Here is a 125,663-nt window from a genome sequence, read left to right on the forward strand (position 1 = left end):
GATCCGGATGTTTTAGCCAACTATAGACCTATATCTAACCTTCCATTTCTCTCTAAGATCCTGGAGAAATCAGTTGCTAAACAGCTGTGTGTCTTTCTAGTTTATTTGAGGATTTTCAGTCAGGATTTAGAGTTCATCATAGCACAGAGACAGCAGTGGTGAAAATTACTAATGACCTCCTTATTGCATCAGACAAAGGACTTGTCTCTGTACTGGTTTTATTAGACCTTAGTGCTGCATTTGATACCATTGACCATCAGATCCTATTGCAGAGACTGGAACATTTCATTGGCATTAAAGGAACCGCTCTAAGCTGGTTTAAGTCCTATTTATTAAATCGATTTCAGTTTGTACATGTTAACATGTTAACGATGAGTCCTCCATGCACACCAAAGTTAGTCATGGAGTTCCTCAAGGATCTGTCCTTGGACCAATCCTCTTCACTTTATATATGCTTCCCTTAGGCAATATTATCAGGAAATATTCCATAAACTTTCATTGTTATGCAGATGATACTCAGTTATATCTATCGATCAAGCCAGATGAAACTCATCAGTTAGCTAAACTTCAAATGTGCCTTCAGGATGTTAAAACCTGGATGACCTTTAATTTTCTAATGTTAAACTCAGATAAAACTGAAGTTATTGTTCTGGGGCCTAAGCATCTCCGTGACGCATTATCTAAAGATATAGTTTCCCTTGATGGCATTACCCTGGCCTCCAGCACCACTGTGAGGAATCTTGGAGTTATCTTTGATCAGGACATGTCGTTTAAGTATCACATTAAGCAAATTTCAAGGAACCGCCTTTTTTCACCTACGTAATATTGCGAAAATCAGGAATATCCTGTCTAAAAATGATGCAGAAAAACTAGTCCATGCATTTGTTACTTCTAGGCTGGATTACTGCAATTCCTTATTATCAGGCTGCACGAAAATATCTCTCAAGCTCGCAATAGAATTGGTTGCATAGGTTCAACATTTGTAAAGCGATGAACTCAGCAAACACCTGCAAACACATAAATGTATAAGTAGGTAAAGTACGACAGGAACACACCTGGACACTCATCTTAGAGACTCCTGGGCCCCCGTTAACATCTGTCTGTGTGTCCCAGGCTGAGTGAGAAGATGGTCCTGAGTGATCCCGGTCACCTCGAGGACCAGTTCACCACCAGCATCCTGAGACAGTGGGCGTCCAATCACAACACACTGGGAGAACACATAAAGGCCCAGCTGATCAAGAACAACCAGCCCCACAAGAGACGGAGGTGAGGACAGATTGATCTCTTCAGGAGGTATTGATAATTGATGGCTGATTGTGTCTGTCTCTACCAGGCTTCACTCAGACCCCGATCCTTCAGGCTCTGCAGCATGTTCAGGCCAGCTGTGACAAGGTCCACAAGATAAGGTACGCACATACACGCTGACAGGTGACATCACTGTGGCGGCTGATATCACTCCCAGACCAAGCCTCCCATAAGGCTCCGGGGACCTCGCCTCGCTCCAGGAAAGTAGTAGTCCCTCAACAATGAGGAGAGCGCCTCCAGCAGCGCCTCGGTACGTAGCCCCACCTACTGCTGTGTGAGGACAACCTGAATCTGCATCGTTCGTTCGTTGATTAGTCTGTTTCAAAACCACACGGAAATTTGATATTTGGTGTCTGATTTGTGAAACCAGGAAGCAGCTTTGTGTCTTCACCGAGAAGGAACCTCCAGGTTTGAAAAGTGATGCCTCAAACCTGCATTGTCTCTTACAGCCAGCACTAGGGCGACGCCACTGGATCGTGTATGGACTTAGTTGCTAGTTTCAAGTGTTCATCACAGCATGATTTAGTAAATTATGGTCCCACTTAGAGGAAAATGGAGTAGAAAGCAGGGGAGGCTTTAGGGCGGGGCAACCTTTTGATTGGCAAGTCTCTGTGTGACCCAAATATGGTACCCAATGGGTGTTCAGTCTGTGTTCAGGACGGAGCTGAAGACCTCCTTTTCTTTCAGCTGGACAGGTAGGCTGGAATAAAATACAGCTGCTCGTTCCTTCCTATAAATTGAACTAAAAGACGTTCTGTTAGCTTCCTGCTCAGCTTCCAGTCTGAAGGGGAGATGTTTGTTAACCTGCTTCACTTCTCCAGACGTTTGGGAACAGACTTTTGTTCGTCTGTAGAAGCTAAATCATTTATTACCTGACACACCGACACCGTACTTTTACTGCCAGAATATTTAACTCCTGAGATTCACCGTCACTTTCTGTCACTCAGACAATCAAACACTCTGAGACCTTGTTACGACCTCGCTCATGTGGGCAAGGAAGATAACATAAACCAGATTTGGTTAAATAGAGGTCTTAAATTTGACCAGGTGAAACCCTAATATTGTTCCATTACCTCGTCTACCTGACATAACAATTTGCATAGTGTGGGACTTCTTTTAAACAATCTTTATTTGCTTATGATTTCATTATCTACATTTAAAGCTCCCTTTTTATATTTATGTAAAAGTGTTAAAGCTGATGGAATAAAATTATGAAGTCGCTTTTTCCACAAAACACAGTAAAGTAGCTTTTAAAAACAGTATCACAAATGAGAGTGTCCTCCAGCCCACTTGATGTAATACCTACAAAATTTTTACTGAAAGTAATAGATTCTGTTGGGCCCCATTTGATCTCTGTTTTCAACAGATCCCTATCTACTGGTTGTGTCCCTGATTATTTTAAAACGGCTTGCTTGAACCCACTTTTAAAGAAACCTGGTTTAGATCCCTCCCTCCCACATAATTTTAGACCATTTTCAAAACTGCCTTTTATTGCAAAGATTCTAGAAAGAATTGTGTCCAAACAGCTGCTCACTGTACTGGAAAATAACAAAATATTTGAAAAGTTTCAGTCTGGTTTTAGGAAGTACCACAGCACTGAGACTAGGCTGCTTAAAGTCACCAATGACCTTTTAATGTCTGCTGATGAAGGCATGTGCTTGTACTCCTGGACCTTAGCGCTGCTTTTGACACCATTGATCACAACATCATGTTAGACAGACTGAGGCACTGGGTGGGGATCTCTGGTACTGCCCTAGAATGGTTTTCATCCTACCTGTCAAATAGGAAGTTTTGTGTGTCTGTAAACAACTATGTCTCTTTGTTCTGTCCAGTTAAATATGGTGTCCCTCAGGGGTCGGTCTAACAAAATAAGGATTATTATTATTATTATTATTATTATTATAAAGTAAGTAGTAAAAGGAAATTTTATTTAGCTCAAGAGATTAAGGTTATCACTTAACACCAAAAAATCTCTAAGAATCTGGAAATAGAGAATGTTCAACATCATTGAAAAAGAATGAAAACAAATTGCTTATCAAAATTGTTGCTGGTTAATTATCTGATCAAGCAGTCAATTACTTAGTCTATCAGCTTTATGCAAGCTCTGCCTTATTTTGTGTCAAATGTAGAAATGACGGAAGATGTTGTGAGAAGATGATACTAATAAAGAGAACTTTAATTATGATAATGGAGAATTTTCAGGACTATCTGAAAATGGGCATTTTGTAAATTTTATTAGCAGTAATTTTGTTGAGTGAGTTTAGTATTTGAGTTTAGCAAAATACGTTTTTTTTTTTTTAGTAGATTTCCCTCAGCGTGTAAGTTCTGTACAATAAATTAAATGTTTTTAAAAAATGTATTTATGTATATTTATATTTAAGTTACGGTTTACTCAAATATTATTACCACTACTTAAAAAGTTTGAGGTAATCAGTTTCCACAAATATTTTGAGTATTCTGAACTTATTTGGGTTTACAGTGTAGCATTTATTACAAAAATGATTTTACTATAATCTATTTTTGATAGCTGTATATGTATGTTTGATATGAAAAGGTTTATTCTTTGCACCTGTTGTCAAAAAAACACGGACATATACACTCACCAGCCTTGCTTGTACTGCGTTGGACCCCCTTTTACCTTCAGAACTTCCTTAACACTTCGTGGCATACTTTCAACAAGGTGTTCATATTGACATGATAGCATCACGCAGTTGCTGCCGATTTGTCAGCTGCACATCCATAATGCAAATCTCCCGTTCCGTCACATCCCAGAGGTGCTCTATTGGCTTGAGATCTGGTGACTGTAGAGGCCGTTGGAGTACAGTGAACTCACTGTAATGTTCAAGAAACCAGTTTGAGATGATTTGAGCTTTGTGACATGGTGCATTATCCTGCTGGAAGTGGCCATCAGAAGATGGTTACACTGTGGTCATAAAAGGATGGAGAAGGTCAGCAACAATACTCAGGTAGGCTGTCGCGTTTAAACGATGCTCAGTTGATACTAAGAGGCCCAAAGTGTGTCAAGAAAATATCCCCACATCATTACACCACCTAGTGATGGTTGTGGGTGAAAATCCCAGTAGATCAGCTGTTTCTGAAATACTCAGACCAGCCCATCTGGCACCAACAACCATGCCACGTTCAAAGTCACTTCATTCCCCTTTCTTCCTCATTCTGATGCTCTTTTTAAACTTCAGCAAGTTGTCTTGACTACGTCTACATGCCTTAATTCACTGAGCTGCTGCCATGTGATTGGCAGATTATCTATTTGTGCTAACAAGCAACTGAACAGGTGTACCTAATAAAGTGGCCTGTGAGTGTACTTACAATGTTGTGAACTTAAAAACATACAATTTGTAAAAGTATTTAGACTAAGTATTAGGCAAAATGAGTCTTAAAACACTCGTGAAGAACAAGGTTTCTAACAGATTTTACTAATTTGTGCAAATGTAAATTTCAAAATAGTGTTCTGTGATACTGCTCATTCCTCTTCTGGCATCTCTCTGAAATAAATTCTGTTTTGCCCACATGAATAACTAGGCTACATTTTCAATAAAGATTATTTTGACTTAACGGCTCTTGGACCTTTCTACATGCAACATAGCCCAGAATATAAACCTGCTTTTTGTTAATAAGTAATGTTAAAGTGATAATGAAAGTGCCACAACATCTTATATGTATAGTATCTATCTTGGAAACTAGGAATTTACATCTGTACAACAGGGGGAGTTCAATTATTTACTAAGCGGTTAAGAGGTATGTATCAGTACTAAAGACAATTAACTATTTATGCATTAAAATTATGGAGCCGTAGAGTTCAACTGAGTGATCTTGTTAACAGACACTGTATATTTGTCTACATAAATTATCTAAATCTAACTGTAAAATGTTTCCTGTGATTCTGTTGACAAGGAGCATCAAAGTGAAAATGAGTAAGAGGCTGCAACATTGTCAGTGTTGTGATAAGAAACGAGGAAATTACAGAAGGCTAAGTCAGTAGTAGAAGGTTTATTAACTGAACATGGACACAGCTGAAGTTTGCTTCCTTCAAAAAGACCATAAAAATGAATCATCATTTATAAATCACAACTTGCTGGTGACACTAACATAACTAGATTTTAAAATGTCCAAATGTTTGAATGTAAAATATATTAATACTGGTTTACATAACTGTAATTTACACATAATTCAGGTTCAACGATTCACATGGGTTTGACTTGTACTTGGGAATTTCTCTTTTTGTACTCAAAACATTGTAACACAAAACACAGATTGGTTTTACTGTGTAGATTTGCAAGTAAGGTCATATATGGTGAGTCCTTGTATTGAAACTTTGTATGTTGAAAGCAAAAATAGACAATGAATTTCAATTAAGTTGAATGGCATCATGCACTTACATAAAAAAGCTGTTTATAGTACTGGACACATTCTGATATAATTATATTCAGACAACTTATGGTAAAACTTGATATCTTTTCAAAATGAAGTTAATTATCTCTCTCAATTCATATCGATCACTATGACACATTATTTTCATCCTTACACACTGAACTCTGAGCATTTCCATGACCTCAGATACTCCTGGCATAAGCAATAACAGGCTGAGTCATGAGGTCAGCAGACTGACACATTTTATGACCCATTTATGTGCTGAAGTTTTATCTCATTGGCCTTCCTTTAGCCCTAAAACACAAGGGGACATTTATGTCATGAGTGAGATCTCCACATTTTATAACATCTATGTTTATGAATTCAATACTTCAGCTAGTCTATATGAAGTATAGCAAGGCTTGTTTTTTATAAGATAAGCACATTCCACACATTACTCATGAGGACAAGATCACAACATTAAAAACATTCCCCAACTGATGATGACAACTGGTATGTCTGGCACAAGGTGATACATACAGTAATTATAGGCAAGTGGATCTTTAGCAAATATTTGCAGTTTCACCTTGTTGACAGGCTTAACTCTCATAAGATGTTATATGACCTAACAATTAAACTTCCTTGGAAAATGAACAACCCATTTTATGGTATGTAATATGTTAATAACACTATCCAGTTTGTTTAGTCTAACTGTTAGGTTGTACTGGTATCATATGTACAAAACTGTGAATCACATGCAAGCAAAGTACCAGAACAGGCCTATTTTTCCAGACACCCAAATATCCCAGCAATGACAGCTGCAGCGAAGGACATGTTTCCAATGACGAGGATTACTGAGACAGCGGTGACAATCACATTGGCTGCACTGAGCGTCTTCTGAAATTCAGAGGTTCAGCGGAAAACGTGAAAAACATTTTTACTGTGATGTCGCACATGACAAAACAAGATGTTAGCAGAACATGTCACAATGTGGACAGGCTCACCTTTCTTCTTTGTTGCCTCCATCCCTCACCTGTTTTTAAACTCCCTGTAACAGAAAATACTGACTGATATCATTTTGTTCTTCATAAGAATCCATAGCCTACTGTATTTTGTGCATAGTAACAGTAGTACAAGCTATTCACCTATTTTGCTTCCCCCAGTATTGTTTTTCCGTGAGCAGTGAATACGAAAACCCAAATTACAAACAGGAAAATCCACGCTGTGTAAGCGACCATCACTTTCAGAAGCCAAGACTCTGTCCTGTTCTTACTGCAACTGTCAGTCTTGATAACACCAGTAAAGATCACAGCAACTGTGTGTAGAACAAGTTTGGAAATGAAAACCAGAGCAATAAACAGGCAATGGCAACAATCTGACAGGACGCTAGCTGTGACATTTGTTAGCTCTATTGTTTTAAAGCAGTAGTTCAACATTGTGGGAAATCTGCTTATTTGCATCCCTGCCAAGAGTAAGATGAGAAGATTTATACCATTCTTATATCTGTCTGGTAAATATGTGGCTACAGCCAGTAGCTGGTTAGCTTAGCATTGATGTGAAGACCGAACATAGCGAATCACTTAGCCTGGGTCTGTCCGAAGGTGTATAGCACTGCTACAGCTCACTAACAAACACTTTGTTTAATCTGTACAAACTGTGTGAAATGTCATGTTGTACTTGCAGTTACTGCTTCAGGGCAAAATATTTCAGGACAAAAACAGAAAATGGTGTTCAACCACTTAATGAAAATGGGACTAAGGATGGTGAATATGGTACAAGCATACAGTGCACAAAACAGTCCTTTTTTTGCTTTTTTAGCACATGTGCAGCCTGTGCCATAGTAGTAGTACAGTCCATGTGGTTTTACAGACTTTGGCAAATAACATAAATAGCCTTAATGCTCAGAAAAAATGCACATAAGCGTATTTCCCTGAATGCTGAAACAACTGCTTTAAAAAGTTTCAGACAGAGCAAAATAAATACCAGAAAGTTTACAAGTATCAGGTATAACACACTTTGACAGCAAGGTCACAGATCTCCTTTCTTGAATAGAACAAAAGAGAAACAAAAACCACTGTGCACAGTGTTGACATAAGGGTCAAGTCAAAAATTCAGGCAGAAGAAGAGGAGCTGAACTTACAGCTCATGACTGGGTCCAATTGGAAGACTTACAATTACCAGCTCTATCAAATCAATCAATATCATCACACACACAAGAGCAACAAGAGTGACCTGAACATACACAGACACACACAGAGTAGGAGACACACATACAGACATATACACAAACATTAAAAATAACCTTAGAACAATTCAGAAATTTGGAAATCCATAGAGAGAAGTGTTCTCTGAAAGTGTGAAAAGTGAAGTCACTACTTATTATTACTCACTTCAGAGGAATCACACACACAATACAAGATTGCTGCCGATATTTCAACTGCGGTGCAAAGCAAACAACAGGATATCTGTGTCCCCTACAAAAGAAATAAAATGCAATTTCAATTATGCTGCTGAATAATTAGTATTCATTTAGTGTTTGTTTTTCAAGGCACAGATACAGAAACACGGGACTGGGCCTGCAAATGCCATTTAGCATTTATAGCCTATGCTGATTTGCAGTGCTTGTAAAATCACATTTAAAACAATCTGAAAAAAAAATACACTAATACAAAACACACATAACACATAAACAGATGTAAATGACTACCACTTGCTAGATAAAATCTACCATTACAGTTTATAAAAACAAGCCCCTTTTTTAATGCTATTGAGCGTAGGTATTTATTTCTCCAAAAGTCATTTAGTGTAGTATTTAAAATCTGTAATTACCTCTGTACATACAGTAGTTTTTGGCAGGGTCTGCCATTTCAGGAAACAGGATGAGTAGATCTAGAAGTTACTGTTACTGTGACAGCACAAGCCCTCCAACTCATGCGTTACCTTAATTAGACAATGAAGGTAGGGGCTGCTGGTGAGGGTGGTTGCGATTATGTTAGGTAGTTCCTGAAGAGAGATAACAGATAAATTCATATTCTTGTATAATTCTTTGTGATAATTAGTGTCTCGCCAGCTTTTGTAGGAATATTACCATTTACTGTCATTTACTGGGTGACATGAGTTTATAAATACCATACAAGTAGGGTGGGAAAGGTTACTTTAAAAATGTAATCGATACAATTACTAATTTGTTTAAAAATATAATCAGTAACGTAATCCGAGTACCACAAAATAAAAGTAATATAATCTGATTACTTTTAATTACTTTTGGATTACTTCAATGCCAAATAGGCAAATAGAGACAAGAGAAGTATCTATGATGTATTTTCTCAGTGTATTTTTAGAGAAACAAACAAAATCTCCTATTACCAAAATCATGTTTAAATTTTTTTATATGATATGCTTTGCACTATGTCACCACTATGGCAGTATCTGGCCCATCAATGACAAAAAAATGTGTTTTGTAGGTATTATTGATGATATTAAGAGTTTGACATCTGAAAAAAAACATTTTAAGATGTTGATGACTCATACTGCACTTGTATTGATTTAGCGTCCAATGAAAAGATTTCTCAATATGACTGTGCTGAAGCACAGTGTTTCTGGGACCGGGCCCCACTGATTACTGAACAAAGACAACTTTTTTCACTGATTTTGGTGAAACTGGATCACATTTGATGGAGAAATAGAAATATGGAATAAATATTTTTCTAGTTTTCTCTCTGATGTCCCCTGGCTGCTCTGCCTTCACTCTGAATAACAGAGTTTCCTGATGGACAGATAGCTTTACTTGTGGCTTCAGTTAGTTAACAGCTAACTAGCTGCCATTATTAGCTCAGTTTGCTGTTCAACCACTGGTCAAATTAGGTGTTGGCACCTTTACTCAAGCACTGGAGGTCTTCAGGACAGGGGCAGGGGCAGGGGGACCCAGGAGGGAGTGATGGCAGGGTGCATTACTCGGGTGCAGCGCCTGATTTGGAACCGTAGCAGGGCGAGCGGGCAACAAAACCTCGCTCAGCAGCTTTGCAGTGAACACGGCATCAACAGGACCGAACACAGCCTCAAAGACCAAAAGGGAAGGAATCCAGTATTAAGATGATTTACACAGCACTTCTTTTTGCTAAACCGCTAACTGTAGTCTATCTCCCTATCTGTATGGAGGGACTGTTGGGTCAGATTTAAATCTAAAAATCTAAAATTGGTTTTAGGTTTGGTGTTTAGGATTGGGCAAACTTTCTGCTTAAAGTAATCCCCATGAGTAATCCCCAGTTTTTCAAAATGTACCTGTACTCTGATTATGTCTTTATTTTTTGTACTGTAACTGAATACAGTTACTTTTTCGATTACGTAATGCCGTTACATGTAATCCGTTATTCCCCAACCCTGCATACCAGTTTCAGTCCCTCAAAAAAAGCATCAAAGGTCATCAGCCCAGTAGCTTCTCGCTGGAGACAAATCAAGAGAAACGACAATGAGCTGTGTAAATCAAACTGTTGAAGTTTATATATTCATGCATAGATTTCTGCACAATGTCAAAAAAAGTCAATCAAATCTACCTTTCTTTTGCAACTAGTGCTTGTCTTTGTGGTACCTATTGTAGTACTTGTCGTATTACTTGCAGTAGTACTTGGTGGTTATGGTGGCGGTGAAGTGACATTCACATCCACTCGTTCCCAGAATATATTAAAAGACTCAACAAATGTGGCTCTGAAATATATCAGACACTGATGTTAAAGTAAATCTGCTTGCACATCATTGGAATATTTAATAAAACTGTAAAAGTTCAGTTTTATTCTTGACTTTTAGAGGTCATCAAAGTGTACAAATACCTGAAAGTGATGTCTAGCTCTTCTGCCGGAGCTGTCCAGTTAACTCGAATTAAAGTCTTTCTTTGATTGTTTTTTGACTCACAGCTGAGCCCTGAGGAGAGTGATAAAAGACTTTGATCTTGAATTTCCACTCAAGTTCATTTAAATGTGTTAATTAAATTGGATGTGGAAAATATGAATATTCAATTTAACATTTCAATGCATTTACTAACTCTAATAATGATGACATGGGTTGGTTACTTACTACTATCACCACATGTCACGAGTTGAGAATTACCAGAGTCAAGCAAGATAAATTTTCCAACAGGCCGGCCATCGTCCACCATGCTTTTGTTTCGAGCCTCCAACATAAATCCCCTGAACTGTGTGGATGACTTGCTCTTGAGAAAAACTGGAAAATGGTTCGGAGATTTATCAGGACGCAGGTGGAGGGACAGAAAATGGAGACAGTGTTAATCTTGCGCTTAGTGAATGACCACTGCAACAAAGATTCATAGTGACAAATAAGCCTTCATCCAAAAGTCTCTGTACCTGTAATAGGGTCTCCCTTTTTACCATGTTCGTAACGGACCTCAAAGGGCGGTTGAGTGTTCTGAGGAGCGAGAACTTCCCCTCTATTTTTATGCCTAGGTGACATTGTATGACATACTTTCGGGAAGTAACCGCTTGCATAACCGCACACTTTTGTGATGATGCTTAGGCCAACCAACGTCCACAGCCACATCTGTAAAACAAGTGTGCAAAGCCATCTGTAAATGCGATAAACCCGATATGAACACGTCTTTTTTTCAGCCTTCTTCCTAAACATGTGTGGCAGGTTGAGGGTTTTTCTCCCTCCCGCCACTATATTGCGCTGCACTGGTGCCATGACAACCGGATGCCGCTGCCGTGGCCTATAAGTACAGGTGATGATGCAGCTGTGTCGGCCTCTCTCACCTGGGTTGGGCGTCTCGACTGTTGGCGACGGTGGTCGGCGTTGTGGTGTGCTGATGCGAGTGCTGTTATGGCCTGTAGCGCAACAGTTTAGCTGTTAGCGGCCCTAAACCTGTGGAGTCGCCTGGTCGGCGTTCTGTATATGCACGCGACGTTGCTCCCGGTCCGTGTGGTAAGTGTGTTGTCTGCTTGCATGCCAATGTAACCGTCTGCTGTGTGCGCTTAGTGCATCGCGGCTAAACACAATACTCCCTTAATTGTTTTAGAGCGAATTGTTTGCTGTGCGGGCTGTCTCGCTCTTGCCTGTGGGCTGATTATGTGTGAGCGCTGTGGAACCGTGGGGGTATGTATGCATATTTCTCATAGTATGCCATTTAACTGAATATATAGCCTACCATGCGAAATATTAGGGGTGCTAAATCTTCCCCTGAAGAGACTGGGCAATACAGCTCCAGCAGATGGCAATCACTTTTCGGCACAACACCTGTCACCTTTTTATTAGCATTTTTTTGTTATTATAGTATATTTAGTTTATACAGTTGGCATCTTGTTTTGTGATTTTCAATTTTCTGTTTTCATCTTGGTTGGTTTGAATTAATTGACTTGCATGTTTTGCTTTGTGTGGTGTTTTGATTTATTCTCTTTGCCATTGTATTTTAAATAGTAAGCCTATATTGTATTTTAAATTATTTGGCCCATATTTCTATTATTCAATGGCATGCCTTAAGTGGTAGCGTATACGTAGTTGGTGTTCTGTTAAATTACTTTGGTTGTCTTTAATTAGTACTTAGTTTAATAAATTTAAATGTAAAACACTCTCTGCCCTGGCCTTATTTCAGGTGACCTATCTTAATAATTTCCTGTGGTGAAATTCCCCAGGTGTTTAAATACAGAATCTCACCCTCATCTTACCACACTGGAAAACTTTCACATTGATAGTAAGCTGATGAATTGATACATACAGTATGAAACTAAACATACTTATGTATTCAGAAACATTTAATGGTTACGGCTCTCGTTGCACCAGTACCTTGGCTTTAAATGACATGGCGATTAAGTTGAAAGTTTAATGGCTTTAAAGGTGTAACACTTTCAACTTAATCCTCACCCCTAAAGGTGTTGCCATCAGTATACATGGTGCCCAATTTTCAAACAATGTGGTAAGACAACAGGGCTACAATCCCCTTAACTGTTTACACAATAAGGATGTGAATACTCATAGATCCTTAGATAAGCTCTTTAAACTTATAGACATTGTTTAATTACAGATGCAGTTTGCTGGAATACGGAGAAATACAAAAATTCCCACACTCAGAATCACTTGAAATATGAAATGTATTTAGGAAAATAGGACAAATTTAAAGAGAATTTGGCCTAAAAGTAAATGGCAAGCATTCTCTCTCACTCAGACCTCTCTGTTCCATTTTAAACTTGGATTCATAGCATTTTAAGACACCAGTGGAAAATAATTAAATATATAACGGTAACTCTTCCTCTTTTAAAATAGTGTTTCTATAAACTCCATGAAACCATAAGACGAGATGTAAACCTGCAACATTGGACTCTCACTGAAATTAAGGAAAAATTGCATCTCTTTAAGAAAAATATAAAGTCTTAAGTGTCTTCACAAAGGGATTTTCCTTTCAGGAGCATAAGGCATGCAGTGCGTGCCAGAGAGCAGTGCAACAACTCAGCAGACCAAATGAGGAAGTTATAGGGCAATCACAGGTCACTGCTGAACCTGCCCACAGACAGCTAAAATCTACGAAATAGTTTCCCCTTTACCTCTGATTAGATTTGTATCTGAATATTCTCACAGTTGGTTGGTTTCTCAACAGCATGCAGATTGCTTGACTTACAAGAAAATATACTAGACGATGTTGATCAGCAATAGAAAACAGATGTTGGCTGAGAACAGGCACAGATGTAAACAATTCCAGGAAATCATCACATTGACCAATATGAACTAAGCTTGAATAGGATAGGGAGCACATTTCCTGCTTGCAAATCTCTCAAAGATTTCAGTCTAATCACTTAGTTTCAGGTTCACCTATAAAAGTGTAGAATAGGAACTATTAGCATAACCTTAAGGGGTGCCGATGAGATATGACCATGCCTTTGGTGGGAGTCCCAGGTTCAATCCTCTATTGTGTCCCTGAGCAAGACACTTACTTAACCCTTAGTTGATCCAAAGGCGTGTGACCTGACTTTGGATAAAAGCATCAGCTAAATAAATGTGAATGTAAAGGACTAGTACACTGCTCAAAAAAATAAAGGGAACACTAAAATAACACATCCTAGATCTGAATGAATGAAATCTCATTAAACACGCCTTTCTTTACATAGTTGAATGTGCTGACAACAAAATCACACTATCAATGGAAATCAAATGAATCAACCCATGGAGGTCTGGATTTGGAGTCACTCAAAATCAAAGTGGAAAACCACACTACAGGCCGATCCAACTTTGATGTAATGTCCTTAAAACAAGTCAAAATGAGGCTCAGTAGTGTGTGTGGCCTCCACGTGCCTGTATCCCCTCCCTACAACGCCTGGGCATGCTCCTGATGAGGTGGCGGATGGTCTCCTGAGGGATCTCCTCCCAGACCTGGCATCAATGCCTTCCTCTTGCAGGAACTGCTGACACACTCCAGCCACATGAGGTCTAGCATTGTCTTGCATTAGGAGGAACCCAGGGCCAACCACACCAGCATATGGTCTCACAAGGGGTCTGAGGATCTCATCTCGGTACCTAATGGCAGTCTGGCTGTGCGGCCCACCAAAGGAACGCCACCCCACACATACTGACCCACCGCCAAACCGGTCATGCTGGAGGATGTTGCAGGCAGCAGAACGTTCTCCACGGCGTCTCAGACTCTGTCATGTGTCACGTGTGCTCAGTGTGAACCTGCTTTCACAGGGTGCCAGTGGCGAATTTGCCAATCTTGGTGTTCTCTGGCAAATGCCAAACATCCTGCACGGTGTTGGGCTGTAAGCACAACCCCCACCTGTGGACATCGGGCCCTCATACCACCCTCATGGAGTCTGTTTCTGACCGTTTGAGCAGACACATGCACATTTGTGGCCTGCTGGAGGTCATTTTGCATGGCTCTGGCAGTGCTCCTCCTTGCACAAAGGCGGAGGTAGTGGTCCTGCTGCTGGGTTGTTGCCCTACTACGGCCTTTGCATCTAATACTTAATTTGATCTTATTTCCACCTTCAATATTTCTAAGAATTGTCAGTTAACAATCACTCTCTGATATTCCTTTTAAATATCAGCAGCATCTCAGAGGTAATGTCTTACTTCTGAAATTTTCTTTATGATTCAGATAATTCCAGCATTTGTCATCTTTTTTCCTTATATGTATTCTGTTTTATTACATTTATTGGACTATATATTCACTATGTATTAAACATAATTGCAAAAATCAGTGATCCTAATGGTGATCCTTGACTCTTAACATTGTGTAATGGAAAACCATCCTCAGCTACCACAAATTCCAATTTATAATTGACAGTATTGTATCAGCATGATCCTTTTCCTTCTGAAATGTTTCTTACTTTCTAACATGACTGTCTAAAACAGCTGTAGCGTCACACAGATGAGTAGGTCTGACTTAGTTCTACAAAACCCTCACTACATATTAAATTACTTCGTCATGTTTTTTTTTTTTTTTTACATTTCATTTTGTATATTGATATGTTTTAGCAAGCAGGCTTCAGGCTGGTTACATGGTTGCTATGCTAAGAAAATCAAACCATTCCCCACCCAGAAAGCCTGGATAAATGAGGTGAGGGCTCTATCCAAAGCCAAAAGTCCTGAGAGTGAAATACAGTGGGGAGAATGAGTTAAAAAAACGAGCAATTATTAAAAAAATCATACAATGTGGTTTTCTGGATTTTTGTATTGAATTCCGTCTCAGTTGAAGTGTAACTATGATAAAAATGACAGACCTCTACATGCTTTATAAGTAGGAAAACCTGCAAAATCAGCATTGTATCAAATACTTGTTCTCCCCACTGTATGTATAAATCTGCTGGGTCTGATAACATCCCTTGTGGTGTACTAAACACTGTGCCAATCAGCTAGTTGATATGACATTTTCAAAAAGGTTTCCCACCTGCTTCAAGACGGCCACCATCGTACCTGTCGAGTCTGAACGACTACCGCCTTGTAACACTCACCCCCACTCTGATGAAATGCTTTGAGAAACTGGTTCTTCAGCAATAAGGGTCCCAGCCAGCCTGTTTGCCCAGTTTGCTTTCAGAATGAACAGGTCCAGAGAGGATACCATCTCCACTGCCCTCACACACCTTAAGGAAAGCAGCACCTACATCAGAATGCTGTTCAACACAATCTCCCCCATGAAACTGATTGGCAAACTATATTTATTGATATTGGACTTTCTCACTAACAGACCCCAGTCAGTTCGGATTGGTGGTCACACCTCCTCCACTTTAGTGCTCAACACCGGAGCCCCCCAGGAATGTGTGCTCAGCCCCCTCCTGTTCACTCTGTACACCCACGACTGCATCCCTCGACATGGAGAGAGCTCTGTTGTGAAGCTGGTGTATGGGGTTCTTCAGCCATGCTAGACAAAGACGTGAGTAACATTGCTCCAGCAGTCGAATCTGATATAACTCTTCTGAAAGAAAGCCAACAATTAATGTACTTTTCATACACCCATTTGTCGTTGTTACATCTAATACCATGGTGAATTACAATCACAGAAATCCAGAGCCATTAAGCCAAACACGGAGCAAACTTTTTATTCCTCCAAAACAAATGCTGGACCCCACCATATGTAAAGCTTTGTTGGAAATCTTACTCTTCCTTTTCTTACACGAGGATTACACCTTCCTAAACAAAGACATCACCCCTGAGGAGCTAAAAGAAACTATTTTGAAAGGATTCAAAACCCCAGGCCCTGAAGGTTCGCTGACGCACTCACACCTTCTATGCTTAATCTCTTATCTCAAATAAGGTGAGGCAGAAATAACACTTATTCTGAAAAGGGGCAAGGATCTGGAGGAGGCTCCTTAATGTGGACCAGATACCTGGTCACACTGGTTCAGAACAGATTTATCCCTGGTAGAAACTCCTTCTCTAACCTCGGAAATGTTTTTTATATATACCAATTTTAACTCCAGCCTATGTGATCTTGTGGTCACCTCTCACAGCACCAAGAAGGGGTTTGACCAGGCAGAATGGTGCCATTTATTTGCTGTGCTGAACAATTTTAGTTTGAGATAAATCGCCTGGATTAAACTTTTGTACAAATATTAACCAATGGGATGTTATCCTCCCACTTAGCCTGGAGCAGTGGTAATATTGCCTACAGATTTTAGGTGCAGTGATCATGTCTCCAATTGCTTTAGATAAATCTGTTTATGGTGGAAACATAATACATAGTTGTAAAGGGGTAATCTGGAAGCAAATTAAAGCTACAAGGCTATGTTTGAGAACTAGCAAGACACCTTTGAAAGTATCCACCTGGAAGAAAAAAAAAAAACCCACATCCTACCTTCAGGCTGGATAAGAATTGAACAGAGCTGCTTGCTGTTCTCACTTGTTATTTTTCAAATCCCTGTCCGGAGAAACGGTGATTATTTCAGAGATATATATATATAAAAATTATACAGAGTTTACTAAGTGGCTCTAAAGTCAGTTCAAGGGGCAAAAAAACCCTTCATGTACTTGGATAGCCATTGTACTCTACAGGTTCTTAGTCCTATCCAGAAAGTGAACAACAGACCATGTGTGTTTTCATTCAGTCTCAATTCATAAGAATTTCTTTCTAAACACAAAATGTGTCGTTTCAAAACTGATTCCTATTGAGTCTGTTCAAAAGGACAAAAGTTATGCAAGATTTATTAAATAAATATTGTTACATCCCCAGTCTAGAGGAAATAGGAAATGAGGTGTCTCACCACAACGCAAGGAAATTACAAAGTAGCAGTCTTCAGAGATGAGCTGTGCCCAAATTAACAAGATCCGCAAACAACCTTAAACAGACAAGACTTCTACAAACATTTAAAATCACTGTGCTGAAGTTTCTCTGCTTGCAAAGGTTCTCATTCAACAACTAGCACATAGTTGCAAGTAGCAGAGTGAAGCAAAGATTGCTGTCAGCTGGGGGCTTAAAAAGCCTGCTGTCATTCAATGTACCAATCACAAGGCAGCAATCAACTTCTGATTGTCCAATCCAGGGTGGCCAACTGTTTTCCATTACATGCATGAAGGAAGCACACATGCACACACTGAGGGAGAACAGAATTATCATTACATGGTTGGATGGTGCAATATTATATTGCATACAAGCTAAATTTTTCCTCAATAAGTAACCACATCAATATTTATTAAGGTTATTATTTAAGCCTAATTCAATGAATATTATTTCTTAACCTAATAAAGGTAGGTTGAGAATTAGTTTCTTTCTTGCAATTAGGGTTTCCCCAATGAAACTGATAAAGTTGAAGTAAAATGGAAGCTTTATAGGGTGTTCTGTCATCTTCAGACGGTCGAATTTGCTTTTTCAATAGGGTGTTTCATGTCATCTTAGAATGACCATTACTTGCTCCCAGGAGAAAAAAAATAAATCTAATCAGCCAGAAAACTGTAGTGATTTTAATTAAATTCAAAGGTGTAGAATAGGGACAGCAGCCCTACCAATATCCAACGACTACTGAATTGTCCCTAGCAATAATTTTGTTCAAAACAATTCAATATAACTAACACAACAAAACACTGTTCTCCATCAGCATCTAGTCTTCTACTTGGTACACAAACAGTTAAAAGCTCATGTTAAATGCATTTAAGTTTTGGAAGACTATGTCCTCCACTCTCATGCCTCACAGTAGTTTTATCCACCCTTGGGCAAACTTATGTGATTACAATCTGTCAATTTCCTTTTACTACTTACTTTACTGTGTTGTGGAAAACGTGACTATGCATAATTTTATTCCATCAGCACTTTTATTTAAATATAAGAGCGCTTTAAATGTGGGGTTTTATGGAATCATAAGCAAATAAAGATAGCTAATATAGACTGTTTAAAATAAGTCCCACACTATGCAAATTGTTAAGTCAGGTAGATGAAATAAGGGGAAAATATCAGGGTTTATCCAGGTTTCACCTGGTCTTATTTAATAATAATTTTTATTTGTAGAGCACTTTTCAAAAACAAGTTAAAGTGCTCAAAGAAAACATTGAAAAAACTAAAATACACGTTTAAGATAAATATAAAACTAGTAAAATAGAATAAAATAAAAGGGATAAAATAAAGTCAAATAAGATCAGGAAAGGCTCTCCTATAAAAGTTTGTTTTTAAAAGTAGTTTTCAGTCGAGACTCTGGAACAGACAACAGACCTCTGCCCGAGGATCTCAAGGTACGTGCTGGTGTGTATGGGACTAAAAGTCCAGAAATATAACAAGGCGAGAGGCCATGAAGAGCTTTAAAAGTGAACAATAAAATTTTAAAGTCAATTCTAAAACATACTGGGAGCCAGTGTAATGAAGCTAAAATAGGGGTGATGTGGTCATATTTCTTTGTTCTGGTTAAAAGCCTGGCAGCTGAGTTCTGGACAGTCTGGAGTCGATCAATAGATTTTTGGGTTAAACAGGTGAAAAGGCTGTTGCAATAATCCATGATGAGATGAAGGCGTGTAAAATCGGTGTCCTTAAAAGTTAACATAGATTGAATTTTTGCTATATTTCTAAGTTGATAAAAACATGATTGAACAAGCTTTGTGGTGTGCTGCTCGAAATTTAAATTACTATCAAACCAAACACCAAGGTTCTTTGCCACAGGCTTAATGTGATTTACTAGGGAACCAGCAGATGGCAGTATTTGATTTGCCATCTGCTGAGACCCGATGACCAGGATTTCTGTTTTGTTTTATTTACTTCACAAAGGCAGTTGTTAAGTGAACTCAGCATTCCAGGGTCTGTGGATCTGACGGGCAAGTATATTTGTGTGTCATCAGCATAAATATGAAAAGAAATGCCATGTTTATGGATAATATGTCCAAGGGGAAGCAGATACAAGGAAAACAAAATGGGTCGTAAGACCGACCCCTGAGGCACACCATATTTAACTGGACAGAACGAAAAGACATAGTTGTTTACAGACACGCAAAACTTCCTATTTGACAGGTAGGATGAAAACCATTCTAGGGCAGTACCAGAGATCCCCACCCAGTGCCTCAGTCTGTCTAACATGATGTTGTGATCAATGGTGTCAAAAGCAGCGCTAAGGTCTAAGACCATTTATGAATGAAATTTAAAACCTATCACGACTTAGAAGAAACGCACAAAAGGAAATACAGTCACAAAATTACTTGCAGAGTAAATCAATGTATTCAAATCAGCATTGAGTGATGTCTACAAAATTGGCATCGGACGATGTCAACAACGAAACACCGGGATGAACGATGACCTTGACAAGCTCCGTAATTAACAAGCTGGCATGCGGTGGACCTGCTGACGTGAAAAATGGGTCACTGGTAGGTAACACAACCTACTGCTGATGGATAAACTCAGGGGAGCAAAACATGCTAAATAAGTCTACTGGGGTTGAATTCTAACCATTTGATCTGGGAAAATTCATTTGGTTAGTTTTGATGCTCTCCACAATGATTTTATATTCATTGCGCAGCACCAAGCAGTTTTGAGCCTCACCACCTTATAATGGCAGGAAAACACATGACCTCACAATCATTACAGATAGGATTTTCATGTTGCCTTTTGTGTCTTAATTTACTGCTTTATACATTTGTAGAAATTAGCATAAATAGGCAACATGCCTTCCCTTCTGCATTACTACAAGCATTTCATTTGTACATCAAAATCCAAAAGAATAATGTCCTCATTAGCTTAAAAGGACTAATGGTAGTTTGCATCCGTAATTCGCTTTAACATTACTAACCTCAGCTCCCCAGTGGTCAACACCGTACTTTTAATTTAACTATCAAGGTGTACATTAGACAGAGCTGTAAGCTGACAACTTAATGCTGATCTTATCCTCCGTTAACTTTCACTGTCACTTTCAGCCACTCGCATTCGCTTGTCATTTGAACGAGGAGGAGGCAGCCATGCTTTGAGTGTTACTGTAGTTTACTGAAAATCATTAAAGATTGTGTGAAACAGTAGGCTTCAAATACTGACTGTTTAAGCCCTGATTGGACACCAAGTGTCTCAGGATGCTGGTGGTGAACTGGTCCTTGAGGTGACCGGGACGACTCAGGACCATCTTCTCACTCGGCCTGGGACACAGATGTTAACGGGGGCCCAGGAGTCTCTAAGACGAGTGTCCAGGTGTGTTACTGTCGTACTTCTCTCTGTGGAGCAGCAGACAAGACAAGGCCTCCGGGTGTTCTAGGAACTCAAAGACGAGGAGGAGTCACAGGACTGATCAGACTGGAGGACAGGGACCCTTTCCTGGACACCACTCACCTTTATATTTAAGGTGCTGCAGGATGGGGATGATGGCCTCCAGGGGGATCCTGTGAGCCAGGAACTGCTGCCAGGTGCTGTACTGCTCGAAGGTCTCCCAGTCTAGAGACTAAACTGGACACAAGAAAAAGACGATGGGTGTCCTTTGAGAGATGTTGAGCACAGAGTCCTTCATGAATATCACCAGGGTCCCCATCATCATGTGACACATCAGCTCCTGCAGCTGAAACACAGAGAGATCTGCTTACTGAACACAACCTGGATCAGAACCAGCCTAAAGGTTCTGCAGTGGCGAGTCCTGATCAGCTGTTACCTGTTTGGAGTCGATGATGGCTACGATCATGTTGAGCACCTAAACACTCCACAGCGTCTTATCTGGGAACTGAGATAGAAACATTCAGATCTCGATCTGAGTGTTGGTGTAAATGGAGAGGGTGAGGCAGCAGAGCAGCCAGACGTCGTCCTCCTGACACACCTTCATGCTTCTATTCCCCCATACAAACCCCCACACTGAGTGTGGCAGGTGTTGTTACCCAGCGCATGAAGTCCAGCAGCGTGGCGGTGATGGTGGGATGAGGTTTCATGGAGTGATGCATCACCAGGATGGCCGGTTGTTTAATGATAACACTAGCAATACTTTATTATTTGGTGACGGTTATTTCGTAAGACTAGACCCAACGGGCATGAGGTAGGCCTGCATGGTATGAGGAAAATATTCAATGTGCGATAATATTGGTATATATCGTGATAACATATAACTTGCAATAAACTTATTGAAGTGTGCATATTATCGGCGTGGTTGTTTTAAAATTTATAAGATTGGAATTTAATACAGCTAAATGCTGTTTCTAGAGCAGCAACATTTGTTTACATCATGAATAGTGACGTTTAGAAAGAATAAAAACTCAGTCTGTATCAGACCTTCCTCCTCCCCTCTGCTGTTATTCACTGCCTGCAGGTAACGTTACCTGGTAGGAGGAGCGGCTGGTTTCTCAGCCAGCAGCTGAGTTTACAACAATGTTCCAAATTTTAAGGCTGCAGACAGCTATTTAGCTTGTTTGGGTTTTTTTACATTTGGGTAACTGACATTACATGACGATTACATTGATAGGCTACGTTTAAATTTCGAGCAGCACACCACAAAGCTTGTTCAATCATGTTTTTATCAACTTAGAAATATAGCAAAAATTCAATCTATTAACTTTTAAGGACATGAGAACATTTTACATGCCTTCATCTCATAACGCCTGGATTATTGCAACCTTTTCACTTGTTTAACCCAAAAATCTACTGATCGACTCCAGACTGTCCAGAACTCAGCTGCCAGGCTTTTAACCAGAACAAAGAAATATGACCACATTACCCCTATTTTAGCTTCATTACACTGGCTCCCAGTGTGATTTAGAATTAGGTATTGTATTGTCTTTGCACTTGTTGAAGCACTTTGTAACTTGTTTTTGAAAAGTGCTCTACAAATAAAAATTATTATTAGCTGTGCTAGTAAACAGCCTACAGGAGACAGACTGAGAACAGAAATGATTTCCCTTACAGACAGGTGTATTTCGAGACATAAAGTTACATTATAGGATCCACTAGTCTTGATAGCAGTATTGCTAAGCTCGGACATTGACTTTGAGAAATTTTGGAACCGGGTCTCGATCCACATCCCTACTTAGCACTAGCCAAACTGATTAGCATGTTAGCCGTTAGTTAGCTCGCCAATTAAATAAGTTCACCAACTGTCATCACCAAGATTCTGGGCCTTTAAACTAATGCAGTTACTGTTTGTAACTAACTCCATTTAGAGAGAACACACTCACACTCTGGCATTGGACGATGTCAACAATGAATCACTGGGATGGATGATTACATTGATGGGCTATGTAATTAAACAAGCTGGCATGCGGTGCACCTGCTGCCATGAAAAAGGGTCACGGGTGGAAATATCCAGAAAAATTACGAGTTCTGTGTCTTTTCTTTTGTGTCTTTTTTTTTTAAACATAACCTACTGCTTATGGAGAAATTCTGGGCTGCAGACAGCGACAGAGAGGCAGGGAAAGTGTTTGCAGTGAGAGACCAAACGTAAAGGTGTGTGAGTGCAGGGAGAAGTCGAGGCAAATGCAAAGCAGGTACATTTAGAAATAAAAATAATGTCTGTGGGGATTAAAACATGCTTTCGCAGGGTGTGAAATTTAACAATTTTCCAATAAAGAAATATGCAATTCCACATAATTTTGTAACATTGTTATTACCACATCTGTGAACAACAAGTAGAGTAAGATTTTGAATACACTACACCCAAAAGCAAAACTTGCTAAATAAGTTTACATAGTCTACATATAGTAATGAGCATACTTATTGGCTGTGGGACAGTGGATAAGACACATGCCTTTGGTGAGAGAGACCTGCGCTTGATTTCAATTGTGACGCATCCATAAATGTGTCCCTGAGCAAGACACTTAACTCTTTGTTGTTCCAGAGGCGCGCCACCTTTAACATATGGCAATTGTAAGTGGAATACACTCCACCTTGTTCACTTTACCAGGTCTTCTGACTTTGCTTGGTGTGTATGAGGCAGATGCTGCAGCATTATATTAAACAAACTCACACCAAATCTTAAGAAGCAGAGATAAAAGAACCAGTGACGTTGCAGCTTATCAATACCAACATTACAATATTTAATAATTTGGAGCTGGAGCTCATTTAATACCCATCCCTAAAAGAAACATAGCAGTTTGTCAAGACCACCAACTATAGCAATGTTTCTTTAACTTAACATTACTGAGAAGACATTGTCATTTGGTAGACAATTTTATCCAAAGCAACTTACATTTCTGGAACAACATACAAGCATTAACAAAGCAAAATTAATTTAACTAGCTAACATGACTGCCAAACACACTTTGGAAAGGGCTGTGAAAATAATTCAGTAAGGTAACACTACTTACTACTAAATAGGAAGTTACTTATTCATACAACACTAATTTGCTACGTCCTTGTAGAAATCCCCGCAAATTGTTCGACAGGGATATCTACAGTACATCTAAAGTTAGCTTGTTCAACGTTAGCCAGCTCCTAGAGGACTCTGAAATTTTAAGTGATATATCGAAGATTACAACTATTACAGCAAAATTACTTTTCCACGATGACAATGTTAACGTTACCTCTTGCCAACACGGTCTAGTTTACTTCACTTCTCAATTTATTGGCACATTTAAGCCATCAACTCAGTCACGTTAGCCCTACGGAATTCTGTTTAAATATAAAACCAGCCAGCTGGAGTTCATGGTGAACATCAATATCAAGTTATTCTACAACACTGGTTCTGTTAAAATACAAACCAATGGTTTAATAAGTAGGAGAGACTTACCACAGTCCAATGACGGTACGTTTAACATACAGTGTGCACGTTTTACTTTCACAAAGCGCGTGTTGCCGGTTATATACATGACATTCTACCTGACCGTCCAAGCTTCGTACGCCACGAAGTTTGAATTCAGCGGACAAAACATAGCAAAACAGATATTACATACATTACATATAACGGAAACAGTGAACAGACAGTTGTGTATGGAAGTGCGCTGATTTTTACTGCATTTATAACCACAGCTGTGTTTACAAATGTGTTGCAGCTGATTGGGTAACACCTCTGACACGCCCCTTGCCCAACATAGCACAATGTTGATTGAAAAACTGTTAACGTTAATTAATAACTCATTTACAAAGTTTGAGAGAACCCAGCTTTCTTTGCAGTGCTGTGGAAGTGGGGGTTTTTTCTGTTCTGTGACTTTATTTTATAATCGTACGCTGGGATGACCGGAGGCAGTATGTGGAGTCAGTTTGCCGCATTCCTTTTTATATAAAGTTCAACATCCAACCAAAACATTCTACAGTATATACATTGATAAAACAAATGACAAATTGATTCTTCATGTAATTGATTAATATTCAATCTAAATTTCTGAAACGTCTTTTTTACCGGATATATGATGTAATATCTTAAAGGATAGCCTACTTCTTTTACTTTGTTGTTAAGACAGAATTTGTCTACAATGAGCCACGTTTTCTGCCAATTAATTTCTCCATAGAGTGAAGTCCAAAAGAGTCTGCCTGGAGACATAGTAAAACCTTGAATGCAGTTCTTGAACTGAGCATCTCTTCTGACAGCCAGAAGTTTCAATCAATGTTTGACTGAAACTCTCTGGGACAATCTAGTCCAGATTTGAGAGCTCTAGGTATAGTGGTTATGGATCTGGACCTGATCTGATGTGGTCTACACATGAAAAAAGCAGATAAATCATCCTTTAAAGTATTTTCACAAATTGAATAAAGGTTTCACAAATCTGAAACTATGTTTGATTGAAACTTTAGCCTCTGTGGAATAATCTAGTTCAGATTTCAGACCTCTAGGTATATACTGCCCAATCGGAAGCCTAACCATGGTTCAGTTTGATCCGGACCGATACTACTTCTTTTTGGGGTCTTTCACACCTACCTCATTTCGTCAGGACTTTCGCATTTTTCTGTTTGGTCCAAACCAAAATTGCAGGTGTGATACTATGGACCACGGTCCGGACCAAATTGGTCCGACTAAAAGAGGTCTCGGTCCAGATCAAACTTAACCATGGTTTGGTTCGTTTCTGGTTTGAAATCATTTTTTTTTTTGGATGGTTCAGACTTTCAGACTATTTACAGGAATTTTGGCGGTTGTCATGTAAACCGGAAACAAACAAATGCATGGAGAAATGCACTGGAATAAGGACACAAATATAAATCTCCCGTGACAGATCATCTTTTCAAACAGATGGCCATTATAGAAGCACACTGCCACATACATCTTTGGTTTCTCCTGAAACGGAGGTGCAGAAAGATTGCTTGCTGCTTTCTCCTCCTTTCCTGTCAGCGACATTATAATGTTCGCACAACGAGGACTTTAATTGCGAATTTGAACTAGGCTTCAGTATAGTTGGTGCTGCAGATCGTAATGCCATAATAATAATACAGTGGCAAATATGCACATGTTCATTTTTTATTTATTCATTCATTCTTGTCAAAGATAGGCTACCCGCTGAGTTGTTTAATAAACCAATCAATGTCAAGTATAAGGAGAGGCAGCCCACATAGATGATGACGACAGGACGCAAGTCTCTCATGTAAATTTCTTTAGTGCGGTTGTAGAATTGCAGTGTGTAACCAAACCAAGACTAACCGAATGTATCAAAACATGAACTTTGGTTCGGACCTTGGTGCGGACTTTCAGGTGTGAAAGCCCCCTTCAGCGTTACGTTAGTCCTTTACTGTGGAGACAGTCGAGCGCTACCTTCATATAAGTTAACAAGCGGTTTCTGAACGCAGTGTTTGTAGTAAGATGTACGGTTCCTCAAAAGTAAAAACATTCATAATGTGGAACAATATGAGCCTAGTTTTTTAAATACATTTAGCCGACCCTTTTATCCAAAGCGACTTCCAATTGCTATGTCTGCCAGAGATTGCATGCCTCTGGATCAACTAGGGGTTAAGTGTCTTGCTCAAGGTTAAATATGATATGAAAACCCCTCCAGTTGGGAGATTTTCAAGTCAGATCAGTTGGAACTGTGTAATTATGTTTGTATGATAAGTATTTAATATGTTTATATTTAACTTATATCTGTTTTAATAAATCTGTCCTCTCAAGTGTACCTGACCTCTGAGTTTCCTTGAGCTTCAAAGACATTTTGGTAAGATGTATACTGAAATAGTGTTGCTACACGGCTGAATGTTTCATTTCATCAGCGGTGAACCTAATAAACCCGTCAGCCGTTCAATTGCTGACACAAGTTGCCTCATCTGAAGTGGCTGTAATATGTATTTGTAAAGGAATATTTTTCCTCTGTGGTAATGAAAGTTGGTGAGGAATGTTCAGTTTTTATTTAAATTTAATATTATTATTTGTTCATTTTGGCAGATGTAGTGAACTGTATTGCGTTATAAACAGCTGAGTCTCTTTTATTTAGCATGGCCTCACTGATAGGGATAGACAAAATATCAGCAACACCAGTCCATGTGATCCAAAACGATCATACAGTTGCAATAAAAACTGAACATTATCATTTTTATGAAGGGAGGATTTCTTGCAGAAATGTTGGATTTAGCTATATGTACCAAATACACTGGTAACTAAGCCGAGAAAACTGTAGATCTATTACAGTATTAAGTGTAAACATTTTTCACTGTAGGCTCTGTTAAAGGCTGTTATAAACTTATGATGAGATGGTTGAATGACTCCTTTATGGTTCTTAAGCTATTTAGTAACTGACTGAAATTGTCTGTTGAGAAAAAACACAAGGGTCTGTATTGGTGTGCAAATGTTGCTTCAGATAGAAGTTAAATGATGAAATATTATACAATTAGTCTAGTTTAAAATGTATTTGATTGGCTAACTCGATTCTTAGCCACATAGTCTTTCATTTTGATGCAGCAAAACCTAAGTTAGGTTAAAGGAATTTGCAGGATGACCCTGCATTTTCTTTTGTCAATGCATTTCTCAGGTAAAAACGATATTATTTTTGCCCGGCCAGCCATCCTGCTTAAAGCAAGTAATTAATGCATTATGTTTTTCTGTCAAGCCCCAAGTTGGAAACCATTAATCTGCATACATTTATGTGTTTGCAGGTGTTTGCTGAGTTCAACGCTTTACAAATGTTGAACCTATGCAACCAATTCTACTGCGAACTTGAGCGATACACACCACAACTGATTGCCCTGTACAGGCAGAAGGCCAAGAGAGCAGAGGCCCTGCAGAGATCCTCAGGATTTATGGCCTTCAGGTGAGTTTAAGATTACCTTTGCCATAGCAACATTGTTGATCACATAATGGTCAGTCAATAAAGATTGGGTCTTCTGTACTATAATAATGAAATTTGATTATGATATTGTCTTGTGATGACTAGGAGGACAGAGCCATCTACTTTCAATTGTCATTTCTCATTTGCATTTACTTTTGTAAGTTTTCCGGTACTTGATCACTTTGTTTTTTGGGCAGTAAAACACACAACTGACAATGAAAGTTGAAAGCGGACAGATAGCAGCCTGTATGTATCTGTCGCTGTATGATACAGCAAGAAAGAAACTGAAAAGGGCAGTGCAAGCTGGTGTGTGTGCAGCGTTGCGCGGGACAGAACTGTAGGTGCTTGTGCGAATCTCCACATCCCAAAATTGAAAACTTAATACCAACCCAATGAAGGAATAGTCGAATATTTGGGTCCAGCCCTACTGCACTGGCTTCCAAATCTCTTCTTGACTTGTGTTTTAGTAGATGCAGCTGGATGGCTTTGTTGTTATTGCTATCAATATTATTATTATCTTAGAATTACATTGGTAGAACTATTATACTTTATGGCTTGATGTGCCGTAAAAATATTGTATAATAATAATAATTTTGATTGTCAATCTAGGAACAACACGAGGTGCCCATCTGACCCTCCGTGACCTCCCAGTGAACCTGCTAACGGATGACTGACGTCTTCAAAACCTGCAATGTAAGTACTCAGTGGACTCACAGAAATGTCTATCAACGACAAGTAATATGAAATGTACTACTGAAAAGCAACTCGAATACCTCTTCCAGCAACTGACAGGTTTAAAGAGATGAAAGGTTTGTGTTTATTTGTAGTATATCTCAAAACAATGCTAAAATGTGTACAGTGAAAAGGTTACTGTTGGCATCCCCTTCATTGGCATGAACTACACATTTAAAGCTCCCTTTTATATTATTTAAGTAAAAGTGCTGCTGATGGAATAAATGCATACTGTGTTTTCCACAAAACACATCAAAATACGTATCTCAATAAGAATCTGGAAATAGAGAATGTTCAACATTATTGCAAAAAAGAATGAAAACAAATTTCTTATCAAAATTCTTGCTGGTTAATTATCTGATCAAGCAGTCAATTACTTAGTCTAGTATGCAGAAATTAAATGTTTTTTAAAAATGTATTATATTTAAGTTAAGGTTTATTCAAATATTATTACCACTACTTAAAAAGTTTGAGGTAATCAGTTTCCACAAATGTGGTGCGGACCAGATGAAGGCTGTATTTCGGTTTCCCTTGCTGCTGAAAAAATTGAAGTGTGAAAAAAGTTCCCACTAAATGACGGCCCACTAGAGGGCCTCACCTTTCTGCAAAGAGCCATCAGCTCCGTACCTGATTGTTCACACTTTTGTTTTTATGATTTTCCAATTTATCCTTTATTGTCATGTTTTTTTAATGTTGGATATTATCTTTTCTATTCCCTTGCATTGTTCATGTAGACTGTGTTGTCATGTCTTACATCTTGAAGTCTTTCCTTATCAAAAAATCCTTTACACAAAAAAAGAGGTTTTACTCATTGCTCTTGTCCATAGAAACAGACAAAATCAAAAGTCTTTCATTTATCTTTAATAGATGCAAATCTATGCAGATTGTTTTAAATACTCATTTGAAGTTAATGGACATTTAATTTGGTAGAGATGCATTTTTACCATCAGTCAACATTTGATAAAGGCTCATAATGAAAAAACATGTCAGTTTAAAAAAGTTATTGTGGTTTTTAATGCACAGAGGGACCAAGAAATGCAAATATTTTACAAAGCTTTTCACTGACTGGGACCATTAAATGGCTTAATTTTTTTGCGATGGTTGACATTATTATCCTTCAAGTTCTATTCTACACTAATCCACCTGTAAGCCACCTGAATATTGAAAATTGAATAGACTCAAATGAGAGCAGACTATTTTAACATCTTGCAAGCATCACAACAATGGGCTTACTAGCAAACTCCTTTCATAATTAAAAAAAATATTTAAAAAACTGTACTGTATTAAACACACTGTATTACATTTACAGAATAAGTCATAATTACAGTAATTTGAGTGAGAACTCACCATCACAAAAGTAATCTTAAATGGACATCATCATAAATCATATGAACATATTTGCTATAATGGCTCCACATCCACTGCGACTAATTAATACGTTTTGTACAAGCCCATGAAAAACATGACCTCCTTTTAAAGTGCCAGCAAATAACAATTGATCCCGTACAAACTACATATTATGACAAACACAGGCACTTGCACGCTGTAGAAAAACAGCAAAAGTCAGATTTGAATACTGAACGCAGCTTGCTACAAACGGCAAATCTAAAACCAGTTCCTATACTTATGCTGAGATTAAACAGATTTTACTAAATACACACTGGACATTGTCATGTTTTAAATCAGAAGTGAAGAATTGAATGCAAGAAAATGATGTACCTCAACAGCAACTAGTACAATGACCCACGTGAGAAGTTTTGCACTCTAACATGCTGTTCTTCGACTGGCATTTGGCAAATGAACAGTCGATGCAGCATTGACTTCAAATGCCTCCTAAACTTCACGCCAACAAATGCATAAAAGACAGGGTTCAGGCAGCAGTGGGAGAAAGCAATGAGCCGGCACATATAGAATGCATAGTCGAGCTGGATACTTGCTTCGCAGTTATGAAATGGTGGAACCAAATGGTCATCCAAGATCTTCAGAAAGATGACAACATTGTACGGCACCCAGCCGATGAAGAACACAGCCACAATACAGAAGACTAGCTTAACTGCTCTGTTCTTCGTGTGAGATCTTGATTTTGTGATTTTCCTAAGTATTTGAATGTAGCAGAAAGCCATCACTGCAAAAGCAACCAAGAAGAAAAGATTCTGTTGGGAGATACTAATGTTTTTCCACAGGGTAGCATCATATTCGCAGCCTTGGGAGTGTTCATCCTTGTGGTGGATTACGACGAGGGAGCTGTAGAGCAGGGAGGGCATGGCTGCTCCAATGCTGATCATCCACAGTAGGACAGAGACGAAAACCCCGGAGCTGAGTTTCTGAGTGCTCATGTCAGGGAGAGGCTGCACCACCGCCAGATACCTGTAGATGGTCATGACGGTCAGGAAGAGGACGCTGCTGTAAAACCCAGTGAAGAAAACAAAAGTCACAATTTTGCAGAGGGTCTCTGAAAACATCCATCCCCAGATATGGTAATGGGCCCAGAAGGGAAGACCGGTGGTGAAAACAAGGTCAGAAATGGCCAGGTTTAGGATGAAAACGTTGGTGAGAGACTTGAGGTTTTCAAACAAAGCCAGGATTACAAGGACGAGGATGTTTCCGATGAGGCTTAGTGTGATCACAAGAGAGAAGAAGACAGGAATGACAATGGATCCAAATTTGACCACCGCTCCCTTTTCACAGACTTCATCAGAATAGTCATATTCGCTGTAATTTAAAGAGTCCGTCATTTCTGTTAAACTGGATCCTAGGAGAGAAAAAGGATTAGTATGTGCATTACTGTTGGTTCTTTTCATCTTGCATATCAAGTGATTCATTTCTGAGATTTCATTTTATTGTTTAATGCAAATCAACAGAGACAGGAAGGGTAGTAATAGTAATGATGTTAAAGGTCTTTTTTAATGACTGTGTGTGTGTATGTATGTATGTATGTATGTATGTATATATATATATATATATATATATATATATATATATATATATATATATATATATAAAAATCAGTAAGGAGGTGCAATTAATGACAGTGAAACAGTAAAATTCTTTTAAGAGAGCATAATAGCATTGTAAAGCAAAACACTGACCTACCTCTTGCGTGATGGGATGGATATGTTGTTGGATGTGACACCTTTTATATACTCAAAAGAGAGTTAAAAAAAAAAAAAAGGGGATCTCTTTAGAAGTAGGAAATGAAACACTGAAAGTGTTTGTGCACAAAAATTGATGCAGCAGAGGCCGATCTGTCCTGACTTTTAGTCCCTAGGTCAAGGTCTGGAAACACTTAATCCTACATTTCCCATAATTTTCCCAATGGCATCTTTTAATTAGACCCTCCCTGCCTGGTAAATGCCTGTGTCATAAAACTCCAAGCTCTAACTGAGATTTCAGGTTTTTTCTAAGATTTAACAAACTCTTTCACAGAAAAAATCACTAACTGTTTTCAACGACTCAGTGTTGCTAGAAAGCTGATCTTTGACTGTTAAAAAAATAACTAATACTATTCTATTCTTATTTCTACCTTGTTCTGCAACACCCGAATGTCCTCTCTTGGGGATCAATAAAGGATTATCTTAAAATCAATTGAGTGTCCCTTTTAAGAAATGAGACCTCACTAAAACTGACCAATGAAATGGGTCATATTATCATATCATTTTAAATATCAGGTGATTTTATTTGTAGGTATCACAAATCACTATATATGATTTCCACATCACAAAAGGCAGAGGTAATACTTGTAAACAGACGTTTTGTATGGTTGAAAGAGGTGCAGTTACATTAAATATATTTCAAAAATGTATTCATACCTTTCCCTGCAATTAAACCTGAAATGATTATGTTAAGGTCCTACTGTCAAATCAACAAAGGACCACAGAAAAGTGGGAGCATCTACGGCATAGACTGTAAGTTCGTGCTTGATCACATGACATTTTGTTTACTCTTCGGCCACAACCAAACTACCCAGTTTCAGGGTCCCGCCTACCAACCTCGTAGTCATTGGTCCGAGGGTTGCGCGTCGCTTTGTCAGTGGATGGCACAATGTCCATCACGAGACTGTCAACAAGTTTGTATGCACACAAACGATCTGAGTTGTTATGGACAGGAGTCATATCTGTAAAAGTATGTCAAACTTATTATTATTTTCTAATTATTTCACCAGCAACTACCTGGAGGCATGTAAGATTATTAAAGTTGTCGTTTCTTGGTGAAGCCACTGTTGTTTTCAACCTGTCTGTCAAGGGATCACTGTGTCAGATACCGTCCCTGGGACAGCTTCAACGTCTGTAAAAGTTTGAGCTGCCAGCTGTGCATTGTTGTCCATCGTTCTTATATGTTAGAAAAGTAATATTTGCGCCGTAAGAGCCGATAGTTAGTGTTGTAAAACGGTTCTTGATGTTTCCAACTCACGCTAACCTAGTTAGTTATGCTAAGGTTAGCAGTTAGCTAAACAAATCTTAACATGGTTTAGGTAAACACGTTACTAAATTGTAAATGCTTGTGTATAAAAATGTATTTTGAGGCTGGTCTTACGTTACCACAGTGTAACCACTTTCATAATGTTGGGGATTTCTTACAACACACTTACTGCATACTTTGTTGACGTTCTTATATCTAACAAACAGGAGGTTTCAGGAGGTGGACACAGTAACATTACCACCGTCACAGTATCAAATTACCAGTAACTTAAAACCTACAATAATAAATAGGCCTACTACCTCTGTAAATATTATAATTTTCATTTTAGTGGGCACTGTATCAGAGAGATGTTACTCAACGACCTGGCAGTCTTTGCAGCCATAATTTGTGTTGTTGGTGTTTAACAGACTTTTATTGCTGCACAGATATTGTAGTAGATTATATCTGGTCCACAAGCTGTTTTTACCCCGACTGTCATGTAGAGAATATTCAGTATTATGTGACAAACACAATCTTCTATACATTTTATAACACATTTTCTATGAAAGCATTGACATACTCTCAGACACTGTTTGGTTATGTAAAAGCATGGGAATTGTACATTTTGCAACACGTATGTCTCTTTTCTTATGGGTAATGAAAGTAAATTTTAGTGAAAAGTAACTCACTGCAGTTGACAGTATTTTTTGTGGAGTGAGACTTGGTAACAACGTGGCTTAGAGGTTAGTCTCATTGAACCAGAATCCAGCAAGAGCCAGATTCCATTTACATTAGAATATTTTAAAACACACTGTGCCCTTTTGCATCCCTGTTATTGCATCCCTATAATTTCATACAAATGATTAATGTACTTTATTGTTGCAGTTATATGAGAATGTAATTATGATTTTAGATAGTTTTAGATTTAGTTTGAATGTTACAAAACAAAAATCCATAGTTTGATAGAAATAAAAGATTACAGCTGAATAATAACTTAGCTGGTAGTCAAAAGAGCAGAATGTGTAAAAGGATATTTACAGATTATACAGTAACAGATCAAATTGCATATGTGACAGAACATTATATCTATGTCAGGCTGACTTTCAGGGCTTAGAGCGACATTTTCTGCACTCAATTCGTCAATTTACCCATTATGAGAACTCTCAATAATGTGTAGCTCATTTATGTGTATCAAGCATGCACATGGGTGGCCACGAGAGAGTACAGTATGTTAGGTCATTCATGTCGATCTTTTGTTCCTGACTAGTTCTGATTCTCTGATTCAGCAGACTGGATGTGACCCTGTGACCCCTGGTTGCCAGGGAGAGAGCGGTGGGGCCATGGCTTCTGGGGCTTCGGTCGGGGAGAGCCAACTCCAGAGGATTATCCGAGATCTGCATGGTACGCCAGCTTTATGTGCGTGTGCCTGTTCGTGTGATTGTGTGTGAATAGACTGGCGGAGGGCAGTTGATGGCTGACATGGTGTGACTGAAGAGAGGAGAAAGGAGAGTCAGAAAGGTTTGCCATGGTCTCAGTGTCAAGTGTACGTACAGTCTTTACACCTGGAACAATCTGACCGCTCCTGCTCATCAAATCATTTGGGAAAACGTGCATCTGAACTCATGTCCCTGCAGTAAGGGTGTGGTGGAAGCCTTTGTGAGCATGCAGCGAGACAGAAAGTGCGTACTGAGGGTGCAACCATCACAGGTGTCCTTCCAGTTTTTGCGATGGATTCGAGGCAAGTGGTTGATTTAGAGACTAGATGTGGATGAAGAGTGTGGAACTGGAAAACCATTGAAAACATAGGCACCAGGGCCATTTGTGTGTGAGTGTGTAACCAGAATGCACCAAGAGATGAAAATATTACAGAAGTATAATTTTGCACATCCTTTGAGCTATTTTTAGAATATGTGGTTTTAGGTAAGGTAACATTTTACTTCTTTTTTGCTCTTTTCTTTCCTGCTACTTATAATGTATGTACCTGTAAGAAGGATGTGTATTTTAAATCTGTGTTCCAAGTGAAATCTGCGTGCCACCTGTTTGAATGAACCCTGTTATTAATCAATGATTCGAACTATGTGAATTTCAGAGGCTGTTGCAGACCTTGCAAAGGAGTACAGGGAAAGTGGGGAGCCAATCACAGATGACAGTACCAGTCTGCACAAATTCTCCTATAAACTGGAGTACCTGCTACAGGTTTGATTTTTCTAACAGTATATTGTCTCACCTGGGTAATTGTCTCCCAATTACTCAAGGAAGACGTGAATAGATCATTAATTCTTCCCAAATAAGATACTCGAAATAGTTAGAAAAATGTTATGTCTGCTCTTACAAAATAAATAAAAGGAGGAATGTGTGATGATTAATTCATATCTTTAGATCCAACATGGATAACTTTTTTTTTTTTTTATTGCTAAAAACGTTACAAGTTGCCTCAAAAAATGATCCATGTTCAACAGTTTTTTTTTTTCCAACTGTACCTATATATGTATCTATCTTCAGTTTGACCAGAAGGAAAAGACCACATTTCTCGGTACAAAGAAGGATTATTGGGAATATTTCAACGACTGTCTGGCTAAGATCAAAGGAGCCAATGATGGGATCCGTTTTGTCAAATCCATCACTGAGGTATGAAGATTTTTGTTGTTGTTTACAATTACGCAACAACTATAGCACTGATTATATACTGATCATTAATATTAACCTAAAGTCGTTGTATCTGTTTTACCTCCACCCACAATGACTCAAAAAGATTTTTGCTTCCTGTTTCTTTCTCATCTCTTATAGTATACAGACATGGCACAACATACACAAAGAGCCTGTCATATAACTCTTTTTATATTGCTGTTCAAAAAACATTTCATCCAATATTTTATGTCTTCTTTCTTTTTTTATTGTTTGTTGCATTTAAAATAGCTCTTATCTACATGTTTATAGCATGTTTTAGTTGAGATTAAAATGACAGTTTAGATTAGATACTGAATAGTCGAACTTTCTAATTTTTGACTTGTGAGATATCCGTGCTGTGTGAGCATAAAGTACCAGTTGAAAGCTCAGTGTAAAACCCAGTCATATATTGCTTTCATAGCTGAAGACATCTCTGGGGAAAGGAAGAGCCTTTATCCGTTATTCTCTCGTACATCAGCGACTGGCTGACACCCTGCAGCAGTGCCTGATGAACCAGAGAGTCACCAGGTAAACCTGCACAATACAGTCTGTTTGCAAAGTTTAGTTTTTTGCTGTCATTTAAAATAGGAAGAATGATCTGCTTTTGTTGAAATGCAAGTAAAGTGAAGTGTGTTATTTTTGAGGAATTTCTGTATTTCCTGCTTGAAATGTCATTTGTGTCAAGGTTTAAATATGGGACAAAGTTCCTTTTTATTACTCAGTGTATTGTTTCTAGATGTTCTGCTTTGTCTTACTGTAACCTCAACCTCATCTCTCTTCCCACAGTGACTGGTACTATGCGAGGAGCCCCTTCTTGAAGCCCCACCTTAGTGTTGACATTATAAATCACCTATACGAACTCAATGATGTCCAGTTTGATGTGGCTTCCAGAGGTCATGATCTTGATGCCTCCTGGCCTACTTTTGCAAGGTAACAGGCAAATCATGACAAATGTATCTGTCAGATATCTAAATAAGCATCAAAAAATTATTTGTTTGTCCAAACACAGCCTTTGCACCTACTTTGGAGTTTATTCCAGATGTGTGATATTTACCAATGTTTAAAGTATCAGATTTATTTTCTGATCAACAGGAGGACACTGGGAAGTGCAAACTCACCTGGCCACATGTGGAAACCACCCAGTCGTAGTTCGAGTATTAACAGTCTGGCCAGCACTTACTCCCAGGTAACTGATGTACAGTATGTCTCTATTTTATCATAATTTTAAAATGATAGTGTCATGTTCATCACTATTTCTCTGTTCCTTCTCTTCTCCTCTGGTTCCCCTTGCAACCATCTAGCAAGCACCCGAATTCCCCTCTAGCCCGGACTATGGTCAAGGTCTGCTGAATGACCTGAACGAGTCTCTGCCTGCCTGCACCGAAGATATCAGCACAGTTGAAGACCTTCGCCTGGAGCTGGACCAGTCAGAGCTGAAGCAGCGAGAGTTCCTAGATAAGGTGCAGCAGCTGGGCGAGGAGGCTGCTGAGCTCAGGGGGGTGGTCGTGGAGCTCCAGAGGCAACTGGATGTGTCCCTTTCTGCCCAAGAGAAGCAGCAGGGCTTGCAGGGAGAACTCAAGGCTCTGCAGGGGAGAGAGGAGGCCCTGTCCAGGGAGGTCGAAGTGCTCAGGACTGGGGAAAAGGCCAGGGAGGCTGAACAACAACTGCTCCAGGAAAAGTTGGCAGCTGCTGAGGGGAAGAACATAGAGCTCCTGGCCAAGTTGGACGGGGTTCTGAATGAGAAGGGCCAGCAGGCAGCCAGTTACTTTGATTCAGCTCAAAAGATACATGAGTTGCTGGACAGATTGAAAGAGGCTGAGAAAGGGAAGATGGAAGCTGTAGCTGAGGTAGAGGAGAAGAAAAGACAGGCAGAGAGGTTAGAGGAGGAGCTGAGAGCCAAGGAGGCAGCCAAAAGGGATGGTGAAACCAAACTTGGAGCGTTAGTTGCATCTGTGTCTGAGGAGAAGGCCAAGTTGGAGGCGAAAGTGGATGAACAGTGCATCGCCCTTGATAAGCTGCAGGGGGCCTTGACAGTGAGAGAGAAGGAGGCGAGTAACCTACAAAGGCAGCTGCAGGACCTCCAAAGATCTCTAGAGGAGAAGGAGAAAGACATGGAAGAGGTTAAGAAGAGAGCAAACCAAGATAAAGATGAAATGCAGAAGAAGGCTGGAGGCTTAAAAGAGTCTTTAGAAACAGAAGTCACTACCCTTAAGGAGAAGCTAAAGAGGAAAGAGGCAGAGCTTACCTCGAGCTGTGAGACACTACAAAAGCTAGAAGCCAAGAACCAAAGCCTGACCAAAGAGAGGGACAAACTGACCACAAACCTTGTTGAGCTGGAGGGTAATGTCAAAGAACAAGCCGCAAAGATAGAAGACTACAAGACTCAGTGCGGCAACCTAATGGAACTAAATGAGAAACTGTTGAACCGGGTGAAGAGAAATGAGGAGCTGAAAAAGGAGATGGCAGAAAACAGAACAGCCCTTGAAGCTGAATTAGCAGCTCTAAGGGCTTCCGAGAAACAGCTTCGGGGCCAGCTGGACGACACCAAGATGACCGTGGATGAAAAAGAGAAGCGCTTGCGTGAGGAGAACCGCAACCTGGATGAGAGTTTGCAGCGAGCCACCATGGACGCAAAGCTCTCAGAGGCCACGTCAAAGCGGCTGGAGCAGGAGAACCAGAGTCTGAGAGAGGAGCAGGACACTGTGAAAGCAGCTCTTAGCCGCATGCAAGCTGATCTGAAGAGTGTTCACGGACAAATCGGAGAGTTGGAGAAGAACTTGGGAGCTTCACGCAGGAATGAAGCAAGCCTTGAAGAGCAGCTCCAAGCCAAAGAGGCCCAGCTAGAGAGTAAAGAGAACAACCTTGTTGAGCTGCAGTCCAGGTTAAAGATTCTGGAGGCCAGGGAGAAGGAGCTGGAGATTGCCAAAGCTGATGCAGAAGCAACCTGTGCTAAACAGACAGAAGTAATTGAAAGGGTTGCCTCTGAGAAACGGATGATGGAGACATCTCAGCTGGAGAGGAGCGCAGTCCAGGCAAAGGAAAGCCAGGAAGTGAAAGTCAAACTGACTACGGTCGAGGGCCAGTTGGAGGTGAGCATGAAAGATGTGTCCAGGCTCCAGGCAGAGATCCTGGACCTCAGGGTGCAGGTAAAGAGGTCTGACGAGGAAAAGCTAAAATCACAAGCACAGCTGGAGGTGACGGAGGCCCAAAGAGATGAGCTCAGGACTCTGACTGAGCAGCTTAAAGCCCAGACAGAAGCACTGAATCAGAGGCATGTAACAGAGCTTCTGGAGTGCAAAAAGAAAGAAGGGGCGCTGATTGAACAGCGTGATCAAGAAGTAGCTGCCCATGCCGAGTTGGCCATCTCTGCGGCAGCCATCCGAGAAAGGCTGTCCACCCTCAAGGCAGAAAATGACAGACTAGCCTTAGAGAACAGCGAGGCACGTGAAGGTCTACACAGGGCAAACACAGAGATGGCGGAGTTGGGGATGACCATCTGTAAGCTAAGTGCAGAAAAGGAGGAGGCCCGAGAGCACTGGGCAGGGGACGCTGCCAGGATTGAAGAGCTGGAGAAACAGGTGGAGCGAATAGAAGAGAGCATGACAGAACTACGGCTGGAGAATACCAAACTAAGAGAGGAGCTGACACAGAGGGAGAAACTTCCGGAGACTATCATAGAGCTCCAGGAGCAGTTGAAAAAAGCCAAGAACCAAATGCAGTGCGTCAAGGACTCTGGCCGAGAGGAGGCGGAGGCCATCAAGTTCCAAATGAGCTCAGAGAGCATGAATCATCAGGTCCAGATGAAGGTGAGTTAGTCATGACTTGTATTACACTCAAGATAGTAATTTGTGCTTTTGGGACTAACATGTGATCTGTGTCTTGATATATTATCTGGATTATGAGGCTGTCTGACTCCTCAATAGACATGGCACATCCCAGGTCAAGGGAAGCAATGACACTAATGGATGTCATTAATTTCTAAATCACTTTTTGCGAGGGAAGTCTTGCTTAGCGACTTGCCAGGCTTCCTTAAGCTAGTGAGAAGAAGCGAAGTTAGGTGACCTTTCAACTTGCCGATGCAGATGTTTTTCTAAAGCATGTGCTCACCATGGACCTTGCCATGAAAGTTTGTGCAGACATTCATTGACCCCAGAAGATAAAACCTAAGGACCCCTGACTTTGACAAAATTTTAATTTGTCTACTACTTTGGTTTATTACTAAATAGCTGCAAAACTTGTGACATCAAAACTAATACTTTGTGATTAGTGCTAATTAGCAAATGTTAGTGTGCTAAAACTCTGAATGAACGGGTTGAACATTGTAAAACATATCTGTTTAGCGTTAGCATTGTAAGCATATTAGTGTTTATTTCAAAGCACCACTGTGCCTAAGTACAACTGTACAGAGCGACTGGCGTGTCAGTAGACTCCACTGATTTCCTTTCTCCTGTGTTACTCTCACATTTCAGAGTGTAAATGAGCAGCTGGATAAGGTGAAAGCCCTGCTGCAGGAGGAGCTGAAGAATGTGTCCAGCTTGCAGGCCAAAGTGTCTGAATTAGAGGTCTGTGTCTTTCAAGCATCAAATACAGTGATTCATGGTCACATAATAAGCAGATGCCTGGTGGTGTTAGTGTGTTCTGTAATCTTTGGAGAGCATGTGCATTTAAAGAGAGATAGATGTATACAGTGATCAGAAAAAATGTGTCTAAAGAAAACCAGATATGATTAAGAACAGAGTAAAGCTAGATAGCACTCAAAAGTGCAACATCCTATACATAGCCTGGAACAGGCACCAACGCGTTTATCATTAGTGGATTTGCAGCAGGGATGGAGAAAAGGAAGCTACAAGCCACAGGGGACATAATAACAGGGACATTATTTAGTACTCATTAACAGTCGATGATTATATGAGAGAGTTTTTTCAGGCCTTTGTTTTTTTATAACGAGACGCTTTGATTGCTTGAGCAGTTTTCTTTGATTGTAGAAGGTATAACAGTACATTCAAAATCACTGCAGTGTACTGGTCCTAGTACAAATAATAGCTTAATGAATGTGCTTTGAGATTATATTTTTGCCTCAATGGTTTGATTTGTTTACAGATCTATATAATATATTTTTAAGATTTAATTTAGCCTGTGTCTCTCCAAAATCGGCATGTTTCTATAGGTCAGAAGAAAAAAAACAATTCTTTAAATTATTGAAAGAGATATTTGTACTGATGAGTATCTTTATGTGTGTTCTTAAAGGCTGTGAATGAGCAATACTTGCAGCTAACTGGTGAGAAAGATGCTCACATCACAAAGACAGAAACAGCCGTTCGTGAGGCTGAGAGTGAGATTCAGCAACTAAGAGAAGGACTAACCAGGTGCGTTTATGAACAGTGATGCCTGTGAATTTCTTCTCCTTTTGGCACAGAAAGATACACTGACTTATTGTCTTTGCATCTGCTCTCATCAGTGCTGAAGAAGCACACTTGGCTGTGCAAAAGGTCTGCGAGGAACTGACACAGAAACTCAACTCAGCAGAAGCTGACAAACAAAACCAGTGGCTGAAGATGACTGCAGAGATCGATGACCTCAACAGAACCAAGGTCAACCTTGAAGAGAGGCTCATCGAGCTTATAAGGTATGACCTGTCTGAAGTACCTCTGTCAGCAGCGTCAATGCTGTCTATTGCAACAGGCATAGAATTTCTTTGACGAAAACAGTGCAGGAAATATGCTGAGAGGCCAACATGAGAGGTAAAGTTTAGTAGAAAGAAGCTGCAGATTAGAACAAAAACTTTTTATGCATCATTCTTTGCTTTGATTCAGGAACCACTGTTGCCTCAAAAGCTTTCATACTCATGAAAGTGCAATGATCCGGTCAACTCCTTTGGGATAAGCCCACATGACAAGTGTATACAGAATCTTTAGTATAAAATAACAATTACAGTTCAGTCCACGGACAGGACATGCTAAATTTGTTCAGTCTTCAAAGATCATGAAGTTTAGTGAAATTTATTTTACAGTATAGCCAGCTTCCATTTTCCTCCAGAGCAGCTTTTGAAACATTCAGCATTAAATGTGTTAACATCGAACGGAACACATTTCTAAACAGCAAGTAAGTTTATTTGCTCGATTTGAAGAAAAAAAAAAACATTTCAAAACTTGACATTTAGTCCCAGTTAAGACAATATTTGTTAAGATGGCATCGAGTAACGTCCATGCGTTTGTGATTTTTGAATTACATTAGGGACAAAGATGCTCTGTGGCAGAAGTCAGACGCTCTGGAGTTCGAGCAGAAACTGCGGGCAGAAGAGCGCTGGTGGTTGGTGGATAAGGAGGCCACACACTGCCTTGGCTGCCAGGGCCAGTTCAGCTGGTGGCTGCGCAGACATCACTGCAGGTGGGTGGGCACTGGGGGCTATGTTACACTGTTGCTCCTGTCAGTCTATGTACCTATCCTGTTTGATCTTCATGCTACACATAGCATCACTTGCATGCTTACTCAATATGAAAGGCATCAAAAATATGTTTTAGTAACACAAGTATAGGTCTGCTATGGAAGAAAACCCATTTATTTTTTCATACATTCATTATTCTTTAGGCTTTGTGGTCGCATCTTCTGCTACTACTGCAGCAACAACTTTGTGATGACCAAGCACTGTAAGAAGAAGGAACGCTGCTGCAGGGACTGTTACACCCAACACAGCGCGGTGGTGGAGAGGTTCACAGCGGCAGAGCTGAGTCCTTCCGACACTCAGCCCCCTCCACTGGGAGCTGGACCTCAGCCACCTCCTGAACCAACCCCGTATAAACCCACTCCCAGGGTAACAGGTAGGCAGGGAGGCAAGCAAGGAACAAAAACACATGCTAACTAGATAACTGCACAAAGTGGCCCTAAGTTTATGCTTTAGTTCTCTGGATGGCTGTCTTGTTTTATTGTGAGTTAAATGGGAAGCAGAAGTAAAAGACTGACTTTATCACATTGAGGAACAAGGACAGACACCATACCACTGAATTCTTCTTCAATAGACAGAAGGGGAAGAGGTTAACATTTCCATTCAGAGATGGAACTCTTTTGCTTTTACTGTAAAGAAGGCTGCAAAATGTTAGGTCTATTTTTTGTAGTGGCTTGCTCGTAAAATCCACTGGCTCCGGCTGTGGCTTATCGCGGCTATTATATACAATGCTTGTGAGTCAACCAGACGGTGCCGCAGCGAAAACACTGAAACACTTTTGAGACTCTTCCAGGGGACTTTGACGCGAGGCTATGGACGCATCAAAACTGTGGCGCAGCCGTAATGTGCTGTACATGCAATAAGATTTTGTATACTGTCTAATCAGAAGACTGTACCATGAGAACAGGTAGAGGTCCAATTGTCCAACAGTTAAATTAATACATTCTTGTTCCTCCCAGTTTCAGATCCAAGCAACAGATCTGACGATGGGGCTTTTGACATAATAACAGAAGAGGAAGTGAACGGCGTCTACGACAGTGACACCACCTCCCAGACCACTGGAGGCTCACTGGAGGAAGAACAAGACCGACGGCATCCAGGAGCCCTGCATATGTGAGTGTAATATTTATCTGGGGACAGAGAAGAGGGATGAGTTGGCACCTGGTTTTGTTCTTAAAACAGCCAAACAGCTAGGCTTTCTTCCAGGTTGCCATGTTGTTTTCACCATAACACCTTGAAAAGTGGGAAGTAGGAAAATGAGAAGAGAACTAGTTCCGTGTTATCAATAATGCACCATTGGTCAGGGGGAATTTAAAAAAAAATTCTGTCCCCTCCCAGGTTTAAAATAGTAATTGAGGTTAGTTCTTCCTCTTACTGATAAGTGAAAAAAACAAAACGGAAGAACTGAGAAGTGACACAGGTACTAAAGGTGGTGGAGAGAGGCATGTGTTACTATTTTGTTGCTCAACTGTATGGAGTGAGTAAGTGCTGCTGTCAAAAAAAGTACAACATTCAAAGATGTACCTCAAAGATAACTGGAAGGAAGATGAGGTAACACTGAACACTGCCATTCTGAGTTGCTACGGTCGTTCACCCTTTCGGCCCTGCAAACCAAATATTGTTGGTTGGCATGATAAACATCCCGACCGATTTGCGTGCTCGGAAACATCACCAAAGACACCAGATTTAAAAACTGGTATCTGGTATACTGTGAAATACAGAGAGATTTACCTGATGGTGTTAGGCTTAATCAGCATTGTGTGATAGTTACATGCATTGAAAACAAAATAATTACTTTTCGTGTCATGTCTTGGATTTTGCAGAGGCACAGGAGATGTGACCCCTGATGACCCTGAAGAGAATGTCCCCACTGTTCAGGATTCAGAAATAAACCTTCTTAAATCAGGAGAAGTCACGTGAGTCTTGACCTCCATATACTTAATGTGTTTGTGTATGCCACCTTGTATAAATCCCACTCTTAAAATTAATTTGTTCTTATTGCAGGATGGCTGTCCCTCTCACCATTGATGATATTTCCCAGTTCTGGGATGGTTCCAGGGAACTCTTCATCAAGTCCAGCTGTTACAGTGTGATAAGTGTTGCTGTGGGTGATTGTGGGCCAACCATCAGCTGGATGTTTTCCTCAGAGCCAAAGAGCATCTCCTTTAGTGTGGTTTACAGGGAATCCACTGATACCCAGGTGGAACAGGCAAAGGTAAAAGCATTTTTATGTCTCTGCATGTGTTGTGAGGCCCAGGAGCCTCTTGGAACCTATACACTTATACAGTATAGAAGCCCAATGAATGTGAACATGCCCTGACATCATTCGCGCCCTGTGTGCGTCTGCCACAGGAAAAGACCAGGACGGCAATGTGGCTGAAAGCATGAGGCTGAAGGGAATGCTTTCCAGTTGTTAGAAACTGCAGTAAGAGTTATTGCCAGACACAATGCATGGACCCTGCGTGTGCTTTCATTGGCACCCCCCTGCAGTGAGCAGGGCTGTTTGCTAGATCTTTTAAATTTGACCCTGCACTTAAAATGGCAGGGGTTGTACATGAGTTATGTCCTTTAGTCTCATATTCCCCTCCCCTCCCTCTCTTGCCAATATTTCCTGTTGTGTGATTTTTTTTTTTCTTATATATTTCTAATATATTTAAATTATCATGATAATGATGACTCCGTTGTTGCTGTCCAACAAACAGTCATGTAACGTAACATAAAACAAGTTCAGAGTATTATTGATAGTATTACAGATAGATTGGCCTAGCAGGGGGAGCTTTGTTGAGCCTCTGACAGAACCTGTACCTTGAGTTTCACTTCAGACCAATGTTTCTGTTCTTCTCTCAGGTCCTGATTCCTCTGACTCGCTGTAATTCCCATAAAGAGACAATTCAGGGACAGCTGAAAGTCCGACAACCTGGCCTGTACACGCTCATCTTTGACAACTCCTTCTCAAGGTATGGAACTCCTGACGTGAATGCAAATGTAAATGCTCCGTACTTGTATAGCGCCTTTCTAGTCTTTTCGACCACTCAAAGCGCTTTTACACTACATCTGCATTCACCAGTCACACACATTCATACACTGAGCCTAAGTGCTCAAACAGAAACTAACATTCACACTCATTCATACACTGGCGGAATAGCCGCCAGGGGCAATTCGGGGTTCAGTATCTTGCCCAAGGACACTTCGACACGCAACCAGGGGGAGCCAGGGATTGAACCGCCGACCTTCCGATTAACGGCAAACCCGCTCTACCTCCTGAGCTACAGCCGCCCTTGTCCGGAGAAGCTTGTGAATTACAGAAATGTTTGATCTCTTATTGTCTTCACCATTTCCTGCCACTGTTGGGCACATGTGTCACACACACACAAAAAAACACACGTGTATGTGTGTGCAATTGGCCTGTAAGCCGACTTCCTATTTGGCCTCAGCGTCTCGTTTCAGTTAATCAGATTTCAGTCCTTTGATGAGAAACCTTTTTCCAACAGGTTTATCTCCAAGAAAGTCTTCTACCATCTGACCATGGAGAAGCCCATAATCTATGATGGAAGCGACTTTGCCTGAGGCTGGATAGTGCACGCTTCCACAGAGGCATCATCAGGATGTCGCTGTGGCAGCTAGAGGGAGACTGAAGATGGCAATTCAGTGACTATTTGTAATTGGATTTGCTCTGTTTTGTTCCCAAAACCTGCTTTTACCCAAGTATTTTATGTTTTCAAAAATGTTTCTGTATTATTTAACTCTGTAGTTTTAATGTTTTCAGCTGTGCACATGTTGGTGGTCCACAAGATGAAAGAGATTTTAGGAAGGAAAAGAAAGAGAAATGTTTATGCAAGTTTTATGGTGATTTTTAAAATATAAACAAAGTAATATACATACCTTTAGTTCAGCTAGGCTAGGTTTTAAATTAATAGGGCGTTCAGTTAGTGTGGAATTTTATTAGTTCTTTCTGTCATTTTTGTCGGTCTTAGTTTTAGTTTGGCCTCTCTTTTCCCAAATATGCTGCTATGTCAGGGAATGCAGATCACTACAAGTAACGCTGTCTGTATGAAAAATTATAGACGACTGTTGTCAGACTACAAATATTTATCTGCAAAGGATGTCTATGAAGACCCGGGAAAAGATTTTTAAATGTTCAAAATCACAGCCAGTTTAAAATGTTTCAGGTGTTTGTGCAATCTTTTTAATCAAATGGCCAGAAGAAGTGGTTTACCCGTGGCTTTTTTGTGACTTGACTTGTCTGGTATGTTTTCACTTTGCCAGGGTAGGAAGGAAACAAAGAAATAACGAGGAACTGGCCTGGGAAAAGTTTCTATTTGATAACAAAGCATACAAACTTTGTGGAAATCTCAGGAGTGTGACACAGAATTGTCCTCCAGTGGTAGCAAGTCCTAAGTTTATGTTTTTGGAAAACTAAAAAAAAGATGCAAAACTGCCGTGTTACTTTCTGTGTAAGGAGACCTACAAACAGGCTTTCTCCATCCGGTTTAGATCCAGTGGTTCTCAAAGTGGGGTCCCTGTACTTAATTCCATCTATAAGTAACACAATGACAGAACATATGACTGTTTTGGTGGATTTCATTCTCTTTTTGTAATTAAACCTCTAAATGCAAAAATCCTATGAGAGAAGCAACCATGGGACAAAATCTTATCAAATGGGGGTCAGTGATCTAATTTGTGTCCATTTAAGGGTCCTTGATGTGAAAAGTTTGTGAACCACTGGTTTAGAGGATCTAATGAAGCAGTGCCTGTACCTACACAGGCTGACTTTGTGCCATTTCAACAACATTGAGTTATAGTATATAAATGCCTGTTGGGTAATGACCTACTGTACTTTCAAAGTGCCTATTAACTCTAATTGCCAGGGATTAGTTTGCTTTTGTAACTGCACATTTAATTTGATGAGAGTATGAAAAAATTAAGATTGGATTTTATTTGAATCTCTGGACTCTTTTTGTCACATGTTTAGATGAACATCTGCACTGCACTGTCAGTAATCAAATGGGCCTGAATATTGTGTGCTGTAAGCAGTAAGAAAAAAGCGAGCTTGGTCACTTTTGGATACAACCTTTCGTCACTTACTGAAGCAAGGGCTTATCTCTATGCTGATTTTGTTGTGCTCAGTTTGCATTTTACAGTCAGATCTCTTATATTTTTTTGACGAGTTTAAGTTAGTGCTATTTGTATGCAAAGCCTGATAATTTCAGAGTTGCACTTTGTGATATTGATTTTATAAATTGTTACAAACAATACTAAATCTGTTAAGTTTACATCTTTGTCAAATAATTCACACTGGGAAAGATTTTTTTCTACTTCCTGTTTGGATCATTTTGGAATAAAATGTGCATGAATCATCACTATGAGCAATATGTCACCCAGTAAACATGAATAAAATGATATCCACTAATCTGTGTCTGGCTTTGTGTTTGACAGCTTGAAACTTAAGAACAGTGAGATCAACATTTAACCTCTGAGTGCAGCCTCATTCATTCAGAAATCGGACATGAGCAAAGACATCAACATGCAAACAAGTATGTTTCCTGTCTAACGATACATCTAAATTTACATCAGAAGAGATGTAGACTGAAGGGGGAAGCATTTTTATGATGCATAAAACCAGACAGTTCAACACAGACAACAGCACTCAACTGAGAATAAAAGCTACAGAAGTTTATTCTGCCATGAACCATGAGACAAACATGTCCTCTGTTCATTTTATTTTGATTTAGTGTGGCTTCACAGAGTAACATCACCTCAGCAGTGCAGTAGCCAAAGACAACCATTGTCATGTCGTCTGTATTTTACCCTAAGGAATGTTTAATAGTATCTACCTGTCTCTGTAACACTGTTGGACATCAGGTGTGGAAATGGCTAATACTCTAAATAACAGATAATATTGATTGATAATGAAAATAGTTGTTACTTGAAGCTCTGGTCTTTATTTGACCTGGTATCTTTGTGGTGTGATTGAAATAAAATGTATATGGGTAAATTCACGAAATCGATGCTTTTTCAACTTTGAAAAGTGAATTTTTTTTTACAAGTTTAATCACCACTTTTAAATTGCCAGGGATTGAAGACCTCTTAAAATGACAAGAAATTGGGTTGTACCATCTCAGACTGTATAATTTTATATTTTGACTGTTTTTCTCCTAAATGTTTTGATAATTCTTCAAACCTGTTACCAAGATAAACATTACTATACACTATATTTCTAATTACTAATATGTACTAGATTGCACATACATGAGCAGTACATTTGTCCTACTTTTCACTGAGGGTTTGGATTAAATTTGGATTGTTTTTGTTTGTTTGTTTTTTCGACCTTTTTATCAAATTAATGACAGTAACAAGATTGACGTAATGGCAGAGATGACAGGACACACATTCTACTTCACATCATTGTCCACACGCTACTATGGAGTTTTACCTCCAATGTTACATAATATTGTTTTGCATTTATGGAAGCAACTGTTAACTAACAATAAGTTCAGTTCAGCATCACTGCATTACAATAAATACCTAAGGATTCATGGGAATATATATAGGTAAATAATACACACACCTTTAAAATGTTTTTATACAGTGAGGCTAACTTTTACAGACAGTGGACCTGGGGTAAACACTGATCTATATGTCAAGCCTGTTACTCTGGAAAAGTAACAGGCTTGACCACTTCAAGCTAATATGCTTATTGGTCAATTGGTCTAAAAGGTCATGGTCACAAAACCACATGCTTACTTAGAAAGGTGATTACTTGTATCATTATATTATGACAAATAAATAATTGTATAGATTAAATGTAAAAAGATGGTAACAGTATTGACATTGTATTAAAAGAGTTCTTTAATCCATAAAAATTGTGTTTCCCACAAAATTGCAGACAAATCGCAGACTCCACAAATTAATAAGATGAACACGTGTCAGAGAGAAAATGTGTCTGTAACTAATCAGCTATAGAAACATAAAGCAAACAAAAAACTGCCTTTTCCATCAGCCTGAGACTCAGTATTTCACCTGTCACTCCCCTCCGTTTGACTGTAAAGTGCAAGTCTAGCCTGATGGTTCCGTAACACACAACAAGACCAACATGTGTGTGTCTGGCGACACAGTCAGGCTCAGGGTAGCAAAGGGATGAATTTCGAGTATCTCACCTAACGCTAGCTGTGAGGGCGCAAACACCCGCTCAATAGGCCTCAGCTGTAAAGCCTCGCGAATAAATTAGGACAATAAAAGACAAATACGTGTCTTCATAATCGTGCAACACATGGTTGTTCTTGGCAAGGCTCTACAAAGCAGTGGATAATACCACTATCAGAGCCCTGTCTCGCCGATAGTTTGTGAGCGAGGGTTTTTATTCTGAAAATATACACAGGAAGCGATGCATTTTCATGTTTGCCTACTTGACAGGTATTGTATTAACACCTGGGGAGACAAGAGGGGCTCAGCATCCCGTCCTGCAGGAGGGTGTTGTAGTCTCGTTGAGGAAAGCGGCACCTTGGACTGAACGGAGGATACTGAGTCAACATGCGCTGTCTCCACATCAGAGGGATTTTTCTCACTCTGTGTTTGGCTCCAGCTGTGAGTGATTTTATTTTAACTTCACTTTTGTCAAAGACAAATGATTATTTTTTTGCCACGTAGAAAACTTGAGGCTCTTATGCAGTAAGTTAAGAGTAAAACGAACAATTGCGATGACTGTTTATGAAAAAACAGAACTGGTCTGTTTCCAGGTGCCTTATATAGCCTGGCTGTTTGGTTCTTCACAGGTCCAAAGTAATTGGCTTAACCTTAATTAACATGTTGCACCATAAAAGACACTATAAGCTAAACAGTTTGAAGCCATATGATCTAGGCTATGTACTGAGTCAATGTAAATAAATATGTTAAATATTCAGCAGTGCAGCCCCAAAAACCATAGAATTGTTCCGTGTGTGTAAATCTACATAAGTTTGCTGGAGATTGGATGTGTGGTGGATGCGTGTGCTGTACAATGTAGTCTATAGGCCACTGTGTATATATAGCTTACATATGTGGTGTAAGTAAGAATATGTAGCCAAAATGCCCACCCAAAAAATCATTCACATTTTTCCACAATTGACTTTTCTTGGTCTTCTATTAAAAGTTATCAAAATTATTTTTGGATTTTGGACAAAAAAAGAGCTTTGGCACTTTCCTCTCTGTGAAAGTTTAATGGTATTTTTTCATTTATGTATTTTTTACTATTTCTGGACATTTTATGGACAGAACAATTAGGCTAATTAATTAATCAAGAAAATACCCTACAGATAAACTGTTTTGGTAATCGGTTTATTGCTTGTTAATTGCAGCACAAACATACTGTTCATGTAGGTTTTGGTACAAATATGTTTAAGATAGTCTGGGAATACAAGTGAGATGCAAGTATGTATTGTGTTTGTGCAGTGAAACGTAATATTAAAAATGTGCATGTACATGTATGAAGAGGCATGGGATATTAGCAAATTAAATTATTTATTTAATTTAAAACCACAAATATTGGAAGCTTTACATTAGACTGTCACACACACATAAATTGGAATACGTTTATGAAGTTAGCTGATATTACCACTTTATTTACTGTCTACAGTGTTTGTACAATTTGTCTTGGCCTATCAACTGAAGAAGTCTGATAGACAACAAACCCTACACACACTGAGACTCACAACAGCTTTTTTTAATCAACATTTTTATAGGGTTGTTATTACATGGCCACCTCGCTAATTTCCACAACAGAATAGAAATATGAGAGGCAAGCAAACTGGTGATATGATTATCAGCGTGGCAGAGAGAGAATGGGAAAAGGGCAGACACTCATCACTGGGTACCACTTGATTCAATTCTCTTCCATTGCTCAGGACTGCAAAGAATTATAATGAACTACCGGGGTCCATAAAACAAACACACACACACACACACACACACATTTCAAAAGAACACTCAGTCACTACAGAATAACACAGAGACCAACAGTACAGTGATGATCTCTTTTGAATGTTCAGATATGATATAATATTTTTGCACTCTAAGCAGCACCTGAGAGAAAAAAAAAGAAAAGATGAAAATTATCTGGGCATCTTTTTTGGCTGCATGAATGTCCAAATATGCATCTTACTCTTATGAAGGGAATAAAAACTTTATTTTTATTATCCGACCTTGTGTTGGATAATGAAAATAAAATAGGCTACCTTGTACGTTTTATGTTTTATGTATTATATTTACTAGCTTTTTTTGCCATGAGTTATATGAGAAGATCAATACCACTTTCATGTCTGTATGAATATAAAACTAATGTTACTTACATCCCGCAACCGGTTAGCTTAGCCTAGCATAAAGATCCGAAACAGAAGGAAACAGCTAGATAAACGACAAGTTGTAGTTTGGCCTTAAAACCTTAATTTTGTGGCAGATTTTGTTAGCTTTGGACAGATATTGCCCTGTTTCCAGCCTTTATGCTAGGTTAAGATAAACAGTTGCTGGTTTGAGCTTCATATTTAGCATGCATAAATATGAGAGTGGTATCAATCTTCTAATCTATCGCTCAGAAAGAAAGCAAATGAGCATATTTTGCAAAATGTCAAACATTTCATTCAATATCTGAACTTCAGACACTGGCTGTGTGTGTGTGTGTGTGTGTGTGTGTGTCATAGACTGTATATAAAAAGGTGTGTGTGTGGGGGGGGTGCTCTATTTCTGATTGACTGAACATGTTTTATAATGGTACTGTGCCACAGTACCTCGTACTAACGTAAAAGTGCACCTCATTCGTTATCGAAAATAGAAGACAACATCTGCAAAGTGAGCCCAATCCAATGGCCCCTTTTTGGGTAGTTAGTGGTTAATGGGCTTTACCTCTCAGAGAACATTTTTACAGCAGACTGCACGCTAACCTGGCAGTGTAAAGGGGCCTGCTGGCTTTGCATTTAGTTTCATGGCTCATATTATCAGACATACCTTATGCAACCCTCCCATCCCCCACCCTCCATCTCCCTATCTCTGTTTTTTTCTCTTAAAAGCAGCATAGTGTCTGCCTTTATCCCATCATGCAGTTGAAATGCATGAGCACATCATGCACCATAAATGCTTGTAACCACCCATCTTGACTCTTGCGTTGTTCCTCGCATTTAGCTACTTCAAAGCTTTGCTGGCTTCGTCTCAGCTGCAAACCATGTAGAATAAAATCTCTTGCATATAAATAGGTAGTACATGTCAGGTACATGAATGCTATTTGGCTGGTGCATTTGTGTGGTGCACATATGAGCCCATATGTGTTTCTACTTTGAATATAAATGCCCTAACTCTGGCAGTGTTAATTCCATTACAACACAAACACAGTTTATCAGAGAACAATATATCGCTGCATACATGTCCCACATTGAAGCACACTTAGTGCAAACTATGATTGTTGAGTTCAATTTCTCTGCAAGACGCAAAGTAAACCATTTTTTCATGCCTCCCTCGTCTGCCTTTGAACAGGAAGAGCAGTAATTGCTGCGTAAATTGCACAATAACACCTCTCATAAGATTATTAGCATTGCATTAGGAACAAAGCAGACAGGCAGAGATTTGCTCAGGTTGCTTCCAACACGTCCATTCCTCTTTGATGGAGGAAGAAATGGTGCTGAGAGCTTGCATATTTGTTGTTATTTACTTAAAGAAAATGGGGGGGGGGGCATTTTTTTCTGTCAGCTTGTGTTCGATTCAAACTATCGTATTGTGTGTTTTTGCCATTGTTACTAAAGTGGTAAAGTGGTTTGTTACTCCGCAGAAACTCTGGCTTTTTTCTAAGAAGCACATTATTTGTGTGTTTGTGTTTCTGTGTATGAGATGGTGAAGAAATAGGCACAAAATAAGGGGAAAAGGGCCGTGGTGACTGATTGCATTGGAGAAACAGAAATGCAATGAAAATGTGTTTTCAAATATACCCTGATGAATTTTAACATTATATCTGATTGGATTTAGGGTTTAAATCCTTCAAATGCTCTGGTTTTGCTTATGATGAGAATCTCAAAGGCAGACCTTTTACTTGCAAGAGGTGTCTGTTCAACTTGACTGAATAAGAAGATTTGACATCTTATCTACAGCTGACACTTTTTTATATTATCAGTGTGTGTTCCCTCAAATAAATTTAAATGTTTAAATCTAAATATGTATCCCTGTTTCTATAGTAAGGACGCTCATGAATCCTCTTCATGAGTTCCACTTTCATATTTAAAAATGAAAATCTGTTCACCTGCTTGTGCACTTTCTTTACTCCTTTGTCATTTGGTTGTCAGTCCACGAAGCGATTTCGACTTTACCTTTTAGAGGTGGTGCAACTACCCTGAAAATCAACCCTGAGATGGTCAGCATGGTTGAATTCCAGCATTTTGCCAATAACATCATACACTCAGTTCAGTCAGCTCAGTCAGTTCACAAGACATCATAATATCATAATAAAAAGCTGTATCTATGTAAGGTGAACTGAGGTGAACTCCAGGTGGGTTTGTACAGGTACAGATGTTACTGTTTATCCCCCTCAAAGAAACTGATTTTAATGGATTATGTTTATTACACACAACCAGCACATCCTAATGGATGGATCTGTTTGTGGTCCCAGAAGAATTTCACTTCTGAAGCTTATTTTCAAGAGTTTGGTTGCACTCAGGTCTTACAAAATGAGATGGAACTAAAAAACACAGAAAGTCTGTGCAATATGCCTATCAGTAGCAGACTGCTTTATTAAGGCTGTGCTTTTGACCTGGCAGCAGGATGACTTCAGTGTTTTGTGAGCTCACAGGCAGGTACAGGTAGGCAAACAGCAGTATGTTGTCAAAGCTAAGAAGACCTATCCTGCTGCTCTGACCTTTACATTCAGGACCACCAGAAGCATGAAATAAAGATAAATGACACTTGAATTTAACACACTGTTGCTGAGCCCATTCAAGCTGGATACTCCACTTACCACCACCAACCTAAGTACAGGGATCTAGTCTGTTATATCTGTTTGTCTGCTTGTATAAATATAATTGTGATATATATTTATTTTACCATCAAGATATATTTTTTATACTTGAGAACTTGTGTTGATGGGAATGCACTCTCACGTCAGTTTTGACATTTCCAGGTGGCAATATATTGTTGACCTATGGGCTCAGTTGCAGTATGAAAGTATGAAATTTTAAATGTGCACATTGTGATGCTGACCTGAGAGTCGAACAAAAGACTGCAAAACAGCAGTGGATGTTTTGAACCTGTCTTGCCACTTTGACCCTTTTCTTTGGCATTCCTGTCATCATGGAAACCCCTCACCCCGAACAGACATTTCCCATTCTGTCAAAACCCAAGCTATCATATTTATATTCATGCTGTGCTTTAAAGCACGAGTAAGTAATGCTTCTTCCAGGTGTCAACATTTGGCATATTAGCCACTCTATTCTATACTGCATAATTGGCTGTTATAACACAGGAATGTTGCACATTCTCACTAGTTTGATTTTATGACCTTATGACCTATTTGTAACCTCTTTCATATAGCAACTATTCACTTCCACTGACTAAGTAACATATTTATTATCACAATGCACTCATAGTGTTGAGTTACAGCCAGAAGTATAATTGAGAATCATTTCCTATGTCTGTTTACTTCCTCCATTCACTAGCCACCCTCTTCCCACATTACCTTCCAAAATCCATCTGGCATCAATCTTTCTCAAAAACAAGACATCCTTATTTGTTTAAGTCAGAGATAAACTTCAGTCAAATGCAAATCCAGTTATTGTGTTTTTATTTGACATCAGAGCACACAGAGGGATGAGCAGGGACAGACAGACAGTAATGTCTGAGTGGCACTAAATAGATGGAGCCCAGAGTTGTTGGAGGCCAAGACAATCATCTGTCCTAAGGGACAAACTCATTTAATGAATTTTCCGACCCCACCCCGTGTGCACTAATGCCACCCACTAAAGTAGGTACATTTGCCAAATAGTTACTTTTTTAGTGGTAAACATGAAATTCTCTTTTTATGTAACTACAGTGGCCACTGTGTCCTTTGCTTGAATGCCTGTATAAATCTAAAAGACCATCCCTTCCTTCCATTTTTCCTTCTTTCCTACCTCTAGGCTTTGTCGAGCTTGCACCCTGAATGTGAGTTTATATTTCAGTTGGAGAAAGAGGAGCGTAACTGCCTTCAGTACATTGTGGAGCAGGACAACGGAAGCACAGAAGGTGTGTTCTCCATTTTCAAATCACCCTGCAGCAGTAGCTCATATAAATTCAAGAGTGGCTGTACTTGTGATATGAAATACTCTGCACAAATCCACACTAAGTACACGCGTCTAAGCTGGAATAAATGCTCCACAGAGAATCATCAGTTGTCAGGGCAGATTCTTGATGGCCTCCCATCCGTAGAATGAAAATGCACTGCATGATCTATCACCGTGATGCATCTGTAGTGGAGACCATTAAGGATAGTTACATAAGGATTTAGGTATGTAATCTAGTTCAAGATAAAGGTCTTGGTTGGGGATCTACAGTACTTTATCATTCTTGTCTTAATACAATTTACACAGAGGCAGATGTTATGGCTCTGAAGAATGTTGTGCATGATACACCCCATTTAACTCTTCTGTTTCTCCATGAGTATATATTTAACTTTGGGTGGTGGTGTATGAATGTGTGTTTATGGAATCCTCTGAATATCAACCCCAATAGCATCATACTTACCTTTTTTTTCATCTTCTTTCTCCTCCTGAACCTTCTCTGAAAAGGTTGTCGGCCATTCTGGGATGCCGTCGTCTGCTGGCCTCATGCAGTCGTCGGTGAAACAGTCCAAAGAGCTTGTCCTGCAGTCTTCTCCCTCTTTAAAAACAACACAGGTGACTAAAGGATCACATGGTGGCAGATTGTCACAGGAGAAGGCAATCAAATAAATTTGTTCTTAACAAATTAGCAGGTTTGGGAGAGTGAACCCCATTTAAATGTCTTACAAAATGAGCAAATAAGAAGTACCTTGGCATTATGTGGCTGTGAGGATATATAACAGTGTTTCAACAAGACCAAGAGTCTATAGCCACACTACGGTAGAAAAGGGAATTATTATTAATAATTAACCTTTAATTAACCAGGCAGGACACTTAAGAACTACTTCTTATTTACAAGGACAGCCTGGCAAGAGGGGATTAGCCACTTGAGGGGCGGGAAGAATGCATAGAAGATTAGACAAAAACATTAAGTGTTAAAGAACAAACAAGACAAAAACATACAGAAGTAAGAGGTTAAAGAAAGAAGTTAACACTACAAAGGGGGAAAACAATGCAGTGTAGTATAAATATATAAAGATGGTAATGATTCCCATCTTAATGATTTGCTAGCTCTCATTGTTATCTGACAACTCACCAAGGTTGTATGATCGCTGAGGTTGTGAGGGTTACTAATACAACATATTGCTTGGTTGTCAGGCACTTCTGTTTTAATGAGCTCCAAGTCGGATATATTGGAGCTTTCAGATAAGTCCAACTTTCTAAGTCGTAATTATGATTATTCACATGTTGTTAAATTCTGATATGACATGAATGTGGCATGTCAGCATGCTAATATTCTCACTAAGACAATGCTAACATGATGCTGTTTAGCAGGTATAATGTTAATCATGTTTTTGTCATGCTCTTGGGTTCTAGTGTGGTATTTGTCTGTTATTTTTTTAATGTCCATTCCTCTTTTACTGTTTGCCTCTGTGTTCTTGTTTAGGTTTGGTTAGTTGATCATTGGTTCTCTGTTGTATTTGGTTTCACATTTCCTTGTGTATTGTCAGTTAGCTGTTTTATTTTGTAATCATTGGTGTTTGGTGTTCTTATCTAGTTTCCTGTCTGCCTTGATTCCTAATTTGTCACACCTGTGACTAATTGCCCTGCTTGCTTGTGTGTATGTGTGTGTGTGTGTGTGTGTGTGTGTGTGTGTGTGTGTGTGGGTGTGGTGTGCCCCAATATTTATTGCCTTCAGTTGTGTTCAGTCTTTGTTGCGTTGTGGTCACATGTGGAGTATTCTGCCTAGTGCTCTGTTTTCCCTGGATTTCCGGATTGTTCCTTTGTGTTTGGATTACCTGCCTTTGTTGGGCTTACCCTTGGGTTTGGACTTCCTTGCCTTTAATTTGGACAGGTTTAAATAAACCTGCAAAACTTATCCAGCCTTGCTAGTGTCTGCATTTTGGGTCCACGCCGGTTTGTCTACCGTTGCACTCAGCCTTCACGACAGTTTTCCATCTTAGTTTAGTGTGATAGCATGCTAACGTGCTGATTAGCACAAGACACAACATTATTAGTTTTACAGGTTTAGATAAAGGCTAGATGAAAAGGGAAGGGATCCCCAAAGTTATTAAAATTCATCCTCAAAGAAACATGAATGTCTATACCAACTTTCACAGCAACATGTCCTGTAGTTGCAGAGACATTTCATTGAAAATCATAAATGTCAACCTTGGTGGCACGAGCGATAAACCAGAGGTAAAGTCTGATCGCCAAAGTTATTTCACCTGCAGATGGTGCTAGTAGAAATGTCAGTGGATCAGAAAAGAAGAGTTTATCTTCTGGGCACCATGGATATCTGTACTAAATCTCATGAAAATCCATCTATTTGTTTTTGAGATTTCATTCACTACAGTGGTGGACAGAACAGCCAACATTGCGATCCCAAGAGCTACACCACCAGCATGACTATAAACACCAAACATGTCATGTGAATATTTCTTTCTTATGACAAGTTCATGAATCTAATCTGAAGATTCATGGCACTCTTCATGGCTGACCTCTTTGAACTCTTGACTTTTCACCTTAGGTTCTGTGAGCCGTAATTGCACAAGTGGAGGTTGGTCCGGACCTTTACCACCGTACCACATTGCCTGCAGTGTGGATGATGACATTCCCGAGGTGAGAGTTGCATGGGGCAAGGCCGATAAAGAGGTCAGTCTTGGGAGTGGGAAACTCCCGATTAAGAGCACAGAGGTCAGGGTGAAGGAAGAGAATTAGAAACAGGAAGGGAAGCAACAGGAACAAGGAGACACCCAACAGGAAAAGGGAAAATAACCAACAGAAAGGAGAACACACCTGTTTCAACTTCAGAAATCAACAGACCAAACAAGCGAAATTATTAAAGATCGATCTTGTCAAAATGTTACTGCAGTTACTGTCAGACTGTAATGAAGTAAAACGTGTGCCCATAAAACTACTTTTGGGGTATTTGAGATTCAAGTATATATGATTACTGGCTTGCTGCCTCTCAAAAAAATAAAATCTACTCAAACGTAATTGTGCCTCATGTGAAAATACTTTTGCAAGGCAGTAAGTGAATCAGCTGTCACCCATCGGGTAATAGCTGAAATTATCTTGTTTCACAAAAAAGGAATAGTGCTTTATCATACTGAAGAGTGTTTTTTGAGGATAATTATGGGGAAACTACTTTTGGTACTATACAGAGCATCTTTTGTCTTGAGTTAAAAATATATTTTAAGTCTTGCAATAGCAGGGTGTAAAGTCACTAATTACAAGTTGTGATGTTAGTGTAATTAAGTATTGTTTTTTAATGTACTTTTTTGAATCAGTTTGTCTGCTCAATCCAGTCATTCTTAAATCACAGAATAAAGAAAAGGCTTTCTTGCAGTCATATCTTCAGTGTAGTTGAGTCTCAGGATTGTATGCGATTTGGTCTCCTTTTGAGATTACATTCATTCTATGGCTCAATAGCATTTTGAAAAGCTTTGACATTTGAGTATAACGTCCTACAAAGTCTTCTTTCTTGTCTTGCTTTCAGACAGAGCAGTCATACTTTGCCACAGTCAAGCTGATATACACCATTGGCTATAGCATCTCTCTTGTGGTGCTGGCTTTTGCTGTGTTGATCCTGCTACTCTTCAGGTTGGAACATATGTTTTATCCCATTTTTCTTAAGAAACTGATCAAACTTAAAGCTGATCAAACTTAAAGCTAATTAACTTACCACAGAGAGCCAAGCAATAGTAATCACAACAAAATTGTTGTACTGTAAACAAAATAACTATTCCAAGCCACACTTAGTCCTGGATATATTAAAAAACCTGTAATATTGGTTAACTCTCAACAGTTTTGGGCCTATGCTGTGTTTAAAATGTTATAGTACTCACACTGTAGACATGACATGTCATTAAAAATTATGTCCTAGTGTAGTATTAAATGAATGGTTCAGTATTTTGGGAAATACACTTTCTTTGTTGTCAAGAGTTAGAGAAGATTGATACCACTTGTGTTTGTACGCTGAATATGAAGCATGAGCTAGCAAGCCTGGCTCTGTCTAAAGTTGCAATAGTCCACCAGCCATCATCTTTAAAATCTTCTAATAAAAGAGTTAGGCTATATCTCGTCTGTTTAATCTGTACACACAAACAGAAATGTAAAATGGTAGGTTGTGGTTTTAATGTAAGTTCTTGGCCATAAGCTAGCAAGCTAATCTTGCTGGCTCTCGCGTCATATTTAGTGTACAGATATAAAAGAGGTATCCATCTTCTCATCTGACTCTTGCCAACAACGCAAATAAACGTATTTCCCAAAATGATGAAAGGAAGAGGAATGATGCTGTTGAATGAAGTCATTTTAGAGCCACTGGCCATGAAACCCAAAACAAAACAACAAACAAATTTGCCATGAAAACAGTTGCCATGGTGTTATGATGCAAAATAAATTAACATAATTTCCCTTCTCATAGTCCCTTATGAGAGGGTCATACCTCTCACTTACAATATTTTCTTTCTTGCATTTAAAACCCCTTTGGCATGGAGTAGACCTAACAGGTCCTCTAGTCCACTTAGCAGCTGATTGACACAATGTCAAGGGGTTCCTCACACCTGCCCACCCAGCTCTTTGGTTCACTGAAATAAGAGAATCAGAGCAAGTAGAAACACAACCACTATATTAATATTTTCTTTTTTCCTTGGTGCATATGGTGTGCGGTTTTATACATGTAGTGTATTTGTCATGAAATAACTTTGAAATGATACCACCGCACCATAACTTCCATATATATCTTTATTCCATTTTATTGTTGTTGTTCCTCATATGCTGTACATGTTGGTGGTTTTAATGTCTTGCTATCTTGTTTTTGTTCTTTTTTTGTACTTTTTTGGCTAAACTGGCATCAAACTGTATCATCTGCAAGTCAAAAACCATGGAAACCAAGGCATTATAGCTAATAGTAGTAACAATGTAGTAACAGTGTGTTTTAAAGCAGAATTTATTTTGACTATCTGGCCGACTTGCACTCATATCAAACCACACTTGATTTTATTTTATTTTTTCAACAGGAGGCTGCGTTGTGCCAGGAACTTCATTCACATCCAGCTCTTCATTACGTTTATCCTGAAAGCTGTGGCAGTGTTCATAAAGGATGCTACACTCTTTTCAAGTGATGATACCAACCACTGCACCCTTTCCACAGTAAGATATGACGTTGAGTTCAAGAGGTTCTTGGTTGTATTATACTTACTCCTATGGACAGATTTTTCCAGTTCTCATACACCTCTCTCATAATAATTTACTGTATATCCTTGTTTTCCTTCCTGTTTTTTTTCCTGTCCAGTTTTCCTGTAAGTCCTCTGTGGTCTTCTGTCACTACTGTGTAATGGCCAATTTTTTCTGGCTCCTGGTGGAGGCGCTCTACCTCAATTCTCTGCTGCTTTCTTCATTCTGTCACAGTCGTCGATGTCTCTGGGTCTTCAGCCTGTTGGGATGGGGTGAGAAACCTTGACATGCAGTTTCCCTTACATTCGTTATGTTAAGCTGCAGAGTTTGGTTCCAATATGAGATATTCCACATTTGAAATACAGTATCCTATGTGATACTTGCTTTCACAAATATACTGAAAAATAAAGAATGGTACTTAGTAGGTGATAAAGGATTACAAAACATTTATATTTTACAGATACTTGATACTTTTATTCTCTGTTTTAAAGGTTCAGTGTGCAATATTTAAGAGAATCTATTGACAGAAATGCAATATAATAAACATAACTATGGGTTTAGTGGTGTATAAAGACCTTGTATAATGAACCCTTTTGTTTATTACCTTAGAATTAGCCATTTCTATCTTTTAATATGTGCAAAATCACATTGCATAAATATTTTGCAAATATGTAATTTATAATATGGTTAACGGTTAGTTTGCTGTCCATCTGTGTGTTTATACACTCTAATAATGCCAATCGAAAAAATCTTTGTAATAGTAACCACATGCCACAGTTATCAGGTTTGCGAGTGCACTCAAGTCCGCATGAGTTTGTGGGGGGCCAAGGCACCGTTGTTTATGCAGCCTGTACATTATGTACAGAATGAGTCTCTGCTGTTTTGATCTTAGAAAATAGGCCTAGATGTGTTTGTTTTTATTTTTTAAACTCTTTTTCATTTGATGGCTCAGACTGTTGTTCTTCTTGGAGTGCACAAATACTTTCACTGTGCTATTTGCAGTTTTCAGTCCATTTAACTTGCATGCTGTTTTGGAAACTATGTCTCTGGCAATCATCCCTCTGTATTATAAAAGTCTTATCAGCTGCTTGTGCAGTTAGATTTTTATTGCAGTTCTGTGTTTTATATGAGACTCATGGCTGCTCTTTAGGGACAACAAGAAGCAGACAAACTACCATCGGCCAACATCCCCAATTTATTATTTTAATACATCCAGAAACGCTCCAGGCTCCGTGGCATCAGCTGTAATTACCAAACAAACTGAATTAAAGTTTACACCCCTGTGGCAGTCACTTCTAATGTATTAGATTATGTTTGTGGGCTGAATGTGTCTTCAAAAGATGTTCAAGTTGATTTCTTAAGAACTCATGTATGATTAAATGTAATGGGTCACTGGCACTTAACTTGCTAAATACGATGAATATAAAGGCATTTGTCCTCATAAGGCAATAACGTGATGCACATAATTTAAATGTGTAGTGCATAAAGCATTTTAAATGATTAAATTTACTTTGAGTTCTTGCTGATTGGATCACTGCAAATATTAGAAAAGGTAACATTTAGCCAACGTGTTCACACATTAACATCTACACTGACGGACACTGACTGTCTAAGTCGCTTATTAAACCAACTCAGTGTGTATTGATTGTGTATCACTGTTATAGCCTAAGTTTTGGTTTTCTGCCTTTCCACAGGTGTACCTGTCCTCTTCATTGCCCTGTGGATTGGATCCAGGGTGTACTTTGAGGACACAGAGTTTGTTTAAACTTTACTTCCATCTCCACAAGCATATTATTTAATAGGCTGTATGCATGTAAAGCAAACTGCAACAGACTTAATGACCAACATTGTAATCAGAAATACACTAATGGTGGCAGCACAGGGAAGTACTTTTCTCATTTTCCTAAAGTGGTTTTCTGATATACAGCATGTTTTTTATGAAGAAATACACCCTTTGGAGGGAAGGTGGGAGACATTCTCTTTATACTCTTCACTGTGCATTGCTTGTTATGAGTTTATTTTAATTCTATGGTCAGTTGAACTCATTGTACATCACACCTTAAATGAACTTCTGCAGACTAACTAAAGTGCACATTTCAAAATGTCTTCCTATGTAGATGTTGGGACATCAATGAGGACTCGCCCTATTGGTGGATCATCAAGGGACCAATTGTTGTATCCATAGCGGTAAATGCTCCCATTGTGCTGAAACAAACAAAATGATTGACTTTTATTTATGCACTGCGCGAATAACAGATTGTGCAGATGATTTGTTTACTTTCTTTTTAGAGGTGGTTTCTGGCCATTAAATTTCTTTTGTGCACATTAGAATAGAGTGCCAAAAACTGGCCTCACAGCAGTCATGACTAATTACACACTCGGCTGCTCATATTATTGCCATGACATTCAACAAGTAGACAGTACATATCAAGGCTTTATCCCCAGTAAAGCAGAACATTTTAATTCTTAATTTGACATTCTTGCTGTCAACAGGTTAACTTTATGCTCTTCATGAACATCATCAGAATCCTGATACAGAAGCTCAATCCCCGGCTGATCCAGTTCAATAACTCCTCTCAGTACAGGTAATCCTTTAGCTGCAGTTCATCACAGTTATCAGTCACGGTTGTACACACAGTATGAGTGGCTGAACGCAGTGATACAACATCTCTGATTTTAGTCATCACTGCATTTTGAATACAGGAAGACCTTGAGAAGAATTCAATTTTAAACAGAAATTAGCATTTGTAGGCATTTTTAGGTTGGCGATTTGCTTTCATCAAATTTAGCTTTCATCTTTTTCTCACAGTCTTTGATTTTCAAAGTTGTGTCTGTCAGTCTGATGGACACATTAAAAAATACTTTGTCACTCTCTTTTATACTTTTTCACACTGATAAACAGACTCTTTGATGTTTGATGTTCAGTCACTACTAGTCAGTCTGGCCACGTCTACCTTTCCACTTCCCAAGAGGCTTTTCAGAATTTCTAAATGAAATTGGCTCACTAATTGGCTGAAAGTGTTCATGGACATCGTGCATATGCAGATCTTATAAAGACACACCAAAGGTAAGTTAAGTGATGCTTGACTTAATTGCACCAGCTAGATTAATATGATCCCACATACATAAAAAATCGTTATCCCTGCACTCACATTTTAATATCCTCAGTTTGAATCATGCACCTGCTACTACCTTTTTCAGTTTTGTACAGACTGACACGCAGACATACAAACACACACACACAATTATCCCCTTGATTGACATCTGATCATTAGCGTTTCTTCATGCATGATGCTATTTGGAGCTACATTCTGATGAGACATGCAATAAATCACTCCCTGAGGTGGCTTTACCTCCCGCATCTTGTTTCTTTCCTTTTGCGCAACAGACGCCTGACTAAGTCCACCCTCCTCCTCATCCCTTTGTTTGGTACTCACTACATGTTCTTCAATTTTCTGCCTGACTACTTCAATGTTAACCTGCGCCTCTGTATCGAGCTCTGCATGGGATCCTTCCAGGTACACATGTATAAACTCTCAATATTCTGACAGCAATGCACGCACACACACTCCAACCCATACCCAGGATGTCATCTCTTTAGAGTACCATATCTAGTAATAAAACCTCATTATTTGTCTGATCAGTGGACATGGGCGTGAGTCCTATCTATCAAAAGTGGATTATTGTTGAGATATAAATCTAAGCCATTCATTATTCCACTCAGATGTGTGAGGAAATCCTAATACATTTTTCTGACCTACTATATATTCTTGTTCTTCAGCCTATCAGTTCTCTCTTTGTGTCTGACATTTAAGCTACGTTCACAAGAGCAACCTTTTTAATGATGCGGATTAGTTGTAAATGCTAATGATTAAAACCATCTTTCTTACAGGGGCTTCTTGTTGCAATTCTCTACTGCTTTCTGAATCAAGAGGTCAGTATAAGCCACAACTCTCTCAAGCATTTATTATAACATGTTCACAGTGTTGGGCAAGCTACTTGGAAAATGTAGTGAGCTAAGCTACTAGCTACTCTACATTAAACTACACAGAAGCTACCCCCCAGTGAAATGTAGCAAGCTAAGCTACAGCAATGTGGCAAAAGTAGCTTAGTTACATCTAAGCTACTTTAAATTTTTAAATATTTTATAGTTAGGTATATATACACACACACACAATCACACACAGTAAGCTATAGGCCTAGTTTATATATCTAACTAACTTAACTCCACAGTAGCAATACAAGAAATACTAAAAACCTGCTCCAAACAGTGTGTGTGTGTGTGTGTGTGTGTGTGTGTGTGTGTGTGCGCGCGATAGAGGGCTAAATCAGACACACAGAAACTCTCCTACTTAGTGCCATATCATTGGCAATGAAACATTATTGTTTGTTTAAAGTAACTTAATTATCACATTATTAATTAATTCTATTTTTTTATTAAGAATTTGTGCTCTGGCAACATTGCAACCTAAATAACCTAAACATTCATGGAATTCGCAAGAAAGAGAGAGAGAGATCTCATCAAGTTTCTGCCACTGCATATCAAAGTTTCCTCCTCACTAGAGTAAGAGCTGTCCAGGCTGGACCCTGATCCTTCGCACAAGAGGTGTGACAATAACTATGACAATAAAAAGTGAACTCAATCGCGCGTCTTTATTCCCCTGCAGCAAAGTCGCAGACATCAGCCCAAGGATCGGTACGTAACACCTGCTACACATACAGGTCCGTGTGTGGCGTTATAGGCCTACTCACTGATCCTTCAGAAATGCTTGGGAAAATGTAGCGTGTGTGGAAGCTACCACGCTACTCTGTCAATAAAAGAGCTTCGTTACTGAAAAGCTATTTGATTCAGAAAATAGCGACGCTACCACCAAAGTACTGAGGCATTTTGTTAAACTAGTAAAGGCCTTTTCACACAGGAAGCGATTTACACGCCTCGTAATTCATTTTCAATGAGAGGCGAGCGTGTAGGACGGGAGACGCGGGCATTGCGACAGGCGTAGCGACATATGGCGAGCGGGCGTTTTCTCAGACTTTTAATTAGTCAGGTTGCTGGAACTTCATTAGCAGAACGTCTGAGGGAAAATATGCGCATGCCAGCAAGCTTGTTAGCTAGAAATGTGAACATATGTGAGCTTATAACCTCAGAATTTTACCTCAGACTTTCTGATAGTGAAGCTGCTAGTTGACTAAAGGGTCTATCCAGCGTCTAAATAACATCTATTTTACAAACGATCAGCCTTAAAGGGCCACGGCGACTGGGGGGGCGTCTCACCCCACTGGCATTTTACCCCAAACATACTAATCTAGCATTTTCTACTTTAACCAAAAACTATAAAAATCTTTAACTCTAAACAATTGCATAACTTATCTTAAGACTCCCTTAATGTAAATATACATACATACACACACACACACACACACACACACACACACACATATATACATATACATATATAAATTGAACACACAAAAAAAATATACAGCTTATTTTTAAATTAGATCAAATTAGGTCAGAATGGCTTTTATCAAATCATTTATTAAAATTGTGATGAAACAGGAAATTTTTAGTTCAGTGAGACTAGGGGCAGCCACAAGAAATGTTGAGGAAAAAAATTTGTGACATTTCATGTTTTTGTTACAATTACCTTGGGGGGGCATCTTACCCCATGTTACCCTACTATCAACACTGCATGTTCAACAAGTCACACAAATAAAGCTCTCTGTTGCATCATAAACCTGTGTACCAAGAGCACATCCCAGTGACAGGTGAGCGGTTTTGAGTTGTCAGACCCTGAGCACTTATGTAACCACCAAGACTAATGTGAGGCCAACCCCACGCAGTCTGAGGGCAGCACCAGTCTGTGTTTCACTAACGAAGACCATGGCACTATTTGGAATATTTTATTGTATGACATGGATGGGGGAGAGCTGAGATGATGGAGTGGAATGGATTAAGGGTCCGGATGGAGGGAGAACAGTGAGATGTTGAGGGATGTGGGGATGAGAGTCGAGGGTACAGAGATGAAAAGATAAGGGTGATGAGTGAGTGAATGAAAAGACAAGGGATGAAGGGTTGAGGGAAAGAATCATGGTTGTGGGTTGATGTATGGAAGAGAACGAGGGAATGGTGTCTGCCGGTGGCAGGTAGGCAGGAGGTATCCAGGGGAGTCGAGGCTGGGGGTAGGTGAGCTGTCTTCATATTATCTGGAACGTTGTCAGCCGGTGACAGTAAGACAGGAGGAAGTCAGGGAACAATATCTTCATTTGCTCTGCTTCGGAAAGTGTAGAGACAGTAGGAAACAGCCAGTCTGGTTCTGTCTAAAGGTAACATAATCTATCAGCACCTCTGAGCTCACTAATTAAAACAATAGGCCTATATGTTATTTGCTTTTGGATTTATGTACCAGACTCAGCTATAAGCATTTGCCAGGCAGCCAACACAGCCTCCAGGAAGTACCACTTGTAACTAAGAAATAGTCTGGCACATAACATCCAGTAAAACATCAAACATCATCATCATCAACGTCATTCTAACAATTTTTGTTTGAATTAAACAAGATATAACACGATATTTAGAGGTGCTGGTAGGTGGAATTTGTTACATTTGAACAGAGTCAGGTTGGCTGTTTCTCAGAGTCTTTGTGCTAAGCTAACCAGTTGCTGGCCATACCCTTATATTTTATGTATGACACGAGAGTGGAATCAATATTCTTGTCTAACTTTTTACAAGTATCTGCTTTAAGTATTCAGCATTGCGTAACATTTTTTAGCAATAACCAAAAACATAACGTTTTAAACAAATACTTAGAACAGCATCATTGTACTAGTTTGCAAACAGCCAAATATGGTATTTTTTGTATGTGTGTGTTTGACAGGTCCAGAAAGAGGTCCACTTGCAGTGGCTGAGGTGGCAGGAGCGGAGCTATGGTGCGGTGTCACCTGCTGCAAAGGGCAGCCAGATGGACACACCCTTCTAGTGGTGTCCTGTCAAACCTTCACCCTCTTCCTATAAGTCTTCTGCTATCTGAACATTAACACAGAATTTCTTCTGTGCACGTCATCATCTCTAAATGGGTTGCACGGTACGTACAAGTGGTCATGCACCTCTAAAGCCTCAGCCTGTAAAGTTTTCATTCCAAACTTGACGACTGTTTTACTGGCTGCACTACTTCAGCCAGAATGGAGAAACTGAGGTCAACTTTCCAACAGAAAATGATTCTGAAATCTCATCACATTTTACACACAGATTAAAACAGGTCCTGCCAATCTTGTACACATATCCCACAGGACACTGTGACAACAGCTTTAGAAAGATCTGCCTTAAGATTTCCTCTGAGGCCTCACTGGTCAAGTGAGAGAATGATAATTTACTGAGCTGTATGCTCAGCCTAACTATCAAAGAACCATCAATTATCAAGTAATGTGATTTCACCCGATATAGGTTTTATCCAACAAAAGAATATGCTGTCATGTCAAGTGTACATTATAATGTACTCACTATGTATGCAGTCAAGGTTTTGTTATGAAGCTGTAGCTTACTGCACAAATGAATTATCACTCAGCTGACTCACATGGTAAATAAAATGTATTATTATTATTAATGACTCATATTATTCATTGGTTTTAAAATATTAAATGACATAATCTATATAATATCTGAAACTGTGGGAAGCACTGATTGATTTTTCTGACTTGTTCAGCACACAGGGAGGTTAGTACTGTAAGTATGTGTATGTTTTCTTGTGGTTTTTCCGCTTATTAAACTTAATGTTTTTGTATATTTATTTACTTGTTGTTTTATTTATTCATTCACAGTAAGGATCACAGTAAAAATGAAATACATCTGTTGATGCTGATGTTGTGGGGTGCAGCTTCATGAACGAATAACCTAAAGCCTACTCATGCTAAGCAGTGACATTAGCACGTGGGCCTTTTTTTAAGTGAAAATTTGCACACTGTTGAAAACCACTCCACTGTATACTTTAAAAGTTAAAGCCAATGCAGCGTGTTGTGTTCTGTCATGTCATGCGGTCGACTCCATCTGTATTAAAGAAGTCTCAGCATCTCCACTGCCATCTGTGATTCAGCAAAGGACTGGAATACATGAATAGTAACTTTATTATGGTAATAATTAAAAATAATCTTAATATCAATGTATAAAATAGCTGTTAACATGCAGTACTTTCAACTGCATGGTTGAATAAATAACGGTAAAAGTATACAAGATTTCCATAATTACCGTATTTGTAGATCTCTGTGAGAAATGATTTATTGTTTGTATTCTTATGTGTACCTCACCTCGTCATCACATTTCTTTTATATAAATTAAACATTTGCCTTAAACTGAATGTGTAAACTAGTGCCTGTCAGACTGTTATTGTTATTGTTATTTTTCTCTGTTGTTGCATTTGGATGTTTGCTGCTTCTGTGACGTTTGATGTCTTGTGAGAATAGCACAATAAAACAGTTTACTCTGCTTCATTATGGCTCTCTGCAACCTCTTTCACTAAATAAAGATATCATCAGCTAGCAGCTGCAAAATGTTAAATCAGTGATAAAAGCTAAAGTCATGAAAGTCATTGTGGTTACATGCAATACAGGTACAATCTTAATCCAATATGTGCTGATACTGGAATCCTACATCAAGCTACATCTAGCTGTTTGTGGAGTACATGCATGGTTCACATTGTGGTGGAGAGGGGAAACATCAGAATCCATTGGAATATTTCTAATGGTTTCCAATGGGGAAAACAATTTAAACCATCCCATTAGATCCTTCACATTACAGTCTGTATTGACATCATACTTTCCATTGTTTCCATTAGTCACCTGCAAACAAAGGATTTCAAACATTTAAAAAGTCACATCTGCAACCACCAAAGTAATCTCCTGTTCTAGCATATTATAAAAGTATTCTTTACCCTTGGGTTTGGCTTTCTGTAACTTGGGTGGAACGAAGCTTCCACTGCTATTTAGTGTACATCTCTCTGGAAAAGCGTTCCGTAAATGCTAAAATGTAATCCCTGGTGGACACATTTTTTTGGCAAACATCTATTTTTTTCTATTTATTTATTTATTTATAAGGGCAGCACACATTAATGAACATTACTGTAAATGTGCCAGTGTTAGCCTACTGGCTAGGACAGGAATCTGGATCTGGAAACATGAATGGTAACACTAGCACCTTCACAGCTACTGATGATTTGCCCTTGAGCAAGACACTAACATAATCCACTAGAGCTGTGACCAACAGAAGTGAACCAGACTTTATTTAACATGGTTAGTCCCACTGAGGATTGGAAACCTCTTTTGCAAGGGAGACCTGGCCAAGACCACAGCATGAACAGCTGCAGTCACAACCAACAACAGATCAAACAGTAATTAACAAACAGATATTCATACTAAAATAGAGCTAAAAGTAGGATAAGACTAAGTTTAGTAATAAGAACAAAATTAAGAAAGGACTCATTTACTTTACAATAGTTCTGAATTCTGACAGATATAATATCTGTCCATTTAGATTTCTTTTGCAGACTATTACAAGTGGCTGCTGGAGCAGAAAACATAAAGGATTTCTTTCCCATCTCAGTCTATATATCAAGGGCATGCAGTGGATATACAGTATGTCATGTGATCTGAGATAATGATTGCAAGATGTGAATGAAATTTGCAGAGATTTGCACAGAATGGCGTTATAGATAGAAATATACCAATGACTCAGTCAATGTTTTATAGAAGTGTAAAATATTCAATCAGCCCAATTTTGAAACGATCTTATGACTTTAAACTTCCTGAAGGAAAGTTCCACCCAAAGCTAAAAAAAATGTCGCTCCGCAGTTGCTGAAACCCCCAGATGTTTGCACCATCAGGCAGGATGGATGCTAATAGGCAGTTCATTAGAGTTTGTGCAGAAAATGACTATACAATAAGCTCCTCTTTCTCATACTGGAGTGCTCCCCAGCTAAATGGTTGGACTTCTAGGTCCAAAATAACAAATTGCTTACATAAACATATTTCATGCTTTTCTCCACTCACAAAGCCCTCTAATCACAAAGCAAAGGGACAGAAGGTCTGCTTAGTCAGAACTAAAAGGACCCAGAAATCATTAATGTCTAAAGGAGTTGGATTGGTGATTTAACCAAATTTATCAAGGTTTCCTGCAAAGTCACCTGCTGCCATCATGTGGTCTTTGTTGTCTTTAACATCGTTGTGATGTAGTTGTTTAACATCTCTCAAGTTTTTATTTATTTACTTATTTTGGGAGGTTTCTTATGCACTGACTTAATGTCTCTTTGACCTCCCATGCTCCCTGGCTGACCGAGGATTATGGCAAGGTTCAGAGCGGGGGCATCTCGAAGCAGCCTGCGGGCCCGTCTGCTGATCCTCCTCAGCGGTGGTTTGGGATTTGTGGAATGGGAACGCAGAGTTCCTGGACAGGATGTGGAGTCACTGTTGTAGTGCACGGCCTCACACTGACAGAGGAGCTGGCTTGCGGCTGCACGAGTCCGCATCTGGAGAAGATAGGAAGCCCATTTTGGCATCTGGATAACTGGCTGTCTCTGTTTGCCTCCCGGTTTAAGGGCGAGTAGATCTAACCCAGGTAAGTCGGCTAATACGAGTTTGCTTCACTTCTGCCTGTGTATCGCACCGCACCTCTGTGAGTTAGTCCCACCGCAGTCTTTAGGAGGATTTCTGAGTTTCTTCTCGCAAACGTTTTTCATAAACGCTGCTTTTCAGTTATATGGATAAACTTAACACAGAATTCAACGTACTTTATCTAAAACATGTAGCTGTATTGCAGCTGCTCCAGCTGCTGTAAGTTTCTTTTGTTCTGAGCAGACAGCCCTTGGGGTTGATGTTAACTTAATAACAGGGTGCTCTTACCCCTGTGTTGTTTTGCCTGCCCAGACATGCACTGTATGGCTGGTGTGACTGCTGCACACAATTCACAGTCTAATTTCACTGTAAGCTCACATGTAACTTTACATTAATTGCATTAGGCCTACATTCATTTTATGCATTATGGATTTTATCCCTGGTATTTATTGTCATTATTAGTTTGTTCTTTGGCCTGTGTTGGCTCAGTAAACATACCTCCTCCTTTCCACACAGACTCAGGTGATGACTCACCTCTGGATTCTCCTCTCAGCCCTGCTGCTGGTTTTGACTGTGGCCGAACCTCTGAACAGCCTGGAGGAAAATGAGGTCACCAAGAGCCAGGCCAGCGATGCTATTAAAGCGATTCTAGTGTTCAGATGTTAGAGATGTCTGTGTTGGATGAACTCAGTTTGTTGGTCTCTTCTGTTTTAGAATCAGGTGACCGAGAATGCCATCGGGAATCTCAGTGAATCTACACTGAACCACACACCTACCACATGTAAATCTTTCTTTTGCTGCATTTTTTTGACTTGCCTTTCAGTTTCCCCTAAAATTAGCCTCTTTTTCTTTTACATAATAGCAGCTCCCTTGACTACCACAGTTTCCCTGAGCTCCAGTCCTGCTCCTCGGTGTCCAGGTGACCATGGGATACTGGAGAACAGCACAGGCTGTGGCTGTCCATCTGGCATGGTGAAGGATGGTGACAACTGTACCTGCCCCGTGGGCTTTAGTCTGGAGGGAGCTGCAGGGTGCAAAGGTGAGAAGGGCCACAGCCTTTAATGAAGTGGCTGTAACACTGGAACATAAAGAATTCCATACTGCATTCATTGTCAAATAAGTTTAATTGCTCTGCTCCTATTTACAACCAAGTTATTTGTAGAAATGTAAGTAGAAGTAAAAAGGGCCAAGGACAAATTGTTTCCAACATGCTTGTGCTCTACAGTAACACTACCATTTGCACGCAGTGATGTCAGTTAAGATGCAGCATATTATCTTCTCTCTACTTGACAGATGTTGATGAGTGTGAAGGAGAGGGGCCAGGACGATGTGGTCTCCATGCCAGCTGCAGTAATACCCCCGGCTCTTACTTGTGTAGCTGTCTCCGTGGTTACCTGATGGGTGCTGGAGGGTGCCAGGGTTCGTCAGCATCTGTGTGTGTGTGTGTGTGTGTGTGTGTGTGTGTAAGAGAGAGAGAGAGGATGTACTTTATGTGTGTGTGTGAGAGAGAGGATGTACTCTATGTGTGTGAGAGCATGTTGAGTTTCAGAAATGATTATGTGTTCAGCCTATGTGGTATGGCCATAATGCACATTTGGCTTTTGGGGTTTAACAGATTTAGATGAGTGTGCTCTGGCTGCAGTGACGGGCCTGCAGGCCTGTCAGGGTGATGCTGAATGCAGAAACACCCCTGGCTCCTTCACCTGCTCGTGTCCTTTGGGATATGTAATGGCTCTAAATGGACAAAGCTGTGTAGGTGAGGCTGATGTTGGCATCTGGTTTGTATGACTGGAATGTGGATGTACAATGAAAGTGTATGTTCAGAAGCATTTTATCTAGAGTAGTTACACTGAGTTAGCAGTGAGGGGTAAAATGTCTTCCCCGAGGAATACCAGACTACGTACAAACAAATAATTAACAAAATGTAAAAACAGTAATCTAGAAAAACACACTGCAAAATAAACTTTACATATTTGGAGAGGTCTAAAGGGTGATGATAATGGTCGTACCTCTGTAACATTTCCGTACTGCAGTAAAATCCTTACAAAGCTGTCAAATGAAACCTTCGTATTTATAGTGCTTGGTTTCTCTCCTCTGAAGATGTGGATGAGTGCAGCTTTGAGGAGCAGTGTCGCCGTGAGCTGGGAAACGTGTGTGTGAACACTCCTGGAAGCTTTGTGTGCCAGTGCCAGCCAGGCTTCAGAGCAGAGGCCCTCGCCTGTGTTGGTATGTCTGTTATTAAGCTTCACCACAGCTGGATAAGACTGATTTTATCGGGTGTTGTGAGTTTGTCATATTTCGCTTGAGTTGCCCCCAGACTTAATAAGTCCTGCTGATAGGGAGGAAGCCTTTCCCTTTCAGGAATAGAGTGTATTAATCTGCTGCTTTGCTGCTTGCCTGCTTTGTTACTTTTGTTTCCCCTCTTTAAGCTTTTCTTTAATGAATATTTCCTCTCATGTCCTCTAAAATAATCCCAGTACTCTATTTTTTTTTTTTTTTTTACATCTCCTTTCTGTTTTCTCTGTGGCTTTTCTGCACTTCTGGTCTCAGGTCCTGTGTGTCCAGACTACACCGTATGTCAAGGTATGATGTGCTGTCCATGCTTAACACATGCTGTTTGCTTTTTAAGCGTTTGAAATATCAAGAAGACAACCAAATCGGAAAAGGTCATTATTTTTTTACTCATATTTTAATTAGTTCCGCAATTTCCCATCTTTAATAATTGAAATTGAAGACCTGGGAAGTATTGTCTTCAATTGTCTTCAATTAATAGAACAGCTTCCCATAGTTTTGCAGGGATGACATTTTAATGACTTATGCCTAACAAAGACTTGATTAGGGTTTGGTGATATGAAAATGATTTAGTAACTCTGTTGCTTGCACTCAAATTAGAGGGGTGGATTGCACAGACAACAGTTGAGTTTTTTTTTTTATCAACAAGCAAATTATGTCAGAGCAATAATTGAATGAAAAAAATCATATATGACTGTAGCATTCTCTCTCTGTCTCTCATCTTTGTCCCAGATGTGGATGAATGTGCGGAGAGTCCTGCGGTGTGTGATGGTCAGGGTGTGTGTGAGAACACGCTTGGGAGCTACAAGTGTATTTGTCGACCAGGTTACCGGGGAAACGGCACACACTGCGAAGGTAAGCAATTAGTGCTGACGTCCCTCCATGGAAAACTCTGCTTCCTGCAGATGGGGTCAGCTTCCCTGTGTGCGCGTGTTTTAATGCTCGCTGTTATGCCTTCCATTAAAATCATCCCGAGTGGCAGAGTAATGTTTATTGAATGAAAATGAACTGAGTTTTGGATCTGTTTTTTTTTTTTAATCTGTGTGCTCTATCTTTCCAGATGAGAATGAGTGTGCTTCAGGTGGTCACGGGTGTGACACCAACGCTCGTTGTGGCAACATCATTGGCTCTTATTTCTGCCAGTGCTACCAGGGCTTCAATGGAGATGGACACTCTTGTTTTGGTGGGTAAGCAGTTTCTGTGTTGTCCAAATGTGCGTGCCACTAGTGGTGCTCAGTCTGCCAGTGAAACTTGTGTCTTGCCAACAATACTTGCGTGTGCTCACCAGACATCAGTCCCTCATTGTCCTTGTTTACAGACATTGATGAGTGTGCTGTGAACAAAGGCCACTGTGAACACAACTGCTCCAATGAACTGGGAGGGTACAGCTGCCAGTGTGCCTCAGGCTATCAGCTGGACAAAGATGGACACAACTGCACAGGTGAAACACAGCTTGTGATAATCCCTTTACAGCAACTGCAAACATGAGTTAATCCTGGGTCATTGCTTCACACTTTAACAACTAAGTAATTAAAAACACTATAGCATGTTTCTGTGATCGGCTTGTTAGCTTTATTGCCGCAAGTGAATATCGATACCACTCTCGCTAAATATGAAGCTAGAGCCAGGAGAGAGTTAGTTTACCTTATCTTAGGTTAGGAGAAAATCTCAAATCAGGGGGAAATAGTTAGCCTGGCTCTGTTCAATGGTAAAAACTGGGGCACTCTGGTAGCTCACCTGGTACCATTAAAGCTGAGTCCTTACCGCAGTGGATCTGGATTGATTCCAACTACGACCCTTTCCTGCATGTCATCTCCCTCTCTCCCGCCTTTCCTGTCTCTCTGCAGCTCACACTGTCCAATATCAGCAAATAATGCCTAAAAAAGAATCTAATATAAGACAGGCATTTATAAATTCTACACACAGTTGCTTTAATTGTGTAAGTGAGTATGTACCCAGTAAATATTGTTATGAAAAATGCACTGTAATGATGCATAAAGCTTTATCTATAAATGAATTGATGATTACTAAAGTATCATCCGCAACAAGAACTTACTGTACTAATGGAGATTAGCTAAAGCATGGATAGAGTACTAAAGTGTGATTCCACCCAACTGGACAACATGAAGTCACATTGAAATTACTTTTGATGCCTGTGAAAAAAATTTAAAGACTGTGTTTCCACAATCTCCAATTTGCACCATGTTAGAAGCAGTGTTCCAAGGCATCCTAGTCAATAGAGGGCATAAAAGAGATTGTCTCTTCCTGGACCAGTATATCTTTCTCAAAAGCCAATGCCAGTTTAGGTCAATTGATCCAAACAAGTTGCCTCTAATTAACGTGTCCTCTGTTGCAAACCCCACTTACCACCCAAGCTTGTTGAAACAAGTGCTAAGATGTATCGCAAATAGTGTTTGACTAAAGTCTGAATGAGCCCTAACATGGAGCTGTGTTACAAAAGAGTTAAATAAATGTCTCTGATTCCCCAGATGTGGATGAGTGTTTGGCACTGAATGGGACCTGTGAGCACATTTGCGTGAACACTCAGGGATCTTTCCGGTGCTCCTGCAGGCCCGGCTACCAGCTGCACATTGATGTCCACACCTGTGTTGGTCAGTCACTTACCAACACTCTTTCCCTACTCACTGCTGTTTACCTCCTAATTCCAGTCATTTAAACAGGCTGATTTACCAGCATGTGGCAGAGACAAAAAAAAGCCATGAATATGTTATCTCACTTTCTCACTGTATGTGTGTTTGTTTGTGTGCATGCATTTTTTCTACCCTGACATATGGGGATGACCTAAGGGCACATTTTGGAGGATTAATGAAATGAGAAAGCCAGACTCAGTTAAGAATCTGTTACACAGCGGGGATGAGGATATCCAAAAAAGATGTTTACCTTCTGTGTGTTTGTGTGTGTGCATATGTGTGTTTGCCCAGACATTGATGAATGTAAACTCCAGAATGGTGGCTGCTCTCACACCTGCAGCAACTCTCCAGGAGGACACACTTGCCACTGCCCTCCTCCTCTGCTGCTCGACACAGACAACCTCAGCTGCAGCAGTATGTTTCTCATTACAGTGTTAATGACATGACATTATTTGAAAATGTATATTTTTGCATGATTTTTTTAACCAACGAATCATGTAAGAATTGCAACTATTTAATATATAAAAACTTCACAAATAGCAAGAAAAATTGTTTTCCCATGGTCCTATACTGTAGCCCAGATATCACAGTTTTTAAAAATGGTCCACATACAGCACTCTTTTACCACAGAATAGACATTCTAACAATCTTTTATACTTTAGGATGTGCATGACTGTCCCTGCTTATACCTTCTATATCTTAATATTAAATAACTGAGATTGTTTTTAAGAGGAATATTGTTTGTTTGATGATTTTTATGTCAGTGTTAAAGCTTAATTTGACAACACAATGATTGTTTTTATTATCTGCAGATTAACTCTTCACTAATCGTTTTTGTTTATGTCATACAATATAATAAAATAAAATAAAATAAAGAAAAATACCCATCATGATTTCCCAAAGTCCATTGTGACATTCATCAAATGTCTTGTGCTGTCCAAAACATTTAAAATATTCATGTTTGCTGTCAAATAAGACAATAGCAGCAAGTTTTCCAATGTAAAAGCTGGAAAGAGGGATTTAGGGGTATTTCTACTCAGAAATATTTTCAGCTCTGCCCAAAAAATTGTGTTAATGTGTAAATATTCAATGTTAAAATCATTTCTTTTGAACAGATGTTACATCTTGCAAGCTGAGAAATGGTGGGTGCGATCACATATGTACTGTGAGGGCTGAGGGCCAGGTCCAGTGTAGCTGTCGAGCAGGCTGGAAGTTGGACAAGGACCTGAGGAGCTGCGTGGGTAAGACGTTTTTACATTTACATTCCTCACACTGCCACAACCTTCGATGATGCATCGCTCTGTTCTGATGCCACTGAGGACTCTGATTGTAGATATTTAGCTTTGCTATGTTTTGACCCAGAAATTAAGCTGTTTATTTATACGTTCCAGTATATTTTTAAAGAGATTTTGGGAACAGCTAATGTATTATAACATATTATGTTGAACAAAAAAAACTCAAGTGAATTCCTTCAGACTTCTATCCGTTGAAACAACCAAAGATTCCCCAGAATGAATTTGTAAAGATTTATTGCTGTAGTCTTTCTAATATAAACAGTAAACAGCTAGAAAGGTTTAAATGGCTGCAATCAACTTCATCCATTTTGCACCAGGCTGAAGGTGAAATCACATTTGCTGGGGAAAAGGAAGTGCGGAAATTCGATTGCCTGATGACTCTGAACGGTTCAGCTGTGGCCAAATGTTGTTGGATGAGAAGGTTGTTGCCTGTGCTCAGCCAAGTTTCCCTGGTCACTCAGTCCAAGAGGAAATATACAAACTGTCTTTTAGATTGTTTTGAAATGTCCACCCATTTAACGGCCCCATTCGCTTTTGTCATAAGATGTGAATGAGTGCGGGGACTTCACAAACGGAGGCTGTGAGCAGCTCTGCGTGAACCATCCTGGTGGGTTTAAGTGCACCTGTGGGGAAGGTTATAAAGTACGAACCGATGACCTCACCAAGTGCCAGCGTGAGTCAAACATCCATCTAAAATATTGATGATGCTTGCAGACAACACTATTAGCAAAAGCAACTGCTTTATTCTGCCTTTTGTTAAGGGTCAAACAATTTAATTATGTGAAATTCTCTTCCTTTCCAGCTGTGTGTGATCCTCCTTGTCAGAACTATGGACTATGTGTGGCCCCAAACAGCTGTGACTGCCCTCCAGGCTATCCTGGACTAGGCTGCTCAGGTACAAACCTGTTGTATATGGATAACATGTACCAAGTTGTTAATATCACGTGTTATTTGGCATTTAGTGTATACTTTAACAACTGAATCAAACCAATTCAAACAACTCTGGCAGCATTAGTCTCAAAGCTGTACATTAATACTGCTATGATGTGCCTTCATCACAGGATTGAGGGTATAAAATGTCATTTGTGCCTACAGATAAAAAGAGATACAACATACTACTAGTTTTGAAACTCTATTTTAACCATTATGTGATCATGTGCCGGAAGATGGTTGGGAGACACCATATGTCTTACGTTTCAGTTGGCCATCCTGCAGTCAATCTTTTTGAAGATTGTGTTAGTGCTAGTGTTCTGCAGACACACTATTTGGTGGCAAAAGATTAAGGAAAGCCCTGCAGAAGTTCTCTTTAAAGCCTGCAGAGTTATCATATCTCCCAGGGACTGAGACATGTCCTTCTTTCAAGATTGTGATTATACTGTATTTGGTTATAAGGGGGAGCTGATTTGGAGTCAGTGCAATGGTGCCAACTCAAAAACTAACATTGCTGCCAGAAATGGATGTAATGAAACCCATGTTGGTTACGTATTTCAGCCATGTGCTCCCCGCCCTGTGCTCACGGAGGTAGCTGTATGCGCTGGAACAAGTGTCTGTGTCCTCCTGGCTGGACCGGAGCGGGCTGTCACACAGGTACATCATCTCTGCACTGTACAGACAGTGTAGTCAAACACAATGGGATAGGTGTCATATTGAGTAAACAAAGCAGATTTGGTAAAACTCTAGGGTATGCGATTGCACATGCCCATTCAGGACTAAGGATAAAAATGTGATATCAACTCATACAGTGTTTGCTAAGGTGCTTTGTGCTTTACATTGCTCTTATGTTATTCATTTTCACCTTTTTGTACTGTCTTCATAATGTGCCAGTCTCGTAGTGTTTTTACAACAAAACTTGTTCAAAAACAACAAACTTACACAGTTTAGTTCCAATGTAGTTAAATTTCCTTTTATCTTTTACCATTTTCTATTGATCCTGCTTTGACTTTTCTTTATGTCTCTTTCCCTGTGTCTCTCTCAGCGGTGTGTGAGTTGCCCTGTGCTAACGGTGGTCGCTGTGTAGGGCCTGATACCTGCCAGTGCCCCTCTGACTACACAGGTCCCCAATGCCTCTTGCGTGAGTAATAAAACCACCGCCACATCTGGCATAGGTTACAGCAGGCATGCAGGTACTTCTGGGGGGGGGGGGGGTCATTTCTACCTTCCTGCCTCCATGCTTGTTGGCAGGAAGATAAAATGTTAGCTGTACCATAATAGAAAAACAAAAAGGCAACTAATCTAAAAACCATGATGTTTAGATAACCCATGTTACACCATTTCCCTACATAGACTTACCTCTATTTCCCTCTGTGTGTACTTTTGTAGCCCTGTGCACTCCTGCCTGTCAACACGGGGGAAGATGTGCGGATGTCAACAAATGCACATGTGTTGGTGGATGGCAAGGGGCTCGTTGCCAGATAGGTGACATTACACTCGCTGTATCTGTATCCATTGTTCTATAACTGAAACAGTTAGTATGCATTTTACATACAGGACAGGCCTAACCCATGTTTCAGTATGTTAAAACATGTCAAAGAATATAATTATCAATAACAAATATCAAAGTAAAAGTCATAAGAATTGTTCCCTGTTTGTGCTGATTTATGCAAAACAGAAAACATAATGAATGAATAAGACCACATGGCTTGTATGTTCTCTGCTTCCAGCTCCGTTCACATAGTGAGTTTAATTTTTTTCCATCAGAACGGATGTTTTACAGGCATTTTGAAGAAGTCATCTTTGGCTCTAAGAACTTGTGATGGAAATTTTATAGAACAAGCAATTAATCAACAAAGTATTTGGCAGACTAATCGATAATGAAAATAATCGTCAGCTTATTTTAAACGGGTGCACGCCAAAAAGGTTAGGAAATACTGCCAAATGGTATGCAGTTCTTCAGGCAGCCAGTCAGTGGAGCTGCGCACAGATTCTAGAGCTGCACCAGAATTGTATGTATGTGGATTTCTCAGAGGGCGGCTGGATTTACAGTCTATATAATATGAGTCAAACACCACAGCTTATAGTCATTAATTCAAATGAAATTGTAAGCCTTATTATGGGGACCTGGAATAGTCTATAACCAAACAGAATTGCTTCCCTCCCTAAGGTCATGTTACTTTCAAAACAGAGTCCAGTGTGTAGTCCAGCTGGTCTTACTACTACTTACTATTAACTATTGAGTCATACTGATGTCCCAATTCAAATATGATCCAAACAATGTTCCCTACTAAAATAACAGTAATAGATACGCTGTAAATATCTACCATACACTTTATTGTATGATGGCTTTTAATGGTGAGTGAGAAGACTAGAGATCAGCTGTATTGAGTCATTTTGCTGGTGAGTCCATTCCGGTTTTCTCTTTTCTTTCTCCCTCAGAGCCTGTTCAGTGTTACATACCTTGCAAGAGTGGTGGAGTGTGTGTGGGCCTCAACAGGTGCCGCTGTGCCAAAGGATTTACTGGAAGTCTTTGTGAAACGGGTTAGTGTATGTGTGTGTGTATGTGTGAGAGAGAAAGACCTTTCTTTGCCTTCACTTTGCATTAAGACTCTTGCAATGTATGATGTGCCTGCAGCGGTCACCACCCCCTGTGTACCGCCCTGCCAACACGGGGCTGCCTGCGGTCCTCACAACACCTGTATCTGTCCAGAGGGCACTGCAGGCCTGCGCTGTGAGAGACTGTAAGTGTGAACATTATCACCAACAAGAACAGAGTTACAAATACTGCTCATTTCTGGTCTGCTTCAGTTGTAGTCTACAACTTTCATCATGCTTTGTACTGTATGTGATTAGGCAATTGCAGCAACATCAATAAATACCTCACGCATGTTACAGGGCCTGAATTTTCCTGATGGGCACTGAAGTGAAAAAGTTCAGCTAGTCTCAGCATTTATGCTGCTCTGCATTGTGTTTACTATTTCGCTACACTCATCAAGCCTTCTCATCTGAAAACAGATGAAGCTTGCTAACATAAATTGGAGCACACTGTTTTCCACATGGTCTGTCTCGGTAGCTTTCAGATTGACACCATCTAATAGTTACTGTTAAAGCCATTTGAAGAGCTGAGAGCACACTAGTTTTTGACCATGCTTAATTTTGCTGGTCACTGTTTTTTTGCTGATCATTTTTCTTTTCTCTGTCTAGAAGAAAGCTTCAGTTAACATTTTGGAAACATAGAACGTGGACTGCAGAGTTTTTTATTGAAGCATGTGTCAATGTTTTGAAGAAATAGACGTAGCCACAATTACAGTTATAGCAGTTAAAGATTAGAAAAAAACAGACAAAGGAGTATATTAATACTCTCTTGTTAAAGTAAAATCAGTCTGGAACAATATGGTATCCAGGTCATCATACTCTATACCAGGCTGCTGGGCAGGACAGGTTGAAAAAAAAAAAGAAAAAAAGAAAAAAAGAAAAACGTTTCTGTTCCAAAATAGTAGTGTGGGACAACAAGGACTCTAAGATAGAATAAATAGCAATCATCAATTTTTTCAACCTGCGGCTGCATAGTTGTCATGTGATTACAATTATTATTAATTCCTATGCTTATGGACATGTGTTTGTGTGTGTCCTAGGACGTGCCCTGTGGTCACCACGGTGGTCAGTATGGCTCGAGCCGTAAGGAAGGCATTCAGGGAGAGTTATGTGGACCGTTGTGGAGCCCTGGGAGTTCAACTTTGCACTAAATACAGGTTAACTGTTTACTTACGACATCCTCTGGTTCTGGATTACCATAAAACTTAATTAATAGCCGAGTCACAAATAGCCGCCTACCTCCTTTATTGGCCTGGTGTGGGAACACATTTTGACAAATAAATGCCTGCCTCTATTAAATGCCTGGTCTGATTTTTATAGAAGTTCTTTGGATGTATTAAACCTGTTAAACCCCATGGGGTCGCCCGCTTTAGCTGGTTCTAAGCTGCTTAGATCGTGAACACAAATATTAATGTTTAAACGTATGATCAATGTGTCAGTATGGACATGCTACACATCGTTAGATCGGTTAGATTCTCCACAATTCAGTTGTTCAGTTCATTTAAAGCAAACAAGCCCGAAAGTCTAATTCTTAACTTGCATGGTAAGAGAGAAAAGGAAAGAAATTGCTGAATGCTGTTACCTTTGAAGCCTTGTTAAGTCCGAATGTGTCCATTACTTGATTATTTATCTTCCTTTAGTCTGTAAGTGTCCACCGATCAAAAGAATCAAAACAGCTTTTCAGAAAAATTAATCCAAGTTATGAATCCTGTCATGGAAGGCCTGTCCCATATGGATGGGAGGATGGGTAGAGTATGTGCTTAATTAAATTGATACTTAAATAGATTAAACAATAGTTTTTCAAGGTCATGATAAAACACTATGGCAGAGGCAAATGTGAGGTGTGTGATACAGTAGCATTTGTGAACCATCAATTTAACATATGTATATAATACAAAATGTTAAAGCTGTGTCTGCGTTGTGGTTGTGTTTCCAGGATGAACCAGGCACGTGTGTACCTGCAGGCCTACAGGGTGGGCTACAAAATCCAGTGTCCAGAGAAGAAGGGCAGATGAGTTCCTTTTACGAAGCAACACATAGGAACTGTAATGTGACGAGCTATAAACCTCAAAATTTAATGTAACTCAGTGAGTGTTGTGGCTTCTCCGAGGGCAGTTTCACCCTTAAATCAAGCCTCTCTGTTGAAATAGATATAAAGGGGACATGACTGTATTATAAAGGCTGTTTATTTGATCAGTGATGTATGTTGACAATTATCTTTAAATCAGTTTGTTTTATATACAATCATATTTTACATTCCACAAGAAATATTCCTCAGCATATGAAATGTACAATGGTTTCATTATTTTTCATGTTTGCATGTGGCAGCTAAAGTTTATTAAATGTTACATTTTTTTTGTCTTGGTGTCAATATTTTACAGTCTGAACTCTTGTCAATGATTGTGTAATAATAATAACTGCCAGTGTAAGGTCCTTCTCAAAAAGTTCACTTCAACAATTATTCCCAATAAAAATAAACTGTCACATAAACAAACTTACAAGTTTAATATCTTAAGATGTTAAACTAGTACAACTGGGTGAATAACAGGACCATCTCTAACAAAGCTAATTACAATATCTGCACTCTTATCCAGCACACAGAGGTTCATGAGCTTCTTCATATCACATACGTGAGATAATTTGAATCAGAAGCGTGAGATGTTTGCAAACATACGAACATGTTTTTATTCACAATTAAATGACTGTAAAAAGGGGCAGACCACATCTACATACAGCCCATCCCTCCAGGTCTCTGAATACAGTTAGCCAACATTTATTTATTTTTTTCTACCTTTTTCGTCAATACTACTAAGCTCCATTAGTTTTTTTTGATAAACGATTAAAAAAAAGCTGCAGTGACAAAACCACAAAGATCATCTTACTCTCCAATTCTACAGTACGCAGTGTTTTAGCTTAATTATATATATATATATATAAATATATGGATACTAGATCGTATAGATCATAGATGTAGACACTGACCACCATATTTTCTGAGGCATGTCTTAGAAATCTAAGATTACCTTTTTTTAATACATCACACAGCAACAGAAATCTATTAATAATGTAGGCGCCTGTTAAATTCCACACTTAGTATTATTATCTTAGCTTCATTGTTTTGGGATTTTAACAACCAGTGACAACATTTGAGTATTTAAAATGATCATTTAACTTTCATGCTATGATGATGTTTTAATGCAATCAGCATTCAAAGTGACTAATGTAAATTAATTTAATTAATAAATGATTTTTTCATTTATCTTCATAAATGAAAAATTCATTTACAAAAATATAAAACTATTGAGCCAGGCTAAGCTAGTTAGCTATGATTGGAAACGATCAATCAATCAAAACAAAATGCATGCAAAGTGCAAAATATTAACCCTATCATATTTTTTTTTAAATTATTGCTTGTATTAGTGTTGATTTGATGTCAGAGCTTCTCTTAGCGTGAGATTGCACAGATTTCATATCGATGCGGTGCCAGAGTGACACCAAAGCGGTAATCCATCACAGGCTTCACTCCAGCAGGCATGGAGAAGGTGAAGCGCTGCATGAAGGAGGTGAAAAAGAGGAAAAGCTCCATCCTGGCCAGGTTCTCCCCGAGACACAGCCGCTTACCTGAGACAGGAAAACCATCTTAAACAAACTTATTTGGGTCACAGTTTTGGCCCAGAGGTCAAACTAATACAACTGCAGTAGTCATTCTCATAGGGCCTTTATAGGAAGCAGAGCCATCCTAATTTTAGGTCTAGACAAAAGGTCAGACACTGTTAAAGAGGTGGTATTATGCTCATTTTCAGGTTCAAAATCCTATTAAGGGGTTGTAACAGAACAGGTTTACATGGTTTAATTTTCAAAAAACCACCATATTTTTTTTGTCATACTGCACATTGCTGCAGCTCCTCTTTTCATCCTGTGTTGAAGGCTTCGTTTTAGTTATGGAATGATACATCTTGTCTCTAAATGATCTTTGTTAATACTTCCAGTCAATTATTACTGTGATGGCGGTATGATCAGGGGTGACTGGCACTCATCACAAGAAGTACGGAGTTATGATCCCTGGCCTCTCTCTCATCTGTGTTATAATCTTGATCTTCCTCTGGGTCAGTCAGCAATCATTAAGTGGCGACCACACCATCTGAACAGTATAACAGTATAACTGGTGAGTGTGTTGCTCCTCACCAGCAGAGAAAGGGATGAAAGCAGCTCGCTTCACAAACTTTCCCTCCGCATTTAGAAAGTGTCCTGGGTTGAAGGTGACGGGCGTCTCCCACTCATTCTTGTCGAACAGCACCGAGGTCAAATTGGGAATTACTGTAACTCCCTGGTGATTGGAATCATAATGACAATTCATAAAGACACAACATGATTGTGTTTGTGATGTGAAAATAATGACGTACAAGAGTTGACCTCTGGGACAGTGTAGCCTCTAAGCTGGATGTCCCTGCTGGTAACATGAGGCAGGCTGAGAGGAACTATGTTTCCCATCCTCTGGACCTCGTGGATGACAGCGTCAGTGTAGGGCAGGTTTGCCCGATCTTCCATGCATGGCTGTCTGGACTGTCCAATCAATCTGTCTATCTCAGCCTGGACATTTGCTGTGCAACAGGGAGGGGACAAACAGAAGTTGAAACATTATTTAATCAACTGGCCACAACAGAACAGCTTAAAGACTCGTGGAGAGATGGATACAAAAAATTGTGAATAGATAGAGTTGTGTTCCTCTTATATACAGTATTTTGAAATAGTAGTAGTAGTAGTTTGTTGTTTGTTGTACAGAGTTAGTCATAAATGTGGAAGACACTAGTGATTGCACAGTATTTGGCACCTTAGTAGTTACATTTTTAAATCTACAAAATTACCAGCAATAAATTTCACCCTTCTGCACATTACTGAGTTACTGAGTAAGAACAATGAGCTTCATTGGCTTGGTTTGTGCTCTTACCCTGGATCTCAGGGTACTTTGCCATGTAGAGGAAAGCCCAGCGCAGGGTGGTGGACGTTGTTTCAGAGCCAGCCACAAAAAGATCCAAGACACATATAACCAGGTTTTCCTCATCAAAAGTATTGTCAGCCTGCCCTTTACTCTGAGAATATGTACAAATACATGTGCATAATTCAACATATACAGCTAATACAGTGGAGGTCATAAACTCTTCATCAAAGAGTGAAACACTTTTAATCTGCGTTGGACCTTGCACTTTAAAAACATTTAAAAGCTTTGCTTTGTTAGATTAAAAAAGGTGTGTCCTGTTGCAGATAAGACGTTAATAGAGAGTGCTGTAAGACAGAGGCCATGGAAAGAGCTCACACCTGGTCTTGAAATGAAATGTCATGTCAGTACAACACATTAACAGTTAATAGGTCTGATGTAGGTGCAAAACGAGCACATGTGGTGCTCACAGGAACAGAACATCTTCGTGAACAACAGTGTAAGAATTACAAAGCTACATTTAGTGCCAGTCACCATCTGAATCTCATTCAGGTAGCGGTCAATGAAGTCTCTTAGGTCTGAGGGATCCCACTTCTGTTTGTGCTCCTTAAGCTCTACTCTTATAAAGTCTTTTGTGTCTTCCCAGATGTGCAGGAATGTCTGATGTGGCCCTGGCAAACGTCTCATCAGCAGAGGGAATGAGTTGTAAAGCTGCAGAAAGCAGATTGGAACAATATAGATAAGATGAAATATTTTCTACTTAAGACAATCAATACCAAATGTTGAAATTCCATTTACAAATTGGCTCTCATCTTACACATTTTCCATCTTGAGCTTTTTGTGTACTAGATATTACATATGTGTGTCTAGCTAGAGCCACTCGCATGAACAATAAACTGTTTTACAATGAGGAATCTATTGCATAACAATGGTACACAGCATTAAGATTTCATCAATAGCTTTAAAATACAGTACCTGTGCCCAGATAGAGCCTTCAATCTGGAGAGCTTTGTCAAACCACTTCATAAGTTTCATGAACTTCTCATCAACGTACTTGAATCGATGACCAAAAACCAGGGAGCAGATGATGTTGGAGACGGCCTTGTTAATGATGAGGTGTGGGTCGAATGGCTTACCTTCACAAACACAACAGTAGATGTAAATTGTGTTTTTTTTTTTTATCTGTCACTGTGCACTGTGCATTTACCTTTATAGCTGCTGATGTCTTTTGCACAATGTGTAAATTCATCCAAGATGACAGGTTCAAGTGACTTCTTGCCGAATCCAAAATATCTGAGAGTTGAAAGTGCAAAACGCCTCTGCTGCTTCCATAGGTTCCCACTGCTGAAAATTATACCTGATAAAAATGAAGGTACAAATCGAAAAAGAATATTATTTTACATTAAATATGAAACTTTTTTTTTACACAAGTTGTATCTTCTCAAGAGGAGAGATCAGTGCTGTTATTGTATATGAATGCGGTCAAACTATTTGCTTGACCAACAGGGAAACTAATAAAACTTTCTCACACAACACAGGGTGAGATATAACTCAAAGGAAGCAGACAAGGAGGATGATGAAGATTTGACAAAATTGAGATGTGGATTGTGCAGACAACTCAGTAGTGAAAACACAGTTTCTATTTTCTTTCTTTCTATTTTCTTTTCTATTATCTGTGTATTACTAACAAATACGTTAATCAGTAATCTTTGCATCTGTGTGTGTTACATCCTCTCACCTAGTCCATGGGCTGCGTCCTGCTGCAGAGGGAGGTCTGGGCGGTCCACTAGGCTGTCTCCCTGATTTACCAGAGCTTCTTTCAGAACCTCAAATCCATTTAACACCACCATCCTTGTCTGGCCCATTCGCAGACTGTACACATCTCCATATTTCCCAGCTAACTGTGAGTGGATATGAGAGAAGAGGAAGAACATACATACAAGAGATAACAGCAATGATGACTCCTATCAGTTAACCTGTTGCAGTTTTAATGGTACATTTTTTACTACCTGTGTCAGACTCTCATGGGTCCTGTTGTGGTCCACAGTGAATATGTTGCCCACAAGGGGTAATTCCCGGGGTCCTGGAGGGAAGTTGGCCGGCCGACGGTTTTTGATATAATCTGCGGTGAGGATGAAAACTGTCGTAAAGAGCAGCAGACTTTTGAAATCCCAGGCCACGTACGATCCAATTAAAGAAAATATTGAATCCATTCTGCCAACAAAGACTCAAGCCTGTCTAATTGAGGTTCAGGTTTTTGTTACTTCTTCTGTGAGACACAAATCTGATGTTGCTGGCTCCTGGCAACTTGGCGAGGGATTACTGGTTGTATTGGACTCTGACCTCTTTATTCATAGAAAAAGGATGTCAAACACTGTTAATCAGTGACCCTAAAACAATTATACTAAGTTAGCCGTAATGTTTATAATGTGTTTTAGGGAGTGTTTGTATAAGATATTACACAAATAGCCAAATGCAAATTACCTGGTACTAAAACTAAAACGTACACAATTAGTCCCTACCAGACATTCAAAATAACACAGCTGTTCCCAGATTTTAACAACACTTTAATTGGGAAAACAACTGCTGGGTGTATTGTTGTGTATCCACAAACATATAATTGTTCAAAAACCAAATGAACCTAAATTCAGTATCCTAATGTTTAAATATACTGCAAAGATGAGTATGTATCCGAATGTTGGCATATAATGTAGTGTTTGATTGAATTGGTTGGAAATGTTTTTAAATGTGCCACTTTGACAGAAAATATAACAAGAGAAATAATTTTTTGGTTATACTTCATTTTATTTCTTTACTTTCACCCTTTCAGGAATCATCTCATGAGATAATGTTGCTTGTAGTAAAATTGCTGAATACATTGCTAAAGTCATCTTATAAACGTAAGTCACTGTGTGGTTGCTAAAACCCAATTCTTAAGCACCATTATAACAAAGATATATAAACATTGTTTTATGAAAGTATGCTTCAGGACTTTGGCTCTTATGCTTTCCTTACTCTTTACTCTGACAGGAAGTATAACTAGACAGTCTGCATAAAACAAAATGTAATTGCTTAAAGGTTCAGTGTGTAATATTTCTGAGGATCTATTGACAGAAATGCAATATAACATAATGAACCATTATGGTTTTATTACCTTAGAATGAGCCATTTTATCTAGATAACCGCGATGCTGAAGTTGTCTATTTTCTGCTGGACAGGTGTTAGCCAGACTTTAGCGATGCAAATGAAAACTGTTGTTTGATAGCTTTAGCTAGAAGCTTGCCAGAATCACATGATTGACATGAGTGTTTCCCCTGTCAGTGGTGTAAAATATGTTGTTGGATTAATTTCATGTCGCCTACTTATTCTCAGGCCTGTGGGTTATTGGCTTTGCCGGTTTTGTTAGTGTAACCGGCGATCTCGGGTACGGGAGGCGGACATGCTGACGAGGAGGCTAAAACCCATGGGCACTAGTGTCGGTTGCCAGTGCGTCTCATAAAGTGTTGGGGAGTGAGGTTTACTCACTGCACAGCCCCGCTAGCTTCCATCACATTAGCGATACAATCAGCTAACAATTGGCAATAAAACGGTAAAGTTAGCTTAGAGCATGGAAGCTGTGTGTCCCTTTTTGCAGGAGTGGAGTCAGGTGTACAGGACCTGTTACCAGCTGCCAGCCATCAGCCTCATCATGCTCTGCCTCTTATACCGGGCCCTTGCCTCCACTAAGCGCCAAATCGTAGACTCACATCAGTCACGTTCAAGCCGTCCAAACCTGCGACTAGCTCTTGTGCCTGTTCCCTGCTAACCCTGTTCTTTTGCGGTGCAGATCTCCCTGCCTGGCCCGTTTCCTGACACTTTTCCACTCCTGCTCATGCACGCCCGGTACTGTGGGCCCATGCCCCTCGGACTGCTGCTCTTCCTGGATTCCCAGCCTGCTGTCCCTGGACCCCCCTCTCTGGACCCAGCATCTAACATCCAGCATACTGTTAATAAAACCCTGTTTCAATTCCCCAACTCTCTGAGTCTGAGTACTGCATTCGAGTCCGAAATCAGCTGATCACTTGGCAATAAAACGGCAGCTTTCAGCATCAAAGCTCAGATCAATAAGCTAAACTCTTACTGCCCTGGTGGAAAACATGTATTTATTTTTACTGCTAATGATGATACATAATAAGACAGTGTGCCTATCAAGTGACCAATAATGAATACTGTCCGAATTTGCATTTAAAAACCTAGTGTTTCAACACTGTGCGCACACGTGTAATTTGTACTTTCACATTCTAAATGCCCATTAAAAACGTTGCACCGCTTTATAACAAGCTGAAATTATAGCTGTCAGTAGTACTTTCTGTTTGTTGTATTTCCAAAAATTTAAGACCCATTTTGGTAAGATTTGCAGATTGCTTATCTAATCAAGCAAAGCGAGAGGAGCCTTGATCCTCACCTGACAATGCCTTTGTAAACCACATGTATTGTGGTTTATAATGGACTGTGGTACAGAAACAGTGAGGCTTACATTTTGTCAGTGGTCATAATTGATGCACTAGATGTGATAGTTTGAGATTTTCTTCATTTACTTTGGTATGTTAGTCCAGATGAGCCAACCTTTCCAAGATGTAAAACAATGTATTACAGGTGTATGAGACATCATGAAGCACTTCACTTCTTGATGTGGCTCTTGTTTAATGTAAGTAGGGGAGGCCGGGTATGGTTGTAACATCGGGAGAGTTGTAACAACACCAATTCCACCAATTGGAGATAAGATTGGAGTTAGGTGATCATTTCAGAATTTACCTAATTCCTGATCAGGTATGGTGGTTATCAAGTCTGGAAAGAGGTGCATTCAGAACTATTTTTTTTTAGCATCTATACTATTGAAGTTGTAACAAGGGAACACATTGCATTTGACATCAACTCACGAGGTCTGTGATATTCTTGTAGAGGATTGAATTGGTGCCATTTGCGATAACGATAATATCCACAATAACATATGCTTTTACTGAATAATTAAGTAAATATAACTTCTTAATATATCTATCTGAAGAAACCTGATTTCTTGATTAGCAACTCTCTTTCATCTCTTTTGTCCTGTCTCAGGCACTGTAGCTGTAGTACTCGCTTGGATAGGGGAGGGGGGGTTGAAATTGTTGTATTTTGCAACCCTGACCACTAGATGTCACTAAAACTTACACACTTAAGTGCAATTTATACTTCTGCGTCAAATCCATGACATAGGTGACGGTGTAGGCTATGGGGCTACGCAGAGGCTATGCTACGCCGTCGCCTGACGTGCACCTCCTCCAAAATGTAACTACACATCGAGTCGAGGCGGGCCGTAAGCTCTGTGATTGGTCAGCTGGGTAGCCTCGCAATGCTTCCGAGCCGACCGGAAGTTCCCCGCGCTTTGAAGTAACATTTACTATCGGCCAAAACGGCGGCTGTAACACAGTGAATCAATATATTTGACCGTTGCAACCCGAGCGAAATGACTCACTTTGCTATCAGAATGTGATCCATCTGGTTGGTAACATTTGAAAATGCTACACCAGCTGCACGTTTTTACAATTTTACCCCCATTTACATTAGCGGAGCACTAAACCGGAAGTTAGCCTGCTCGGCCGGCAAAAGTCAACACAGTGGACGCTGTAGTGCTACTGCCGACTAGCGTTTGGGGATGTAATTGCAGAATGATGGATAAATGCATGGCTACGTGCGTATCCTACGGCGTAGGTATGCACGTAGACCCTACGCAGGAGTTTAAATGGGCCTTTAGCCTTTAAATGCATTACTAAGCCAATCAAGAGAGGCTGCTGTGAGAGAGAGAGATAAATGTGAAGAAGAGGACGCTGGTTCTTGGGGGGCTTTCATAGAAATAGTTTGACTGCCTGACACATATTCAAGACATAAGAGTGAAGTACAACATTTTAAGTAAGAAAGGTTTTAATTAGTATAACAGTTTAATTTAAGATACTGTCACTATTTCTTCAATAAGTCCTATATCTCTGCTTCTCCTGTGCCTGACCTTATCTTTGCCTTAAGAGACCTTAGTCTGTGTATGGTTAGACATGCTCAGTGTTGTGCATGCAGAAGTCTCAAAATAATGTTTCCAGTAAAGAGGAAGCCAAGGTCCACTCTTTTGCTGTAAATTAAATCAAAAGGTAAAGTGTCCCTGACAACGTATTTGTTTATCTAGCACACATGAGGGGAAGAGTGAAAAAAGGTCTGATAAAGAGGGGAAGGTCAAGAGTTTTACTTCTTAAGTTTATATAATTTTTTAAGTAAATGTAAATTTTTAGTAAACTTTAAGACTTCTCTATGTCTCATGTATGCATTGCCTGATGACATCAAGATAATCATTTTAATCAGGAAAGAAGGCACTATTTGCCTATATGTCACCAGCCATTGTGAAAATGAAACATCATCTTGAGATTAAAAAAACAGAAGGAAGGTTTTCTTTGTAAAAGATGGTGACAACCCATGATTGATGTCTTTTCTGCATCTTGTTTGTGATTTTCATTTGTGTGATGCATTTAAGATGTATGTTCAGTTTGTCTTGTTTTTAAATTAAAACCTTCTATATCTGGTCTGTATGCATAGGAATTTAGAAAAAATTACACAGTCACAGTTTGCTGAATCTACATGATATTTTTTATTGTTAATTTGTGACTATAGAGCAAAGGGGTCTTGGAACTACTGGCAGTAAATGTACGCTACCTATAAAAAAAAGAGGAATGATATGAGGATATGAGAATGTAAGAACCAATCAATCTGATGGCTAACTTATAGCAGTTTGGAAAAAGGGTAAGGTCCTTCCTGCCAATAAATTATTTTTAGTTTAGAGCTCAAGAGAGGAATCTGGGGGGAAATAAAGAAGGGGTGAAAGAGGAGAAAAAGGGGTAACTTTTGGGGGCTTCTGTTTTTTGCATTTTAGAAAAATAAATAAGTTTCTCCTTGGGTGCACACCTTAAGTAACTAGAAAGAGTTTTTCGTCTCTTTTTGTCTTAATTTTCTTCCTCCTCTTCCGGACGGCTAAGTTAGTATTCTTATACTTTAACATCCACACTGCCGACATTGACACACCTCATTACAGATAAGCAGCAAACTGGTCCTTTAAGGAACTCAATCCAGGTTTTCAGTATCCTACTCTATGGAATCTAAAGTGAGAGAGGAGTAAAGTGGTTGACTAGGAAACTTTTGAATCTGGAATTAGACATTTAATTCAGACAGTCAGACCAGTACCCCGTATTGAAACTACTTTGTTATCAGAGGTCACCCTTTTTCCCAAGTGATGAATTCATTATGCGCTGAGGGCGTGCAGAGTTGGTGACCCGAGAGAGCAGGGTTTCCTTGCAGAAGGGCCACTTGTTGCTACAGAATGTAAGCCATACTAAAACTATAGGGACACAGGCCGCCTTTTTTTTTTTGGACAAGAAAGTATTTGGAGGAAAACCCACCAGCTGTTTGCTGGAGTTTCCTCTCATTACTGATTGTGCAGCTATATATAAATGTTACGAACATCTGTAATAAATATAATTTATTCTATCTATGGATTTACCTAAAATGCAACAGTGTATCATTTTTTTCACTTGGTCCAGACCAAATGAACCGAGCTACAGGTGTAAAAGCACCCTACTTCAGTCATGTCTCCATGGACATGATATGGACTGTAATGTTTTGCCAAGCAAAAAGACAAGAATAAAGGGATGTGGACCGAAGTGCAGAATACACAGGCAAAAGAGATGCAATTTATAGTGTTTATTTGGAAAATTCAAGGTGAACAAGCTTATGATATGTAGAGACAGGCAACAGTCCAAAATGAAGCAAACAAATTCAAACTGGTGCAGGCAACAAAAGTATAGTCAAAACAAAGGCACAAGGAACAGGCAAAATCCAAAATGAATACGAAACAGGCACAGGAGACAGGCAGAAACGCTTGACAAAGAACGAAGAGGTCACAGGTGAAAATAAACAATCAGACAATTCGGAGAACCAAAAGAGCAGGAAGTGAAGTGAACACAAAGCAGACAACAAAACATAAAACCCAGAACCATGACAGGTGTGCTTGTTAATATTCACTTCAGAGCATATCACAGAAACACTACGTAAACGTTTCTTCTCTAACTCCGTGATATAGAGTTGGGTTTACAACTGGACTGTGATTGACTGTTTACTGGCCGTTCAAACAAGAGGCGTTTTAGCACTATATCAATGGACTTGGTGGAGGGAGGACTCCTTTAGTATCTGGTGAAAAACTCATATCTCCAAAAAAAAAAATTTAGGAAACACACTTGTTCCCATCTTGACACCAGTTGCATTTGTGAGTTCATCAGACAATGTTTTTGTGAAGCTTTTGTTAAAATCACCTCAGGATGATCATTATTTATTAGTAGTTGTGTTATATAAATCTATAGAGGTGACCACCATATTTTCTGAGGCATGTCTTAGAAATCTAAGATTAAATTTTTTTATATATGACACAGTAACAGAAATCTATTAATAAAGTAGGCGCCTGTTAAATTCCACAGTTAGTATTGTGCTTCATTGCTTTGGGATTTTAACACTCAGTGACAACATTTGAGTATTTAAAATGATTTAAACTTTCATGCTATGATAATGTTTTAATGTAAGCAGTAGACAAAATGACTCATGTCACCTTGGTGAAAGAAAAATTGATTTAAAAAAATATACAGTGTAACAAAACAAAATATGCAATGAAACTAACACAGTTTTTTAAATTGATTTTTGAAGTTTTTATTTTTATTTTTCAGCTTCTCTTAGCGTAAGGTTGCACAGATTTCATATTGTTGCGGCGCCAGAGTGACACCAAAGCGGTAATCCATCACAGGCTTCACTCCGGCAGGCATGGAGAAGGTGAAGCGCTGCATGAAGGAGGTGAAAAAGAGAGGAAAAGCTCCATCCTAGCCAGGTTCTCCCCGAGACACAGCCGCTTACCTGAGACAGGAAAACCATCTTAAACAAACTTATTTGAGTTACAGTTTTTGCTCAGAGGTCAAGCTAATACATCTGCAGTAGTCATTCTCATAGGGCCTTTATAGGAAGCAGAGCCATCCTAATTTTAGGTCTCGACAAAAGGTCAGACACTGTTAAAGAGGTGGTATTATGCTCATTTTCAGGTTCAAAATCCTATTTAGGGGTTGTAACAGAACAGGTTTACATGGTGTAATTTTCAAAAAAACACCATATTTTTTTTGTCATACTGCACATTGCTGCAGCTCCTCTTTTCATCCTGTGTTGAAGGCTTCGTTTTAGTTATGGAATGATACATCCCTGTCTCTAAATGACCTTTGTTGGGAGTTGCACATGCACAGTTCCTAGTTAAGGACTACTAGCCAATCAGAAGCAGAGAAGGGGTCAGCGAAAGGCCGGTAAACAGCTTCGATTCAGCTGCATGCTACATGTTGCCGACCAGGTTGGCAATTTGGACTGGACCAAGTTTCAGAGTGGTGAGTTATTAATCTGAAACAAAAGTATCTTTCATCCATAAAGTTTTAACTGAGCTCTGTCTCTACATCACAGTAACAACTTTATGTCCACTGACTGCCTGGAGGGTAGCTAGTGATGGGAAGTGAGAGGAGAGTTGACCAGTATTATGACACGTATTTTCATTGTGAAGTCACAAGAAAGGGAAGTAAAGGCTGGACTACAAACTACAAACAAGCTGTTTTCAAGCAGTTCAGAGCAGTGTTTTCTGTGGGAGATGGGAACTCCCTTTGGGGTGTGGACTTTTTCACTTTGCAAACCGTTTACATGCGCAAAAAAGGTATATAACTCAATAAAGGAGAGGGAAAAAGCCAAAAACCATAATACCACCTCTTTAATGCTCCCAATTAATTATTACTGTGATGGCGGTACAGTATACTTTATTGTCACATACACACGTAGCGAAATTCATTCCCTGCATTTAACCCAACCATCAAGGCGAGTTATGATCCCTGGCCTCTCTCTCGTCTGTGTTATAATCTTGATCTTCCTCTGGGTCAGTCAGCAATCATTAAGTGGCGACCACACCATCTGTATAAACAAGAACAGTATAACAGTATAACTGGTGAGTGTGTTGCTCCTCACCAGCAGAGAAAGGGATGAAAGCAGCTCGCTTCACAAACTTTCCCTCCGCATTTAGAAAGTGTCCTGGGTTGAAGGTGACGGGCGTCTCCCACTCATTCTTGTCGAACAGCACCGAGGTCAAATTGGGAATTACTATAACTCCCTGGTGATTGGAATCATAATGACAATTCATAAAGACACAACATGATTGTGTTTGTGATGTGATAACAATGATGTACGAGAGTTGACCTCTGGGACAGTGTAGCCTCCCAGCTGGATGTCCCTGCTGGTAACATGAGGCAGGCTGAGAGGAACTATGTTTCCCATCCTCTGGACCTCGTGGATGACAGCGTCAGTGTAGGGCAGGTTTGCCCGATCTTCCATGCATGGCTGTCTGGACTGTCCAATCAATCTGTCTATCTCAGCCTGGACATTTGCTGTGCAACAGGAAGGGGACAAACAGAAGTTGAAACATTATTTCATCAACTGGCCACAACAGAACAGCTTAAAGACTCGTGGAGAGATGGATACAAAAAATTGTGAATAGATAGAGTTGTGTTCCTCTTATATACAGTATTTTTGAAATGTAGTTTGTTGTTTGTTGTACAGAGTTAGTCATAAATGTGGAAGACACTAGTGATTGCACAGTATTTGGCACCTTAGTAGTTACATTTTTAAATCTACAAAATTACCAGCAATAAATTTCACCCTTCTGCACATTACTGAGTTACTGAGTAAGAACAATGAGCTTCATTGGCTTGGTTTGTGCTCTTACCCTGGATCTCAGGGTACTTTGCCATGTAGAGGAAAGCCCAGCGCAGGGTGGTGGATGTTGTTTCAGAGCCAGCCACAAAAAGATCCAAGACACATATAACCAGGTTTTCCTCATCAAAAGTATTGTCAGCCTGCCCTTTACTCTGAGAATATGTACAAATACATGTGCATAATTCAACATATACAGCTAATACAGTGGAGGTCATAAACTCTTCATCAAAGAGTGAAACACTTTTAATCTGTGTTGGACCTTGCACTTTAAAAACATTTTAAAAGCTTTGCTTTGTTAGATTAAAAAAGGTGTGTCCTGTTGCAGATAAGACGTTAATAGAGAGTGCTGTAAGACAGAGGCCATGGAAAGAGCTCACACCTGGTCTTGAAATGAAATGTCATGTCAGTACAACACATTAACAGTTAATAGGTCTGATGTAGGTGCAAAACGAGCACATGTGGTGCTCACAGGAACAGAACATCTTCGTGAACAACAGTGTAAGAATTACAAAGCTACATTTAGTGCCAGTCACCATCTGAATCTCATTCAGGTAGCGGTCAATGAAGTCTCTTAGGTCTGAGGGATCCCACTTCTGTTTGTGCTCCTTAAGCTCTACTCTTATAAAGTCTTTTATATCTTCCCAGATGTGCTTTAATGTTTGATGTGGCCCTGGCAAACGTCTCATCAGCAGAGGGAATGAGTTGTAAAGCTGCAGAAAGCAGATTGGAACAATATAGATAAGAAATGTCAGTGAAATATTTACCAAATGTTGAAATCTCATTTACAAATGGTGTCTTATACATTTTACACTGAACATTTTACACTGTACACGCACACACATACATATATAAATATAAATATATAAATATTGAGCTCTGTGTGTACTAAATACTACATATTTGTGGCCAGCAACAGTTACTCGCATTATGATAAACTGTTTTACAATGAGGAATCTATTGCATAACAATGGTACACAGCATTAAGATTTCATCAATAGCTTTAAAATACAGTACCTGTGCCCAGATGGACGTTTCAATCTGGAGAGCTTTGTCAAACCACTTCATCATTTTCATGAACTTCTCATCACCGTACTCAAATCGATGACCAAAAACCAGGGAGCAGATGATGTTGGAGACGGCCTTGTTAATGATGAGGTGTGGGTCGAATGGCTTACCTTCACAAACACAACAGTAGATGTAAATTGTGGATTTTTTTTGATCTGTCACTGTGCACTGTGCATTTACCTTTATAGCTGCTGATGTCTTTTGCACAATGTGTAAATTCATCCAAGATGACAGGTTCAAGTGACTTCTTGCCGAATCCAAAATATCTGAGGGTTGAAAGTGCAAAACGCCTCTGCTGCTTCCATAGGTTCCCACTGCTGAAAATTATACCTGATAAAAATGAAGGTAGATAGAAATCAAGGAAAATGAAGGAATATTCTTATTATATTAAGTATTAAATATTATATATATCAACAGCCCATTTTGTTTACTTGAGCTTTCTACACGATTAGTGCAGTGCTGTATTTTTAATGGTCAAACTATTTGGGAGACAGAATGTTTGTAACTGCTAAAACAACTACTATCAAAATGGATTTGTTATTATACGTGAAGTACACCAACAGGAAAGAAAACTTAATGTCTCTCATTTGATAACAATGACCCAGGAGGAGATGTTACTCAAAGGAAGTAGACAAGAAGGGTCATGAAGATTTGATAACTTTGAGATGTAAATGGGGTACAACTCAGTAGCGAAAACCTCTGTACAATTTAGCCCTTTCATGTATGAATTATGACAGCCTCTGACAGGATTTTTTTTCTATGTGTTTTTATTGCTCTTTAGGCATGCAAAATCAAATTAGAATTTAATTTTTTGAAAACACGCATTTTTCAGTTTTTTAAATGTCCACTAAGGTTTTAACTGAAAAAATATTTAGTTAACAAACCAATGAATAAAATTATATAGTATGTGAAAACTATATTTTTAATGTTGTTAAACTAAAATGGTCACATATTTTAACATATTCTAATACAGTTTAATGCAATGCACCTCACTTCTGACTCGTCAGCCTCTCTTTCTCAGCATCCTCAGCTCCACTATCGCTGCTGCTAGCATTTGGGGATCCACCTATTTCTGGCAGCCATTCATCATCGCTGCAACTAGTATTGGATTCTAATGGAATTTGCTCCACTATCCTGAATGCCTTTTTATTGCTTGCTGCAACACACTAAATGTTACTCACATAATGGCACTAATCTGCACAATATTGTTTTTGTTACAAAAACTGCAAGTGTAAGATAAATCCACTGATTTACATCCAAAAAAGTTAAAGAAAAACAAAGTCTCAGTCATAGTTAATTGTAGTTTAAATATAGCCAGCGATGCATAATGTCCAATTTAGTGGACAGATGATTAATTACAATTTCCTCCCAAAATAAAATCAATACTTGGAAAGTTTATCAATTGTGTTACTCCTTAGTTGTTACTATATGTTACCAAATTTTTACCTGCAGGGGTCTCCTATAATTGGAGGAATGGCAAGATTTACCTGAGCTGCACATCCTCAATATAACTCTATGGGGAAAGCCCTTAACGGCAAAGATGGTGGTTATCCCGCCCCTCCCACTAGAAAGCCAATCGTCTGCTTTTAACAGCCAAAGCGGGAAACATATTTCAGCCAATTGTGTGGTTCCACTGACGTAAGGGTGTTTTACTTCTTCTATGCATGCTACACAGTATGTAGCATGTACTCCTTGATTAAAGTTATTCTTAATCCTACAAATGTATGTCAAAGGAATAAAGGGTATTGGAAGTTCAATTCGAGCCTTCTTAAATAAGAACCATTCTGTCAAGAAATTATATCAGTAATCAGTGATATAAAGACTGTAATTTGACAAATTATAGGGAGAAATGAGAATTCTTAAAATACAAAGCATGTCAAATTTCCATTTCAAACAGCAAAAAATTAAGCAGAGCTGGTAAAAAAAGGGAAATGGAAATTGTAAAGGAAATAAACAAAATTTGTAATAAACCTATATTAAACGTAGATGACAAACAAAAACTAATCCTTCTGCAGTCTTCACTGGACAGCATTTTCATTAATAAGGCAAAAGGAGCATATATCAGGTCGAGAGTGAAGTGGATAGAGGAGGGGGAAAGGTGCTCAGCCTATTTCTGTAGATTGGAGAGAAAGAGACAAGAACGAAATAGTATAAAAACTGTTAATTGATAACCAAGAATGTATAGATCCTAATAAGATCTCTATGGAAATCTTTCAGTTTTACAGTAAATTGTACTCTTCCCTTTTTCATGTACAGCTGCTGATGCTTTCTTCGAAGTTTACTAAAGAATGGATCCCTAAAGTGGAAAAGTGTTTTAAAGATGTATGTGATGGTGGAATCAGAATGGACGAAGTAGAAAATGCCTTGAAATGTTTATCCTTAGACAAGTCTCCTGCTGTATAAAGATACTAATAGTACTGTGTTGTTACAAGGTGTATCTCCAAGGTTTTCTACTGACAAAGGGATTAACAACATGGACCCTGGCACCTATTTCCAGGAAAAACGCCTAAACTAACATACCCAAATTAAATCAGTAACAACTCCTCAAACATTAGGTCTAGATGCATAATTCTGTCTCCTTTGAAAGGTCAGAAGCTAAGGAACATAAATCCATTGTACATTAACATATTTATTTTACCATTACATACTACATAGCAATGAAATACAGAAAACATATGATATTTTCATCCTCACCTGGTAAAAAAGCTATATTTTAATGCAATAAACCATCAAAACCATCATAAGGTAGATTATAATGCACCTAAATATCTTCTAATACACCTGGAATACAACTGTAACGGTAAATTTGATGAAAAGAAACTGATATACAACAGTTATTACACAATCTTTCAAAAAAAATACCGGATGAATGTCTATGTTTTGGCCATATTTACTGTTTATATGTTCACTTTTCTCTCCATACAACCACGTTCCAAATAACATAAAGCTTCCAATACATTGAAATACTGATAAAAACAGTCAATAGGGTAAATCAGGTATATTGGGACATCAGGTAATTTGGGACAGCATAAGAAAAAAGCCCTTTACTTCTCTCCTGAAAAGTTTAAGTCAAAGTTATTGGTGCTAAGACCTTGGTGCTCATGAAAAGGGTAAAACATAACCCTTGAACTTATTCAAAAGTATGAACAAACACAAACTAAAACAATTATTGGGAGGAAAAGCAAAGTATCACACAATACCTTCACTCAACAATGCTTTCCTATATGAGTATCACAGAAGCCACAATAAAAGTGAGCTGAGAACTGTCGGCAACACAGGCTTTGCATCTGTGTGTGTGTTATATTCTCTCACCTTTTCCATGGGCTACACCTTTCTGCAGAGGGAGGTCTGGGCGGTCCCCTAGGCTGTCTCCTTGATTTACCAGAGCTTCTTTCAGAATCTTGAATCCATTTAACACCACCATCCATGACTGGCCCATTCGCAGACTGTACACATCTCCATATTTCCCAGCTAACTGTGGATGGGTCATTTTTTTCATAGGGTGATATTTTAAAGTACTATTATATAAAGGATATATCTAACTTCACGAGAAACATATTGGTTGAACTCAGGCACCTTTATTGTATTAAATATAGATATATTAACAACATGTGACGTGTGGGAAATGTCCACCCTGTTAAGGACTTAGACATAACTGTTTTAAAGTGTTTTCAGGGTATGACTGCTACTAAAATTACATTTTATAGAAATCATATGTCCCTCACTCTTATTAGATATTTGTTTTACTATAAAATAATTTTAAAACAGCATGGACTAGGCCTATATTGAGAAAAACAAGCGCACATTATGAAAAGGAGATATTTTTCCACTGTTTTCCTGAGAAAAGTGAATTATATTAATTATAATAAGAATTACTCAATATCTCTTGCCTGTATAGTCAATCCCTTCCATATCTTTATGTAAATAAAAATATACACTTAATATTTGCCAATTTCAATAAACTATGATGGAAAAATACCAACATAACAGGGTGGACAGTAGCATAACAGGGTGGACAAATCACCAGTATATTCTATATGTCCACCCTGCTAGTGTCCAACCTGTTGAAAAACTAACAGGGTGCACATTTTGCACAAAGGTTAACAATTTTGATAAATACATTTGATTAAATAGATTTTGAACAGGAAAATTAGATAATAATGAAATATTTGGAAATACATGTGTTTTGTTCAAAATCCCATAGTACCTCTTAAACCAAAGCGTTTAAAATACAAATAAAACAATCTCCTTGTAAGTAATAATAACTGACCTTACATGAAAAACCAAATGGAACTAGTAGGGTAACATGGGGTAAGACGCCCCCTGGGGTAATTCTAATAAAAAACATAAAATGTCACTTTTTAAAATAAGCTGTACATTTTTTATTGTGTTCAATTTATCTATATATGTTTACTTACATTAAGGAGAGCCTTAAGATAAGTTATGTTTTTTTTATGGTTTTTGGTTAAAGTAGTAAAATGCTAGATTAGTATGTTTGGGGTAAGATGCCCACCCTCCAGTGGGGTAAGATGCCCCCCACAGTCGTCTTGCCCCTTTATGGTTGATCGTTTGTAAAACAGATGTTATTTAGGCACTGGATGACTTGCATCTGGCATCTTACCCCATAGAGGGGGCATACCCCAGGTGGAAAATGCCTTTTCCCTAAAAAATACATGTGATTAAATACAAATTAAGTAGTCAACTGCTGTTTATTTTGTTTTATGTTACCCAAAGCATAGCCTTACTAAAGATACAAAAAAAATCCATAAAATGTTCTTTAATGTGTCAGAAAATAGACATTACGCTTGGGGGGGGGGGGGGGGGGGGGGGGGCGTGGGGGGGGGGGGCGTCTAACACCACTAGCTGGGAAAAATGCCTTTCTCCTAACATTTACATTTGATTAAATTTCAAATTAAGCATGGCCATCTCCAAGATACCAAAAAACCCCTATAAAATATTATGTTATGTGTCAGCAAATAGTCATTGAGCTTAGGGGGGGGGGGGGGGGGGGCGTCTTACCCCACTCTACCCTATTTGTCCAAATTTAGACAAAATACAACATCATTTGTATTGGGGACGCAAAAGGCACCACATAAACAAATTGATATGAGAGAAGAGGAAGAGCATAGGCTACATACAACAGATAACAGAAAGATAACTCCTATCAGTTAACCTGTTGCAGTTTTAATGGTACAGTTTTTGCTCATCTACCTGTGTCAGATTCTCATGGGTCCTGATGCGGTCCACAGTGAATATGTTGCCCACAATAGGTAATTTTCGGGGGCCTGGAGGGAAGCTGGCCGGCCGACGGTTCTTAATATAATCTGCAGTGAGGATGGAAACTGTCGTGAAGAACAGCAGACTTTTGAAATCCCAGGCCACGTACGATCCAATTACAGAAAAGACTGAATCCATTGCAAACAAGGGCTGAAGCCTGTCTAAATGACGTTTATGTTTTTCCTACTTCTCCTGTCAGTCAAAAGGCTCGGGCGAGATTGAACTCCCTTGTGTTGGGTTGCCAGCAGCCAATAATAATCAGCCTTATCTCTCATGTGAGGTTATTTGAATCTCCCGAAAACTCCGACAGGTTCGGTCAGGATCAACTGACAGCAGCCTCTCTAATCAGCAAAGTAATTCATTAAAGCACAAGCACATAGCTCCACCATCCAGCAACACGAAATAACGTTAATATTTTACTCATGGCCGAAATGTTTCTCTGTGTTTGTGAATTATAAAAAAAAAAAAAACACACCACTTAATTTCGGTTAAATGCCGCGTTACTGACATTGTAATGGAGATATATATATATATATATATATATATATATATATATATATATATATATATATATATATATATAATGTAATGTGTTATATTACTGCGTTACAGCAAAAAGCAATACTACATTACTGTCATTGCCCAACACCTTATTACCTCACTAAAACACTGCTCTTCCAGACCAGAGTGTTCAGCTGTCAAGCTCCTCTCCTGTGGAACCAGGTTCCAGTTTGGGTAGCAGACACCATCTCCACATATGGGCTTTAGACTTTCCTCTTTGATAAAGCTTATAGATAGGGCTGGCTCTGGTGATTCATGAACAGTCCCTTAGTTTTGCTGCTGTAGGCCTAGACTGCCAGGGGACTTCCCATGATGCATTGAGCTCCTCTCTTTCTCTCCATCTGAATGCAACTTTATCCTATTAATGTATGTTATTAACTCGACTTCTACCCTTTCCCAAAGTATTGTGCTTTCTTATCCATCTAGACCTACTCTAAATGAAAAGTGCAATAGGATAACTTTTGTTATCCTATTATATAATAAAATAAAAATATATAATTGATGATATAAACTGAATTGTAAGTACATATTTAGTCTCTGCCAGACGACTCTGACTTCAATATAAAACAGCTGTCACGGGATTAAAATAACTTAACTGTGGAAAACGACTACTGAGTGTAAGCTATGTAAAGCCATAGCCTACTAAAGCTATCTGACAAAGGTGTATTTTCATTGACGTTGTCAATGACGATGTCTTTCACGGTTGACCCAATGTAACGGAAACAAAGCTTGCGAATGGGAGGTTTGTTGTGAAAGTCTGATGACCGGAAGCTGTGTGATGTGTTCTCTCTAGCTTATCAGCTATCCGCTGGCTGTGCTCGTGTGTGACCCGCTGTGTCCTCCAACGTTAGACATCTGACAGCCGGTCATCTAAGGGCAAGAGTGTCAAAACCATGGTTCTCGAGGAGAAGATGATTATGAACGGAGAGCCCGAGGATGTTAGTAGCTTTTATGGATTTAAGATAACTCTGCAGTGCCTGTAACGTTTGGTTATTTTTAGCTAGCAAGCTAACACAACATGGCTAACATTAACTAGGCTACATTATCACCCAACGTTACGTTAGCTTACGTTAGCATTAGCCAATTTCAACGTTCCCTTCAGAAACAAGCTGGAGCAAAGTCATGCCGCAGAATTAATATTGCACATTAGTTCGTCGTTGGTAAAGCTGGCTTGTTAATTGTTGAATGTGTCATTGATGTCTGGAAGTGAATGAAACGTTGATTGATTTGGTCGTGGATGTCTGTTTCAGGAGGAGGAGGAAGAAGAGGAGGAGGAAGACATGGTGGTATGTGGAGACTCACATCAGAATCAAAATATGTTAACTGTCCCTCTGTATTGTGAGATTTTGCATTTGATCACAAACCATATGTTTTGATTTTACCTTTAATATCATATATAAGTGTCAAGCGATGAAAGGAGCGTTTATTAAGAAGAAGCTGGAAGAAAAATAAAATCAAACTGACAAACATAAGAAAGAGAAAGGAGTGTTTAAGAAAAAAGGTGTACAAGCTGTGGACAATATTTTGACCTCATGTCCATATGACCCAACAATAACCAGCTGTGCGGGCCTTTCAGGCCTTGTCAGGCCATTCCCTCCCTTCTGGAATTGTATCTATAAATACATGTGAGCCATTTTCAGAATCAGAAATACTTTATCATCACCTAACGTTATGTTAGCATTAGCCAACTTTAACATTCCCTTCAGAAACATGCTGAACATATATATATATACAAAATTGTAAATGCAACACTTTTGTTTCTGCCCCCATTCATCATGAGCTGAACTCAAAGATCTATGGCTTTCTCTATGTACACAAAAGGCCTATTTCTCTCAAATATTGTCTCATCTCCGTGTACGAAATTTCTGGGACACTTGTATCATGTCCAGATGCACAAAAAAGCCTCTTAGAGTAATGCTCCACTCCCAACAGGAAGTCGGCCATTTCGATTTAATGGTCAAAATTGGCCGATTTACACAATTTGTACTTAAATGAACTCCTCCCACAGAATTAATCCGATCGACTTCAAATTTTAACTGTACACACATATCCGATTAAAAGTTGTACAAACAGTGACTTTTTGCCCATGTGTTCAGGGTGAGAACAGTCACACCCTGAATACATCCATCACTCAAACTCATAGCGCCACCTGCTGGCAACAGAAAATGTCACGTTTTACGCTACGATGGACTACTCCTAGCAGGTTGGCCATATCAACAAATCTGCCCCAGAAAACCCTTAACACATTGACAATGCCAGGTTGTAAAACTTGTGAGTTTTCGGTTAACACAGTGGCGTGGCGACGAAATTCCATGCTTCGCCATGACACAGAAAGTTGTTGTAACTTGACTGGACAAGCTCAGATCTATACGAAACTTTACACATTTAATAAGAGTCCTGCCCTGAACACATGTACATGCCAAGATTCACCCATAGTCATAGTGCCACCTGCTGGCAACAGGAAGTGACCTTTAATCATGTATCATGTCCAGATGTACCAAAAAGCCTCCTGGAGCGATGCCCTAAACCCAACAGGAATTTTGAATTTTATGGTAATTTTTGGATGACTTATAACAAATTCCTCCTACAGAATGAGTCCCACTGACAAATTTTCACTGTCTGGTCTCATCCCACTGACGCTTAAAAGTTGTACAAATGGTGAGTTTTCAGGTAACGATGTGCCCGTGGTGCAGCATCCAAAAATCGATGATTTGACAAGAAAGAGGAAGTTTCTGTAATGTCAGTGTACATGCTCACATCTGCACCAAACTTTACGTGCTTGATAAGTCACCGACGAAAACATCTACATGCTAATATTCCGTTATAGTTGTAGCGACAAGTGCTCTGTAGCACCACAAAGGGGACACAGGAAGTGACGTATAACACCTTGGTGCAGCGTCCATAGCGGCAAATTCACAGCCACACTGGCAGAGCTCCAGAATCTGCAACGTAGCCGCCTCACACCTCGACGCGCTACACATGAGAGGGCCCCCCAACTCTGCTTGCAGCTTTAATTTTCATTATAATTCCATCCATAAGTAATACTTGGGCCATGGGTTTCATACACTTTATGTAATAAAGCATAAGCAAAAAATCCTATCAGATCCCTGGGAGAAAATCTTATCAAATGGGGGTTTGTGGTCTAATTTCAGTTTAGGGGTCCTTGATGTGAAAATGTTTGAGAACCATTGTGTGTTTCTCTTGGTAAAGGACACTCGTCTAAGTACATATTCCACGTGCTGCATATCTGTTTCAGGATCCCCTTGACGCGATGCGACAGAAGTGTGAAGAGGCGGAGCACTGCATTCACACTCGGGAGCGTCTGGAGCAGTGTGAGACCAGAGTTGGCTCTCGGTCTTCGACAGAGGAGGATTGTACTGAGGAGTTGTTTGACTTCCTGCATGCTCGGGACCACTGTGTAAGTGTGACATTTGCCAGTTGTACCAAGCAGAAAGATTAAAAATACACCACAAAGGAGCCAAGATTCATGAGTAATCATTTTAATAGCCGTGGCTGTCGCGGTGGAAATTACTTCACCGCGGTAATATGTTGGGGCTCAATATCACGGTATGCGGTATTATCTCATTTTTCATCAATAGAGTAATTTGGTGCCATATAGCAGAGTAAGAGTGTCTTTATCTGTCACCTCACTGCGCAGTGAGCTGCTAACAGCATCTTTATGGTATGAGCAAGCTAGCTGCTGGAGAATAGGTGGAGAATCAGGTATAATTAAAACGGTGAAATAACAAACAAGCACACTTAGCTGAAAATAGCGATATATACTTTATACCAGAGTTCTGCCTAACAGGAACACTTAACAGGAAATGTTAAAAATTTTAGTAAAATATGCTAAAAATGGATGGAAAGCTGGTGACCTACACATTTCTCACCTTGACCTCCTCCTTTGGTTCTGGATCAATTTTCCTTTGTCCTCTCAACACGTCTGGGCAAATTACTGAGTAGGCACCAATCACAGGCAGCTTTTTAATGATGTCATCACATACACTTCTCACAAAGTGCTATTTTTTTAACCCTGTTAAATAAAAATTACACAATTTTGTTTTGTATTTTAAATACAAGCAACACCCTTCAAGGTTGACTCACATTCTTTTTTTGAGCAGTTTTCAGGATACATTGTCTTGAATCAAAGAAATAATAGGTAATCTTTGCAAAATAATTTTGCCCAAGGTGTTCACAGCTGGCTTTACACACACAGAGTTGGAGCAGTTGGCACCTTTTCCTTTAACGGAGACCTATACCCCTTTTCCACTGCATGATACCAGCTCAACTCGACTATTCACCTATTTTGGTTTTCCATTGTGGACAGGTTGTACCTGTACCTACTACCAGGTACTTTTTTTTGTATCACCTCCGTCGAGGTTCCAAGCGAGCTGAGGCGATACTAAAATGTGACGTGAAAACATGGCAGACTGCTGATTGGTCAGAGAATCGTCACTATTCACTGCATCATCATTGTGTGCGCCTGACAGAGGCCAGCAACAGAAAGTTTTATATTTTACAATTTTCGTACACTAAATCCACTTCTGAGAAGTTTTTAGGTGAGAAATCAACTGTGTAGACTTCAAATATTGACAGTTTTACCAAAAGTGATGGCAGAATAAAAATGTGTTTGAAGGAAACGGAGGACGGCGGGCCAAAACCGAATCGAGTAGAGTCGAGGGGAGTTGAGTTGGTACTGGTAATGGAAAAACGACACATTATACTGCATTTCCAGTCCTATAGTGTAGTTCTGTGACTCCTATATGGCAGCTTTGCATGATTCAAAATTCAAAAAAAAAATTTCTATCTTATACTGGCTCTTCGTGTAGGCCTTCATTTCAGCCTCTGTCTGAAACAAACTGTAGCTCCTGTCTCTTTACATGAACATCCAACATTGTAGATAAGTCATAAAATGTGGAAAAGCATAATAGGTCTCCTTTAATCACCAAAAGGTTTTAGTGTTTGAAATACAATTTTATTTTCAGTATATCCCCACAGTACAAAAAAGGTCTGTACTGTCAGATTGACAAAAAAGGCAGTCATTCACATATGAACAGTCTAACCCCAACAAACTAACCCTAACAGTTCAGCAACATTACATCGAAATTAACAAAAATAAGTGACACTAAAACCTCTTTGCTTTGAAAAAATATTTGAGACTTTACTTCACTTTGCATTGTATGTAGTACGTGTGCACTAATGGATGTCCTCTTCTGTCCTCCAGGTGGCACACAAACTGTTCCACTCTGTCAAATGATGTCCTCCCTGATTGTTGCACCACCGGCTGATGACATTCTTCACACATTGTATTATGAGGAGAGCATGCTTTTAAATACATCCATATGTGGATCTGCTGTATGTTGTAACTTTAAATGTATAATGAACTGTATCTGCTTATGTGAAGAAACTCAACTATTTAACAAGGTAGTCTGAGTCAACATTTCATTAAAGTGGACGGCTTGAAAACCTTACTTGTGTCACGTTATTTTGTATGACTTTATATCCAGCAGAGGTTTGTAAATGATTCTTGTGAAGCCAACCTTTGAACTGATTCACCTTGAGATCAAGTTAAGATTAAATAGTAACAAAATTTTGTTATGAAGACTTGCTGAAAGACTTATGAAAACACTTGCTGTGTTGATTGCAGTGCAACAAATTCAGTCGCATACGCCATAAAAATACATATGTGCGAAAAATGATTTACAAGCACAGTGTGCGAGTAACGACTACAACACAACCTACCTCCCTGCAGTTAAACATACTGCAGCAAACTTTCAAATGTTGAAGTCATTGTAATGCATACATGGTTATGATTATTGACAAGTTAGCAGTGTTTTAGTTATCGAGACTGGTCTTAAGACCACTTTTTGATGGTCTAGGTCTCGTCTCGGACTCGACCGCATTTGAACTCCGTCTTGTCTCGGTCATTGAGGACTCAGTATTTTATTTCAAGACCATAATTTTGGGAATATTAATAAATTGCTTTTGCATTGTCTGATTCATCCAAACTTTGATTTGGATGTAAAAGTATAGCTTTAAAAGCAACCATTAACCCAAATTAAAATTGTGTTGTTACTGTTAATGACTGTCCCTGTAATGGTAAGCATGGAAAAGGAGTGTTGAATAAAGATACTTATGTTGATTTCAGCTCTTACTGTTTGTATGTGGGTGTTTTAATGGGAATGTGGATCTTTCAGATCAATTTGAAAAGTACCTATGATCTTGTTCCACATTTTATTGTGTGTCATGTAATGTGGGGAACTGGTCTTGGTCTTGACACGGTCTCAATAAACTTTGGTCGTGGTCTTGACTTGGTCTCGGTTTGGGCGGTCTCGACTACAACACTAGTTGTTAGTACTTAGCATTAACAAATTAAAGACTAATGTAGACCATTTTTCTTGCAGAAGGATTTAATGAATGAAAACAACCCACAAAAATGACACTGCTATAATTGGAATTAATATTATACTAGTGGTAAGCAATGTAGTGTTATATGAAATTATAATCAAAATATTAACATTTTATAATTAATATATGAATTATACTACAGTATACTATAAAATGAACATTATACGTTTTATTCAATGTTATAGTATTATACTAATACATTCATTAATACTAGTTCCTGCTCCAGGTTGTGAATAGACCCTCTGCAGTGGATAGATGTAGATTAAGCCAGTCGTTGCAAGCAATTTTTCAGAACATTTTAAGAAATGCTTTCAGAAAGTGATGGGTACATGTCCCCAACATCTCCAGTGTAAAGGAGAAAGATTTATCCTGTTGACATTAAACTACATTACATCCAGTTTGATGCAGTGGGTCTCCATTAATTACCAATTAGATTAGCTAACATTATTGGTTAATAACTACGGGCTAAGTTTTAAAATTGGCAACATTACTGTATCTGACAGGAAAGTTAACATTGAAAGCTGGCTTACTTACTCTCACTTTAGGCTTGCGTTCCGAACATAGACTGTAGTTTCTGTAGCGTGTTCAGCTAACAGACTCCGCAGTGAAGCTCATCTCGCACAGACTTGATTGCTGTTAGGTTACTCAAAAAAGCGGAGTGGGGAATTAGGCTACTTAACATAATCCGTTAATACGCAATCTAAAGCAAATAACAGTTGGTATGGCAGAAAATTGTTTCCTTTTACAAACATAGAAACTGTGTAAATGATTATGCATCCCTTTGCTCTGGGCCAGACGCCGAAGCTGCCCTAGGCAGCAGGTCTCTGGAACAGCTGATTCATTATATCTGTATTAATAAATTATTCAAAGATAACGGTTGGTTATAACTAAATTACTTGCTTAATCCCTCACTAGCAATATACAGTACAAATTTCCATGATAATTTCGCACCCCAGATGGGACGGATGAGTGGTTTGGACTCCGTTGAAGGACAGAAGCTGGCTTATCTATAGGAAATTGTCCCTACAGGGAGAAGCTGTGTTCAGGGAGCCCTGATCTTCACTTCGTTCCAGGGAGAAAGGGAAGAGAATTTTCAAGAAATCCAAGAAATGAGTAGATAATTGAGTGAAATATAAAGAGAGCAAGAGTGGACAGAGTGAAGGAATAGGCTTAGATCTCGCGCCCTGGTCAGGCAGAACCTCCATCCACTTGTAAACTTACATGCAATAGACCTCAACACATTACTTTTCTATGATCTAAGAAATATCTAATTTGGAGCTTTATCATTCACATTCGATTATCAGGACCTTCATTCAAAACAGTCAAAACAGAAAATAAGTCAACTTCTCAACAACAAATGTAAATGAGTCAACCTTAACAAATCAAATGTAAAACATTGATAGTTGGAACTTACTCATTATAGTCACCACTTAAGTCATTTAACCACATTCCATGTGGAATGATCATCTGAAGAACTGTATATTACAGGAGGCAAAGAAAAAGTTTGTCATTGATCCGGGGAACTGTCAAAAGTCTATGTTTGTTTAATCTTTAGTAATCTTTTTAACACTTTATTGACAGTGGATACACCTATCCTCAATTTAACTATCCCAAAAGTTCTCTCATTGCGTCACCTCTACTGGATCAGATCCCAGTACTAAGTGTGCTAAGCTATGTAACATGTCAGGGACTAAAGTACATCATGTAATATAATTAATATGTGGAGTTACATTAATTTTTCCATATTCCTGAAAAACTATTAGTTTCTTAATTAATCAGTATTTGTATTAATAGTATTTCTATTCTGTATTATTCTTTATCAATTATTCTTTTAGGTTTTCTAAGAGATAGTGCAAATGAGTAGTTATTCTTATAGAGGTTGTATATATGATTTTGAAACAGATTTAACCTAATTATTTATTCTCATCTACACTTGTAACTTCACAATAATGTGGCCCTCTCAGAGATTAGCACCTCTGTATTGTGTGTGGCAACTCAATAGCCTCACAGAACCTGTGACTGTAATCAGAAATTTCTCTAAATCTGAGAGAGGGATGGGAGGTGTCTTGTAGAAACTCATCCTTTGTTTGTTTCATCTAAGGAGCCACCCAAATCTTACTTTTCAAACACTTCCCAATCTTTGGTGAATTAAATTAAATATTGTGAAGTGCATTATTCTTGGTAAATTTAGACATAGCTTGCTTACAATATGTTCATGTGCATAGTCAATCAATAGGCTAATGGCCTACTTTGTTTTTACTTAGATTGTCAAACATGGTGTGTTGTTTTGCTCAGCCTTAATGCTTCAGCTTTAACTGCTGTCTGTTTACGGGGGAAAAATAAGCAAAATATAAGATATATCATCATCTTACTGCCATAATTAACATTCCATAATTCACAGAACGTTGTACTTTCCCATCCAAATTATATCTTGAGTTCAAGAAATATGCAAGAAATATCTGTTAGTACAAATTTTAATACGCTTTTTAAATCTTTCAACAACTTTCTAACATTGTCCTTTTCTTTCTTACAGTTGGAGCTGTCCAGGGGGTGTATTACTCGCTGGTTCGGTTTATTTGTCTCTCTATTTGTTTGTTTGGTATGCAATCGTACGTTACAAAAAGCTGGTGGATCCTGTCAAGATTAGGTTATTCTGACCCTGGCCTTTCTATGGATAGCCTTTCTCCATCTGTGGAACCAAATCTGTGGCAATTTAGGTGACCTTAGCATGAGAGTCCTCTTACTTGTACTGGTGCCCGCCAGGCATGCCCTGGCCCAACCTGATCATCAAGAGGAAGAAGAAGGTCCACCTGGGAGATAAAAACAGCTTGTACAGAGAGATGATTAGTAAAAATACATTCACTTGAAATAGATTAATAGTCTGCTCTTATGGTTTTGGGTTTCTGCCAAAGACCTGCAAATAAATATTTTTCTGTTAGTCCTACGTATGTCATATGTTCTTCAGTCCATAGTCACAGTCGTAGCCATTAGATTAGATTTGCCAGTTAAAGGTTTAACCATATCTTCTTGTTAAATTAGTTATTGTTACTGTGAGACTTTTCAGTCTCTTAGGGATTTCTTTTATCGATATCATTTCTCTTTGTTGTGGTTTCCAATATTGCCTCCTCTTCCAGTGGGTGTGCTGTCTCACACAGTCTCCCCCCACGATCTCACAAGCAGCCTCTTCTCACCCCGGGAGTTGATTCCGACCCATCCTCAGGCGAGGTAGAGTTTCTGGATCTTTGGGCATTATTGAACCCTCCACAGCTGCGCGCAGATTAACTTGTGTAGAAGGTGAACAGAGTACAGTATGCATTAGGACACAAGAAACAAACACAACTCATAGCAAATGTGCAATGCCATGCTGACAAAGACGAATGAGATAAAGAGCTCTTTACAATATAGCATCTCAGGCTCAATTTCATCAGTTTAAAGTTGCTAGTTTAGAACTGTTTCCATCAGTGATTTGGAGAATCTTTTTATACGCAGAAATTTTAGCTCTATTATAAAATTCTGGGTTATCTCTTATTCTGGTTAGTATAATAGATTTGTAATACTTGCAGCAGTTATGAGTAATTATTTGATTTATTCCCCTCTTTTCATCAATTTCTGTTTTTGTGTGCAACCTAGGTTTAACACATGGAGGAAGGATTTTTGAAACCTAAGGCATCGTGTGCTAACGCGTTATTATGAAACAGAAAATTTATTAACAGAATCTTGGTTGTGCAGCCAAGTACAAATACCAGTTGTGGAAACTAACTAAACCTAGATACATATTGCTGCTTCAATGAGCAGATGTTCCATATAGCAGAGCATATGCTAATACTATTATATTGTGTGTTTTAAGAATCTAAGCTGAATCTTCACAAAAGAAAAAAATTACTAGAATTTGGAAGTTTGATCAAATCTTTGTCCAGTGATTGAATGTAACTAATTACATGTACAATCAAATCAAATGTTGTACTTAAATTCAGGATTTCTATTTTTGTTACTTTATACTTCCACTCCACTGCATTTCAGAGGCAAATATTGTATTTTCTTGATTCAGATTATCAATTCAAAAAATTAACTTCAGCAAACTGGTGTTTTTATAATCTTTAATTCTCTATTAACCCAGTCAGAATTAGAAAGAATGTCCACATTGTAACCTGATCCGGATCAGTTGTGTTAGGTGACAGAAGTGTTCGGAAAGTGCAGTCTAGATTTGATATACCAGAGACGTAACATTAGAGTTGATTACAATAACACTTAACATTTATTTGAATAGCGTTAGCTGTAACAGCTAGCATACAGACTGGTCTCCCCTGAAATACAGGAGGCAGCCTATAGGAATAGAGAACCAACAGGTGGTATTGAGAGCCATGTTTCTGAACCCATATCCCCATGATAAAGCAGTTTTTCTCCAAAAGGCAGATCAGTATGGGCTTATATTTGTGTCAGTAGAATCTGAATTTGAATTATTATAATCTGAATTTGAATTGCTCAACTTGAATAATTGCATTAAAAAACTGAATTTAAATAGAGTAGTTTGAATTTTTATTGTTTAACTTGAATAATTGCATTGAAAAATTTGAATTGAATAATTTGAAATTGAATTTATTAGTTTAAAACTGAATTGCAATAACCTTGAAACTGAGTATAATATTATGAAACTGAATTCAGTTGAAACTGAAACTGTATTTAAGCCTCACTAAAAATTCAGGTCTTTATATACTTTCTATCAAATCAAATTCACTTCTCTCATTTCAATTTCAATCCAAAAGATTCAGGCTGCGTTCAAAAAGGTTTTTTTGCTTACTGAGTGAGGTGAACCGGAAGTATTTCAGTGGCAGCCAAGAGCTGTTCGAACTCTCTAAAAGCTAAGGAAAGGTGCCTCACTGCTTCCTTTCATATCTCCTTTAGCATTGGGTACACCGGACCATCCTTTATGAAAGGAAAGGAGAGAATGCCGTCCCACAATTCCTTGCGGCGGCAACATTTAAAGCAACGCACGTTCACAATCTTAAACGATCCATTGACCACATTTAGCTTGCGATGGACTGGCGACCTGTCCAGGGTGTACCCCGCCTTTCGCTCAATGTAAGCTGGGATTGGCTCCATTGCCATAACATGCTAATATGAATATATCTTAAACTGTCAACAATAGGCCTAACTAGACCCATGCGAGCTGTCTGGCTAAACATGATCAAACTGAGGATAATGTTGCAGCGTGTAGCCTCAGGTTATGTTAATATCATTAATTCATTTTACTTCAGTCACAGATGCTGACACCCTCGTCTTAATAAAGACAAAAATCAAGCTGGATAACCTCTACAGTAGGCGTTTCCCACACTGATTTATTTGTGGCGGCCTGCCACATTATCAACACTGATTTTTGATTGATTTTGTTACTATTTCAAATGGCCTCTCTCTCCCTCTCGCCACAGTTACGTTGTCATTCTGTGGGAAACACTGTATTTACATACAATTGGGATTCATGTAACTTCAATAATATCTTCATCTAAACAATCAACCTGCCTCTTAGACCCCATCCTGACTAGGCTGCTTAAAGAAGTTTTACCATTAGTCAACGCTTCTGTACTACTGGTACTGTACCACTACTGCTGTACTGGTTTTATTAAATCTTAGTGCTGCATTTGATACCATTGACCATCAGATCCTATTGCAGAGACTGGAACATTTCATTGGCATTAAAGGAACCACTCTAAGCTGGTTTAAGTCCTATTTATCAGATTGATTTCAGTTTGTACATGTTAACAATGAGTCCTCCATGCACACCAAAGTTAGTCATGGAGTTCCACAAGGATCTATGCTCAGACCAATCCTCTTCACTTTATATATGCTTCCTTTAGGCAATATTATCAGGAAACACTCCATAAACTTTCATTTTTTTGCAGATGATACTCAGTTATATCTATCGATCAAGCCAGATGAAGCTCATCAGTAAGCTAAACTTCAAATGTGCCTTCACGATGTTAAAACCTGGATGTACCTGTAATTTTCTAATGTTAAACTCAGTTAAAACGGAAGTTATTGTTCTAAGGCCCAGGCACCTCCGTGATGCATTATCTAAAGATATAGTTTCCCTTGATGGCATCGCCACCTGTCTTAGCTTCTCTGCATTGGCTTCATGTAAAATACAGAATAGAATTTAAAATCCTTCTTCTCACATACAAAGCTCTTACCTTCTTATCTTAAAGAGCTCATAGTACCTAACTATCCAGTCATTCTGTGGCTACCGCTAACTTATATCGCAGGATTTCAACCGAATGTTGGGGCTCTTCGATGGTAGGTTAGGACTGCACGGGCAGATGTACTGCAGCACGTTACCGCTAGGAGCCTAAATAGGACTGCGGCAGGGTAGGAGAATAAAGCGTGCTTAAAGTTAAAAGAAGTTTACGCTCTCATGTCGAGGAAGTGGATTGAGTAGCGATTTGTGAAGACAGATTTTGTGTTGAGGAAGTGTATCAATTCTGTCTAAGCCCTCATGTCGAGGAAGTGGATTGAGAGGCTATTTGTGTGTAAACTGGGCCTGTGTTGAGGAAGTGCATCAGACCAGTCCATTTGAAAACCTAGGTAGTGTAAATTAAGTCAGGGTCTGGCAGGAGATAGGAGTCAGAGATGTACGTGCATGTAAATATTGCTGAAAATATAGTCGATAGCTGTGTGTTAACAAAAAGGGCATATAAATGTTACCAAGGCCTAAAAAAATACTAATACTAAGAGTTTGAGTCTTGAAGCCTCATGTTTAAGACCATTAGATAAAAAGTATAAAATAATGACAGTTGAATAACTGATCTTTCTTTCGTTGAATATTAAACTAATATAAACCTTAAGGATAATAGATGAATAGAGTTGATATGGCGATATAAAAAAGTATAAGAAGTTGATGGAAGGAGTTATAAAGTAATAGATATATGAATATATATTGATGAAATAGTTAATGTGGACTAGTATAGTGTAAAAGACGGCTTTGATGCAGTCTCAGATTGAATTGTGATAAAGATATGTGCAAAATAAAGTTCTGAAGTGGCAGTCCACCCCCGAATAATAAAGACTGGATGAGAAAAGAGAAAAAAAAGGAGTTTGCTCACGCTAACAGAGAGTGCAGCGTATGAGAGGCACAGAGCAGGAGCTGAGGTGCAGCTGTGTGTGTGTCTGTGTGAGTGTGAGTGTGTGTGTCCATGTGGGGGAGGACAGTAGGCAGTGAGAGAGAAAAAGAGAGCAGTTCAGCCCTAAACCAAAAGTTATATGAGAGTTTTGTGATCTGTTGCACCTTTATAGAATAACAGCACGTTATGGCAAGTTACGCATGAGTTAATAATAACAGAAGTTATAAATGTTTTTTGAACCAATAACAGCTTTACAGTAAGCAGATTAGTAAAAGAATGTCAATGACTGCTGTATACAGAAAAGAAAAGTGTAGTTGAAACAGCCTACTAAAGTATTTTGATAATAAAGGAAATTTAGTTCAGAATAACAGGCTGAAGATACTTTTTGGTCGAGGAGAGGGAACAAAACTAGAAAAATTATGACATCTGATAAAGTTTGCAAATTTATTTAAACATAGAAGTACAGATTGATAGGCAGCAATGTGAGGTATTATCTATGAAGGATTTAAGTTAGAGAAGGGATTGAGAGCCATCAATTTTGTATTAAATGTGAGAAAATGAATTTGATATTTTAATAGTTGTTAGTTTCACTGAAGTTAGTTACTTTTAGTAAACTCTGCTTTGATGATTTTTCAGTTGAATAGCTCTTTGATATAAAAACAAGGGGAGCTGCCTGAGTTTCTTTCAATGAATTGTTTCATTCTAGTTTCTTGGTTGTGTGGCTTGACAATTAACTGTCTTTTTCTTTTTCAAGGCATGAAGGCCGTCCAAATTCTAAAGTTTCCAGAGAGTAAGTGTTTGCTCGCAGTGAGTGTGCGATGGCTGTCCTGGGAGGCACACAGCAGGTGAAAAATTAACTGCAAAGGTGGTCAAAGGAGGGAGCTGTGGCAGCAACATATGTGGTAAAAACACAACTAAGTAGTTAAAGATAAAATAAAAGACGTCAGATAAGAGATAGAGAAAGCTCAGAATAAAGGGGAAATAGGGAGAAACAGTTTCACCAGCAGGTAGATAATATTGACATATGATATAGCCTTTAGTGAAGGAAAAGTAGTCACAGAGACAGAATAATGAAAGACCCCATCCTTTTAGATAAGGTCTAAATAGATATACCCCCAGATGAAGAAATGTACAGAGCAAGTGGAAGAAAGATAGAAGTAAGTGCGTTTAAGGGCCAGTACAGGCGGAAGAAGAAGAAGGAAAAGAATTAGGGTCTTTAAAGGGTTGAGTTAAGATAAAAAGGAGAGATGGAAAAAGAGAGGCTATATTAGATAGGGAGGAGACGAGAGCTAGATAGGAATAGAAAGAATAACAGCTCCCCAACGAAGTGAAAAGTTCGTCAAAGCACAGATCTCAGAAAGACAAAAGATCTGCCTACAGGCCGAGGCAACGTTTGCTGAAAAGAACTGTTTGACCTCAAAAGAGTTTGGGAGTAGGAGTGTTGATAATTTGTAGGAGAAGAAAAAATAGAAAGATAGGGGAAGAAAAAAGAAAATAGGGACTGATGTTAAATCCAAAAAAGACAGACAAAGAGTAAGGTTAGCTCAGGAGATATAAAATAGCAAGATATGTCATTAATAATTGATTCATTAACACAAATATACTGAGTTAATAACTTTGGTGTTTTACTCTCCTCCATCAGCCACCTGTTACTAAATTTCAGCAAAAAGGGATCAGAACATCAAGCATTCCTTGTGTTTTTAAACAGAGTTTTTAGAAAAAAGGGATCAAGTGGGGTTATTTTTATATTATAATTGTTAGACATCACTGTCTGCTTTGTGCAGAGGAACAGCCAGCGCAGAGCTCCTCAGTGTAGCAAATACAATGACAGGCAACCTTTCAGGCTTGATTTTAAAGAAGCCAAAAGGAGATGTCTCATTGAAGCCTTTATAAAGCAATTTCAGTAGCACATTGCTACTGCATGCTTAAATTTGATGATTGTGAGTCTTAAATCATGATTAACCCTTGTCATGTATTCCACAAGAACAACCAAGCAACTGTAATGATAATCTGAGACACGTGTGATGTTGAACACCTGAGTTAATCTATGTTTTCTTTCTGTAGGTATTTTTGTAGGTATTATTAGTAAACTAGTTTGAAGTATGGAAGAATTTTAGTGTCCTAACGAACAATTGAGTTTTATTTCAAGATTTGCTATTCGAATATCCAATAGCAATGTAATTCAATACACAGATAAACAGGAGGTTAGAAGGGTTAAATTGCAAGCAAATATAATATCTAGGAAGCAAACTCATGTTGAAAAAGATTGATATTTTTCAAACAGATAGAGACAATAGTTAAAGTCTCCAAACTACAAACAGTAGGATAAAGCTCACTTATTGGTAATAGTAAGATACAGTTGCAAGCAAGGTAAATAATCCTTCACAGCCAGTCAAAGACCGGAGGAGGCCACTCTCCTATGAGGCCTCGTGAGGCAGATGCAGCAGCAGGCAAGATCAAGCGTGACCTGCCAACATCCCTGCAGGTCAGACGATGAAGTCAACCCTATGGTCTGCAGACAGTCTTATATATCCCCCTCTGGGCTGGTTTGCCCCCTCCTTTCCTCATGATGAACTTCTTTTCCTCTGTTGTTGTGTTGTTTTTACCAATTAACACTGTTCTCCAGCTGTCATTTATTACTGTATTGTTAACTTTCTACATCTTTATACTACTGGATAAGAAGTTCATCATTTACATTACAACTTCAGTTTAACCGTATTTTTTAAAGGTTACGCATGCTTAATTTGACACACAATTATATTTTTTAAACAATTAATATAAGAATGACATAAGTAAAGTTGCATTTTTCATTAATGCTTGGTTTCTTACAGCAATCTTGATGTTATGCTGGCTGTTCTCTACTTGCTTATTACCCTTCTGTCGTGTTTTTATCAAGCATCTGATGGTTTTTTGGTCAACCTATCTGACGTGATTTCAGCAAGCCTCTGTCGCTTTTCTGCCAAGCGTCTGACGCTTTTCTGCAAAGCAAAAATTCCCTCAGCAAGTTCACTTAAAGTTCACACAGGCTATAAGCAAATTCAGTCAAAGCTCACACAGGCTATAATAACTAGAGGTTGGAAGTTGACAATCAAACCCCTTATTCAGTACTTAAGCATGTAGTCTTAATATTAGCAGATTAACACATCAGCAGTTCCTCATGTAATCACAACAGTAGATAACAGCAGACCAAGGCATGCACTTGTCACAGCAGATTTTGAACACCTGCAGCCTCTCCTGCTGTCATAAATCTACAGTTGAACAAGGCGTGCATAGTCTCAGTGTCTGCAGTCAATGCTCCCACTCAGGGATCTTAACCACAGTGAGCTTGTTACTGCATTCATAACTACAGAACAGCACTTCTAAGTAAAAACACATCTCGGTAATGTTAAAAGATTAAGAAGTAAGTAAGGATAATTAATAAACTGCCTAATAATGATTAATGATTAATGCTAATTAAGCATAATAAAATGATATTGAAATGAAATGAAAAATTATGAATTAAGAATGATTACTTAGTAATACTGATTAAAAATAATAAAATGATTGATTAAAAATTATGAATTATGAGAGATTAATGATTACTACTAATTAAGGATACTAAAATGATCAAAAATGATGACCTGCCCTCTTCTGATCATACTACTTTCACCAAGAACCTCACTTTGTGGAATAAGCTGGTGTCTTTTGTGTTGTGTGCTAAAGACAGGACATCCCTACTGTGATGGACTATGTTTATGTATGTTTTGTAACACAATTTACACTAATTCTGCTTCTACATTTTAACTTTGCTGGTGTTTTTGATGATGTCTTCCTGTGCTCATTCTGCTCCCAGAATTACACACACACATGTGCTACTGCCTCTGGGCAGTTAGACACAGAGAGGACCACACACACTCAGAGCTATAGAGTTTCAACGTTGTGATCTTAACTTTACACTGTGAAATAACGCTCTAAATGATGACAATAGCTATAGAGTTTTGACACTGTAATCCTAACTTTACGCTCTAAAATAATACTTTAAATGATGCCAATGCAGACCACCATTGCTCTAGTAATTAATGATAACTATTTAGGCTATAATGCTCTAAAATAATTCTCAACACTCGCCTCGACTTTGTTTGGTTTGGAAAGTTTTATATTTTACAGTTAAACCAAGTCACGTAGAGTCGAATCAAGGCGAGTTGAGCTGGTACTGGTAATGGAAAAGCGCCAAAAAGGCATCATTCTCAGGTTTGTATAAACTTATATAAGAATACAAGTGATAGAATACCTGTTAGGCTACCTTGTGAGTGACAAGTAGATACCATGGTGACCTGTCAATCAAGTTAGAGTGACTTCTATCTACTGCACTCAAATGCAAATTTACCCACCACCATTGAAAAAACTTATGAGGATTCAGCTGTAAATTTTTTCCTGTTCCTGTTTTCGAAATGAATATCATACTGATTAGAAAAGGACTTGAAACTGACGATTAAGATCATAAACTCATTAGGAAAGTGTTTACTAAGGTGTTTACTGAAAGTGTTTTTTAACTGATGTCAGTAAAAAGTACGGAGCCCCCCTGGTGACTTCGATGAAAAATATATTCATTTGTGGCCTCAAATTAATAATTCTTGATCACAAATTACTATTTTGATTACACGAATTATTATTTTGAGGCCTCAAATTAATCATTTGTGGCCACGCAATAATTTAATGTCCTTGTTTTGTGGCCATGCAAGGACTCCTGTCTCAACCTGGTTGAACATGGTGCTTTGCAAGCCAATTACAGACTTGAAATATGGATAACTTCAATTTAATTTCATCTTATTTCCATCTTGGCATGAGTTATAATGATATCCTGCAATCTCTCGCGGAGAAGCACAATGTCATCATTAGCAAAAGGCATTTAATTCGGCTGCTTAAGATGCTTGGCTTCAAACGCAGATAATATGCGTGGAAAGTGCATTAAAAATGGTATAAATGCCAAAAAGGAGGATGTCCGTTTGATCCTTGCAGCTCTGGATCCAAACTCCTCAGCTATACGCTGGGCCAGGAGACTACACCGTAGACGGTATTTTGCTCAAGGACCAAACTACATTTGGCACGTTGATTCATACAATACATCAATGGTTGCATAGATGGCTTTTCGTGTAAAATCATCTGGTTAAAAGCTGCATACACAAGCAGCGATCCACAGGTCATAGCAGGTTACTTTGCTGAGGCTGTGGAACAGATTGGTGGTTGTCCTCAGATCATCCGAGAGAATGTTGTCCTACGAGACATGCAAAGATTCCTCCACCGTAATGACAATGACAATAGTTATGGTGATCAGAGCTACATCGCTGGGGCCAGTACTTCAAATCAAAGAATCGACAGTTGGTGGGGAGTCCTGCATAAAGAGGGAACGGAATATTGGATACAGTTCTTCAGCGAAATGAAAGATGATGGCTTGTTCCTGGTGATTTCCTAGACAAATCAGTCATGCAACTCAGTTTGCGGCACATCGTTCAGGCAAGTATAACAGTTTGCTATATACATATATTGGGCCCTATCTTGCACTCGCGCAAAGTGCAGCGCAAGTGTCACAGTTGAGGTGTGGTCAGGTGTATTTTAAGCACATTGCTATCTGAGGCAGCAGAAAGCAATTGCGTTATTAACCAAAAAACAGGTCTAAAGTTCATGTTTTTGCTGTTGTTGTTATTTTGGGATAGGTGCTCTTTAGAGAGACACTGTGCGCATTTATGCACGAGGCACCACAGCATGACTTCATTCATTACTAAAATCTCCCGACATACCGAGAGGATCAGTCAGGATTAATTTATGTTCTGTGTTCTTCTACACATCCAAAAAGTCTCACACACAGTCCTGGTTTATACAGTGAAACTGTTTGGAGTAAAACAGCCACCCTCCTGATCCATCCTGAGCTCCATCAGAGCATCTAAACTATTTCAGAAGCTAAAAGTTGAATTTCTTCTGGAGAGTTTCCTCTGTCCTGTCATGTCATGTTCATAAGTAGGCCTACAGTTTGTTTGTTTTGCTACTTAAATGCCCCACAATATTTGCTGTGTCTTTATTGCGCAGATGGAAACATACACCTCTCTAATCACGAAAGTTAATCGTTAAAGAAAACACTTGTACAGCAATATAACACACAAAAAAGAAACCACTCTGAAGTGAGAGAGAGAGGATCCAGATGTTTCATAGAGGAGACAGCGTCTGTCTGTTAACAGACTCCAGTCTGCAGTGGATTTCAGACACTTCACTGTCTAACCATAAAGATCAGAGATGGGGTTTTTTATCACGTCCATGCCTTGATCAATATCACCCCCAACCCCTTTGCTGTGAGTCTGCTATTCAATCAATCAATTGATTTGAGTTTTTAAAATGCACCATTCATCCACATAATAGCAATGTGCCAAGGTCCAAGTGCACCTTGCTTTTAAGGAAATTGGAGATGACATTATGGTTTATTGCAACACACCCATTATTAATGTACAATTCATTGTACTATTGAGCTATATTGGCCTCTGTCCGTCACTCTACTTTGACAGCCTCACCTTTCCTACGATTCGCATCCAAACCCGTGTTGTTTTCATCTTGTAAAGTAATTCTGTATTTGAAATTTGGTATGCCTAATATTCGCCACTGTCTGTAGTAGAATGTAGCCTACCACGCAGCTTTCATGTAATGTGTACTTATGATGAACCACTCCTCATCACTAATATCATTGATTTGAATTATGGTGTCTAGGACACATTAGGATACTATGTAGCAGACATACCACCCCCTTTTTTAGCTCGCACCTGTTTGAAAATATTGTCTTCTTTGCAGAAGTGAATCCACCCTATTTCTAATCTTCTTACGGTTTTCTTTGCATTCTTATTTCCTCTTAAAGGCAGGGTAGGTAAGTTTGAGAAACTAGCCAGATACTGCTGGATTTTGAAAGAATCAGAGAAACTCCAACCCCCTTCCTTCTGGGCTCCTTCCAAAGCCACAACCCCAAAACACGTGAACGCACGTTGCCGACACCGCAGGAGGACATTGACAGTGTCCAAAATCACCCACTACTCACTATATAGTGGACTATATAGTGAGCTCGCCATTTTGTAGTGCTGTCCGAATGTATAGTGAGAATTATTGTACAAAAATACCATCATGCACTGCGCTGATAGAAAAAACTGATTGTCAATGACGTAATTAACGGTGCCAAAATAATGATCGGAGTAGTGTCCGAAAGTGTTGTTATAATAATGCAAGTGAGCTCACTATATAGTGCTCTACATACAGCTCCATACATAGAGGGTAGGGAGTAGTGAATGAGAGGGGATTTCGGACACAGCCCGAGTTTTAATCAGTAACGAGCTGGCTAGCTAACTGTTAGCAACAGGTAGCTTTGCTAACAGCTGCGGTAACATTTGGCAAAGCTAAAAAACAGGCTGATACACATTTTCCTGTTTCCATTAGTTACACCACACGAACGTGTATTTCATGTTAGACTCATAACATGTATGGTGTTTTGCATGTTAGAGCTTCCATGGTGACAGCATTATTGACTCTGATGAGGACTGCACCCCAGGGCCAAACACAAACCGGGACAGGCCCGGGGTCGAGGTGAAGCAGAGGAGGGAGGGCTGCCAGGGTCCGAGGAAGAAGAGGCAGGACGTGGGGGACGAGGTGCAAGCCAAGGAGCACATCTTCTAGAACCTGCGTCGAGCTTCAAGCTCCAACAACAGCATATGAACAGGTATATCTATACATATATATTTTAATATTAGTCTATTGTCTCCCAGTGTACATGTGTGTGTGTCTCAGAGTTTCTCTGGTGTTTCCCCCTAAGCCCTTTGACTGTCAAAAATAAAGTGCTTTATAAATGTAATCCATCACTATTGTTATTACTTTTTTATTATCGTTTACTGATTACAACAACTAACTACAGCTCTGCTTCAGCCATCGGCTCATCTGTGTCATGTACATTGACCTGGTGTGTAATGTGGACACAGCAGTCTGTTCAATAAAAATATCTGATCATGTTGATGAATGTTCTGTCCTATTACACCGATCTTTCCAATTTGGGGTTCTAACAACTATATATTCCTTTAAAGACCAGAATCTGAGGACTGTGGACAACATCCAGACTACAGTGTTTCCATGCAAGGCTGACCTTCCAGACCCAGGACAGAGTAACAGACAGTTCAGTCAGGCAGCATACAGACAGTTTGTAGTGTGGCAATGTGCAGCACTTGGTCACATAGTCTTGATACTGAGTTGCTGTTTCTAGAAGATATTCAACTGTTATCCTGATCCACCAGGACAATACAGAGGTTTAATCCTAGCATGGTGTAAGAAGTAATGTCACCAACTGCTACACAAATAATTCCCTCCACTGTGTCAATGAATATCTGTACATTGTTTTCTTTTTATGCCCAGGAGGGTAGAGAAAATACAAAGATATTTTTCCCTGTTCTGGATAATATTTTCTTCTTTTTTTTTTTAATAAAACATTAAAAATGATAAATGCCTTTTCTTTACACTTGCAGCATAAACAATCAATCAACTACATTTATGTCTTATGTCTGAAATAATGACATCCAAATGTGGTATAACACTTGTTTATTGTTATTATATACTACTAAAACTACAAACTATATCACAAATAGATCATTTTTAAAACATCAATAAAAATAAGTACAGGTGC

The 125,663-nt window shown here is 39.1% G+C and overlaps 6 protein-coding genes, 4 long non-coding RNA genes and 1 pseudogene across 17 annotated transcripts; 5 read left to right on the forward strand and 6 right to left on the reverse strand.

Moving 5' to 3' along the window:
- Nucleotides 1-5,298: 5,298 nt before the first annotated feature.
- Nucleotides 5,299-8,671, reverse strand: LOC119900803. Its single transcript, XR_005444105.1, has 5 exons — nucleotides 8,503-8,671; nucleotides 8,064-8,147; nucleotides 6,819-6,988; nucleotides 6,678-6,721; nucleotides 5,299-6,570 (listed from the first exon to the last, which is right to left on the reverse strand). It is a non-coding gene; the product is annotated as an uncharacterized LOC119900803 (long non-coding RNA).
- Nucleotides 8,672-11,443: 2,772 nt separating this feature from the next.
- LOC119901395 lies at nucleotides 11,444-12,250 on the forward strand. Its single transcript, XR_005444185.1, has 2 exons — nucleotides 11,444-11,604; nucleotides 11,699-12,250. It is a non-coding gene; the product is annotated as an uncharacterized LOC119901395 (long non-coding RNA).
- Nucleotides 12,251-15,921: 3,671 nt separating this feature from the next.
- Nucleotides 15,922-17,704, reverse strand: LOC119901414. Its single transcript, XR_005444194.1, has 3 exons — nucleotides 17,364-17,704; nucleotides 16,958-17,020; nucleotides 15,922-16,078 (listed from the first exon to the last, which is right to left on the reverse strand). It is a non-coding gene; the product is annotated as an uncharacterized LOC119901414 (long non-coding RNA).
- A 2,135-nt stretch (nucleotides 17,705-19,839) lies between these two features.
- On the reverse strand, nucleotides 19,840-21,486 carry LOC119901396. Its single transcript, XR_005444186.1, has 3 exons — nucleotides 21,201-21,486; nucleotides 20,888-21,110; nucleotides 19,840-20,809 (listed from the first exon to the last, which is right to left on the reverse strand). It is a non-coding gene; the product is annotated as an uncharacterized LOC119901396 (long non-coding RNA).
- Nucleotides 21,487-29,287: 7,801 nt separating this feature from the next.
- On the reverse strand, nucleotides 29,288-32,212 carry LOC119900804 (chemokine XC receptor 1-like). 2 transcript variants are annotated; one of them, XM_038716057.1, is made up of 2 exons: nucleotides 31,537-32,212; nucleotides 29,288-31,195 (listed from the first exon to the last, which is right to left on the reverse strand). In XM_038716057.1, exon 2 carries the CDS (start codon nucleotides 31,176-31,178, stop codon nucleotides 30,174-30,176), a length of 1,005 nt encoding a protein of 334 aa, XP_038571985.1. In that variant the 5' UTR covers nucleotides 31,179-31,195; nucleotides 31,537-32,212; the 3' UTR covers nucleotides 29,288-30,173. The 2 variants fall into 2 exon arrangements, with proteins under 2 accessions (XP_038571985.1, XP_038571986.1); XM_038716058.1 differs by having other exon boundaries at nucleotides 31,533-31,550.
- A 274-nt stretch (nucleotides 32,213-32,486) lies between these two features.
- fyco1a (FYVE and coiled-coil domain autophagy adaptor 1a) lies at nucleotides 32,487-47,360 on the forward strand. 3 transcript variants are annotated; one of them, XM_038716061.1, is made up of 18 exons: nucleotides 32,487-32,565; nucleotides 34,131-34,242; nucleotides 34,931-35,037; nucleotides 35,344-35,469; nucleotides 35,930-36,036; nucleotides 36,295-36,438; nucleotides 36,601-36,694; nucleotides 36,810-39,314; nucleotides 39,978-40,070; nucleotides 40,756-40,874; nucleotides 40,967-41,134; nucleotides 41,743-41,895; nucleotides 42,097-42,326; nucleotides 42,910-43,063; nucleotides 43,774-43,866; nucleotides 43,955-44,165; nucleotides 44,798-44,907; nucleotides 45,442-47,360. In XM_038716061.1, the coding sequence occupies exons 2-18, from the start codon at nucleotides 34,182-34,184 to the stop codon at nucleotides 45,515-45,517; spliced, it is 4,551 nt and encodes a 1,516-aa protein (XP_038571989.1). In that variant the 5' UTR covers nucleotides 32,487-32,565; nucleotides 34,131-34,181; the 3' UTR covers nucleotides 45,518-47,360. The 3 variants fall into 3 exon arrangements, with proteins under 3 accessions (XP_038571989.1, XP_038571988.1, XP_038571987.1); XM_038716060.1 differs by having other exon boundaries at nucleotides 32,488-32,565; nucleotides 34,128-34,242; XM_038716059.1 differs by lacking the exons at nucleotides 32,487-32,565; nucleotides 34,131-34,242 and adding an exon at nucleotides 34,270-34,579.
- Nucleotides 47,361-48,593: 1,233 nt separating this feature from the next.
- ghrhrl (growth hormone releasing hormone receptor, like) lies at nucleotides 48,594-68,898 on the forward strand. The gene is made up of 13 exons (XM_038716062.1): nucleotides 48,594-49,534; nucleotides 55,072-55,177; nucleotides 55,720-55,827; nucleotides 57,782-57,873; nucleotides 58,754-58,857; nucleotides 60,276-60,408; nucleotides 60,551-60,704; nucleotides 62,127-62,187; nucleotides 62,550-62,619; nucleotides 62,926-63,017; nucleotides 63,821-63,950; nucleotides 64,325-64,366; nucleotides 67,311-68,898. The coding sequence occupies exons 1-13, from the start codon at nucleotides 49,481-49,483 to the stop codon at nucleotides 67,410-67,412; spliced, it is 1,248 nt and encodes a 415-aa protein (XP_038571990.1). The 5' UTR covers nucleotides 48,594-49,480; the 3' UTR covers nucleotides 67,413-68,898.
- An 889-nt stretch (nucleotides 68,899-69,787) lies between these two features.
- On the forward strand, nucleotides 69,788-83,170 carry si:ch211-221n20.8 (fibrillin-2). Of its 4 annotated transcripts, none has more exons than XM_038716065.1 (23): nucleotides 69,788-71,035; nucleotides 71,548-71,640; nucleotides 71,746-71,812; nucleotides 71,897-72,070; nucleotides 72,325-72,450; nucleotides 72,647-72,787; nucleotides 73,132-73,257; nucleotides 73,582-73,614; nucleotides 74,056-74,178; nucleotides 74,384-74,506; nucleotides 74,642-74,764; nucleotides 75,813-75,935; nucleotides 76,266-76,388; nucleotides 77,090-77,215; nucleotides 77,814-77,942; nucleotides 78,072-78,164; nucleotides 78,761-78,856; nucleotides 79,245-79,340; nucleotides 79,589-79,684; nucleotides 80,642-80,743; nucleotides 80,838-80,943; nucleotides 81,838-81,954; nucleotides 82,734-83,170. In XM_038716065.1, exons 2-23 carry the CDS (start codon nucleotides 71,557-71,559, stop codon nucleotides 82,810-82,812), a joined length of 2,406 nt encoding a protein of 801 aa, XP_038571993.1. In that variant the 5' UTR covers nucleotides 69,788-71,035; nucleotides 71,548-71,556; the 3' UTR covers nucleotides 82,813-83,170. The 4 variants fall into 4 exon arrangements, with proteins under 4 accessions (XP_038571993.1, XP_038571994.1, XP_038571992.1 ...); XM_038716066.1 differs by having other exon boundaries at nucleotides 71,915-72,070; XM_038716064.1 differs by having other exon boundaries at nucleotides 69,790-71,035; nucleotides 71,894-72,070.
- Nucleotides 83,171-83,456: 286 nt separating this feature from the next.
- On the reverse strand, nucleotides 83,457-88,029 carry LOC119900811 (cytochrome P450 2J2-like). Of its 2 annotated transcripts, none has more exons than XM_038716071.1 (9): nucleotides 87,743-88,029; nucleotides 87,472-87,634; nucleotides 86,941-87,090; nucleotides 86,709-86,869; nucleotides 86,268-86,444; nucleotides 85,746-85,887; nucleotides 85,211-85,398; nucleotides 84,983-85,124; nucleotides 83,457-84,418 (listed from the first exon to the last, which is right to left on the reverse strand). In XM_038716071.1, the coding sequence occupies exons 1-9, from the start codon at nucleotides 87,944-87,946 to the stop codon at nucleotides 84,243-84,245; spliced, it is 1,503 nt and encodes a 500-aa protein (XP_038571999.1). In that variant the 5' UTR covers nucleotides 87,947-88,029; the 3' UTR covers nucleotides 83,457-84,242. The 2 variants fall into 2 exon arrangements, 1 of the variants encoding a protein (XP_038571999.1); XR_005444107.1 differs by having other exon boundaries at nucleotides 84,297-84,418; nucleotides 85,201-85,398.
- A 6,427-nt stretch (nucleotides 88,030-94,456) lies between these two features.
- LOC119900812 lies at nucleotides 94,457-103,232 on the reverse strand (annotated as a pseudogene).
- Nucleotides 103,233-104,244: 1,012 nt separating this feature from the next.
- LOC119900817 (cytochrome b-c1 complex subunit 6, mitochondrial) lies at nucleotides 104,245-108,937 on the forward strand. The gene is made up of 4 exons (XM_038716075.1): nucleotides 104,245-104,404; nucleotides 104,717-104,752; nucleotides 106,723-106,884; nucleotides 108,691-108,937. The coding sequence occupies exons 1-4, from the start codon at nucleotides 104,360-104,362 to the stop codon at nucleotides 108,721-108,723; spliced, it is 276 nt and encodes a 91-aa protein (XP_038572003.1). The 5' UTR covers nucleotides 104,245-104,359; the 3' UTR covers nucleotides 108,724-108,937.
- The last annotated feature ends 16,726 nt before the right edge of the window (nucleotides 108,938-125,663 follow it).

This window comes from Micropterus salmoides, unplaced genomic scaffold, assembly GCF_014851395.1.
Source record: "Micropterus salmoides isolate LMB-PRFRI ecotype aquatic unplaced genomic scaffold, ASM1485139v1 Ms_hic_scaffold_13, whole genome shotgun sequence".
Lineage (NCBI taxonomy): Eukaryota > Metazoa > Chordata > Actinopteri > Centrarchiformes > Centrarchidae > Micropterus > Micropterus salmoides.

What these genes read in the sequence shown, in the direction of transcription:
- fyco1a (XM_038716059.1), top strand. Translation starts at nt 34,504, where the DNA reads ATGCAGCGAGACAGAAAGTGCGTACTGAGGGTGCAACCATCACAGGTG. An exon ending in CTGCGCAGACATCACTGCAG is followed by an intron (nt 41,896 to 42,096) that starts GTGGGTGGGCAC and finishes ATTATTCTTTAG; the next exon opens with GCTTTGTGGTCGCATCTTCT. An exon ending in ACCCACTCCCAGGGTAACAG is followed by an intron (nt 42,327 to 42,909) that starts GTAGGCAGGGAG and finishes TGTTCCTCCCAG; the next exon opens with TTTCAGATCCAAGCAACAGA.
- ghrhrl (XM_038716062.1), top strand. Translation starts at nt 49,481, where the DNA reads ATGCGCTGTCTCCACATCAGAGGGATTTTTCTCACTCTGTGTTTGGCT. An exon ending in CTCTGTGTTTGGCTCCAGCT is followed by an intron (nt 49,535 to 55,071) that starts GTGAGTGATTTT and finishes TCCTACCTCTAG; the next exon opens with GCTTTGTCGAGCTTGCACCC. An exon ending in TGGATGATGACATTCCCGAG is followed by an intron (nt 57,874 to 58,753) that starts GTGAGAGTTGCA and finishes TCTTGCTTTCAG; the next exon opens with ACAGAGCAGTCATACTTTGC.
- LOC119900817 (XM_038716075.1), top strand. Translation starts at nt 104,360, where the DNA reads ATGGTTCTCGAGGAGAAGATGATTATGAACGGAGAGCCCGAGGAT. An exon ending in TGAACGGAGAGCCCGAGGAT is followed by an intron (nt 104,405 to 104,716) that starts GTTAGTAGCTTT and finishes TGTCTGTTTCAG; the next exon opens with GAGGAGGAGGAAGAAGAGGA. An exon ending in TGCATGCTCGGGACCACTGT is followed by an intron (nt 106,885 to 108,690) that starts GTAAGTGTGACA and finishes TCTGTCCTCCAG; the next exon opens with GTGGCACACAAACTGTTCCA.
- si:ch211-221n20.8 (XM_038716064.1), top strand. Translation starts at nt 71,557, where the DNA reads ATGACTCACCTCTGGATTCTCCTCTCAGCCCTGCTGCTGGTTTTGACT. An exon ending in TGACCTCACCAAGTGCCAGC is followed by an intron (nt 77,943 to 78,071) that starts GTGAGTCAAACA and finishes CTTCCTTTCCAG; the next exon opens with CTGTGTGTGATCCTCCTTGT. An exon ending in AGGGGCTCGTTGCCAGATAG is followed by an intron (nt 79,685 to 80,641) that starts GTGACATTACAC and finishes TTTCTCCCTCAG; the next exon opens with AGCCTGTTCAGTGTTACATA.
- LOC119900804 (XM_038716057.1), bottom strand. Translation starts at nt 31,178, where the DNA reads ATGACGGACTCTTTAAATTACAGCGAATATGACTATTCTGATGAAGTC.
- LOC119900811 (XM_038716071.1), bottom strand. Translation starts at nt 87,946, where the DNA reads ATGGATTCAATATTTTCTTTAATTGGATCGTACGTGGCCTGGGATTTC. An exon ending in CCCATGAGAGTCTGACACAG is followed by an intron (nt 87,635 to 87,742) that starts GTAGTAAAAAAT and finishes ATCCACTCACAG; the next exon opens with TTAGCTGGGAAATATGGAGA. An exon ending in GGACGCAGCCCATGGACTAG is followed by an intron (nt 87,091 to 87,471) that starts GTGAGAGGATGT and finishes CATTTTTATCAG; the next exon opens with GTATAATTTTCAGCAGTGGG.